At 32.2% G+C, this 144,179-nt stretch overlaps 2 protein-coding genes, 1 long non-coding RNA gene and 1 pseudogene across 3 annotated transcripts; 3 read left to right on the top strand and 1 right to left on the bottom strand.

Moving 5' to 3' along the window:
- The first annotated feature begins 42,444 nt into the window (after positions 1-42,444).
- Positions 42,445-48,659, top strand: LOC113117758 (uncharacterized). The gene is made up of 3 exons (XR_003294196.1): positions 42,445-42,609; positions 47,343-47,426; positions 48,559-48,659. It is a non-coding gene; the product is annotated as an uncharacterized LOC113117758 (long non-coding RNA).
- Positions 44,029-50,655, bottom strand: LOC113117757 (thioredoxin-related transmembrane protein 1-like). Its single transcript, XM_026286662.1, has 8 exons — positions 50,404-50,655; positions 49,861-49,976; positions 48,832-48,877; positions 48,557-48,685; positions 48,382-48,427; positions 47,340-47,441; positions 46,834-46,897; positions 44,029-46,025 (listed from the first exon to the last, which is right to left on the bottom strand). Exons 1-8 carry the CDS (start codon positions 50,619-50,621, stop codon positions 45,802-45,804), a joined length of 945 nt encoding a protein of 314 aa, XP_026142447.1. The 5' UTR covers positions 50,622-50,655; the 3' UTR covers positions 44,029-45,801.
- A 2,290-nt stretch (positions 50,656-52,945) lies between these two features.
- Positions 52,946-117,460, top strand: LOC113117759 (1-phosphatidylinositol 4,5-bisphosphate phosphodiesterase beta-1-like). Its single transcript, XM_026286663.1, has 32 exons — positions 52,946-53,481; positions 61,406-61,483; positions 70,272-70,340; positions 83,306-83,446; positions 84,167-84,246; positions 85,818-85,871; positions 85,953-86,028; positions 87,608-87,708; positions 88,522-88,688; positions 93,236-93,382; positions 95,933-96,090; positions 96,957-97,039; positions 98,138-98,222; positions 98,300-98,486; positions 100,348-100,424; positions 101,201-101,297; positions 101,373-101,457; positions 102,572-102,696; positions 102,809-102,963; positions 104,202-104,366; positions 104,442-104,541; positions 106,659-106,763; positions 108,809-108,924; positions 109,080-109,215; positions 109,295-109,348; positions 110,452-110,671; positions 111,506-111,686; positions 113,234-113,310; positions 113,385-113,474; positions 114,653-114,710; positions 114,784-114,870; positions 116,950-117,460. Exons 1-32 carry the CDS (start codon positions 53,383-53,385, stop codon positions 117,151-117,153), a joined length of 3,657 nt encoding a protein of 1,218 aa, XP_026142448.1. The 5' UTR covers positions 52,946-53,382; the 3' UTR covers positions 117,154-117,460.
- Positions 117,461-122,526: 5,066 nt separating this feature from the next.
- Positions 122,527-144,179, top strand: part of LOC113116920 (1-phosphatidylinositol 4,5-bisphosphate phosphodiesterase beta-4-like) — a 41,967-nt pseudogene continuing 20,314 nt past the window's right edge.

Here is a 144,179-nt window from a genome sequence, read left to right on the forward strand (position 1 = left end):
ATAATAATAATAATAATACATTAATGTATTATTGTATAATACAATAATACATTATTTAATAATAATACATTATTATTATTATTATAGCAGCATTAGATATTAGCATTAATCTTCTACTAACTTAAAATCTCTAAAAATTTACTAAAATGAATATGCATTTTTATATATGCTTTATGTGAAAAAATGAGCAAAAATAGCATTTCCAAATATTATTATTATTCTTTTTTTTTCTTTTTTTTTTCTTTTTCTTATCATTAGATATTAGCAGCATAAGATATTAGGATTAATCTTCAGCTAACTCAACAAAATCTTTAGAAATATATACAGTATATATATATATATTTTCTACAAAGAATATGCATATCTTTATATATGCTTTATTTATTCAGCTAAATATTGCACTTTTCTTAATAAAATAAACTATTTTATAAAAAAATTCATAAGGGTAAATGATTTTAGCATTAGTTAATATTATAATTTTTTTATTGTTAATGTGTTAGATTATATATTAGCATTAGTCTTCTAGCTCCATTGAAATTTAATATATTATACATATTTAATTGGCTAGATGTCTTTGGCTAGAATCTTAAAGCTAAACCTTGTAAAATACAGAAAGACAATATATATAAAATAATAAAGCCTGTAAGGTCAAGAAGTGTGGGAACCCTGAATAAAGATATCTTCAAAGTTTTATAATTTGCAGCTCATTTTGGCTCAGTGGCAGTGTAGTTTGCAGGTAAGAAAAATACCACGCAACACATGTAAAAACTTAAAGTAACTGATCATAAATGCGTCGTTCTAAATGAACTGGAGTTTGAACCTTTTTGATGTTTTTTCAACCTGTAACACATTTGTGATATTACTACAGAACGGACTATTTTCAGATAACAGATTGCCCCCAGGTCTGGAAACTATTTGAGCTTAATAAAGCGTGGTGGCACCTGCATTGTGGTTTCTTTGCAGCCAAAAATGTTGGGTTTAATCCAGGATGTAAGGTACTGTGGGCCGTCTGTGTGTTACTGCTCACCGTATGAAACGCTCTCGACTCGGACGCAGCTCTGGACACTCAGAAAATATTTAGTTAAGCATATTACTATAGGGATTTTATAGTTAGTAACCAAGATTGCGTGTTGAATGGTGTGTAACTACGTAGAAAAATTGCTGCGTATATATACACAGTACAGAACACAAGTTTGGAAACATTACTATTTTTGATGTTTTTGAAAGAAGTTCCTTCTGCTCATCAAGGCTGCATTTATTTGATCAAAAATACAGAAAAAACAGTAATATTGTTAAATATTATTACAACTTAAAATAATAGTTTTCTATTTGAATATACTTAAAAAAATAATTTATTCCTGTGATGCAAAGCTGAATTTTCAGCATCATTCCTCCAGCCTTCAGTGTCACATGTAACATCAGTCGATCACATGATCATTTAGAAATCATTCTAATATTCTGATTTATTATGAGTGTTGGAAACAGTTCTGCTGTCTGATATATTTGATCAATAAAAGGTTAAAAAGAACTGCATTTATAAAAAAAAAAACAATTCTAATAATATATTTTCTTTACTATCACTTTTTATCAATTTATCACATCCTTGCTGAATAAAAGTATTGATTTTATCAGATTTATTTTTAAAGAAAGAAAAAAAATGACTGACCCCAAATTACTGAGCAGTAGTGTATATTGTTATTACAAAATATTTATATTTTAAAAACATAGCATCTTTTTTTTCCTTTTTCTTTTTTTTACTTTTTATTCATCAAAGTATCCTAAAAAAGTATCACATGTTCTGAAAAAATATTAAGCAGCAGAACTGTTTCCAACTTTGATCATGAATCATCATATTAGAATGATTTCTAAAGGATCATGTGATAATGATCCTAAAAATTCAGCTTTGCATCACAGAAATAAATGATCATTTAAAGTATAATAAATTTAAAAACAATTATTTTAAATTCTAATAATATATGACAATATAACATTTTTTTCTGTATTTTTGATCAAATAAATGCAGGCTTGATGAGCAGAAGAAACTTCTTTCAAAAACATTAAAAATAGTAATGTTTCCAAACTTTTGGTATGTACTGTATATATATATATATATATATATATATATATATATATATATATATATATATATATATATATATATATATATATATATATGATGTATTTTTATTTTATTTCATTTTATTTATTTATTTTTGTATATCGCATTGCATTTCCAAAGTTATCACAATGTGTGCTACAGCAGATATTAGCATTATTTATTTATTTATCGTAAAAAATGCACATTGCAACAGTTGCCACAAGGGGTGGTATTTTATCAGTATTCTTCTTCTTTGGTCATTGGTCATTGCTAGATTGCGATGTTGCTACAGTAGGTGTTAACTTAATACATACTTGCATATAGAATTTATTGCATTTAAATATAGAAATATCAAACCTGGAAATATCAGTAACTTCTAAAATAGCACTTGACTATAAAAATATCTATTCTGTTTTTAGTGATGGTCTCCTGCAAAAATATGTAATCATGCAGATTGTGTTCCTTTTTTGTGCAAAAAAAAACTAAACAAAAAACACTGCCAAAGTTGCCACAAGGGGGATATTAGCATTAGTTTTCTTATATGTTTACTTACTATTTTCTTGTTTTTAGAACGCATTGCATTTATGATGCCGTTCAGACGTGAAGAACAGAAACCCCACATTGATTCTCAGAGGCAGCTAGCCACCGTGAAAATGGGTTCTCAACAAGTACAGCTCCTAGGGGCCAAAGCGGGAGGTGGGAAAGTCTCGCATGCCTTCGAGCTTGACAACAGACTGAGACGGCAGGACCTGCGCGAGAAGTCAAAGCCGAGCATGACAGCGGAACAGAGGAGTCGATATTTAATCAACCCCATGCCGCGGCAGCTTTTGAATATTTGATGGTGCTTTTCTTCGATGATTACCTTCCCATTACGGTATCTTGTCACCGGGTGAAGGGAGAGGTTTTGGCTCTCATTGTTTGGGCTCAGCGCAGGTTTGGTGTCCTCCAGGGCTGGATGCTATTGTCAAGCTGTCAGCTGGCTGCTTTCCTGTTAGTCCACTGTATTCTCTGTTTCACATGCCCCTGGTACGCTGACTTATCACACCTGCCAGTCACACTCGGTCGCAAAAGAAAGTTACAGAGAGAGAGCGTCTACCACACAAGCTGAATGAATGAACGCCCATCTTGATCCCACAGTTTAATTTACTGCTCTCCATGAGAGAAACGGGATTATGAGATGCCATGTTTCATATAGAGGGAGAACTGTCCTGTTGAGAGCGGTCTCGCCCTGGGCCTACTTTAACGGCGAATGTGCAGTTTTTTGTTTTTTGTTATACAATAAATTTTTCCGCCTTGGATTCAGCTTATAATGTTTGTTAAGGTTAAGGTTTCTTGCAGTCATATTTTAGAAATGAACATTTTTAGTCAGTTCTCCCATTCTCATATCTCAGTCTGCAGAGTGTTTCTGACTTTTTAAATTCTTTAAAAATAAATTTTTTTATGCATATTTTTCATTATGATTTATTGAATCTCTTTTGATGCAATTGAAGGCGTGCAATGTTCTTTATACAAATGCATTCTTGCTATGCAAACATGATTTCATTTGTTGATGTTTTCCGGTATGCATTGTAGTGCATTTTATAATTGCAATTTAAAATGCAATGCAAATGCATGCTGCAATCTGTGCATTGCCTCCAGGGGCGCTAGCAGATATTAAATGCATTTACATGCATGCATTTGGCAGATGCTTTTACTCAAAACACTTTATATTGCATGAAAAGAACATGCTAATTATGTCATATAGGTTAATGTTTGTGAGGTCAATATCATGATTAAGATTAACTTTATTTTGTTCATACTCAGAAGTTTGACTAAACCCTTGACTATTTGTGTTAATTTGCTGTGCTTTTTTTGCAGAAAAATACTGACATCTTTATACAGAAGACAAAAGCAGTTGTATCTTTCACTACATTGTGCTTTAGGGAGCAAACATTACACATGTCACATTTAACTAACTCTACACATATTTCCCGAGTGTCTTTATTGTGGTTGGAGTAACCGCAAGCATTCTCCAACACTTCCTTCAGAAGAGCAGCACGGCTCGTAGAGACGACTTTAAGATCCAGGCTAATAAAATAGCTGAAACTCGCTGGTTAGCATAAATGTGTTCCATAGCGGCCGCAACATCCTGATCAAAGCCTGCGCGCCGCTGGCGATAAGATCTGTTTGTGTAGGCCTCGCTCCACCAGCCTACGAGACGGGAACAGAGCTGTGAGCTTCACCCGCGGCTGCCTGTAAAAGGAAATATCAAACGCCGCTGATGTCTTTTCCGAGGAAGTACTTTTAGCTGGTAATTATTGGCTGGGCGTAAGCCCTTCCTGTTTGATGAGCCACCGCAGAAAATGACCCTAAAGAATCATTTCCATGATGTAAAGTGTTTATGCTGCGGGGGAGGAATCTGACAGATTTATCTGCATGCAAAACATTTTCTCTAAGTGAAGTTAAATTAATATCCATTTAGTTTATGAAGGACTACCATCTAAATGACAAGAGTGAAGGATAAATGATGTGCAAAAGCAAAAATGTCAAACTTATACATGTCTTATATAAATAAAGGTAATGCAATAGAAGAACTATTTTTCCTTCCCCAAGGAGCCTTTTCTTTTATTGATGAGTTTTTAACAGAACCATGTTTTTTAGTGTGAAGAGCATTTGAATGACCTAAAAAACCTGTTTTATACTAAAGAACCTTTCTTGTAATGGATAGCATGTTAAAATGTCTTCATGGAACCATCAATGCCAATTATTATTTTTTACATTTGTTTGAGTTTCGTTGAGTTTTGCTGTGGGACAGAAGTGTTTCTGTTATGTTGGTGTTTTGAGGGTTTCCATTGCGGTGAAGAGTGGAAGGAAGGATGGGCTTGGGTCGACATCCTTACAAACTGTGTTGAACATTGCTTTTATTCATAAAATAGAAGTTGTTCAAAAATGTGGAAAAATTCCATATTGTGAGACTGCAGAATTGCACTCAATTAAGTATGAATAGTGACAAAAGGTTGCATTTCTGAGAACAATTGCAAGACATCAACTCAAAATTCAGAGAAAAAAATTCTGAATTGTGAAAAATAAAATCAAAAATACAAGAAATCTTTAATTCTGGTATTATTTTAGGTCCATTATATATCCTTTAACCAGGTGAAAGTCACTGGTGTTTATTTTTTATTGCTCGTGACATCAGCAGCACTAATTAAATGTCAAAGGATTCGTTATTTGCATCTGCAAAAGATTAGGCAAAACTTTGTGCTTATCACACCTTAGTTTCCGCTTCAATGACATAGTTGAATCCGCAAATTGTAAATCCATACTGTACTTCTTGGCGTCATAAGTGTGGATAAATGAGCCTTTATTTACATAAGTTTGTATTTCAGAAACATTCACCAGGACATACAGAATATCCTGTAATAAATCTAAAGTTTCCTTTAATGTCCCAATAACTTCTATGATAAAAAAGAGAATAAATTAAGAAATATAGCGTGTTCTTTGTGTTTGTGTGTGTGTAAACAAAATGTTTCAAATAGCACTTATTTTGTGAATATTGCTTTAATTTATGATCATTGCATTTGTTTGTCATATCCCTTTAACTAAAGCCATCATCATCCAGGAAGTGACATCATTTTGGAGGGAAACTGGCAGCACAAACACTGGTAAGTGTTAGCAATGGTTTACATGTTAGATTTGCTTGTTTTCTGGTGTTAGTTGGTTTGGGTCATAAAACATTTCACTCTGTTTGATTGAATTCCTCGAATCAGTTTAATGATAATTAACATTTCGTAAGATCAAGATAGAGTAGTTTTCATCATTAACATCTTAAAGTCTCAGGGATTCCACGGGTCTTAAAAATGTCTTCATTTGCAGAAATTAAAATGACAAATTAAGGCATTAAAAGGTCTTAAATTGGAGCTGAAAGTCTAAAATCATAATTTCATTACATTAATTAATAAATTAGGTATGCATCAATGAAAAAAATTAATAATAAAAATACATTTTTATTTAAAACAATAAAATGTTCCTCAGTGTTTTTGTCTTGTTTTCCAATTCAGATATCTTATCCTCCTTAAATCACAATACATTTACAGACTTTTTTTTTTCTTTTTTTAAGAAAATGTATATAATTAAAGGAGTTTATACTTATAAACAAAAACAAATATCTGCCGTTGGGTAATGAAAACCTTTTTTTCTTTAAATTTAAATTGAATTTACTATCTGAATTGGCAGTTTTGTTATTGTTTTATCATTGATCTCATTGACTTCATTATGATACATTTCACAGAAAATTTTGTTTCTGATTGTAACTTGATTTTAGACTCCTTAGACATTTGCACTGGAAAACATGAGAAACATAATGAGTAAGTAAACCAAATTTTTGCAGTTTAAAGAGCATACTGACATTGTTTCCCCTTTGATTTATTTCATAAATTGTCTTTACTTGGTCTTAAACTTACTTTTATAAAACCTCAGGAAACCCTGTGTATGCATCTGAACAAGTTGCATCCCAACACAAGCATATTCATACATTCAAAAGTGTCAGCTGATCATGAATGACTGGTATATCATGAATACAAACGAAAGCGCATTCACTGGATGAATGTAATAAACGGTCCTTTATCAGGGCAGTATAATTTCCCCAAGGGTCTTTTATCAGGACTGTGTTCTTGAAAGTCATCCGGTCTATGACCGATCTCATTTCCTGTCCCAGAGGACACAGGGTAACCATATCCACTTGACCTCTGCCATCACTGTCTGAAGATATGACACCATTCTTCTCGCCATATTCACTCATATACCATTGTATAAGACAATGACTGTGGGGATTAGAAAGGATTTTTTTTTTTTTTTTGTGCACCATGATTGTATTTTCTTTTTCTTTTCTTTTTTTCCCCAGTCGATCACTGTGCCGGGTGCTGTCGAGCTAATAAATGGCATTTAAATATTCATGCAATGTCCGTTACAGTGAACTCTAATGTCACTCCACAGCAGTCCATTGAACTTGAACAATAGCAAGAAGTGAATAAACAAATTGATCCAGGGTCGTGACCTGCGGTCCGTACATAAACACCAGGTCCTGTTTCAGGTTAGATACAGGTCTACCACAAAACGATTTTACTCTAATGCAACATTTTCTCACAAATTAATTGCATTGTGAGAATTTATTTTAGAGTTACTTAATGTATTTGTGTTGGAACTACATAAATGGTTGATAAAACTGCGTTGCTGATTCGATTTCCCAGTATGCTTTGCTGCATGGGACTGGATTCAGAGAGTAAATGTTGCAACTGAACGCTGAAGTTAAAGGGTAAGTTCACCCAAATATAAAAAATAGGCGATCTTTACTACAGTAACTCCCAAGGCAGGTGTATATTATTTTCTTCTTTCAGACAAATCCAGTCTGAGTTATATTAAAATTTGTCTTTTATCTTTTGAGCTGTTTTATGTTTTACTCAGCATGTGGTGCATGCATCAGTCTAGAAAAAGTAAAATAAAAACACCTATCCATAAAAAAAGTGTCTCACATGGCTCTTGGGGGTGAACAAAGGCCTCCTGTAGTGAATCTATGCATTTTTGTAAGAAGTGACGTACGCAGAAGTGCATCGGAGAGATCAAAACAAAACAACGGTCACTAATTAAAAGCACAAAATGAGGATTTGTAAAGAAGATTTCGATATAAGCCAAGAGGAGACAATAAACTTTGATTAAATTGCTCCTGTTAACAAACGTTGGTTTTCACCAGACGCACCGTAACATTTTTTTATGCATGGGCGGTTTTTATTTAACTTCTTCTGGACTGATGCATGCAACACCCGCTGATTGCCATGAAACAGCTCGAAAGAGCAAAGACGTTTTTTTTATAAAACACTAACTAGAAGTCATATATACCTAGGATGCCTCTTGAATTAATAAAACAAAGCCTAATTTTCATTTAAGGGTGAACTATCCCTTTAAGTGTTTGTTGCATAAGATAAAAAAGGAGGAAAACAGTTTTGCATGAAGGTACTGCTTTGAATTTTGATTGTAAAAGCTAAGAAGTAAAAATTCCAGTAACAATACATTTAATGAAAAAATTCAAAACCGAAACTAATTCAAAACATTAATAAACCACTGTATATCTCAGTGCTACTAAAATAACATTTATAAAATGTATTGTTTGCAAAGTGAACTCATGTATGCATGTTTTTATGTTTGTTTGCTGATCTCATAATCAGTTAATGTGATTAACAATATTTATTCTTCTTTATTTACAATGCTTTTCTAAGATTGCTGACTTTGGTAACAACCTTTTGTTAACAGAGAGTCCAAATAGTTTTGACTGATTGTAAACCGCTTTAGGCCTCAAGTTCATTGCCTTTCTGAAAATGATTAGACCATCACACGCGTTCACAAATTCAAGGGTTTTTAATCATTTAGAAGTGGGAATTTCCTTCAATGCCATTACATTTTAGCCTGACGAATCGCTGTCTATATTTCATTCTCACACATTACAGATCCAAACACATGCTGACATTTATATCATTAATTTCTCCACTCCCCGAAACCGTATTTCTCAGATCAAAGCCGGTGGGTTTAGAGCGTAGATGAGAAGAGTTCAAAGAGCAGGACAAGTCTAAACACAAACCCGGTTTAATCACTCTGAAATTATAGGGGTTAACACACAAATGGTGCACACTCAAACCTGCTTAATGCTGCAGGAGAGTTTTGTGTTGTTATTGACAAAATCTTCTCTCAGAGGGTTTGTGTGCGTACAAATAAGATACAAGACCTCAAAAGATATCCCGAGGTTATATTGTGCGTTCAAGGCAAGACACCACAGGAGAACCGGATAAATGTCACCATACTCCTACCAGGTGATTTATCACAATGTAATTTGTGTAATTACAAATACAAATAAGCATGTACAAAATCTCTTTTAAATTAAATATGCATTAATTGGCTTAAGTTTCCAGAACGTAAATCTGAAGATTGTATAATGAATTTCTTAAATAATTAAAATTTCTTATTTAATTTTGTTGATGGTTTTTACAAAGGGGATTTTGCACAAATTGTTATTTTTTATTTTTATTATTCAATCATTCAAAAAAAAAAAAAAAAGTTGACAGCCAGAAATTAATATAATATAATATAATATAATATAATATAATATAATATAATATAATATAATATAATATAATATAATATAATATAATATAAACATTTTAATATTTAATATAAAATATATATTTAATATAAAATTAAATAAATAAAAAAAATTGGTGTATGTTTTTTTTTATATTAAATTAAATTGTCTTATGAGAAAACTACCCTAAAAAATATTTATTCAAACTGAAATCTACAGATTTAAATAGATAAAGTGTAAAAAAATATGTACTTTGGATATTTCCTCTTCCAAAATCTCCCATATTTTCCCAGCGATCCTTAATGAAGGTGTTGGCAGGGCATCATCTCACGCGGTCCACCTGCAGAGCCCTGATGAACCCCGTCGAGGTCCAGGTGGCCCATCTGCGCCCATTCTCCGTCTCGGTGTTGGCCCATGACAATTCCGACCCAGAAACTGTCTGACTAATTATATCACATTATCAGCCCCGTTGCTTTTCCCAGCCACCCAAATCCGAGAATTGGGGTTAACCTCTGACCTCCATCTGATGTGTGTGGCTCGGGACGCTCTCACACCCAGCCGCGGGCCCATTAACACGTTGCTGCTAAAACAGAAGCTGTTTTGACGGGATGAAATGATGGCTAAGTGGCGTTTGACAATGGGCCTCATTGTGTCGGCCGGAGGAAGGGGCTCCCAGCTGACATTTTCAGGAATATGAATGTCCCTCCATCCGAGCAAGTGGCGTTTCCAGCGGGGCGCTTCAGCTGAGAACTGAGATAATGAGAGGCCATTGACGAGAACAAGTCCGGCAGAATTACACGCTCCACATCGGCAAACGCTAATTAAGTCGTCAATGGCGATTCCCATTCGTGGCCATGCAGAGGCTTCCGCCGCATGAGGAATGTAATTAGTTTATGTTCACTGCTAAAGGTTAAAGGCTTTGAAAGGCCACGCCGAGTGGGGTTTTCTCCGGGCTTTTAGGCGAAATGTTGCTGTAATTGCTGGATGTTTGGATCTGCAGGTGCACGTTTGGACTCATTTGTGCTTTGGCAGTGCGAGCTGCACGCTGACTGCGGAGATTCAGACCGACAAGGCCTGTTTGTCTGGAGAGTCTGAATGAGCGCTCAGTGTTTGCCTGATACCTGCTTTGTGCTTCTGTTTCTCCTGCTAACTATTGTTTCAGAGTCTATTGAGGAAGATTGCGTAGCGTATATGGATAAATCAGCATTTTATGCACAGATATTCACCTCTACCAAATAGCTGTACTAGAAAATATATACACAGTACAGACCAAAAGTTTAGAAACATTACTATTTTTAATATTTTTGAAAGAAGTTTCTTCTGCTCATCAAGCCTGCATTTATTTGATCAAAAATACAGAAAAAACAGTAATATTGTGAAATATTATTACAACTTAAAATAATAATTTTCTATTTGAATATACTTTTAAAAAATAATTTATTCCTGTGATGCAAAGCTGAATTTTTGGAAACAGTTCTGCTGTCTAATATATTTGATGAATAAAATGTTAAAAAGAACTGCATTTATATATATAAAAAAAAAAAAAAATTATAATATATTTTCTTTACTATCACTTTTTATCAATTTAGCACATCTTTGCTGAATAAAAGTATTGATTTTATTAAAAAAAAAAAAAAAAACAATTACTGACCCAAATTACTGAGCAATAGTGTATATTGTTATTACAAAATATTTATATTTTAAAAACATAGCTTTTTTTTTTACTTTTTATTCATTAAAGTATCCTAAAAAAGTATCACATGTTCTGAAAAAAATAGTAAGCAGCAGAACTGTTTCCAACTTTGATAATGAATCATCATATTAGAATGATTTCTAAAGGATCATGTGATAATGATCCTAAAAATTCAGCTTTGCATCACAGAAATAAATGATAATTTAAAGTATAATAAATTTAAAAACAATTATTTTAAATTGTAATAATATATCACAATATCGTATTTTTTTCTGTATTTTTGATCAAATAAATGCAGGCTTGATGAGCAGAAGAAACTGCTTTCAAAAACATTAAAAATAGTAATGTTTCCAAACTTTTGGTCTGTACTGTATATATACATATTTTTTTACTTTGGTTAGGGAAAATTTAGTCTCACTTAGCCTAGTCTCAGCCTCAGACGCCCACGGACCGTTGGCTAAACGTCTAATGCATAAGGGACACAAAAGTGGAAACGCTTCAGGAATATCGAAGTTGTTATCAGATTGGTTGAATTCTACAGCATTTCCGCGTGATGTGTATGTCTTGTTCCTTAACGTTCTGCATGGAAGCAAAGATACTGTGGCGCCAAACCCACTCACGAAAGTAGAAACCATCTTGTTTACAACTGTGACAATGAGCGCTTATCAGTATCAACTAAACGCTGGACTTTCAAAAGTATGTTAAATATTTCAAGTTTGCGGCATAGAATCTTTAAAATATATCCGAGAGTTTTACACACTGCTCTTTTATCGTGGCATGGAAATTGCGCTAAATTTTTGGTGGCACGCCATCTTTGTTTCCAGGTGGAACGTTAAAGTATGCATTTTGATTTCCCATTAAAAACAAGTTGTTAAATATGATTGAATACTATTATATTATTTATTTTTATATCATTAAATAGTATTATTTATAATAATAATAATAATGATATATATAATATTACATAATATTTTATATTTATTTTGGTTGTATATAAAAATGTATAGTAAGTACAAGTTTCTAAGAGACACATATAGTTTTATTTTCTAAATAAAATATTGTAATAGAATATTCTTAATCATATTTTTGTTAATTTGTTTTTATGAAAAAAATATTTCTATACAGTATGTGTGTGGGGGGGGTACATACTATTGATATATAAAGTTAAAATTTTTGACAAAACCGAATGAAATTCTTATGTTTAATTATTTTTATAATTTTAGATTTTATTTTATTATTTTTATTTTTTATTTTTTCATTTGGTTTTGGGTTAAATTGTAACTTTTATTCAGTAATAGTACACACATCTATGAACACATGCATTTTTTATTTTATTTTGTATATTAAAAAAAAAGTGTCAATATAATGTAATGCTGACTTATTTTCTCTAATCTCTAAAATAAAATAAAATTAAAGTAAAATAAAATAAATAAATGCATGTAGCAGATGCTTTTATCCAAAGCGGCTTACAGTGCATTCAGGCTATAAATTTCTACCTATCTTTTAATGTATGTACCTATAGAGTTTTTGTCCAATTATATTGTTGGTTTATAGTAACTGGGACCCAAAAAAAGTGTCAGTCGAGCAGTTTTAATTGAGAAGAGTGTGAATGGTAGTGGATCTCTTTCTCCAGGTTTATTAGTATCTTACGGGGGATGAAAGCTCCTCTTCTCCAAACACACACTTCTATAGGAAGCACGGTGATAAACTGCATTCAGTCCCTAAACTTCCCCTCGTGTGGATAATTCACACCTCCCTCCTAAAGTCTTCGTTCACAGATCTGTCAACTGTAGTACGATCTAATGTGATTTGATGAGCAGGGCCACAATGGAAGACTAAGAGGAAATTGATTTAACAAGTCGACTCAAAGCTGAGAGCAGCCCAGTGACGACTAAATCTCAAAGGCCTCCAGAAGTGGCTTATCCCGCGACACGCGCTAATTACTGCGCTCTCGCATCAAAGACAGACATGTCGCTTTGACTGGACGAGAAACCCACATCAAGACATGTTACAGACACCTAACGCCGGCGCTCAGCCGTGAAGCGGAAGGAGGCCAGCTAACGTGTGTGACACATGATGTTCTAATGCTTTAAGACAACAAACACGTTAACTAAACCCTGCGAGCTGCTTGTTAGCCATCACATGGATTTGAAGTTTTGCTAACTTTGCTAACACACAAACAAGATTTATATTAAACGCTGACTGTTTTTATATTCTCCTATGCTTTCCAGAAATATTTAGGCCTCCATTTAAGATTTATGAACTTGAATTGCATTAAACTTTTATATGCATTTGTTTAGAGTTTTAACATAAACTAATAAAGTTAATCTAAATGCCCTTTAAATACACAATAATAAGCATGTTTTCATATTTATCATCAGTTTGTTTCAATCGCTTGTTACATGTTAAATTGATTGTTGTTTGTTTCATCAGTTAGCCATGTTGTAAACATGTTCATAATTTTAAACTGAATAAATCGTTTACGCAATGAACAGATTTATTCTAAACGATTTGAATAAATTATTTTGACAATATGATTAAATACAATTAAATGCAATTGGTTAGCAATAAAAATGCTATTTTTTTCATTTTCTTTTCAAAATTTTTGTTTCATTAACGTATAACTGATATTATATAAATTATTTAAATCACGTTATTTTAATCCACCAAACCAGACTTAATGACTAGCTTAGACCACCTTGATTCTAATTCTAAAGTCATGCTTTTCTCTGTTTCTGTTTTTTTGTTAATGAAACACAATCTGTTAGCTGTGAGTTTTCTGGCACGGCTCTCCCGTCTCAATTAGACAGTTTTCGTCGTTTTCGTGATCTGGCAGCGTCTGCGTCCACTCAATTAAACCCATTTTTTTTTCTTGTCAGATCTGCTTCAGTTTTGAGTGAATCGATTGCAGCTCTTTGGGATCTGTCTCCACTCTATACGTGAAGAAAGCTCTGTATGATGTACATGAGACGGCGCTCTGATTGAAACGATAGGCTTTTGTGTTCTCTGACATTTGTGTTGGCATCAGTGAATGAATGTGGCTCTTTATGTGGCCGGTCCAGGTGCGGGGCCTTTCACACTTGAACTTCTCTACATCAGAGTCCCCGAAACTGTCCCCCCCGTCCCCGTCCCCGTCTCTCTCTGCTTTGTGTTCATCTGTTCCTGCACTCCGCCAACGGGATCCACATTTGGTGGGAAAAAGAAAGGAAAATAATAACAGCATTTTAAAAAAACTATAATGAACTGAGCAATTACAATAATTTGTTTTATTTTTTTCACGATTCTTTACAAAAATAAAATGTTATACTTTGCATTAAGAAAATGTTTTTACATGCAAAAATTCTATTTGTATATAATATAATTACTTTTGTTTATCTTGTTTTAAATGGTAACTTCTACATATTGCATAATGTAGAAAAATCCTTACTGAATTTTTATACACATTACACACATTACACATTTATAGTTATTTAATCTGTTGAAATATATTTTTAAGAAGTGTAATATTCAACTTATATATATATATATATATTATTTGTTTTATTTTTTTAATGATTTTTCTCAGTTAAAAAGTATCATAATGACAACATTTAACAATTATAAAAATGTTTTTTTTTTCCAATCAGAATGAGTTTCTACTCAGAACTTTGGCTAGTAAGTTTGCAAAATAATTACAAATAAAAAGCAAGTAGCACATTTAATTTCCAAGAAGAGAGACTATTTTCTTGTAAAACATACTCTAAGAATCAGTTTTATTTACAACTTTGAAACACAATTCTTTAGGATTTAGATGATAACCTAATGTTTTACTGTATATTTTCTTTCTTTATTTTTTTCTCATGCTTTTTTTAAGTTTATGTAAATATCTAGCGTTGCAATAAAACGGTTACCTCTTAATAATGTTCTGTTTATTTGAATGCACTATTTTTCTTAGAGGCGAACTCGAAATCAATTACAGGGTTATTTATTTTTCAAGGCAGACCGGCATATCCATGCAACAGTATTCAAACCTTAGACAAACAAGCCATAAGACACTCGAGAAGCTCTTGTTTGCCTCCCTAATGGGTCCACGTTTTTTAGTATGAAAGCAAAGAGTGATTCTCTTACAGCTTCCATGACTTTTGCTGTGTATTTGGACACATGGAAGTACTTCCAGGCGAGGAGAAACACGAGAAAGTGAAGTGTTTGTGAGCTCTCGTGTTGATTTCTGTGAATGTGTGTGAATGGGGAAGCTGAGCTGTTGTGTTTAGTACGGTGTTCGTTGATGGGAGGCTTTGACCTTGTTAACTGTTCCATGAAATGCGTCTTTGGAAGCGTGTAAAGCTCCTCCAACAGGAAAACCACTGTTAGACAACAGGACAGTCTTTGTGTGTAAAACGGCATCGCTAAAGTCGATAATCTCTCTTTTCATCTGAATCCTCAGCTGTGATCAAACAAAGCTTGCTTGAAGATGGCGAAGACGTGAAGTCAAAGCAGCTGTGACGTGATTGGCTGGAGCGTTGTCTCTCGTTGTAACTTCCTGTTCAGCAAGGATGTATTAAATTGATATAAAGTGACAGTAAAGATATTTATAGAGTTACGAAAGATTTATATTTAAAATAAATACCATTCTTTTAAACTCTCTATTCATTCTGAATCCTGAAAAATTCAAATGTATCATGCAGAACTGTTTCCTGTAATAAACAGAAATATTAGAATGATTTATAAAGATCATGTGACACTGAAGACTGGAGTAATGATGCTAAAAATACAGCTTTGATCACAGAAATAAATAACACTTTACAATATATTCACATAGAAAACAAATTAATAAAACGGTAATAATATTTTACAATATTACTGTTTTTTTTTTTTACAAGTTTTAGTGATTGCACAGACTGTGATGATGCATTTCTATAATTATTAACATGGTTAATCTAGCATTGTTTTCATTTTTAAAAAATGTATGTACATTTATAACACATTCTTACCTTTATGCTTGCAAACTAAATTTTAATGCAATATTTTGGTCATGAAACCCGTTTTAAAATATTTTATTAGATTTTAATGTTTCAGTTTAATTGTTTTTTATTTGCTTTTGTATTATTTTAGTGATTTTACTACCTAACCCTAACTTTAAAATATTAGATGGAACAACTAAAATAAACAAAAATGAGAAATGTTGCCTTGGCAGGTAACTGAAATCAAATAAACTTTTTTTTTTTTTTTTTTAAACAGGATCTTTTGCAGAGATTTTGATGATTATATATTTTTTTTCTTTTCTTTCATTCATTCATTTATAACCCTACCGTATTTTTTTTGTTTTCTTGCCTTTAAGCTTGCAAATCATAATTTAAAGCTGTGGTAGGGAACTTTTGACGCTCTAGCGGTTAATAAACAGAACTGCTTGCGTCTTGCGGAAGAACATCGTAGCCGGATCTACTTCTCTCTGTTTATGTCTATGAAGAATCACAAAGGTACTGGGTTACTCCGCCGAGGTATCCCCGAAGCAATCTAAAATAGTCCGAATATAAACACTTATTATAGCTGCACCCTAGTGATTCAGGACAAGCTAAAAACACGGTTTGGAAAATGGATTCATGGTGTACTCACTTATTATATACATTTTTCTAAATTTTGAACACAAACAAAGTTACGGACCGCAAGCTCTGATTGGTTGTTTTTTACCGGGAGCGATGGAGTTTCTGCAAATGGCAATAGGACACTGGGAGGAGCCAGAGGAGCTTGATTTATTCACAGATTATCTGTCTCATATTCTACTGTCAGGACATGATGACAGGTTTAATAAATATGTACAAAATATTTTTTTACAAAAGTTCCCTACAGCACCTTTGAAGCAATGTTTCGGTCAGTCGACCTTCATCAAGCATAGTTTTCGAACAGGAAGTCAAACATACTTTAAAACATAAAGCACCCAATGAGAACAGCATTGCAATTAATGATAGCCAATGACCAACACTCAAGTACAATTAGCCAAAATGCATGCAGTTCATACTTCCAAATGAAAGATGAAATAGAATATCAACCCCCTGAACAACTGGAGATGGAGATGCACTGAACTGCATTGAGTTTTGCATGCACACAATCCAATCCGGTGAGGTTTGGCTCCTCCAGTCGTTTGCCTGGCTTTCACCACCGTACACTCCAAAGACACAATAAAAGTTTCTGAGCTGCACAGTAATCGCTGTCACATGTGCGTTACGCCAAAGATGGTGAACTGTTAGTAAACCACACAAGCATTCCAGCGGATCCAGCTGCTTCGAGCCAGTGAGCAATCCTCAAAGTCATTTATTAGCGCATGTGGGATTCATTATTGAGGAATTTGTTCAATGGAAATGGAAACCGGTAGCAGTTGAAGAGGCAAATCCAGCGGGGTACACCGCTGTTCCTCTAGTTTACATCACCCTCTCTGTGTGTTTTGGCTCCCATGTGTGTTCTCCTGACCTTTGTTGGTGTAACACGTCACGATTCTCCAGGCTCAATGCGTGTGATGTGGCTTCCGCTTCTGCATTCACTTAGCCTCGTGTTGTTGTGAACCTGTTTGTTATTCTTTCTTCTGTGAAGCACAAATGGAGAACAAAACGTGCTGCTCTTTTCCATGCAGATGAGTGAGGATGCATGCAATTAAGCTCTAAAACCACCAGAAAATAAAAGTTCCTGCAACTTGTGATGCATCTTATGATGTTTATTTTGCAGCTCAACTGTGCTCCATATTCACTTTCTTTCCGTGGTTAAAAAAATACCCTTTTGTGGACCGTGTAAAATGAGTTATTAATGAAGTTTGTAATATCATCATTTGGTTTACTTTTAGTTTATGTTTTAGGAATTTTGTTGCATACTTTTGTCATTATGTTTGTAATAAAATTAATTAAAAAGAGAGAGAGAGAGAGAGAAAAACTCCTTTTATGGGCTGTGGAATTTTTTTTATTTATTTATTTAAATACTTTCTTGAGTTAACTACCCTTTAAAAGTTTTTACAGTATTTATTTATTTTATTTATTTATTTAAAATATGTTAGAGGAGTCTGTGCATATGCAGTTTCTGGTTTTAATTTTCATTTCGTTTTTCATATTTTTTCCCTCCACAATTTTTATTTTAATGAATTTTCACACACTGTTTGATCATCATATAACTAGCAAAGTTTTTTTGTATTTTATTTATTTGTACATTAATGACACTACATTTTGCTATATTACTTATAAACATAGTTAATTAAATTGGACTGCAAAAAAATATTTGCTGTAGTTCACCGCTATGGAAGAAGTATGATGACTTTTTCTTCCGGGGACCCTAAAATGTGTAATTGTGTGTTAATAGATTTCGTTTTTTATCAATAATAACAACACTGATGATGGATGAAAATAACTGGGTCACAATTTTTCATTCACAGTCATACTACAGACTCCAGAGACAGTTTTAGGGTGACGATGTGTGGGGAATGTTTTGTAAAATGGGCCGAGTGTTCCTCAGAAGGGCTGGCAGGGGATTTTATTTGTTTGGCAGCAGATCCAGGTCTGTGTAATCGGACAAAGCTCAACACCTGCATTGTAAATGTAGAGCTTTACGTAACACGGAGCAGTCATGCTGTTGATGTAAGGATGTGGCACTTTGAAGGGCTGCAGGTGCACGTCTGCTGTCATTTCTCACACGGTTTAACAGCCGGTGCATAAAGAGGTCTTCTTCCACACACACACACACACACACACACACTGACTCACTCACACTGCACAGGGTGAAGGACAGAGTCTTGTGAACTCTATTTGAAGTGAATTACCTTATTTTGAGTATTGTGCTTTGTGACAATAAGACTGGATTGTATAATGTATAATAATAATACATATATGTGAAAATGGAGCATTTGTGTACATTTTATTACCATGTCCCTTATCTCTGTTGATTAATTACCTCTTGGACTCTTTTGACACACACACACACACACGCACACAGAGAGACACACACAGGCACACACACACATAGTATTTGTATAGTTTTGTTTACCATTACTATGCATCACTATTTTATTCATTATTTATTTTTTAATAGTATTTCTTCCAGTGCAGACAAAGTTTGATTATATGTATATATCAATATGAAATTAGACTGAATTTACATTCTTAATAATATTAATAAGGTGTGTGTGCATGTGCACATGTGTGTGTGTAACTTATAAATATAGTCACATAAATATATATAAGATATTATTGTTATTATTAGTAGTAGTAGTAGTAGTAGTATTTTTTCATATTATTTCTTCCATTGCAGACCATGTATAAAAGTAGAACAGACTAATTTCTTAATACAGTACATGTTTCAGTTCAATTACTCATTTCTTTTTGTAGTCTTTTTTTTTTTTGCTGATCTCATCAACATTTTAACCTCCCAATCAATTCCTGATGGCTAAAATCACATCCCACCCTACTTTCCCCCTTTGAATATCTTATTTCACCTCTTCTTATTTCAACATTTTTCTTCAGGGCATTTATTTCTTTAATAATTTCCAATTTATGAACATAGCATGATGGAGATGGCTCTCTCAATTCAGCCTCAATTTCAGAGTGCCAAGAAACAAAAAACTAAAAATGTTTAACATTTTATAGTCATGGCCACTTTTCGTTTCGCTCTTGAAATCAAACCCTGCCTGTCTAAATATTTGTGGACCTCTCATTCTGGTGCAAAGCCAAAGACGTTTATCCGTTTATTCGTGTACTATGGCTGATTCTCTCTTCCTCTGGGTTTGTTTATGTGCAATATTGCTTGAGAGCCAATGTCCACACACGTCTCAGTTTTTCCTAGCAAACGGTCCCACCCGAATTTGTTTGTTGTTGCAGATACATGTTGCGTGTGTGTGTTTTCCTTCAGGGCAACAGCACGTCTGCCAAAGTCCAACTCAGGTAATGGACTATGGAAAGCCAACAGGGCCAAAATTAGAACATGTCATGACATCCTTCATGAATAAACAAGACATATGGTGTTTTTTATAAGTATATGTACCATTGCATCCCACATGCAAATAAAGTCTAAAATAGATCAATTTCATTGGTTGCTTTTTAAATATTTTGGCCCCGTCTGCCTTCCATATGAACTCCGTATAAACGTTAGTAGTGTATAGGTCATAACAAACCATTATGCCCTGCATCACTTCCTGTTGACACTCATCCAAACCACTGTCACATCACACATAATAGCTTGTTAAGTCAACATACTTCCACATAGGGCAAAACCACAAAACAAATGCTAGATTAGTGTATGTGTCATATCAATTAAGTGTGGGAGAAGCCTTTTGAACAACCAGCGAGATAAATGAGCTGTGTGTGTTTGTCTACAAATTGTGATTTATACTGTTTGCTAAGTCAAGCATCACAATTGCTATTACTCATATTTAGGATTAGTGCAAAGAATTGTGCTATTAATTTTCTAAGCAATTGACTTTAATGGTTTGTTTTTATAAATCCCATAGACTTTTATTGAAGGAGGGACAAGAGCCATATCAAAAGAGTCTTAAGGGTGCACAACTCATTTACTTGACAACATGCAACATGCTACTAAATCACTCCAAACACCTGAGAATCCACATAGGAACAGCTTGGAAAACACCCACAGTTCTCTAAAAACAACACTATAGCAACCACCCATAACATTTTGCTATTGAAGCAGATTGCAACCACATAACAACATGGTAAAAAAACAACTACATAGCATATGCATTGGTATCCTCTCAGGACTCCTTTGCCACCTCATGGCAACATATTAAAAACACTCTTAATACCTAAGAAACTGTATAGAAACACCTCATCATACAAGAATCAGAATCACCTAGAACACATTCACATTTTCATGTGATATCATAAGTTGCATGACTGTATGTCATGTTTAATTGGTCGGGACCATAAATCAAAACAATATTTTTTGTTGCCGAGAATGTTTCTCATATCAGTCATGCTGATTCCAGCAGAGGAGTTCATATGATTTAAATGTGCTCGCTGTGTTCCAGTCCCAGACTCTCAGAGGGATCACAGTAAAGCATCTCTTTATGAGACACTTTAATGCCTTTCTTTAAAACTCCTCATTTTTGAGTATGACTGCCATTTGTGAGTAAGCCTTATAAAATATTTCAGCTAATTAAAGCAGTGCATCAAGATGATTGTTTAATAAATCCATTCTTTTCTGAACTTTGGGCTGTATGAACACATGCCACCTGCATTATGGACCGATTCTCAGCAAACGACAGACAGAGCATACAGCAAAAAAATTATTAATCATTTTTACATAGGCTATATTTTATATATATATATATATATATATATATATATATATATTATGTTTCAAAATATATTTTAAAAATTTCTATTTTTAAAGCATTTAAGCAAATATATTATGTGTATTTTTTATATATATATATATTCTAAAATATATTTGAAAATATTAATTTTTATTGTCGTTGCCCAAGTTTGTCATATGGGATACTGTATATGTCATAAGTATGTGTTAATTTAAAATATTATGTTACTCAGAAAACTTTATGCTATGTGTAGAATGCTACATTCTTGATTAATGCATACATTTCTGATATTCAATTCATTTTTTTCAATTCAGTCAGCTGGTGTTTTGGTGAATTATTATTATTTATTCTTTTTTTTTTTTTTTATCCATAGACTCAGTTCTTCTCAAGTACACACAGGTGTCCTAGCAGGAACCAGGTGTTGTTCATCAAAAATACTTGTCTTATTTTTAAAACTAGAGCCCTTGTTTTAACATTTCATAATGCATAAACATCTTCCCATCAAATGTTTGGCACGACATCCTGTGGTTAAGTGTGGCTTAAGTATGCAAATAGTAAGTCTAGTATGGTAATGTGTTATTCCAAAAGCAGCCAGACCCACGAACGCAACTTTTATATTTCTGAACATCTGCACATCTGCTGGTAAATGGGAAGAAAACAGGAATGCAAATCACAGCCGAACATCTGCTGACCAAAGGCCACATCCCAGCCCAAGAAGAATAAATAGTGCTGGCCGTAATCATCAACAGATATTGATTTTAGATGGATATCGAACAGATGCGGCTGTGTCAGGCGGAGATCGCGAGACCACATACAACGCTCTCGCTTTCATGTCTTATGGATTCATGCGTTAAACGTCCGTGAATTGACAAACAAAACAAAAAGATCTGTGGGAAATGTTTCGTGAAACAACAGGCCCAGATGTTGGACTCGGACTCGTGGTAGTAAAACACCACAATGACTGAAAAAAATTCAAGGTTCCACAATTTGGATTTCAACAGATGTGCTCTTTTTCTCCTGCCACCCCCCTTTTCTCTGGTTTGAACGTTCCTCTTGTTCTAAAAACGAAATTTACTCGAACCGAACCCCCTCCCTCGGCCGTGGCCTGCTGCGGCGTTGCACATGAAGTTGTTATTAATTGCACGCAGCTGTGAGCTCCATATCTGAAAACATGTACTGTCATCAGGCCTGTGCGAAAATAAATGGATAATTTGGAGCAATTGTCACGGAGTGTTAAAGAGACATGGAGTGTTTTCCCTGCAATCATATTTCCTCACCTGGTACGACTTAAATGGTCATTTGAAAACCTCACACATTCTAACACGTAGAGAACAAAAACAAAGAATTGAAGAGTTTCTGTCTGATGAACCAAAAACGTGGACTGTGTTCGAAATATTGTTCTACTCGTACTATTTCAGCAGTAGCCTAGTATGTGAACTGCATGCATGGTTTGATAAAATGTCCAGTAAACAATTAATGCAATACTGTATCCTCTTGACATGACCTTTCATTTTTATCAACTGGAATTCGTAACATGTAACATCATGTGGCAACAATGTAGCATGATAGCAGCTGACAAAAAAAGAATATTTGTTTTAAGAATATTTTGCTACTATTTTCATTAAGTTATGAAAAAGTTACTTATTTATGTTCTCTGCATGTTCAAAAAAAAATTTCAATTTAAAATTTAGAATTAATTTAGAATTAATTTGGAATTTTGCAAACATTATGGAAATGTTGTTTTTGAATGTTCTCTGAACATTCTGAAACAAATACATTTAAGTAGACGAACGTTCAACTAAAACATTTCAGAAATGAAACGTTCCATGAATTATGTATAAAAAATGTTTTGAGAATATTATTAAAGACCGGGTAACTCCCCAACTCAAAAATATATATATTCTAAAAACTTATTGCTATTGTTTTTTAAATTATTAAAACATAAAAAAACAAGCTTTCTAAATGTTCAAAACACAACGTTTTAAAAAACGTTTTTTCTTGGTTATAAGAAAGTTAAGGAAACATACAAACATTACTGGAATGTTGTTTTTGAATGAAAAAAATTAAACTTACCAATAAATGTTTCATTCCATGAATGATGAATGATGTATAAATAACATTGTTGTTCTAATGTTTAGATAATATTAATAAAGACTATGCTGTATTACAATAACATTTGTTCATAACTTTGAGAGAACCTTGCCAGAATGCTCCTTGTTAGCTGGGATACTGTTTGCATTACATTTACATTTATGCATTTTGTAGATGCTTTTCTCCAAAGCGACTTGCATTGCATTCAAGGTACATCAGTTCATGCACTCCATGGGAATCGAACCAATGACCTTGTCATTTTTTTTTTAGCTACAGAATTGCATAATACACAGTTGCACATAGCATATAAAAATAAAATACAAATATGTCGTATACAGTGAGTTAGTATTCCCTTCTGAATGCAGTCCGAGCGGTGAAACACGTGGGAAGGCTTCAGAAGCAGAGCCGCCCCTAAATGTATGAAATCACAGCATGCACTGTTTGTTTTTCTTATTCCCTTTTTAATTTCTCCTGATAGATGCCCGACGTGTCGAGACCATCTTGACGGCCGTGTGTTAGTGTCAGTCCAAAGTTGTTTTAGTGACCCTGAGTGTTAGTTTGAGATCAGTTCTGGTGGGTTCACAATCATGCCTGATCCCCGGGCAGATGACTACTGTGGGAAGTATGATGGAGTAATTACTTGCACATTGATATGGTTTTCCAGGCCATTACATTCTGTGCCACAGGAAGGAACTGCCTTGTTCTGTTTGCCGTATCGCCCATGCCAGATCTTTTAACTCAACTGATTTTCCATCAACAGTTGGGCTTGAAAGAGCAATAAAAGAGTTAATCATATGCATTTGTTGACATTTAATGAGAGTATAACTCCACAATCTGCACGTCAGGTTTGTTTCTCTTGTGTTTAATGCAGATTTGTTTAATCCCACACCACAGTATTAAATTCAAAGTGCATTAATCGCATCCTGCAAAGATGTTTTCTGAACAATGAGGAAAAGATGTTTGTCTTGATGCAGAACAGTTGTTTTAAATAACAATGTGCGTGTCTTTACAAGGGAAACCCAATAATTAGACAGATGTTTTTTTCACAGATGAGAAGCTAAACATTGCCCTCTCCTGGATATAGCTTTTTATCCTCTTTTAAATTTTGCCTGCATGTCACACCATTCACCTTTGACTATATTCAAAGACAGTCAGAAAGAAAGAAAGATAATATTTCAAGGAATATATTTTCAATATGGTATGTTAAAACAAATTTAGTAAAAAGTAATCTAAAAGTAATCTAAAAAGTAGGGATGTGCGATACCACATATTTTGTTTTCGATACAATTCCGATACTTTTAATGGCCAGTATCGATAACGATACGATACTTCTAAACTGGACTTTTAGATTATGAAATCTGATTCATTATTATGAGTACAATGGGTAATAATACCTACTTAACTTTATATTTGAAATGCATTTTAACTTAATAGGTTATGTTTTTGTTTACACATGGCTAAAAGATGTTTACTGTTGTGGTAACCAAGGAAATCTACAGATACTATAGTTAAACTGTTCACTTTATCATGGTTCATTGTCATAAGGGACTGCCAGTAATAGGCTGTTGCATGCATAAAATGCAACCTTTTTATTCGGAGAGTGTCTGAGTTTTATTAACGATACAGAATAAAACATGAGCAATATGAACTTTTTACATTCACATTTAAATAAATGTACTGCACAACTATGGTACAATTTCAATAGGTTTATTGTGAAATAACTCAAACATATACCTTATGTTTTTTCTGCCTTGCTCTGAGCTGCCTTTTCCAAAATCATAAATGCTCTATTATAGGCTACTCTTGGGAAACGCAGCTCTGTTTAAATTGCACTGTCAGAAGTAAGTGAAAGCTCTCTGTAATTGATTGATTCTGCCTTGCAACATTTGCGTGTGTTTAGATGAGCAGGAAAATCCCTTCCACACAATTATTTTCTAACATAGGTTATTCGTCCATTATTCGTCCAATTTAAGGCATATTGTAGGCATTATTTTTTGTTTAATAAACAAAATCACTGGTAAAAAACAAACACATTAGTATCGACATTTTTTATTTGAGTATCGATACTTTCGATACTCGCAGAGATATATATCGATACTTCAGGATCAATTTGCCCATACCTACTGAAAAGTAGTCAGAAAATGTTACCTAAAATTAGTACCGTATTTTCCGGACTATAAGTCACACTTTTTTCATAGTTTGGCTGGTCCTGCGACTTATAGTCAGGTGCAACTTATTTATAAAAATTTATTTGACATGAACTAAGAGAAATGAACTAAGAGAAAACATTACCGTCTCCAGCCGCCAGAGGGCGCTCTATGCTGCTCAGTTCTCCTGTAGTCTACACTGAAGACATAGAGCGCCCTCTGGTGGCTGGAGACGGTAATGTTTTCTCTTGGTTCTAAATAAATGCAACTTATAGTCCAGTGCGACTTATATATGTTTTTTCCTCATCATGACGTATTTTTGGACTGATGCGACTTATACTCAGGTGCGACTTATAGTCCGAAAAATACGGTAATCTAGATTACTTTACTAACTACAGTTTTCATCATGTAATCTTGTAAAATTGTAACTAATCAACCCAGCACAGGCCAAAGCATTTCTAATGGAGAAGCAAATCACACAATGCAACGAAACAATCTCAGTCAAAGAATTATTTGTTTTTTATGTGTATGTGCTGTATATTTTTATGTATATTAGACTGTTTTGATCGGCATCTCAGAATAAAATAGATACTTTTGAGAGGTTTATTTCCTATACCTCTATTGTTCAAACAATATCTCATTTGCTTTAATGCCCTGAGAATGCACAGAAAACTCTAGCATCATTGAGGCAAATTCTGCATTGGCAGGCATGTAAAACATAATTTCCTATAGTCACTTTACTCATGATTTATATTCTCTTATAGCAAAGAGGAATGAAATCATTTGTGAAAACTTAAGCAATCTTTTCTTCTGTCCTCAGAGAAGAGCTGGGCTGCGGTCCAGGAGAGCGAGTCTCAGTCTAGACACACAGGTGCAGATCTCTGCTGTGTCACAGCGAGTGGAGCTTCAGCGGGACACACCCTGTCCCACACTGACTTCAGCAAGCACAAACCCAAGCTAAAGCTGCGGCCAGACACTGTATTTCAGAAACAGACACGCATTCGCCTGCCAGATCACCGCTCCACAAACCCAAATACACTACAGCTGAGATAGACACAGCACTGAGGCCTTATCTCACATGCATGATTGTGAAGTTTAATACTTATAATTAGACGTTTGTTCAAATCCATAAGCACTAAATCTGATGATTTACAACTAAATATGAAATTAAAATATTTATGCATCATAGAATAATCTGGGTGAAACATGTCACATTATTATTTATGACCTTGGAACACAAAAGCAGTCATAAGTCACTATTATCTTTGTAGCAATAGCCAAAAATACATGGTATGGGTCAAAATTATTAATTTTTCTTTTATGCCAAAAATCATTAGGATATTAAGGAAAGATCATGTTCCATGAAGATATTTTGTAAATTCCCTACTGTAAATAACTTGATTTTTGATCAGTGATATGCATAGCTAAGAATTCATTTTGACAACTTTAAAGGTGATTTTCTCAATATTTTTGATTTTTTTTTGCACCCTCAGATTCCAGATTTTCAAAGAGTTGTACCTCGACCAAATATCGCCTGATCCTAACAAACCAGACATCAATGGAAAGATTATTTATTCAGGTTTCAGATGACGTACAAATCTTAATTTCGGAAAAATTGACACATATCCCTTACGAAACAAAAATATATTGCAGTATATTGGAAAATATCATGTAATATATTAGGCATATATTCTTATATATATATTTGTTTTTTTCCAATATATTGCAATACATTGAAAGCAGCAATCATTTGTATATTTTGCAATATATTATATAATATATGTATCATCAATATATTATTAAATGTATTCAAAAATGTAAAATATTAGAAAATAAAAAGGGAAAATAATATATTACAATATATCACAATATATTTTAAGAAATATATTGGTAAATATATTTTCCTTTCATAAGGGATGACTGGTTTTGTGCTCCAGGGTCAAATGTATCCACGTTTATTCATTTTGTTTATGTAGTTTAAGATTCTAAATAAAATATGAGCTGATATCACTTATGGTTTATTCATCATACAATACTAATATTATTATTATTTATGTACCATTATAGGATTCATTAATATTTTGAGTTGGCTTTTATTTTTGTATTTTCAGTTTTTATTTTAATTATAAGTTTAGCAATTTTATGTAATTTTTTTATATTAAAAAAAAATTATGTTTTTATTTATTTTATTTATACATTTAGTGATTTTTTTTACTACAACCATATTTTCAGTTAAATTTCAATGTTAAACTTGTATATTTACAGTATATGATTATATATTTACATTATTATTGTAGTTTAACTTATTTTAATATTTGATAGTGTTACATTATTTTTTATTTTAATATTTTTTTATTATTTTGATATTTTATAATATTTTAAATTTCATCTAATATTAATATTTTAATTATTTTAAGATAAATAATTTTATTTCAGAATTATTTCAATTTAAAACAAAACCTTTTAATAGTTTTAGTGAACAATAACAACACTGCACTGGAGATGTAAGATCAGGTTGAGTGAATTGCATTATGGGATGCATTATCTCACACACAGCATGCATTTTTAATGCACATTTTCACATATGTAATAATTAATCTAGACATCATCTATTCCCACAGTACTGTTGTAAAAATAATCGTACTGTAGTATGCCACTCTGAGTATCTGCATGCAGGGCTGGTGACATGAGAGGAGAACGCTCCTTCTCTCTCGATGAGCCACTTTTGTTTTCTTCTCTTTGGTTTGTGTGTTTGAACAAGTGCCCTCCTCTGGTCAGACAAAAGTGCCTTGTTAAGCAAAACCTCTGCTAACTTTTATGGGTGATGCGGTCTCTGTGCTATTTGCAAACGCTCAAACAAATTAGAATAACAGCTGTGTGATGCGGGCGCTTTTCGCTCAGATTCTTCATGGCCACACAGTGTTTCTAAATGATATCCTTCAATGCAGCTCTATTTCTGCGGCCTGCCGGCGAGGTTATATTGAGATAACTGGTGACCTGCTGCGTCAGCACTAGTGATATGACGGCTGGAGATCAACAGGCACAATGTATAAATGTTTGAAACATTCGTAAATCAAGATGCAAGTGCGTGACATGCAAAATTACTTAAGATATTAAGTCTATTTTCCATAAAACAAGACTTAATATCTTAATCAGTTTTACTTCTCAAGTAAATGTGTCATGACAAAAGAATGCTTTTTGAAAAACAAATGTTGAAGATGAAATACCTTTATTGCAGATTTCAGCATGCATTACATGCCACATTTAAAAAACATTTAAATATCATTGCATTTAATAACAAAGCATCAAAGCAAGATGCAAAATGGCATCATGTGCATGCTTTTGGGTGCACATGTCAAATGTATAAATAACATTGCATTTAATAACAAAGCAGCAAAGCAAGAGATTGGATCATTTGCATGCATATGCAATTGATTTTAAATAATTTATCTAATGCAAAAACATTTTGGAGCCACTGTACGTTTATCATCTAAGTATCTAGGTTGCACGCAAACAATGCAAAACCTCTCATAAAGTGTAAGTTCTGTTTGATTTCAGCAGGAGCTCACTTCCCCTTTCTGGCCCCTGAACACAAGTAGGCGGTTCAGACAAAGTGTTTGGTGCTAATGAACAGACCCTGACAAAGTTTGTTTTCCTGTGGAGAGTCAATGCATATAATGGCTTCATTCAGGTCCTGTGGTTCAGCCATGGAAAGAGCTAGTAAAGAAATCCCATGCCTTGTGTGTGACCTTTCTGAACCTCTCACAAACCTGTTTGCCTTTCGGGCCCCGTGGAGGGAGAATGCATATTCATGAGAAACTCACTGCACTGAACCCTTTCACAGAACTGTAAGCAAGAAGAGAAATTCAAATGACAATATGGGGAATTTTTTTTTTCTTTTTTTTTCTTTCTTGGTTTTCATGTGCATGCAAGAAAAAGTGCTCTAACATAAATCATAAAGTAATTATGTACGGTTGTTTCTTTTAGTGGAAATATATTACTGCGTGACAAATGCTCTGGCATTAATTTTGTGGTTAGAGCACTCAAAAATCACATTTTTATTACCGTTTGCAATGGCATGGTTAATCATTGTCACTGTTACAAATTCAGTGTTTAATAATAGTTTTGATAATAATTAGGTTTTTATTTTATGGAAATATTTTCCGCCACAGGATAAAAAAATTAAAAAAGGGTATTATGATGTAAAAGTTTGAGGTTTTACCACACAGTTTTGAAATTACAGATTTTTTGTTTTTTTTTTTAACCATGGATTTTTTTTTTTTAAAGGTGACTGTGACTACTTATCTTGCAATTCTGGTCTTTTTCTCACAATTAAAATATTCTGTTTCACAATTCAGACTTTCTTCTCAGAATTGCAAGTTTATATTTTAAAAATATGAATTTAAATCTCACACATTTAAATATTTATTTATTTAATCATGTTGTAGAAATGGGCTTCCATATTTAATATTATCGATTAAAATTTTAGTTTAGTTTAGTTTAGTCTTTTTTTTTTTTTTTATCCAGTCATGGAAATTAGCTTCCATATTCTTTATAGAATATAATATATATTCCAACAATAAAATAAGGTTTTTCAATATTTTATTTCAAGCAACATTTATTTTTTTTTATTTATTTATTTTTTTTAGTTAAAGTTGTATTTTTTAGTATGATAACCCTTCTTCATGTTTAGGTGTAATATGTCTTTAAATATCGTCTTCGTTTTGTTCCCAGTGACCGGACAGTGAAGAAATCTGGAAGAGTAACAAAACTGGTTTGGGTTGCTAAAGATTGCCTGCTTCCAGTAAACAGAGAGGATTACTGCTGTCAGGCACTGTACGTCTGTACAAACCACACGCTTTTGATGCATTTATTCAAACTTTTACACGAATGACTTATACAAATGTTTTATTCATGATGCTAAATCTGTCGTGCCCAAATCCTCTGGGTTCATTTGAATTACACAAGTCGCTCCAGTCACTGGCACACATGAAATCTCCCAGCATGCAACAGTTCTGCTCTTCAGATCCTTGAAGTAAGTTCATATCTTCTCAGAAGGGCCTGCCAGAAGACAACATACAGAATAAATAAATAAATACAGAACAATATCACTAGTTAATCTGGATTTATGTAACTTTTATTTTATTTTATTATTATATAAAATATATTAATAAATACTAAAATAAATACTTTTGTTTTATTTTAAATCAATTCAAATAACTAACAATTTAATTTAATTTAATTTAATTTAATTTAATTTAATTTAATTTAATTTAATTTAATTTAATTTTATTTTATTTTATTTTATTTTATTTTATTTTATTTTATTTTATTTTATTCACCCAAATTTTAACAGATATTCACATGAAAAAAAGCTGTTTTAAAAGATAAAAATATTTCACAGTATTACTGTTTTTACTGTATTTTTTATCAAATAATGCAGACTTGGTGAGCAGAAAAGTCTTCTTTCAAAAACATTAAAAATATCAATGATTCCAAACCTATGTTTTTTCAGTATCAAAACTTTCTTACGTTTCTTGATTTACAGTTTATTGTATCACCAAAACTGGTTATCACAGAAAGCTCTAGAAGGATAGAGTTTCAATAAATCATCATCAGCACTAATTATAGATCATAACATAAAACGCAAGTGGTGGAAGACACCTCCGTATCTATATTCAGAACGCTCTTCACGCTCCGTTTTGGAGATCACTGTGCACTCATAAAACTTGAGGTTGCATCAAACCTTTGTTTGGCGTCCCCTTCGGTAAACCAGGGACCGTATTTCACACTATCAAAGATGCAATTCACAGGCCGCAGAGGATAGTTTGCAAAGAGGACTTGTGGGTTGGAGGTCTGTGGAGAACAATAATGCCTCATTTCTTCAACAGACACTTACGGTGGCTGGAGCTCCATCAAGTTGTCTTGCTTCGTGGTTTGACACAAGTATTCCATCCACCCCGTACTTCAGAGCGTCTTTGGCATTTTCGGCTAAAACGGCGAGATTCACCATGAGCCGAACATTACTTACTGCGGTTCTTCTGAAGCAGTCTTGCGTTTTTTCTAATTCTACAATTTGGAGCCAAAATCTTTTGCACGGAGGAAACTATGTAACATTGCAATTATGGTATGCAAAGCTGTCTTTATCTGGATTTAAATGAAGAGTTCATGCAAAGATGACAATTTGCTGAAAATGTGCTCACCCTCAGGCCATCCAAGATTAGGATGAGTTTGTTTCTTCATCAGATTTGGTGAAAAGTAGCATTGCATTACTTTCTCAGCAATGGTTGCTCTGCAGTGAATGGGTGCCGTCAGAACGAGAGTCCAAACAGCTGATAAAAACATCACAATAATCCACAGAGCTCCAGTTCATCAGTTAACATCTGGAGAAGACAAAAGCTGCATGTTTGTAAGTTTTGGCTTCTCAAGATACTAACTGAACTGGAGTGCTGTGGATTATTGTGATGTTTTTATCAGCTGTTTGGACTCTCGTTCTGACGGCACCCATTCACTGAAGAGCATGCATTGACGAGACACTGATGCAATGCTACATTTCTCCAAATCTGATCAAGAAACTAACTCATATACATCTTGGATGAACTGAGGGTAAATAAACTGTAAACTGATTAAAATATTCCTTTAAAACTTTTATTCCAAGCAGTTCTGTTGCTATTGCACCTACTCCTTTAGGAAACTATTGCTCAAAAATAGCATCATGATGTCGATTTTTGAACAGGAAAGCAACTTCAGAAAAGGTGAAAAATTAGCTTGACAAAGTGTAATTTAATTTCTCCAAGTCTGATCTGTTTGGAAAAGTCCCGAAAATGATTAAATGGCGTTTTTTCCTTTCAGCCGAGGCCAACAGGAAAGGATGCACTTTTCAAGAAGAATTATGTTCCACACATGAGCTAAAATAACTAATGGCCTTCCCCATTTACTCCCCCTCAACATACATTTCTGAGTTTGTCAGGGAACACATTTAAATCCTTGGGTCTGCGCTGAAATGAAAAGATTGTGTGTGTGTGTGTGTGTGTGTGTGTGAGAGAGAGAGAGAGAGTTGTGGCTCTTTATTTACAGAATGTGCTATTACCAGAGCCAAAGAGAAGATAAAAGTTTATCTGAAGACACAATAACAGCAGTAAAGCTTCTAGACGTTTCTGAGATAACCTCAGTGCTCACAGACTGACTGCTTTTTCCTCCCTGGAGAAAAATGACACGTTATCTTTAATTAGCGGCCCCTCGCTGACAGACGGGGTCGAGCGGCCGCTTTGTTTTGATTAGATTATGCAAATGGACCGTTCTGTATCAGTGAGGGGGAGCATTCCACACTCTTAAACATAAAGGTTCCATTTAGAACCAAAGAGTCAGAACTTTAAACAAAACTAAAACAAACCTATAATGCAACATCAAGAATGTTACTAATCTCCGTAAGACCTTTATTTTTAAGGTTGTAGGCAACAAAGGCGGTTTGAGAGAGAAAAGACATTATGAAAGTGGACTTTCATGGCTTTATTTCATGTCTGTTTGCTTTGAGGTCAGCTAGTGTTTTACTAGTGAAAGTTTTCTCTTTTTAAATATGTAATGTTTTCATAACTTGCATTTATTCGACCACTTTTTGCAAGCAGAACAGGTTTGTCCTTCAGTGCCTAAGATATCCTACAGTCCTATGCGTGCTGTTTTTTTGGAAAGAATCAAAATGATGTCTGATGGAATTTTTTAAAGCTGTAAATGTATTGCACATTTTAAAAAACTTATTTATTTTTTTATTTTTATTTTTATTTTATTTATGTAGTTTTTCAAATTTATTTTTTAAAATTTCATATTGTTTTTTATTTTATATTTGTTGTATTTTTACTTAATTTTATTTTAATTTCATTTAATTTCATTTTATTTTCTATTTTATTTAATTCATATGATCATGTTTACTTTATTGTACATACTTTATTATAAATTTGTCTATTTTTCCACCTTTATCTAACTTTATAAAGTGACCTTGGGTAACCTTGGAAATGCAAACAAACTATTTTATTTTATTTTATTTTATTTTATTTTATTTTATTTTATTTTATTATTAATTATTTTTATTTTTTTAAACACAGACACTAAATCTTGTTTGATTGTCACAGATGATGTGAGTGCAACATTTTTATATGTTAAAAATAAATTTTATTTAATTTAAACATTTTAATAAAAAATATAATATAATAATATATATAATAATATATATATATATATATATATATATATATATAATTTTTTTTTTTTTTTTTTTTTTATTGAATAGCATTGCATTGCCACTAAATCTTTGTTTGGGTATCTCTGATGTTACGGTGCATTTGAAGCCTGTCTGAATCCTGTGAAGTCACAGTTTTGGACACAAGCACACATGACATGACAGCTCCTCAAATCCCCAAACACTGCCGGATGGCTCACCTGTCTAAAGTGGAAAAAAAGTGAAATGAGATTCAGCCAAGTATGGTGGCCCATACTCAAGAATTCGTGCTCTGCATTTAACCCATCCACAGTGCACACACACACACACACTGTGAACACACACCCAGAGCAGTAGGCAGCCATTTATGCCCAAGACTCGAACCCACAACCCTAGGGTTAGGAGTCATACGCTCTAACCACTAGGCCACGACTTCCCCTTTATCAAAACCCCTTTGACCACCACACGCAGCGAGGTCATTCTCTTCACCGTGGCATCTATGGCCTGAGTTACATACACCGCCAGGCCGCTGTCCTCCCCGTAAACCCTCTTTTGAGGAGAAGGCTAAATCAGGGGTCTTGAAATTAGCCATTGTGGGAAAAAAAAGGAAATCAAGAGTGCGAAGGAATTAGTCCTGCGAGTGTTGTTTTTGGTCGGGGTTTTATCCAAACTGCAGAGCTTACGCTCAAAGGCACCTTGTTGCCCCTGCTGCTCTTTGATTTGTGCGGCCGAGAGAAAGTCTCCGGGAGGGTTGAGATGAAGTTCATGTTGTGTCACCGCTGATGGAAACGGAGGCAGTGCTGAAATATACGACGGGACTGTGATGCTCTTTTGGATTTCTAATTGCCGTAATTCACCTCGTGGGATCCGGAGCAGGAAGGCTTTACTTTCATGAGGGCATTTTTATAGCGGGCCACTGTTGGCATATCTGTAGAACTGCTGATATCTGAATGTTTCCCCACATAAAAAGCATAATGTAGCGAGTGTTGACGGAGCTGAAGCGGCGAGTACGAATCCCCACGAGCGGCGTGATCTACTGTACCAGAGAGATCTGTTTCCATAAATGCATAAAGCTCTTCAGTGAGCGCTTCGGTTTTCAACGACTGACAGAAAACCGAGGCCCTGTTTATTAAGAAACCTCACAGGAATTGTAAAAGGATAAACTATACAGATCATTTTTTCTGTATAGTTCTTGTGAGGTTTCTTTATCACGTATTAAATCCAAACTGTAATGTTTACAAAGAAGCATCTGTTTGACTAGAAATATGTAAATGAAGTTGGTGCTTTATTGTAGATATTGCATTGTTTTATGTTGTTATAGTAGTTGGTATGCATTTGCTAAGGTGTTCTGAATGAATAAGGTATTGCTAAGCAATTGCTAAAAGATACCGGGTGTAAAATTGGAAAATATAATTATAGATCTGACCATATCATTATGAATCTTTGGTGCAAAAGTCATAGAAGACACCGTGACAATATAATGACACGTTTGTACTGAAATCAGCATATAATCAGATCACTCTGTGTATATTCTGATCTCAGATCAGATGAAGAATTCACAGTGTGGATGTGATTTAACAAACGCAGCCAGCGATTTCTGTAAAGCATGCACACACACACACACATCACGTGTAGTTGTCTCAGCGTTGACCTCAAATGAGAGGGCAGCTTAAATGGGTTGTGCACGTCATCACGTCGCCTGCCAAGATAAGGTGTGTCCACTGTGACAAAGATACCCTTATACCCGTCCTCCTCGGCCCTCCTGACCAGAGACTGAGTCAGCGCTCTCTCTTTGTGTGTGTGTGCCTCCAGTGCTTCTTCTGTGGTGGAGGTGGTCCATGAGCTCGGCATCATCCCCGTGTCACAGGACAGGATTCCTGCGGATGGGAAGACACCAGAGACATCACAACAGCAGGGGGATTGTCATAAGGGCACTGAATGGTCTTGGGTGTGAACCATACGTTTACTACGCTATCTAAAGTTAATGGGATCTGTTTTGAGATCATAGATCCCTCACAAAGTGCCATGCTAACAGATTTCTGCCTAAACACTATATAAAGGTTCCAGAATAAAACTGGTCATCCGATATTCACTACTACTGACAGTTGTACAACGTCATGGAAGTCCATTTCAGCTACAAAAGAAAAAAATTAAGCGATATATGACATCATTTGAAAATGTGAGATTAAAAAATCACAACGTCATAATTAAGATTTTTCAATCTAATAATTTAGACATTTATCTCATTATAATTTTTTGTGATTATTTAAAGTATTTATCTCATAATTTACTTGGTATGTCTTGGTTTCGGCTTTCTCATAATTATGCATTTTGTCTTCATTTGGACTTTTTATCTCATAATTATGACTGATATTATCTCTACTTTATATCTCAATTAATTTGGTATGTTATTATTTCAACTTTTTATTATTATCTCATAATTCTGAATCCGTATGTTTAAATTTTATCTCATTTTTATCTCTTTTATTTCATAATTACTTTGACTTCCGACCTCTTATCTCATGACTTTTTGTCTTAACTTGGACTTTTTATGTAATAATTCCAAGCATTATCTATTTTTTATTTCTCTTCTATTTTTCTTCTGTATATGTCATAATTGTATATGTCAATATTTTATCTCATAATCTTGACTTTGTCTTTTTGTCATGTTTATGACTTTTTGATTCCTCATTTTTTATTTCATGTTAGTGCATAATTCTACCTTTTTATCTCATAATTGACTATGACATCATTTCAGCTTTTATTTATTACTTATGTAATCATTTTACCTTTTTATTTTCTGATTATGACTTAGTATGTCATAACTGTAACTTTTAATCTTATAATTATTTATGTAATAATTTATTTCTTATACACTGCAACCACACTGCAACTATAGTATTAGCTCATACTATGGTAGCCATGACTTATTTTTAAGGGTAATGTGAGTGTGATTGGGAGCAGGAGAGACTGTAGTAATGAAGGAAAGACTAATGGTGCCACCATGTGGTCAGTTATAATAATTGCATACAGTTTGTAGCTCCACAATCACAACTCCTATTCAAGAACAACAACGTTATATGCAACCGGGGCTAGTTGTCACAATTATTATTTTATTATAATTTTCTTATTATTAAGAATGGGTGGGTTTATGTATACATTTATTATAGTAAAAAAAATAACGAAACCTATTATGAAACCTGTTATGAAAACCTATTGATACATTAAATACAGTCTAAAGTTAATTGTTATATTTCTTTAAGAAAATAAAAAAAAAATAATGTATATTTTGATGGTCATGGCTCATACATTTGCAACGTTTGGATTCTATACAAATAATTATAATAATAAATCAACATTGCTTTTGTGGAGGAATTTTCAGCAAAATATATCGAATAAAACAATTAAGAATTGCAATTGCAACTAGCTATTGACTCTGTGGAAACCATATTTATATTTAATGTGTTTGTTTTCCTGTAGTGTATGACTTCACTCTGATGGTCACTTGATTTTGTGTTAATATTTGCGTTGATTTCGTGACTCACTGAGTCGTCTGACCGCAGCTCACTTAACTTTCACAACGCGTGTCTGTAACCTGGTCTTGTTTGCACATTTTATAAATATGTATATATGACTAATATATATATATATGTGTGTATGAGTAATATAGTGGCATTCTTGATCTGTTGACACTGCTGTAAGGCCGTGTTTAGGTCTCTAGGGTCCGTCTGCCCACCCAAGATAAACACACATGATTATAACTGACCCCACACAACCCAGAGAGACTGTCTAAAATTAGGCCAAAACATTCAGAAGAATTCAGTGTAATTCTTGTCAACGTTGTAATAGACTGACTCAAACTATTACAGACTGACTCGTGCTGTTTACTTCATGACTTAAAAACAATTTGCCAGAGTTATTACCTGTTTGCTATTTTATTTTTAACATTGTTTCATTTTTCTTACTGAATTTTTGTATATACAGAAGCTTGATGATTCTGAATAGGGTTTATAGACTATTATATGTTATATTTAAAAGGTGTTCTTCACAAATCTCTAAATGAATTTGATTAAACAAAAGATTTTCATTGTGAGTAAATTCCCTCATATTGTGTGACAACATGCCCCATTGTAGTATGTGTTCAATTAAAAGTGTGTGTGTGTGTGTGTGTAATAACAGTAAAACTATAGATTTTTTTCTGGCAAAAAAAAAAAAAAAAAGTAATGGTTTGGGAAAAATCCAAATTATGAGAAACAAAAATAGAAATCATGTGATTAAAAAGTCGAATTTGTGACACAAAGTCAACATAATGACAAGTTTTAAGTGTCATGATTTTGACTGTCATAATTATGACTTTTTTATGTGATACAGTAATTCTGACTTATCTGTTTAACTTTTATCTCATGATTTATTATTTCATAATTTCAACTTTATCTCATAATTACAGTATGACTTACAATGTCATTATTTTGCCTTTTTATATCATACTGTAGTTTCAACTTTTGTAGTAGTTTCAATAATCAGAATTATGAATTATCAACTTTTTATCTCATATTTAAGGCTTTGTGTCAATATCAACTTTTTGTCAGAATTTTTTCTTTATGTTGTCATTTTTTAGCTTTTTTAGTTATGACTTAGCATTAGCGAGTTAGACTTTTTTTCACTAAACTTATTATATTATTTCATGATTTTGACATTTTATGTCATTTTCTTATCTCTATTATCTCATATTAATGGTTTAGAATGTCAGTTTAGACTTTTTTTCTCATATTTTCTGACTTTGTAATCAAGTTTTTGTTTTAAATGACTACTTCCACAATGCAAATATTGATTTAATCTTAAAACATAGTTATAATTTATTAGAATTGTTAATCATAATTATTATTGTTAATAAGTATTTAACTTTTTTTCTATAAATGTATTTTTATTCTATTAATTTAATTAATTATGGTTAGGATTCAATGTTTTACAGGATATATATATATATATATATATATATATATATATATATATATATATATATATATATATATATATATATATATATATATATATAATTATAATCAATAATCAATAAAAATAATAATAATAATAATTGTCACATAATTTATACATTTTATTCTGTTCATTTTAGTTCTATTAACTTAAATAATACAAATTCATTTTTAAGTTTTGTTGCTTTTACATTTTTGTCTTCTTAATTGTCTCAAATAATGTAATATAATTTATTCATGGTCCTAAATAATTAAACATTTAATAAATAATAATCAAAAAATAATATATATATTTTTTAATTTTTTTTGGGGGGGGGGCTTAACTATCATCAGATAATGTAACCGTGTCTTAAAGGTCACAAAATTAGGCTTCATTCAGTCAACGAAACTCAATTTCTTGGGGTGGACTGTATTAGAGACAGGTCTGGTGAGATTCTCTGTTGATCGTGAGTAGATCGCAGCAGTATTTCTCCTCCAGCACAATCTTCAGCGTGTGGAGGATGTTGAGATGTGCGTCTCCTCTCAGCCTCCTCTGCAGCTTTATGTAACAGCTTTCCAGAGTTCACTCATCAACACATCAAACTATCACAAGCTCATTCCTTTGAAACATTTAATTCAAATGACTCTTCTCCCATTTAACCAATTTCTATGAAAATCAACTCATAAAAACTGTGAGTTGATAGTAATTTTAACACGTGACACAAATGAAACAGCTCCTATATTCCAGCTCTGCTAATTCTGCGCTTTCATCAACCAGCTTCATGATTTGCTTTTAAACACTATTGAAGGAGGAATATGTCTGATGATGTTTGTTTTTTCTTCAGTATTGCAAAATTCATAAAAAATGAAATGATGTCTATATGTTTTATTTACATATTTTTTTTTTCTTATAATTTTTTGGAATATTTTTAATTAAAAAATCTTACTGTTTTGTCATTTTTATTAGCTTTTTTAATGTCTATGGGTCAAAGACAATAACGTGTTTAAGCATAAAAAAAAGTGTAATACTGCTTTAAACTGTTGTATGAATGACAATGTAACATTATTTCAACCAAATTTTGAATTTTTATTCACCAAAAACTTATTTGAATCCTTAAAACTAGACATTTTACTTACATTTAATGTGGTTTCTATGGATACAAAATCGCTTTTGTACATTTCTTTTGATGCGGACATCTTAACGTCTTTGACCCCTATGGTTTTTATATTGAGGTTTTCAGTGGTGGACAGTAACGGAGTAGCTTTACTTCGTTACTGTACTTAAGTACATTTTTCAAGTATCTGTACTTTACTGGAGTAGTTTTATTTTGAGAAACTTTTACTTTTACTTCACTACATTCCAAAGCATAAGATCGTACTTTTAACTTCACTACATTTCATAAAACATATCGTTATTCCCTATAATATATCACGTGCTCCGACACGCAGAAGCGGTGTCTGATTCATCATGAATGAACTGAGTCTTTTCAAAATAAACTTTAATCGGATCGCGAATCGCACCAAATGATTCGTTTACGAATTAGAATGATCCGATTGCAGCTGTTCCGGAGTCGACCACTCACTGATTCAAATGAACCGTTTAGTGCGAGTCTCCAGAAGTAAGAACCGGGAGATCTTGTGAGCGCGCGTGCGTCTGATGTTGCTAAAAGTAAGTTATTAATGTCGAAATTTAGGATTAATTATTGTAACTGAAAATCATATTTAGGTCAAAATTGTCAGTTGTTTGGGAACTAAATCCGCTGTAAAGAGTGATCTGTTTAAGCCCACTGAAATGCTCCAGTGCAAACGATGCAGACACATCAATCAGCGTCTCTGTGTTTTAGGTTAAAAAATAAAATAAAATAACCTTAAACTAACACAGATTAAATAAAATAACTCATGCATGTCCAAATTCCCCGCCACCGTAATATTAACAGTTTTATTAAAATGCTACCATGACGTCTGTTTTTATATTGTGTATCAACAGTAACGTTATACATATGAATATTGTTTGGATAAACTAGACGAGTAACGTTAGACAGACATGAATGTTTATTCATAACCGTACTGAAAATAAGTACATATTGTAGCTGATGCTAAATGTCTAGCTAACAAGCTTGCTGTTGCTAACTTGAGGTAATTTTTATAAATAATGTCCAAATATTTTTATTCAACCAAATTTTATTCAAATTTTTATATGAAACACTTTAAAACACAAGTCCATATCAGCAACAAAAATATATCTTGTCTCCATATAGTTGTTATTTTGGAAAAAATCCCAGGTATTTTATTATTATAAAAAAAAAGTGCTAATATAAAATTAAATTAGCCTATATAAAATTGCAAACATCTATTTAAGTACATAACAAATTGAGTACTTTTGTACTTTCACTTGAGTGAAATTGAAAAAGGAGTACTTTTACTGAAGTGATATTTTATTATATGTATCTGTACTTTTACTCAAGTTTATTTATTTAATTTTAACTTTTTATTCATCAAAGAATCCTGAAAAAAGTATCACAGATTCCAAAATAATATTTGGTAGCACAACTATTAATAGTTCTAATAAATAATAAATTATCATATTTTCATAATTTCTAAAGATCATGTGACACTGAAGACTGGAGGAATGATGCCGAAAATACAGCAAATAGATTATATTTTAAAGGATATTAAAATAGAAACCATTATTTTATATATTTTATTTTGATAATTTAGAATTATTACTGAAATACAACTTTTTTTTCAAACAGTTAACTGAACAATAATAAATGAAGTACCTGAAGCTGACAATGAAGTAAATGTATAATAATTAGCAAAGATGATTAATTTAGAGCTGTAAACGCGCGTGTGAGGGGCGGAGACGCGCCTGAGGACCAAACACAGCAGAAAGGTAGGAAACTTCACTCCTCTTATTATTTCTCTTTTACTATAGCGATTTATTTTTAGATACATGATCTGAGTCTTTCATAGATTTGTAGAGTTATTAGAGTATACAGTTATTAGAGAAATTGAGTTATTTTTTACATGCTTTGGTCGAAGTTTTCAAATCGGCACTTCGGAGCCTGTTCGCGACTCGGTTGATTCAGATCGGCACTTCGGAGCCTGTTCGCGACTCCGTTGATTCAGATCGGCACTTCGGAGCATGTTCTCGACTCGGTTGATTCAGATCGGCACTTCGGAGCCTGTTCGCGACTCGGTTGATTCAGATCGGCACTTCGGAGCATGTTCGCGACTCGGTTGATTCAGATCGGGGCTTCGGAGCATGTTTGAGATTTTTTTAAATTCAGATCTGGACATCGAAGCAGGAAGTGTTTGTCAAACACTTAATTGGTGATAAATGAATATTTGGACTTGAGGCTTTCTTTTTTTTTACCTGTCGATTCAGCATGGACCCACACATAAAGGTTGACACACTCTAGACTTGATCATCTTCATCCATTGTTATTAAGGACGTTATTCATAACCGTACTGAAAATAAGTAAATATTGTTAGCTGATGCTAACTGTCTAGCTAACAAGCTTGCTGGTGCTAACTTGAGGTATTTTTTATAAATAATGATTTGTGTACTTCCACCACTGGCGGTTTTAGTTTTAGTTATTTTAGGACATTAAGTTAAACCAAATCAAATGAGAAATGTTGCTTTAGCAACTTGCTGAAATAAAAGTTTTCTTGTATTTAATTTAATTTCAAGTAACAGTTGTTTTGTTTTATTAATTCTTTCACTTTTCTGACCTATTTCAGGTCTTGGAGTCTCTAATAATCCTTATGAGTTGAATCAGGTGTGTTTGATTAGAGAGATGCATGCTGGGAGCTTCAGGATTCAGAAGTGCATATCAAGCTTTCCTGCAAGTTAGTTTCAGTTTTATGTTTGCATTCCTCTTCAGCGGCTCAGTGAGGCATACTGCATGTGAAGTGAAATCTGTCATCTTGTTATGAACTGATAAACATGAACAAAGTCTCAAACCTTCAGTAGGATGACCTCAACAACAGCAGACGGGAAACAATGTAAGCCCATTTGACATTTTGAATAGTCCTACAATAATGAAATACTTCAGATTTATATGTTGCTTGAAACTATTTCTAATTACTAAAAGCTGTACATGGCTACTTTTGAATGTTCATCAATGAAATAATATGGTTTTTGACAAAAGAAAGATGAATGGTGTAGTTATGAGGTTCAACAGAATTGGATTTACCCATATTATGTAATTTTATGCAAACTTTAATTTTTTTTTTCTTCTTCTATTCAAACAGTCTTGTATCTTTTGAAAATGTAGTATTCATATTTTAATGGTTATTCCAGTTTCTTCCTCTATAGATGTCTGCTTTAATAGAGTAAACACTTTAATTAATTGAAATCCCCATACTTAGTTGATTGGATAAAGAAAAGAAAAAAAAAATACTATATATATATATATATGTTACAGGTATTACAATTGAAATGTTAAAAGATGCACTAATTTTTATATATTCTCCAGAAAATAAATATAAACATGAGATTAACATGCTCCAATTTCTTGTTTCAGTTGATACACTAGAGTTAAAAGTTTTACAGAAGGGATTTCAGAATAAAATATAAATATAATATAAATAAATATAAAAAATATAAATAGGAATAACACTGTAAGTGCTGCAGAAGTGAGGATGAAAACTCATTTTGAAAAAACATCCTATAAAAATAAGTGTCATTAAAATCTACAGATGCAAATAGATAAAGTGTGATCAATAAAAAAACAACAACAAATCAAACAATCATATTTGAACTTACAGGTCTATAAATGTTCAGAAAAGATACAGGAATAAAACTAAGTAAGAAGGGGAGAAGGGGAGAACAGAGCCTATAAAAATATGTATTATAATGGAAAATGCAGACAGATAAAAGTGCAGTAAAAGCAACACTAAAAGTACATTTTTGGTTTTCTTTCCACTAATCTGAAACAACACATTATGGAAAGCCAAACAGTCCAAAATCGCTAAACTGACCAGTGGTTGAAAAATAATATTTTTTTGCCTGTGGTTTCTTGAGGTAAATATGGAAGCCCGTTTCCACCACTGAATAAAGAATAAAAAAGGTAATTGTGACTTTTTATATCACAATTCTTGCATTTTTTTCCCCTCATAATTGCGTGATACAAACTTGGAATTGTGAGTTAAAATGTCATAAACGTGAGACATGAAGTTGCAATTCTGACATTTTTTCTCAGAATTATGTGATATAAACTTACAATTGCAAGAAAAAAATTAGACTGTAACTCGTGTTATAAAGTCACAATTGAGAGAAAAAATCTCTGTTATAAAGTCAGAATTGTGAAACTTATGCAGTGGCAGAAATGGGCTTACAATGGTAATAGCAATGTTTGCTTGGATGCAGAAACCAAGCCATTTTTAATGCTAACATAAACTAAAATATGAAACACTTTATAACAAGTCAAACTATTTAATGAACACAAACTCTGCAGTTATGAACAGCTTACACAACATCTGTCACGCAGTTAAATTGTATTTTCAGCATACAGAACAGATGTGCTGGTGTTTCTGTGCTGGTTTACAGCTTACAAAAGATTTACCAAGATGTATTTGCAACACAGATTCAAACAATCTGTCCGTAGTATAAAAATGAAATGCAATTGAGTGTTGCAATCGGTTGCACCGATTTTAATACCAAAGACCGACAAAGTTTTAGTGTGCAAATTATAAATTCAATTTGCAATTGCAGGGATTACACAACAAATCTACACTGTACAAAACAACATATTCATACCACTGAGAAATACTTTTCCTGAGACCTGGTACACAAAGCGTCCTCTGATAATACACTGTGTTAATGGAAATACAAGTATGGACAGTTTGTGCTATTCGACACTAAATACATCATGTGTGGATGAATGCAATAGTGCAAAAATACTCTTCATATTTATCATACTTTAAAAACATGTCCTTCTGAAAACAGTCTTGAGTTGTGGCAAACACCAAATCTAGAACAGTAAAGGAATCATGTAAAACAACTGTGTAATGCATGAATCTCATTCAACCTGTTAAGAACGTCATTCGTATTTCACTCCAAAATAAAGTTTTGCATTGTGACTTTTTTTTATGATAAGTACATTTATCCCAAATTCTCATTTCTGTAATGCATTAACAGTTTTCATTTGTAAAAAAAAAATAAAAATAAAAAATAAAAATAAAATATTAAAATCATCGAGGCAGTACAACAAATACTACCATGATGCATAAAATACATTAATAGATTAAAGTTTGGAATAATTAAAATATTTCAATGTTTTCGAAAGAAGTCCCAAGGCTGCATTTATTTAATTTGAAAATACAGTAAAAATAGAAAATGTACTTCATTTTTATCCTCCTCCTTTGGGGTTTGGGTTTACTGAGGGTTGTGACTGTTTATGTTGGTGTCCACCCTTAGTAGTTATCAATAGAAAAAAGGAATGTATAGATTTATTACTGCGCTTTAATTGTATTTTGCATATTAGTATCTTGCACCTTTTTCACTTTAGAATACAAAATACAGTAAAAATAGCAATATTGTGAAATATTATTATCATTTAAGATAACTGACTTATATTTTAATACCTTTTATAATGTAATTTATTTATTTGATGCAAAGCTGAAATTTCAGCATCATGACTCCAGTCTTCAGTGTCACATTATCCTTCGTCACACTGATTTTTAAGAGATCATGTGATACTGTATGTGCTTAATCAGCATGAACTAATGTCAATTTATTTATTAACAGGCTGTATTTTTTCTTTAGGTGAAATATGCCAGTTTTCTCCCCCTTTTTTGAGAGATTCATCCTAATACATTGTAAACTTTTTTTCATAACATTTATAATTTATAACTTAAATTATGTGCATTTATATGCTTGACACTTATGGAAAATTTTATGTTAAAGGTGGGGTATGTATTTTTTTTACTGTGAACTGAAAAAAAACTGAAGAAGGTTTATCAGTGTTTGGCATCAAACTTTCAGCAATACATTGAAGCAAATACTCTTGAAAACTAAACTGAATTGAACCGCAGCGAGAAGCAGGTCAAATGCAGGAAAGCATTGAATGAACAAACGATGATCTGCATTCTTGATGCACGAATCAGCTGATAGCTGGCGTTGCATTGCATATCCTACAGATATGGCCGTTTCGTCTTGTTTTTGGGGCGACTACAGTGGTTTATGCAGTGAGATTATGTTCCCTCAGTAGTGTGCTGCGCCTGTGGTTTCCGTTTCCTCACTGAACTCTCTGCTGCCCCCTCTGACGGAGGCTGATCATCACTCATCGCTCCTTCCTCTTCAGTCGACTCATCTCCAGACACTCGCTCGCTCTCGTTGTCCAGATCAGACGTATGTTTCTCCTCCATGAGGATGTCCTCCACCTCTTCCTCAGACACTTCCTCTTTTACTATCACGACTGCACAGAAACAAAGATCGAAATGATTTCAGTATTCCTTATATTACAGAAGGTCCAATAACCCATCCAATTTATTGGCCGAGTAAAGTTGAATTTTCGAATTATTAATTGAACTACAAGTAAACTGTTATTTAAAAAAATAAATAAACATCAACATAAAAAAACTGAAAAAAAACTTTTATATATATATTTTTTTAAGTAAACTTATTTCAGCTTAAGTTGCCAAATAAACAATTTTCTTTATTTAGTTTAACTTAATGTAGTAAAATATCTAAACTACATAGACAAAAAAAAAAAAAAAAAACTAAACCTTTAACAAAAGTTAAAATGAAAATGTAAAATATAACATTTAAAAACTAATGCAAAAAATATAAATAAAAACTACTATACAAAAATAACACTGAAACTGGGGATTAAATATTCACTATAATAATTTAATTAATAATTTATTAAATAATAATTTATTTAATAATTTTTGATAATAATTATTTAATAATAATTTATTAAAAGCTGTTAATATTTAATGCAGCTGAACTAATATGGACTAACAATGTATAGTTGTATTTTATTTTATTTTATTAATAAAAACTGTACCAAATGCATATAGCCCAATTGTTAGTTAATGCAATTTAGTAAAACTAATGTTAAATAAGCTAAACAAGAAGTTAAATGATACCAAAAATAAGGCGCAATAAACAGTGATAAAAGTTTCAAACAACAATATTCTACATTAAAATATCTGAAGTAAAATAAAACATAATTCAGATAATTAATGCAGAGTAAATAATAAGTTTGTTTCTAATCTCACCTGTTTTGTCTGCTCTGTGCTTGGGTCTGGACGGCCAAATGCAGTCAGCGATCAAAACCAGCATCTAATTGAGATATATTGACCATTAGACTGAGTAATTATCCCAAACCCGGCAGCTGAAGTTCACTTTTGAAAGTTTAATCCACTACATACGAGAACCACCCACCGGATCCTCAAAAGAGCCGCAGAATCGATCAGTGTTACACAACTCGCTGTTGTATAATGAAGGAACTTCTTTTTCAAAATGTATTATATAATTCCTTCTGCTGCAAGTCATCATGTATCAGTACAGTATGTGCGATCTGCTTCATAGATGAAGTCAAGTGCACTTTGTTGGCTCCCTTTGGTAAATGGTCTTTTTAGATCTGTGGCACGGATGCTCCGTCCGCAGGAATATTTATGCATGAGATACTTTCATGCAAAGAGTAAAGCATTTCACTTTAGGCTTGGAGCATGAATAATACATTAACCCATCTAAACTGTGAAAATTATGTTTTTACACTCACCAGGCCGAGCAGCAGTCCCATAAAGAGCGTAATGATTGCAAAAATCACGTAAGAGCCCCAGGAAGGGATGCCCAGCGTATTCGTCAGGTACGTGTGGATTTGCTGTGTTGGATGGACAAAATAGGATTATATTTAATACAAAATGACAAGATCAAATCCAGATTTAACCGGTTTCTTCATTTAATAAAACTCCATTTGGTAGGTGAAAGCATAAAGTGACCAGAAAGGACTTAAGAGCATCAATAACATTTTACATTAGAAAATGAGATAATAAATGCATTGTAAGCTGATGTTAACAAATAGAATCCTACTATTAAGTGTTAACAAATTCAAAGATAGTCAAACATATAGCTTCAGACATAGAAATTAAAGGAATCGTTCACCGGAAAATGACAATTTGCTGAAAATGTGCTCACTCTAAGGCCATCTGAGATTCAATTAATTTGTTTCTTCATCAGATTTGGAGAAATGTAGCATTGCATCACTTCCTCACTAATGGATGCTCTGCAGTGAATGGGTGCCGTCAGAATGAGAGTCTAAACAGCTGATAAAAACATCACAGTAATCCACACCACTCCAGTTCAACGGTTAACATTTAGAGAAGAGAAAAGATTAAACAAATCCATAATTAGGATGTTTTGATCTTTAAACCGTTGCTAAAATAAGTGTTGTAAACGCTGCTTGATCTGTGCAGATTTCTCTCCTGATTCACCCCACAACACTTTTTTGATTGGAGGAAGTGTCACTATAGATCATGGACTTTAATTTTAAATGTCTTATTGATGTCAAGACATTATTTTTGGACTGGAGTGCTTTGGATTACTTGTTGTGATGGTTTTTTTTTATTATTTTTTTTTTTATCAGCTGTTTGGACTCTCATTCTGACGGCACCCATTCACTGCAGAGCATCCACTGGTGAGCAAGTGATGCAATGCTACATTCCTCCAAATCTGTTTCTTTTATACATCTAATTTAGAGCAAATTGTCACTTTTGGCTTTTTTGAAGACAATAACACAGATCAAAATGGAAAATATTTCTTACTCTGATATACACGGACAGACGAAACAGATTAGCCATTCCTGACATTCTGTAAAAGAATCAAAGGGTTTTAAACAAGGAGTTATATACAAAATGCATTAAATTCGGACAACTTAATTTTATACAGTAAGCAAACACATCAGCCTTTTTTTTCCCAGACAGTAAAGGTTGTATTTACAGGAGAGAGGATGGAGACTTCCATCCAGGCACCGGCTCAACCGTCGCCCACTTCTTCTGCTCAACATACGCCTGGATATCCTCAATAGTCCGTGATGAAACATATTTGCGGAAATTTCCATCTTTAGCACTGTGGATGAGACTGGTTGTTCAATAGTATACTTTAAATTGGTACATGCTAATTTTAATCTAAAAATGGAATCTAAAAGAGCGTTCTGAAAGCCAGTTTTGCCATAATGCCTGAGGGAATATAAATTCAGCCGTCTGAGGACTTACTGAAATATAGTCGGCAGTGTTGTAACCAGAAACCTCCCACTCAGACCTGCAGAACAAAAGAAGAGAGGATGGATATATTGATGCAGATAGGAGAGCAAGCAAACTCTATACCGGCCAAAGAAATCCCTTCGGCATGGGAAGGCGGTGAGCGCTCTATAGCAGCGCTGTAATAAGAGTAAAGCATGACAGATTTCTGACAGTAAGAGGCGTTTTCTCCCCGCCAACTGAGATTTCCACAGAAACACACGAAAGCCACACACTCCACTTCCACCCGCATCATTAGCCGCTTAAATGCATTTAAAATGCAATTAGCATTGGAAGGGAGTCGTCTAAATGAGTCTGATATAATGGTACAGTATTAATAATAAAGGCTTTCATCTGCTTGTGATGTCACTCGATGGCACACATCAAATATAGCTGATAATAACTGCAGGAGGAATTGAAATGAGTGACTAATTCCTTTTAAAGCCCCACAGGACTTCATTCCAGCCACATGACTAAACTTAAAGAGCTCTGCGTGCAAACAATCCAGCAGTGTTTGATATAAATGCCAGACACACTGCTGTTGATCAGACCGGACGCAAACAAGGCGCTCATGTTGATGAGAGTATCATACGCACAGAATTATTTGCTTTGAATGTGCCACATCCTGTTTTATAATATTAGCGTCACTGCTGAAGTCTTTAGTTTTAACTCGGTTGTTGCATAATGTGAAGATGATGTTGCATTGCATTTCATTCACTTGCTTTAAAAAAATATGTGTTGGCATATTGTTATTTAAAATACAAGATACAGTATAAATGAAAAACAATAATACGTACAGTCTGTGTGTGTGTTCGAAAATCATTCAAATAAAAAATTATATTAAAATGTATTCTTGTTACACTATTTGTATTTCCTATATACTACACACACACACACACACACACACACACACACAAGATAGATGGATAGATCCTTATAGACTTGAAATGATTTGCATTTTAATTTGAAAACTGTATCATAAACCGTGAGAAGCGATGGTCAAACCTGGTTGTTGTGTGACGTCGACTCTGCCCACTGATATTCCCAGACTTTCACCTTGTCTTCCAAGACTATCCCAGTCTGTTTGTAAATGCTGGCACGCCGGACACCACGGGGCATAACTGATAAAACACATGAAACAGATCGATTCTATTACATGCATGCACTAAACCCGGTGCCTAGTGAACCTAAAGGTGGGTGTGACCCTGAAGTGAACATGTAGCCTATACTGTAGGCCACGATTTACATCCACAATATTGGTGCATATAGATGCTTAATGCATTACATGACGATTTGAGACGATTTGCTTGCATTTATAAGTATTATTGCGCCAAAAAATATATATTTATGAACACTTCCGGTTATAACACAACATACGCGTCACCGCCAGGCAGACAGTTATTGTTATTATTTTGATACATTGTATCAGTATAAAGTGTTGCCGCGCGCGGCAGATCAAAGCGTCATCGATTCGCAGCGCTATCGACACACGAATCCTGCAGCTCGTGATCAGGTGAGATCAGATCACACCACACATACTGCACTCACAATTTGATCATCCACTCGCCCTGCAGGATGAGCGTCCAGTTGGCGTCGGTCACCGTCAGCACATCACTAGCGTCCGTCCGAGCGATCAGTCGAGCCGCGAGCGTCAGGAACACAGCACACATCCAGCTGGAGCTTCTGTCATGTTTCAGCATGTCAGCACGTCTCAGACTGACTCTCTGTCCCGCCATATTACTGCTGCTGCTGCTGCAGGGACACATGATTCAACACAAGCAGGAAGTACAGCAGCAGAACTCGACAGATGTGCAGGAAGCAGCACCTCTGCACTGTGAACCACTACCGTAATCTTCAGTGTTTCATAATTCATATTATAGCTCAAATATCATGTTCAACATTTTTTGTCAATATATATAAAAACATAATAGCTATATAAGTAATACATTAGAAATTGTATTTTGTAATAGCTATAAGCCTAATAAATTAGTGCTGTCAAACGATTAATCGCAGCCAAAATAATTTGTTTACATAACATATGTGCGTGTACTGTGTATATTTATGTACAGCCTATATAAATACACACATATGCATGTATATATTTAAGAAAAATTTACGTTTGTTAAATATTTATGCATGCTATAATTTATATGCATATAAATAAATACATATAACTACAAGCACATATATTATGTACACAAAAACTTTTATTTTGGATGCGATTTATCGCGATTAATAGTTTGACGGCCCCCACACTATATATATATATATATATATATATATATATATATATATATATATATATATATATATATATATATATATATATATATAACATTTTGTATTATTTAATTTTATTATAAATATACAAATACAATATTTTTATATTACTAATATAGCTTTTAATATTTTTTATCTATATTTAAGTGTTGCATATATATATATATATATATATATACACACACACACACACACACACAAACCATACACACTTATAAAATATTTTAAAACATATTTTCAATGTATATAATGATATAAAATGTTTTTACAATTGTATGTTTTTATTTTATCAAATATATTGCTGATTATTATGTGTCTATATAAGTATTTTCAAAAGCCTCCTGAGGAATTTCTGCTATGTTGGGGGTGTTATCTAATCTGTCCCACACAATGTGAATTAAAGGTGGATTTTATGAAGTTATGTTATTTCCTGTATATGTGAGCTCTGTTCAGGGACAGCCTTACATAACACATCACAGTATAACTCATAAATGCTTCATAAATAATATACAACACGAATGCTCAGATGAGGTTTTTTCCTAATCAAAGATCAGTTTTAAAAAAATTTTTCTGCAGTTATGTGAAAAAAAAGATCACACTTATGTTTATTTATTTTTCTAGAAATGTAAAATCTGCATGCCCTATTGTTTTGCTTGAGATAAATAAGCCTTTAGATTAGTTTGTAAGAGATGAAAGATGATGAGACATTATTATGAGATGCATGATTGCATTCAGGGGTGAACTTTATAGGATTCAGATTCCCAGATGTGGAAGAGGAAAGAAAGACAGAAAGAAAGAAAGAAAGAAAGAAAGAAAGAAAGACTGCCACATGAGATGAGCCAGGGCTGTCTTTGTCAGTCAGTATCAGTGCATGAGTGGATTTATTATCCTCCTCCATCTGAACTGGTCTATACTGGAAGCAGATGATGTATTTTGTCCTGTTCATTCAGTGTACTTCCTTCTGTGCCAGTTACACAGCTTTTGCTTCCCCTCAGTAGATTTTAATGTTTTGATGCCTGTTTGTTCTTCAAGCATGCATTATATTTTGGATTTGAGCTGTATCGTGATCACATAAAAAAAAAAAAAAATAATACTGTTGTATAAATAATTATGTTGTTGCTCTAAATTTCAATCAACAAAGTTGTCTGGGAACAATTAATTTTTTCCAGAAGATTTTTTTTTTTTAATCACAATGGCAAAAAGAAAAAAAAAAGAGCATATTATTCTTTTGCATTTAAACTTTAATTAACTTTTCATTAATTAACACACACACACATTTATTATATTTATTTATTTATTTATTTATTTATTTATTTATTTATTTATTTTGCTATTTAAATTGATTTTCCATAACATTTAGTCATGAAATATCTTGATGGCAATCATAGGCTCTCTTCTTTTTTTATATGTATTTATAAAAGATATATGATTTTCGTTTCCTCTTGCAGCATACTGTATTATTGTGCATTTCAACAAAAAAAATAAAAAAATAAACATTTTGATTAACCTAAGTTACAAAGAGATATATTACATAAACCTTATATTAACTTCTGATTTTTTTTTTAAAGTCGACTTTTATGTAATGAAAGTCGAGTCAAAGTCGACAAGCCCCCGATGACGTCATTAATTAGTCTGGAGCTGTGACAAACCCCTTCTTATCTTCAGAGCCATGGCACATGACACAGCGCTGACCACATGGCTATTGCTCCTATAACAGCTCATTTAGCTGATTTTTACAGGACTTTATTAGATGGCAAAAAAGTAAATAAAATAAAATAAAAATAATAAAATAAAAAAATCCGCGCGTGTGTCCTGGCTGTTTTTTCTTTGCACAGGTGTTAAGAAATATTTAATTGTGCCAGCTGCTCCAGCAGGGGAGGGACGTAGCGCGCGCTAGGAGGCGCTGGATCTCAGTGCGCGCATGAGTCAACGTCTCTCTCTCTCTCTCTCTCTCTCTCTCTCTCTCTCTCTCTCTCCATCATTTATGATCGCTCTTTCTCTCCGCTGCTCATTTGCTCCCCGTCTTCGATCACTCCTTTCGTTCTGAACCTCAGATCTGCGCGTTCAGTCCAGTCAAGCATCATGAATTGAACGCTTCCAAATGAGCATCCGAGCGCGTAAAGCGTTTCCATTCACCACAGCTGTTCCGCGGTCATCCGGCGCGCTCCGCTTGGGCTTCTTCCGGGAGAAGAAAGAGAGAGACCCTTGGTTTTTTATTTGGCTTTGGGTGTAAATGCTGAAGCTTGAATGGCTGGAGCTCAGCCTGGCGTTCATGCGCTTCAACTCAAGCCGGTGCGCGTGTCCGAGAGTCTGAAGCGAGGCAGTAGATTTATGAAATGGGATGAGGTAAGTCACCATCAGCCTGTGTGTGTGTGTGTGTTTGTGTATGTTTGACGTCTTCCAGTCAGAGTATGAATGCATGTGATGATTGTGTGGTGAATGCGGTTTGTATGATCGCTCGCGCGGATGTTGCATTGTTTACAAGCCCAGCATGAACGCAACAAACGCCGCAGAGCCTCTCAATCAGCTCTCCATTGATCTCTATCGATGCTTTGACTTCCCAAGTCCATCAGCACAGACTCTCGAGCCTCGAGGATGACATCAGGTCACTTTGTGTGCAGTAATGTGTCACTGCATCTCTCTGTCACTGATAACCTGACTGCACTAATGCAACAAGCTCATATGCGATTGCTCACTCTGTGTCTGTAATATGAAGCCTTTAAACAAGCGTGCAGTTTGTTAGATAATGTGTCGCATTCTGTAGCGCGTGCTGCATGAGCAGTGATTGAGTGCTGAAGATCTCACACACATTCACCTGTTGGATGAGAGAGTTTTCTGCGAGGAAAAACTCCCTGCAGCTCTGAATGAAGGAATTTAAAGACTTTGCATATGGTAAATGTCAAATATTTCCTGTATTTTAAAGCATACACATTTTTTTTATTGCATATGCTAAATATACCAGATGTTGAGAAATGAAGGGTTTTGTTGAATATTTAGCACGTTCTCCATACACTGAAAATAAAATTAATGTGGAAGGAGTTTTCTTTTAGAAATTGCTAGTATTTATATATATTTATATGTGTGTGTGTGTGTGTGTGTATATATATATATATGTATTATATATTAGTATTAGTTTATATATATATATATATATATATATATATATATATATATATATATATATATATATATATATTAGTTCATTAAATCTGATATCATTTTCAGCATTTTTTTAATAATTAAAATTGTTGTTCATTACAAAAAAATAAAATAAATGGTTTATTAGCTCTTTGGTTTAAATCTAGGAAATGCATTTAAGTCTGATACCATTTTTCTACCATTTAAACAATATTTTCATTGCAAATTATCAGCAGAACAAGAAATATTAACATACATTCTCAAATGCATTTTGACTGTTCTCTTTGCCACATTAAATATTAAGAGAATTTGACGTGGTGTTGTAAATTAGGCAAAGTAAAACATTTATTGATGTTGGTAACACCTATACTTTTAATGCTTTAACATTCAATGTAAAAGCCATTCTTGGTCATTTTAATTATATCATACATACATTTTAGAACCTGCTGCTATAAATTCTTACAATTTTTAGCATATTCCCCATTATATTGTGTATAATAATAATACATATATTATTAATAATATTATTATAATGTATAATATTATCATATGAATGAACAATACGGGTCTTAATGACTAATTTCTGGACACTTTTGCTTTATTTCACACATATCTTGATCAAGAGATTCTGAGAATCTTGTTCTGTAGATGATCTAAAGTAAAACATGTGTTGATGTTGGTAACATCAGGACTCTGGTCTGTTATGTAATGCTATAAAAATGATCAAAAATAACTTTTATATTTCGCTTTAATCAAACAGGCTACATTCATTTTAGAAAGTGCTGCTAGATTTCTTCTATCCAGAAAAGCTGGTTTATATGTTAGTGCAACTCTAATTTTACTAAAATTATCCAGAGTACAACACTTGTTGATGAACGCTAAATACATTAGTTTCTGAAACATATGCTATAAATTCTGTCCAAAAAAATCTGGTTTATGATGTTAGTGTAAGAAAAAAGTCCAATAGCTTTTTTCTAGCATTTCTTTTAGACTTTTTTTTGGTTTTATTCAAATGATCTACGGTAAAACATTTGTTCATGTTGGTAACATCAGGACTTTTGTCTATTATATAGCTAAAGACATTCATTTGAGAAACTTCTGTTATAAATTTTGTCCAAAAAAAGCTGGTTTGTTTTGTTAGTGTTACAAATTCAATCAAATACCAATTAATATCAAATCTGATACAATTTTCTGCATTTGTTTCATTTAAAACATCACTTATCACAAGTTTAATCTGATACCGGCATTTTCTATCTCATTTCAACACAACAAAATAAGATTAATAAACATAATTATCATGGGTTTTATAATGCATTTGAAAAAAAAAACAAATGATGATTTGAGATGTTGTAAAAGTAAAAAATTTAAAGAGAGTTTTCTGCGAGGGAAAAGCTCCATGCTGCTCTAAATGAAGGAATTTAAAGACTTTACCGATGATGCATATCAAACATTTCCTGTATTTTAAATCAAATACATGATTTAATTTGTTTCTGATGTTGCAGCTGCTTTATTTTGTACCAGATGTTGAGAAATTAGGGGTTTTGTTGAATATTTAGCATACGTTCTCCCTACACCTACCATTTTTTAAAGATATCTGAAACATCGCATCTCGGTTTTATATTTGCAGGATTAAAAGGAGGAACAAAATCCCATCTTATGGATGTATCCGTGCTCTTTTCGAAGCTGTAATCATGAAGTAGGTGTGAGTCTGGAGGAGTCTGACTGCCATCAGCACAATAATGCCGTGCAGCTTGACATGAGCTTATGCTGAAAATGTTGACATTTAAAAGCTTTTCTCTGCAAATAAAACGGGAAATGTTGGCTTGTTGCTATGGCAACTTTCATGCTTTGAATTCCCGTCTTGCCTTACATTAGCGAAGACACGCCGCGCCGCCCAACTTAGATGTGGGCAGACCCACGCAAGAACCAAAATAACACGATCAATTACAGATCTCTGTGGAGAGGACGCTAAATCCTCCCCTTCGCTCGGCGGAGGAGAAGTTGGTTCTGCTTAAACAGAGCTGTGACTTGAGTGATGTGACTTCCACCAGGTGCAAAACCAGCACGAATCACACAGATATAGAGCGCTTATGCAACCTCTGAGTCAAAACTCAAATTTTGGTCCGTCCCGAGAATTTTGGTCTGTATCGAGAAACATGTTTTCAAGTGCATTGCTACAGAAATCCCAAGTGTTGCAAGATTAGTCTTCACCTCCCACAGAAACATGACGTCGACTTACACAAGACTTTTGCTTTTTATTTAGTGCACTTAAAATAACTCCTGCAGTTGCATGCACAGATCATATGTTACCAAATTCTGACTTTTATGGGTATTATTCCGTCCGTTTGCTCAGAGCCACTATTATTTTAGTAAAAGCTTTTGTTAATTATTTGAATATAATACTTTTTTTTTTTGTCATTTTTTACGTCTATACACAATCAACAGTTGAAGTGGATCAAAAAGTTCATCAAAGCTGTCCAGTGGTGGACGAAGTACACAAATCAAGTACTTGAGTAAAAGTACAGATACGTATAGTAAAATATTACTCCAGTAAAATTAAAAGTACTCCTTTTTCAATTTTACTCAAGTGAAAGTACAAAAGTACTCAATTTTTTATGTACTCAAGTAAAAAAGTACTGAAAGATAGATGTTTGCAATTTTATATAGGCTAATTTAATTTTATATTAGCACATTTTTTATTTTTATAATCCTACTGCTCAAAATACCTGGGATTTTTTCCAAAATAACCACTATATGGAGTCAAAATTATATTTTTGTTCTTGATATGGACTACGCTGATGAGAGTAATGTTCACTGTGAAGCTTACACTGTGATGTACCTGAGAGAAAACAGAGATGACCATCTGATCTTCACCAGTAAGAACAAAGTATTTTAAAGTTTGTTGTTTTACAGAACATCACAGTAATATATAACATGATAATAAGGCCTGACAATTTTAAGGAAAATATAAGTATATTTTCGTAATGGTTTTTTCCTTCTCAAACCTTGTCTGGGGTGTAAAAACACCCCTGGCCAAACGGGGTGCATCTCTTACCCTCTTTGATAATTACTGTAGTTACCATGTTCTGAACATCACAACCTTTCGTTTGTCCCTAGATGTAATCTCTCTCTCTCTCTCTCTCTCTCTCTCTCTCTCTATATATATATATATATATATATATATATATAGGTGGTTGAATACAAATATTTGGACATTATTTATAAAAATCACCTCAAGTTAGCACCAGCAAGCTTGTTAGCTAGACAGTTAGCATCAGCTAACAATATTTACTTATTTTCAGTACAGTTATGAATAACGTCCTTAATAACAATGGATGAAGATGATTAAGTCTCGAGTGTGTCCACCTTTGTGTGTGGGTCCATGCTGAATCGACAGGTAAAAAAAAAAAAAGCCTCAAGTCCAAATATTCATTTATCACCAATTAACTGTGTGACAAACACTTCCTGCTTCGATGTCCAGATCTGAATTTAAAAAAATCTCAAACATGCTCCGAAGCGCCGATCTGAATCAACCGAGTCGCGAACAGGCTCCGAAGCGCCGATCTGAATCAACCGAGTCGCGAACAGGCTCCGAAGCGCCGATCTGAATCAACCGAGTCGCGAACAGGCTCCGAAGCGCCGATCTGAATCAACCGAGACGCGAACAGGCTCCGAAGCGCCGATCTGAATCAACCGAGTCGCGAACAGGCTCCGAAGCGCCGATCTGAATCAACCGAGTCGCGAACAGGCTCCGAAGCGCCGATCTGAATCAACCGAGTCGCGAACAGGCTCCGAAGCCCCGATCTGAATCAACCGAGACGCGAACAGGCTCCGAAGCGCCGATCTGAATCAACCGAGTCGCGAACAGGTTCCGAAGTGCCGATCTGAATCAACCGAGTCGCGAACAGGCTCCGAAGTGCCGATCTGAATCAACCGAGTCGCGAACAGGTTCCGAAGTGCCGATCTGAATCAACCGAGTCGCGAACAGGCTCCGAAGTGCCGATCTGAATCAACCGAGTCGCGAACAGGCTCCGAAGTGCCGATCTGAATCAACCGAGTCGCGAACAGGTTCCGAAGTGCCGATCTGAATCAACCGAGTCGCGAACATGCTCCGAAGCGCCGATCTGAATCAACCTAAACGCGAACAGGCTCCGAAGTGCCGATCTGAAAACTTCCACCAAAGAATGTAAAAAATAACTCCATTTCTCTAATAACTCTATACTCTAATAACTCTACAAATTTATGAAAGACTCAGATCACGTATCTAAAAATAAATCGCTATAGTAAAAGAGAAATAATAAGAGGAGTGAAGTTTCCTACCTTTCTGCTGTGTTTGGTCCTCACACGCGCGTTTACAGCGCTAAATTAATCATCTGTGCTAATTATTATACATTTACTTCATTGTCAGCTTCAGGTACTTCATTTATTATTGTTCAATGAACTGTTTCAAACAAAAAAGGTTGTATTTCAGTAATAATTCTAAATTATCAAAATAAAATCTATAAAGTAATGGTTTCTATTTTAATATCCTTTAAAATATAATCTATTTGCTGTATTTTCAGCATCATTCCTCCAGTCTTCAGTGTCACATGATCTTTAGAAATCATGAAAATATGATGATTTATTATTTATTAGAACTATTAATAGTTGTGCTACCAAATATTATTTTGGAATCTGTGATACTTTTTTCAGGACTCTTTGATGAATAAAAAGTTTAAATTAAATAAATAAACTTGAGTAAAAGTACAGATACGTATGATAAAATATTACTCCAGTAAAAGTAAATGTACTCCTTTTTCAATTTTACTCAAGTGAAAGTACAAAAGTACTCAATTTGTTATGTATTTAAGTAAAAAAGTACTGAAAGATAGATGTTTGCAATTTTATATAGGCTAATTTAATTTTATATTAGCACTTTTTTTTTTTTTTTTTTTTTTTATAATCCTACTGCTCAAAATACCTGGGATTTTTTTTCAAAATAACCACTATATGGAGTCAAGATATATTTTTGTTGCTGATATGGACTTGTGTTTTAAAGTGTTTTAAAGTTTGTGGTTTTACAGAACATCACAGTTATATATGACATGATGATAAGGCCTGAAGTTAGGAACAACATTTTAAGGAAAATATAATTATATTTTCATAATGATTAAAGTACAGATACTTGAAAAATGTACTTAAGTACAGTAACCAAGTAAAGCTACTCCGTTACTGTCCACCACTGAAGCTGTCTTAAAAAAAACGCTTTTGGTTTTGGATTCAAGATGAAAGGTTTTGATCCACTTCAAATGTTGACTACATTTTTATTTATTAGTTTTTGTATTTCAAGCTAAACTAAATGAAAGTGAGAAATATTTTTATATATGAATTCATTTTTTTTTTAAGTATTTAATTTCAACTAACAAAAATGTTATTATTATTATTGAACTTTATGGGTTATATTCTGCCATATGATATCAAAATTAGATTTTTATGGACTTTATTTCATCCACTTGCTCCAAACCACTGCTGTTTTTGTATATATTATTAGCTTTATTTAATATTTTAAATTTATTTTAAGTTAAAATATTACTTTCATTTCACTGATATAATTTTATTTTAGTTTATAAAATTTTATAAATCTAGATAGTTTTTAATCCATTTTTATTTATTAGCTTTTATTAGATTTTGAGATGTTAGTTTAAATTAATGTGTTAGTAATTTGGTTGCATGTTTTATTTTACGAGTCTATATTGTTTTTATTCTTTTTTTAAAATTATTATTATTATTATTTAATTTTATGAGTTATATTCTACAATTTGACATCAAAATTGGACTTTGTAACAGTTCCAGTGTGGGAAAAGGAGGGTTTGAGTTGGCATTCAGCTTTGTCCCTGGTCTTTAATTATTGTTTGGGCTGTTATCTGGAATCTTTGAATTTTGTACAGACTTTACGCCAACATCAACAACAAAAATTGTCATTTTTCTTTCTTCTTCTCCTTGCAACTTTATTTGGATTAAGTTTTTTCTTGCTTTTTGAGGAGTTTTCCATCAACACTGTGGTATCGAACTGAATTAACATTTTTGTGCATGGAATATCAGATCATTCGTTGCTGGACAAGAGTTTTTTTCATTAGCTTCAGTATAGAATATTTATATTCTTGCCCCAGTGTGTGTTTCAGGGAGGTGCATATTGAAGGACTGAATGGACATGGTTTTGATTTAAATGGTAATACTGCATGGTGGTGGGATGTTTTTTTTTTTTTTTTTTGTTCTCTAAATATTTTATGTTATGAATTGATTGGTTTGCAAATTTTGCAAACTCTGTCCAAAAGAGTTGGATGGTGTCCCTTCCCTATTATTTTATTGTGTTACATATTGCCCTTAATGTGGAATGGTTGTTACAACTTGAATGGGTTTTATTCCATCTATTTGTCTAAGCCATGGTTATTTTAGTACATACTATTATTATATTTTGTTAATATTTAGAATTTTGTTTTATTTGTATTTATTTTAGTAATTTTGTCGTGTTAATATTTTATTAATCTATATAGTTTTTATTATTTTCTATTTATTCATTTTTTATTTTCGTCATTTTATTGCTTCCAGTGAAACTAAATATAAATATATGTTTTATATATTTAATTTTTATATTTGACTTATTCTTTTTTTCATTTAAAGTTTTTTTTTTTCAAGTAGCTATTTTTATTTATTTTGGTTTAATTTGGTTTAGTTAATTATAATCCTGCTCTATATGCAAGTGTAAAGGAACCTTTCAGCACATATATGCCCTTTAAATATATGACATTACAGACCAATAATAATGACATCTTGCATTTAGATCCATATTGTCCCAAATTGTTGTCTAACAATAGCAAGTTCTTGCCATAGAGTTATTTTAATATGTCAAGTTAATAAAAAAAGTTAAATGTTGCCTTTGCATGTATCAGAAATAAAACTGCAGATTTTGTTTTATTTCCATTTGAAGTTCTTTTTTTTATTGTCCTTACTCATTTCCCCTTTTCCCAGCCCTTTTTCAAAACAAAATACCATTTTCATCTTTTCATGCGAGCTTAATGCACATTGTGAATTTGACCATTTTTACACCAATTCTGCTGTGTATTTATACTTAATGTCATTTTTTTCTGCTTAGGATTCATCTACAGTGACTCCAGTGACGTTGCGCGTCGATCCGCAGGGATACTTCCTCTACTGGACAGATCAGAATAAGGTAAAGTTTCTCAAATCAAAATCCAGTGCAGTCTGATTGAAGTTTTTTGATATATGTTACTATTTTTTTTTCTCCCCACAAGTGCGTCCCAGTTTTGTGTGCTGTGTTTGCTAACCTGTTTGTCCATTGCACTGTTATTCTAGTATTATTGCTATACTATTTATTAGTATTTCATTTGTATTTATATTATATATTTGTATTTCTTTTTCATTTTAGTTAAAGCTTTCATTTAGTTTGTTGTCTTTATTAAATGTCTATTTAGTTTTTATAAAATCTTCAAAATAAAAGTCTTCATTTAATATTTAAATTTTATGAAAATGATACATTTTGCCTCTGCAACAATTCTTTTTAAATATCTCTTTAATAAGTTTTTAATATTCTATTTAATTTAATTTAATTTAATTTAAATTAACATTAAATACAATTTTATTTATGTATTTTGCATTCTAATTTTAATTTTAATAGGAATTTTGTTTTGTTTTTGTTTTGTTTTGATGAACATGTCTTTTTAGTTTTTAGTAATTTTTATTCGTTTTTTAATTCATTTTTTTTGCCTTTAACTATTTGGAAATAAATGCAAATGAATATTTCTCTAATATATATTTCTAATATTCTCATGCATTAAATTGACATTAAATTGATTTTTTATTTATAAAATGTAACGTTTAACTTTTTTTAATTAACATTAATATATTTTAGTGTTTTTAGTTTTAGTTGATGATAATAACACAAGTCGTGGGATTTCCTGCCAATGACATTAAAAGTATTTTTACGTTAAAAATGTCACCCTTTTTAGCTCTAGGCATCCTGAGCATTAAAACCAGACGTTAAAGATTTACATCTCATCAGAAACAAACTTTTCTCTAGTGTGGTGTCACTTCCCAAAGTCTGAGGTTGAGTCTTTTGTCCAGATGGATCACCGACAGCCAAATGCTCACATCGCCTCAGAGTCTGGCCCAGAGAGATGTCCCACTTTAAATTAGCCATTTTCATCCAAGTATGGATGATTTTTCATTTGAACTGTTCCGGATTCTTCCTTCACTTTGTGTGTTTGCATTAATATTCTAAACATGTTTATTCAGTGATGATCTTGACTGATGTACCTGGAGCTGCTGATCTGATAAACAGCTTCTAATAGATAGTGCTCAGGAGTAAATGTGCTGAAATAATCTGATGGAGTTAAGTGTGGGTGAAGACAGGACGGACGTCACGCTGTATTAAAAGCATACTGCCTTGCTGTGTATGATTACACAAGAATACAAGCATGTTTGGAAAGATAACATCAGTCAGAAAGCATCATCTTATTATGCCAAATTAAGGGCATTGAGCTGAATGTTGAAAAACACTTAATTCACTTAATTCACCTCTTTTGATGAACTTCAAATTTTGTAGACGAAATTATACTGTACATGAAATCAAACTGACCCTGTTCACTTTCATAATTCATGATCCTGGATACATTTCTTTTAAATGGTGTTATTTTAGGATATTTGGGATAATAGTGTAGTTTTAATTAATGTTTTGAATCAGGTTTTATCTTTGTATTTACAGTTGTCATTTAAATTTTAGTTAAAGATTTAGTAATTTTGTCGTGCCTATGTTGATATAGTGTTTAAATTAGTTTATTTCTGTTTTAGGTATTTTAAGTACATTAAGTTAAACTCTATTAAAACGAGAAATGTTGTCTTGGCGGCTAGATGAAATGAAAAGTTTTATATTTTAATTTTATTCAAGGTAAAGTGACATGCTTTGAAAGTAAACTCAACAGGAAGTGAGGTCATCGGCTCCCCTCTTGCCCTTTTATGGAAGAGAATCGATTATGATTCAGTCGAGTGCGAGTGTATTCCAGAAGAATTTAGCATGTCATTTCTCATGTTAGTTTGTGAGAGCAGCAGTAACATCAGAATAATATTCATCTGAGTGACTCAGTCTTCAGATACCAGATGGTATTGAATAAAACGCTGCTAATTGTGACGGACTCCGAAGGACTCGAGACACCTAAACTGCATTCAGTTATCAGAGTCAGTGTCTGTGTGTATACAGGTGCATCTCAAATCATGAAACTTGTGTATTAAATAAATTCAGTGCAAACAGACTGGAGTAGTTTAAGTCATTCGTTCTTTAATTGGGATGATTTTGGCTCACATGTAGAGATGTTCCGATACCCTTTTTCTCTTCCCGATACCGATTCCGATACCTGGGCTCAGGGTATCGGCCGATACCGAGTACTGATCCGATACCTGGGTGTATATCTGTATATACAGCTGTATATACTACTAGCCCTGTGTAAATTGCTAGAATTTTTTTATGGTGTGCTTCAGACAGATCCCTCAATAAAACATGAACAAATACATGGTGAACTACTGTATTTATTACAGTATTTTTATTATCTAACATGAATTTGACAGTATTATTTATTTTCTTATGCAAAAAAGAACTTCAAATGCAGCCAAAAATCTAACACCGCAAACTAAAAAAGGTATTTAAGTTTTACAATATAACTGTATAAAAAAACTGCAACAAAAAAGATCTATTAATCAGATAATCTCTTTACAACAAAACAAGTAAAAAACAAGCAACCATCTAGGCATAATTATTATTATTATAGAGACGTATTATTATTACTGTAGGCTACAACAGTAGCTTTATATATTGTCAATTTACTCATGTAAACCAAACATTTATTTTAATGGGCTGCCATGAAGATCTTTGAGTGTCTGTGTTTATGATATGACAGTATTCTCAAATGAAACGGTAAATTCTCATGAAGTGACGGTTTATGCGTTCGTGTCCTCATGACACACAGCAGAGACTACAAAACAGCGAGCTCTCGCGCATCTGTGCCAGTCACCCACAGAGATGTAGATTTTGCGGGAGTAATATTTAAATAGTATTTTGCAGTTTAATATTCACAGACACTAGTATATATTCGGCTACTGTCTGGAGCCCTGCGTTTTGACTTACACGGAAGCGACTGAACGCAGTTGCCGGTACTGAATATACTCGAGAGTCTGTAACTACCGGTACTACAGAGACATACTGCTAACCACTGATCTATAATATAGTAGCGGCTTCACTGTCTTTTGGCAGTTTAGAATGTGATGAGTGATCCAGTCATATATAGATAAGGGCTGCTAACGCGTTTTCATTTCTTCTTCACTGCTCTAAACAGGGGTTGCTTGTGGCAACACAGCACAACTTCCTGTGTTTTCAATGCATTTTGAGCAGCGAAGAAGAACCGTGCAGCGGTTATGCAAAGCTTGCGGTCATAACTAGGTCTTTTTTAAGAAAATGGTATCGGATCGGTATATGGGTTCATGTACTCGCCGATGCCGATGCCAGAATTTGTTGTGGTATCGGAGATATTTCCGATACTAGTATCGGAATCGGAACAACTCTACTCACATGTAACAAAAACCCACCAATTCACAACAAATTAGAATAAGGTGACATGCCAATCAGCTAATCAACTCAAAAAACCTGCAAAGGTTTCCTGAGCCATCAAAACAGTCTCTCAGTTTGGTTCACTGGGCTACACAATCATGGGGAAGACTGCTGATCTGAGAGTTGTCCAGAAGACAATCATTGACACCCTTCACAAGGAGGGTAAGCCAGAAACATTCATTACCAAAGAAGCTGACTGTTCACAGAGTGCTGTATCTAAGCATGTTAACAGAAAGTTGAGTGGAAGGAAAAAGTGTGGAAGAAAAAGATGCACAACCAACCGAGAGAACCGAAGCCTTATGAGGATTGTCAAACAAAATCGATTCAAGAATTTGAGTGAAGTTCACAAGAAATGGACTGAGGCTTGGGTCAAGGCATTTGCTGAACCACAGACAACGTCAGAAGCATCTTACCTTGGATAAGGAGAAGAAGAACTGGACTGTTGCCAGTGGTCCAAAGTCCTCTTTTTAGATGAAAGCAAGTTTTGTATTTAATTTGGAAACCAAGGTCCTAGAGTCTGGAGGAAGGGTGGAGAAGCTCATAGCCAAAGTTGCTTGAAGTCCAGTGTTAAGTTTCCACAGTCTGTGATGATTTGGGGTTCAGTGTCATCTGCTGGTGTTGGTCCATTGTGTTTTTTGAAAACCAAAGTCACTGCACCCATTTACCAAGAGATTATGGAGCACTTCATGCTTCCTTCTGCTGACCAGCGTTTTTGAAGATGCTGATTTCATTTTCCAGCAGGACTTGGCACCTGCCCACACTGCCAAAAGCACCAAAAGTTGGTTAAATGACCATGGTGCCTGTGTGCTTTACTGGCCAGCAAACTCACCAGACCTGAACCCCAGAGAGAATCTATGGCCTATTATCAACAGGAAAATGAGAAACAAGAGACCAAACAATGCAGATGAGCTGAAGGCGACTGTCAAACAAACCTGGGCTTCCAGACCACCTCAGCAGTGCCACAAACTGATCATCTCGATGTCAGAACGTAATTGAGGCAGTAATTAAAGCAAAATGAGCCTCTACCAAGTATTGAGTACATGTACAGTAAATTGACATACTTTCCAGAAGGACAACAATTCACTAATTTTTTTTTGTTTTTATTTTTTTATTGGCCTTATGAAGGATTATAATTTGTTGAGATTTGTAGTTTTTTTTTGTTAAATGTAAGCCACAATCATCACAATTAAAAGAACCAAAGACTTAAACTACTTCAGTCTGTGTGCACTAAATTTAATACACAAGTTTTACATTTTGAGTTGAATTATTGAAATAAATGAACTTTCCCACGACATTCTAATTTATTGAGATGTACCTGTAGATATTGATCACACTATATTGCTTAATCACACTCTACAGTAAAAAGTGCATCACAATGCAATATAATCTTAATGGCCCTAAAATGGAACTTAAAAAAATATATATATAAATATGTACAAAACATAATTTCTTTGCTTTTACTGTATTTTTTGGATGAAATAGTGCTTGGACTCATTCTGTAAAGATTTTGTCAGATTCATCCTGTTTATTCTTACTCCGACAACAATCTTCTTGTCAGTCAATGAAAGCAATGCAAGTTAACCTGACAATTTTTCCTGTCCATAAAATATGCTCAGAATTCCAGCACAGGCGCCTCTGTCCAATAGTAATAGCATCCTGTATTGTTATGCAAACCAAGTGTATATTTGAATCAATACATGCGTTTCTATATTTAGCAGCACTGCAGGCCTGATTGTCGCCAGCGAGAGTCAAGCAAATCATCGCAGTCACTTACAAGCAGCTCCATTACTGAAAACTGTAGCAGGTTTGTGAGTTTTCTGTGGATGGAGAGTCAATAGAGTGTGGTTTGCTCTGCTGAACTAACAGATATTTGATCATGTAGTCTCAATGGATTTTCAAAAGAGGAGTCTGAGCTCGCTGGTGACGTCTTCTGCAAGCTGATTTGAAGGGTTCCTGGTGCCTTTCTTCATATTGCTTTAGCCCGACTCCCCGTCACAGACCACCTCCATCGCCTGTTGCCATGGTGCTGGTGAAGCTCCCTCCACCATATGCGGGTTTTCATAGATGAACCGTCTGAGCGAGAGATGCTTTCATTATTCAGGCAGCCTTGGCACGCACTTGCAATTATCATAAATATTATATCCTAGTCATATAATAGGAGTTTTCATAAAAATACCCGCTGGACTGCATCATAGTTGCACGCATGCAGCGTCCTTCACCTGTTCATAAAATACGCACATTTACATGTGCATTGATTGGTTTCCTGTCCATGTCACTTCTGCATTTTTGGATTTTAAAGTTAGTAGGCTAAAAGCAAGTAGAGTTTGAAATGACCTTGTGGCCTAGTGAATATTAAAGGAGACGTGTTTTTGTCCTGTGTTAGTGTTTTAGGTCAAAGCTCTGAACAAATGACATCCTGGATGTCTTTATATAATCTCCTGGAGTCTGCTGTCCTCCCACGTTCACAGAAGTGTGTCACGCACACAAAAGTGTGTCAGCGAGGGCTGGGGATTGTAGCCCTTCCAAAATGTCTAGAAAGGAGGAGAAGTATACTATAGAAATAATGAAAATTGTGGTGAAATTATAATTTGTGGTTTCATGCCAATTTATCCTTATAGAAAATGTTTGTTTAATCCAAGATGTGGATTTTTTTAAAGGCCTACAATTTTTTATAAAGGCCAGATTTAAGTTTAATACCTAATATATATAACATATATGTTTTATAAAATATATATGTTATAAATCGGTTTCTTCCAGACAGAGTGTTTGGGTATTTTTCAGTAATTATTTCTGTAATTTGCGTCGTTATGTCAGTGGTGGAATCATTCATTCAACTGATTTGTTCAAAATACTGATTTAGTCAGTGATTCATTCATTTAAGTGATTTGTTAGACCATATAGATTCATGCAGGCACAAAAGAAACTGCTCAATTATGAGTGAGTCATTGAATTGTTCACTCAACTGTCTCGCTGGACCATCCCGAAACAAAACACCACTATAGACGCACTACTGTATTTGTTTTGAACTCTTTTCGCTGATGGAACAACAACAGACAAATCAACTGGTGATATTGTGCCAAGGACGTAGAATTTAGTAGAGACACTTGGGACATGCCCCTACCAATTTCCAGTGACTACTTAATTCCCTAGCAATGATTTTGACCAAACATTTCAATATGTGTTCATGTTAACGCTGTTTTCGTAATTTCGGCCAAATCTCAAATAGCTCACACCATTGATATTATCTGAGAAGTGAACAAAGCCGAAGTGTTTAAAGCATATGAGCACAGCTCGGTTTAATGATACGTTTACTGTCTTTAACTTTAGGATTTAGAATGACTTTGATTTAAAGGTATTCAAATGTTGACTAGTATATTTCAAATATGGTGCATTAAGCTACAAACTCAATCATAATGCGCAATATTTTCCATTAAACATGTATTTTGAGCTGCAGCTTGTCTTATTAATGGAGTTTTTTATTAGCAGTGAACAGGTTACCTCATCTGAATATGTTCATAGATTTATGTAGGGAGTTATCTTTTGAATGGAAAAAAATATTTGATTTGTTTTTTTTTGCTTATTTTTGTGAATTTAATAAAACTAGCGAGCAGACAGAAAATACCAGCAATTTTACGCGCCTATAAGACCCAGGGATGTCGAAAGTGACCTCTTATGCTGCGTTCACACTAAACGTGAATAGAGCGTCTGGCGCGAATGATTTCAATGTTAAGTCAATGTAAAGATGTTTTTACACGCATCTGGAGGTTTTTTTTTGTTATGGCAGCCGTCCCTTCTGCATATATTATTTTTTCGAGAATGTTGAACTCCTGTTGTTGTTTGTTATTCTGCACGAAACGTAATGCCAATAAATAAGAAATATTGCTGACTTGTGCGTTTCCAGCGCTCTCTTTATGTTCGTCTGTTATTTGAGGTTGAAAAAGGAAACGTCTTTTTTTTTGTTGACATGGAAACTCGATTTTACAATCGATTCAATTAACACTTATGTCTTAAAAATCGAAAATGATTTTTTCACAAAAGTGACAGCCCTATTACAAAACTGGAGGACAGGTTGGCTAAACTATGCTTAGTGTAGCTAAACAATCCGAAGAAAACATTTTTAAAATGGAAAGAAAAGTCACTTAAAAAAATGAAATCGGATGAACATAAAAAAATCTGACATTGCCAAAGTGAACGAAACTTCCTCAGAAGAGACAAAAACAGCAACTAACTTCAGTGTCTGACTTCTATTATAATTACGTAAATAAATTTTTTGTGAAATTTAGATTAACTAATTAATCTGTTTGACCTCTTCATATTTAAGGAGGGAATTATTCTTTCATATTTAAGTTGGGAATTTCTTGTTATGAGTTTCAAGAGTATATAAATTAGTAGAGACACTGACATATCCAGCATCTAATAAAATGGGCCTAGAAATACTTTTGTTCAAACAAATAAATGTCTGTTGTCTGCCATTTAAATGCCAAAATCAAACCTACACCCTTGGATCGTGCCTAAATATAAATGACTCAATATGAACTTATTGTTTATGGAAATGTAGTATTAAAGAAATGTCAAAATTCCACTGTTTATGATATTCATATTGGTAAACAACAGCACTCTTTGCAGGCATGATATTGCTTAAATAAGCCCTGACTCATATTTAAATATCGAAGTTCTGTTTTGTTTTGTTTTTATGTATACATTACTTATTATGAGCTCATAAAAAAGCATGCACGAAAAAAAAATAAAGGAATCAGAAAAATGTGGTTTAGGTTTTAAAGTGTTACAGTGTCAAGTTGACAAATGTTAGAAGTTGTCTGTGGAGCACATGAGGACATTCAGGTTTCACCGTCATAACAATTATGATCTACGTTAGCCCTCCAATCATTGCTGTGTTGAATAAATGAGTATAAAGAGCAAATGCCTCTTTGTTTTGTTCCAGCTCGGTTGTAGCTCGGTCGTTCCAGCAGAATGCCGTCAGCTTCGGTTTCTGCTGCAGCTGTCAGAAAGCGTATCTATCAGCATGTCCATAACACACTGCAGATGCAAATAGTGTGGCGCTCTGGCCCTGCGTCATTTCCTTACCGGGATACTTTAACCAGATCCTTTTGATTAATCCTTTGATCTGGATCGGTGCGTGTGAATTAGTCATTATGTTTTAAGTCTGTTTAATTATTTATTCTTGATTTTCCGTCATTGTTTTCTCCGTCAACATTTCCTGTGCTGTTACCTTGTGTGATGTCTGAATGGCTTTTGTCATATTTAACAACATATTGATTCGGTTCAACAGCATGGAATTGTTTTTGTGAGCTGTGGCATAAAAACTGCCCCTCCCTCTTTTCAGGAGACGGATCTATTGGACATCACCTACATCAAAGATGCAAGAACGGGGAAATGCACCAAAACGCCAAAGGTAGGACTGCTGTATTCAGTGCACCCAACCAGAGGAATACATACAATACAATACAACTAGTTCCAACATATTTTAAAGCAAGAAAAGTTAATACACACTCGTGAATCTTTAGTAGTCAATTTAAACAATTAACCTCATTTTTAACGTCATTTTTTCAGTTATTTCTTGGGGAATGCCTACCAAATATCATTATGCTACTTGATATTGCACACTGGTATTTGTTATTGTATTATTTTAATGTATTTTCATAATTATAAACATTGGATTTTGTACAGTTTATTGCTAATTTCTGTTCTTCTTTGTAGCGTTCTGCCATGGTTCTCTCGTTCTTTCAGTATCATTCAGAACAGTTGTTCAATTGTAATAACGTTACACATTGTTCATGGAATGTTATTTTGAAACATTTTTGTAGAGTGTTCAACTGACATTTTTTAAATGTTACCACTAAATTCGGAATGTTCAAAGAACATTCAAAAGTAAGATTCCCATAATGTTTGAAAATGGTAAAACAGAATGTTCCCATATAACGTTCGGGAAAAAAAAACAAGAAGAAAAATATGTTTTAAAAACACTGGACATTTTCATAACTTAATGAGAACATTAGCAGAATGTTCTAAGAACATATTTTTGTTAGTTGGGTCACCTTTGTCTTTTTATCCTTCAGAAATGAAATGTTTTAATGCTTTGTTTCATCTTAGAGATGGCTGGTCTGTCTTATAAATCACTGAGGAGATTTTATAGAAGCCTGTGGGGCAAATAAATGAGAAAAATACTTGGAAAGATGGGCGTCACTGTTACAGATGGTGGTCTATCCGTTCTCCTTCATTGGCCTGCAACCATTTATACGCATGTCCTTGTGTAAAGGAGGTTTAGCCATTACTATGGCAGGGTGCTCAGTTTCCCAGGTCCTATATAGGTTAATAGCTCTTCTGGGTCATAATAAGCATCTCTCTATGAGGGTAATGGTCTGTGCAATCTAGTGTGGAATGGCCACAGGCAGACAGACTTCTTCACCTATGCTATATCTGGACTGCTGCGGTCTAAATATGGAGCCCGTGGGCTGTGGGTCTCCCAGGTGAACTCTTTCCTGACGCTCATGGGTGTTATTTGTGTCTGTGAAATGAGAGAATGGCACTGGTGCCAAATGAAATGCACAAACGCAGTGAAGAGTCATGTCATGTCACACCTCAGCGGATGTCAGCAGCACGTCGGCTGTAGTCTTGAGTTTATGCTGTGGATTCATTGATTTCAGTGTGGTTGGTGCACCACACGGATGTGGAGGAAAAGGCTTTGTGGAAGTGGTTGATCATGCAATCGAAATGTAATGAATATTATCTATTGCATCCGGTGGTCTTTGGTTTCCAGTTTGAGTTGCTTGTATTTTATGCTCATAGATACTTAGGTTTTATTCCAAAATTAAATCAAGGAAATAAGAAAATATTGTAATTTTTGTAAATACTTTATAATAGAAAAATTATTTTATATTATGTTTTTTTTTATAAAGAAAACAGGCTTGTTTGAAAAAAAAAATACTTGTTTATTGTATCATTGTGATTTTGTTAAGCGTAATTTATAAAACATAAAAAGTCATTTTAAATCTTATTTAAAATTATTTATTCTACTTTGAAAAGAAAAATACTTTGGTAGATTTTTTTTGCCATTTTAGCAATAATTTTCACGCATTTTAGTGTTTTTTTTTTTTTTTTTTTTTTTTGATGTTTAACACATAGTTTAAAAAATGCAAAGAAAAAAAGGCAAGGGTTTGTGAAAGTGGTTGATCATGCAACCAAAATTTAATAATATATTAACTTCTGCATCCATGCTAGGTGGTAAAGATCTGGTTTCCAGTTACTGGTATTTTATACTTATAGGTGCTTGATTTTCCCCAAATTTAAGAAAGTAATATGAAAAGTGTATATACAGTTTAGTTAGGTCCACATATATTTAATATTTTAGCTGCTGACCAAAACATATTCAAGTTGTGGGCTTAAAGTGCACTTTCTGAACCTTAATTAGAGGGTATTCTCGTCAAAATTGGAGGAAATGTTAAGGAAATAAAGGCTCTTTAATGTGTACCTTAATCTTCTAGTTAAGCAGGTAAAAGTTCTGGAGTTGATTGTAAGTGTGCCATTTTCATTTGGAAGCTGTGAACCAACATCATGCAAAAAATATGTATATGTAATTGAATATATAATTCTAAACTGAATACAAATGATTTTTAATTGTATTTCATGTTTTTAAAGAACCATTGGAATATGAGTCTTTTTAGCATTCACTTTCAACCTGTTGTTTGCCGTTTCTGGTTAGTCTGATTATCAGTCTAAATGTGTTAATATTTGTTGATTTCTCTTCATGATCGTGTACTGTGGTGGTCAGAGTGAACCCTACAGTCTCTCTCTCTGCACAGTGATATAAAGCATCTTCTCAGAGCGAGTGCGAGTCAAAGCAGCTGAATAAATCTTGTAGCTGCGCGTTTATATGAAGGTGTCCACGAGCCACAACAAACCGAGGTCGAAGCCATTTCCACAGACGCTGTATGAGTGAGAGAGAGTGAGACGTGATGATTCTGAGGATCGATTGAGCCACTCAGCACATAATAAAACATCATGCGTGAAGCTGCTGGAGAAATGCAGCTCTCGCCGGCCAATGTTTTGGAGAAATGTTTTGTTTGTGGAAAGGCTGCGTGATATTGAATGTTTACTAAATCTATTATTTAAAGTTATAAAAATGTAACATTATTGTGAATCACCACAATCATGATTCATATAGGCCTTTTTTATTGTTTTATTCATATATGGTGGTAATTTTTGGAAAAAATAAAATACTGTAAATATCAAGACATTTAAAAAGATGTTTGTATATATGTGTGTGTGTGTGTGTGTATATATATATATATATATATATATATATTAGCAATTGTTTATACATGTAATAATGTAATAAGTATAGATTAATGTCTTATTCATTATTTTGTATTAATAATAATCCATTTATTAATTATGCTTTTTGTTTTTTATGAATAACACATTTTAGTAAGATATAATAAGCTAATATTATTATTATTATTGTTGTTATTATATTTACATGTACAAAGTTATTATGTAATAATATAGACTTATGATTTAGGATTATTGCATTTCTAAAAAGCTGTTTTTTTACCTTTCTACACTTGAATAAATTATTAGATGATGATTATTATTAAATAAATGTTTTTAAATATATATGCATTTACTCGCTTTCACCACAGGTTTAAAAAAACAAAAACATTGAAGACTGGAGTAATGATGCTGAAAGTTTGGCTTTGATTACGGCAATAAATTACATTTGACAATATACTCAAAAGAAAACAATTCTGTTGTAATAATATGTGTTTTTATTGTAGTTTTAATAAGATAAATGCAGCCTCGGTGGGCAGTAGAGGCTTTATTTTTATTGTTAAGTTGTCTTGTGTGTTATATGTTATCGGTTTTCTTTACTTCATGGTAAGTCATCAAGCTCCTTCTCTAATCTTGTGTTTTATTTGTCTCAGAGTAGCAGGTGACTCCTAATTGCAAGCTGCTCAATCAACTTGTTTTATTAAGAAAGGAATTTGAATGAGATTTGAATCACTAATGTGCTGAGACCATGAAAAATATCCTGCTGCTTTTGTTTGCATTTCCTTTTTTTTATGTGAGCCGTTAAAGACGTGTTGTTAATTGAAATGAAGAAAGATGCCATTGATTTGTTGTGCGCTTGTGAAGCTGACAGCAGATGAACACAGAAGAGAGCGGAGGAACTGCTCATCTTTCAGGAGTTTTCCGGCTTGTTGTTGGCTTCTCGTTAAAGCTCCCGGCGAGAACAATTGCGGCCCGTTTATTACGCCATTGAGAAATAGAGAAGATAATGAGATGGTTTTGTCATAAATGTATATGATTTATAAGCAGAAGTGGGTTTTTTACATGCGCCCATCTGTTGAAAGCAAGCAGAGCTTTGCTAATGGCGCTGCTGCTGGTAACGAACATATGCTTGAGGAACGGCTGTTCCCATTCTTCTGTGAGAGTCTCCCAGTGAAGGCTGCATATAGACATACATGCACCATTTATGCACCATTCTTTACTAAACAGTTGCTCCTCTTTCGGACAGTATTTAAGCATGTCAGTATTCTTTGATAGTTCCCTTAAAAATTATAATTCTGTAATTTATTTATTAATAGAACTAGGGGTGTCACGATTCTCCAAATCCTCGATTCGATTGCATTTTCGATTCTAAGGTCACGGTTCGATTCGATTCTCGATTTTTACATTTATTCTCTTTAAAGCACAGATTGTCATTTTTCAAACTAGACTTTTATGTAATATAATATCTGACCTTTGTTTGCAATGTAACACATTACACTGTCAAATTTAAAACTTTTATTAACAACATAATGTAACAATAACTTATATCTTTAGTCAATTGAAAACTTAAAATAAACTGCCATCCAGTTTCTCTTTTGTAAGTGCAGTCACAAAAGATGACATTCAAGTTCATAACAAAACAAACAAAAACAATAAAAAATGACTAAACTAACCTTCAAATATTACGATGTATCTATTTAAAAGATTAAAGATAAAACACTTGTTAAACACTTCACTGTCATTCATTTAGATTTATATATATATATATATATATATATATATATATATATATATATATATATATATATATATATATATATGTATGTATGTACAGTATGTGTGTGTGTGTGTGTGTGTGTGTGTGTGTGTGCATCATTACAGTCTGTAAAATATGTGTATCTCTTATTACAAGACTGCAATCACTAGCAATCAGAAGAATTCCAGTTAATCAAGTATCTACAAAAGATCTACTCTATAAACAATGCATTGAATTACATTAAAGACAAAAATAAATTAAACAAGCAAAAGAAATGATTACTCGCATGTATCTGGTCCACTGATGAAGTCATGGGTCAAGTCAAGTGAATTATTACTCATTTTCTAACAGGCGTCGAATACTGACTTTAGGAAAAGGGGAATAACCAATGACATTTGAGATAACAACTAAAACAGCAAGCCCCGCCCCACGACTGACAAAAATAAAATTGTTCGCGCGAGCAGAGGTGAGATGATCGAGCGCGAGGATGTGGGGAATGAGCATGGACGCGCGAGGGCTTTTATTAGTTTGAAATGAGCTCGCGGGCTCCCGTTTCTTCGCATCCGATTCAGTTTTCCTCTCGCGGAAGCCATATAGCGCGCGCGCCAGCATCAGTTGAATGCTCGGTTATTTTTGTCATTGATTTGCCGTCATACAACATGGGGGCGTGGCAGCATCGACGATTCCATTTTTTAATTCGAAGTTCGAGTCTGTGACTTAATTTCGATCGATTTCGATTTAAAATCGAAATCGTGACACCCCTACATAGAACGCTACATAGCTCTATGAATATTAGGGCTGGGCAAGTTCTCATTACGCATTAACTCTTTCCCCACCAGCGTTTATCAAAAAAGCTGCCAGCGATTTTGATGAGTTTCGCAAAATTTGATGATCACCAGTATATTTTCCTCTATGAATATTTGAATATGCAATACATATCTCTACTTTTAAGCAAACAAACAAAAAAAAATCTGTTTTATTCTAGAGGTTTCATAAAAAATGCATAATTTTTAGCAAAAAGGTTGATCGACATTTTATTTATATGCAGTTTTCATTTATATGCCGTTTTTTTGTGTGCAGATGATCACATTCTCATATGCATATGTTTATATAAAGATTGGTTGTTTGTCCGTCCTGTTTTTTGTTCGGTAGGTTTTGTACTCGTTCAGAAGATGTGTAATAGCGCCCCCAAGTGTATAACAGTGAAAACACAAAAAGCCGTAAAAACTCATCAATGGCGGGGAAGCGTTTCCTTGTAAAAGACGAGATAACTCATCAGTGGTGGGGAAATAATTAATTAACACAATTATAATTATTTTATCGTGCATTAACGCAGCTTTAATTATTATTCCCACATGCTGCGTTAGGGCTCCGTGATCGTGCAGGTCTCTGAGGTGCCGGTGGTAATATTATGATTGAGGCTATGGACTTTATGTTATTATATGTATATTATATTTTTCTATAACAAACTGTAAAATATTTTCTATTGAAATGTTAATGCTCTGGCAGTGGCAAATAGCTTTAGTTTTATATTTAATTTGATTACATTAATGTTTAAGAAATATTTTAACTGCTGTAAAAAAAGCACTTTATTTGTTTAAAGTGTTTGAAAATCAAATTTTATTTCACTTTTGTTCATAAAGCAAAACTTGACTTGTGCATAACAATGCAATTAATTAATTGTGATATTTTTTTTACTATATATATATATATATAATATTGAGTGCAAATATAAATATGTACATAAAAACATAAATGACCTCAGTCACATTTTCTTCAGAATATTAAAATCTAGTTTTTTTTTCCCTCACTGGTGCAGTATGAGGTCTAATCTCTGTTTTCAAGAGGCAGTTTTACTGTATAATTATAAGGTGTTAAAACATAAATCAATGCAATATTTTCCTGCTGCTTTAATATGACCCCTGATTATTTCTTACTCATTTTACTGCACCTTTTGTTAAAGTTACATTCATTGAGCGTTTGCTCTAATCCAAAGCCACTTATTACATATAATTTTTATTCTGTTTTATGATGATGATTACTTTTTTTTTTTTTTTTTTTTTTTTATGAAAACGTGTCATGATCTAATGCATTTTAATTGCTTATCAGCTAAATATAAAGGCTGCCTCTGATTGTCCAGCGGTCTCTCGCTCGTCTTCGGTGGTTGACAGCGCTCCAGTGATTCTGGTCATAGCTCTGCGTTTTGAAACGACACGCTTTGGTTAAATCGGGCTCCTGGAGGCAGCGAGGTCTCGGTGCATGTTGCCATAGAAACTCTGGTGCAAAGGCTCCCTGTGTGTGACTGGAGCCAAAGGCACCGGAGCTAATGAGGTTGTGAGAAAGTGCGTCCAACATGGCGAGGAGCCTCGCGGAGCGCAAGGTGACAACAATGACAGCAGCGGCTCTCCAGACGCTGACTCATCTGATTTAAACAGTGCTGCCATCATCACAATCACTATGCATTTCACTGCATTCGTTCCTGGAAGAAAGAGAAGCGTCGTTGATGATCACAGATGTAGGTGGACTGACGCTTTTCTTGGTGCGCGTGTTTGGATCTCGCAGCTTTGTTAGTGGTGTTTGCTTGGGAAAGCATGAGCAACGCTATTCAGTTATTTCAGTAAACAAGCTAACCATGGGCTGCACAATTTGGGGGAAAATATTGTAATTTTTTTGTTTTGTTTTAGGTTTTTCGTTTGTTTTTTTTGTGTGTGTGGATGTGTTAAAAACACCATGGTTTGGAATACTTCTTTTTGGGATGCATTATCCCGCCAAAAATTGTGATCAATATGACCCTAAATAAAACTTAAAACAACAACAATAATAGTGATACACTAAAACTTTTTTTTTTTTTTTTTTTTTTTTTTGAAGCATCAAAACTGAAATGAAAGTTTTAATTTAGCCAAAAACTGAAACCGAAAACAAAGTTGATTTAATAATCGGTTAATCGGATTTAATTAATAATCAGCAGTCAAGTGCAATCTGAGTGCAGTGCTTCTTTGTCATAATTTGGCCAAAATAATATGTGATTATATATCAATATGATTAATTTAAATAAAAAAATTATAATATAGGTATGATGCAGCAAACTGGTTTAAAAAAAAAAAATATCAACTTAAATTAAAAATTTTAATTTGCCAAAAAACGTAAACTGACAATAAAGTTGATTTAATAACCAGTTGATCACATTTATGTAAATCACAAACTGGGTTGCAAATAAACATTTAAATTGCACATAAAATGTAATTTAATAATCAATTAATTATATTTATGTGATAATGAACACTAAAATACAAACTGAGTTGCATGTAAACATTTAAATGTGTGTGTGTGTGTGTATATATATATATATATATATATATATATATATATATATATATATATATATATATATATATATATATATATATATTCTTATGTATTAAGATGTAATTATGTTTCTACTCCAGTTTATTGTTGAAATAAACATTTAAATGGTGGCTTTAATAAAAAAAATGTTTTCATGACAGATTTTGCTTTAACTTACATTAAATGATGAATGCAACAGTAAAATATAATATCTATGTAGTGAATATATTTCAATTGCTGATATTTTGGTGCATCACTAAAAATATATAAATGATGATTCATAATTAATTAATAATGCAATTATAAAATACAATTTATAATATTATTGCTAAATTAAAATATTAAACAAAATAGAAATTTGCATAAGTGCAATATTTAAAATTATAAAAAATATATTGTTTGGATTATTGTTTTATTCCAGGCAGCGCTGGATTCCTGAAGACAGAGAGAGAAATGAACACAGCTGTAATATATGCAGGTCTGCAGATACATTTAGATTTTGCTCTCAGCAGTACCTTTCATTTCACCTGGCGTCCTGCAGAGAATAAAAAAACAGATTTGCATGAAACAAGCGCACGTGAGAGAATCACAGACTTCACATGATGATACAGTATCTGTGTTTGAGACTATTATCATGCTGAAGACTGCCGTTTATCAGATATATCCCATGCTGGATGAGCCGAGAACATGCTTGCATCATGCTGTTGATTTTTTGCACAAGAAAGCATCATAAAAATATGAAAAATAATACATGCAAATATGTTTTTTCATACTTAAAAAATAAAATGCAATGAAAATGATCATGCAGCATGCACAGGCTATTTACAGGCTAGATCTTTTTTTAGCACACATCTGTCCGGCTCACACAGAACTCCCCTTTTAAAGAGTCAATTTAATATTCAATAACTGCATGTATTATTCATGTGCTATTCAGAGCTCGTGTCTGCTGTACACACAACGGCTTTCACTAATGAACGAGTGTCGTCTGTCATGCTGTCGGAGGAAAGCACTTTAAGTGAAAGTCTAACAGTAGTCTGGCTGCAGGGGCCCCGGGGCCAAAACCAGGAAAATCCTGCCGGAAACAGAACTTCACTGGAACATGATCACAGACAAATATTAGAATAAAATTGTGTATGTGTTATAAATATTTTAGTATTTTTCCCCATGCAAAAGCTTTAAAGGTTCCCTGTGCTTTCTGCCAAAATAAAAGTTTTGATGTTTTTGATGTTTTAACTTTTAAAATCATTAAAAAATATATTTTATAATTTTTTATTATACTTGATTTTTTAATTTGACAGTGAAATATTACAATAGTTGTTTCTATTATTTAGCTTTAATTTAGTGTTTTTCATTTTTTAGCATTTTATTTTTCGGAATTTTTTCATTATTTTTGAATAATTTAATATATTTGTATATATTTGTTTTATTGAGTCATTTTTTTTTCAATTATAATACTATTACTATTTTGATATTTTATATATATAATTATAATAATTTTATATTTTATATATATAATTATATATTTTATATAATTATAATACTGTACTATTTTTTTATTATAATACTATTATTTTTATTTAATAATTTCTTGATTTTCAATGTATAATTTGTTTTGTTAAATATATTTTTATATTTACATAATTTACAGTTGCAGGTTCTGTACTATAGGTCCAAACGGCCTGAAGGACATTAAACTTATGCTTATAGTTCACCCAAAAATGACAATTTGGTGAAAATGTGTTCACCCTCAGGCCATCCGAGATCTGGATGAGTTTGTTTCTTCATCAGATTCTGAGAAATGTAGCATTGCATCAGTGTCTCATCAATGCATGCTCTGCAGTGAATGGGTGCCGTCAGAATGAGAGTCCAAATAATCCACAGCACTGTTTTTATCAGCTGTTTGGACCTTCATTCTGACGGCACCCATTCACTGCAGTGGCACCCTTTCATTGCTGAGCAAGTGATGGAATGCTACATTTTGAACTCACAACCTTTGGATTACAAGTCTGAATCTCTAATCATTAGGCCACAACTTCCCCAAATTTTTCAGAATGAATCAAATATTTATGAGCATCATTTAGCACACGCTAGTTTGGATCCAGACATTGGTGGCGCCGATCAATCATTTGGCCCCTGAAGTGGTGAGAAGACAATTGAGGCTGTAATATTACTGGGTGAAGCCACACTGAAATTAGTGAAGCTCCCGGAGCGTGATAGATTTAGACGCTGTAATAGCGCTCTTTTCCTCTGGGTGTGTTGTGGGCATATTGTTTTTGTGAGTCACAGCCGGAACTCATTTTTGTTTTTGATGGAAAAAACCATCAGGTTTTTTTTCCCCATTAGTTCTTGTGCTCTGGTGTGCTTTGAGATTTCACTTCTCCTCATGAAAACATCCAGACCCTTGATTATGTGTGTTCAATTTGTCTCTGCTGACATGCATCGCATTCACATGATATGCATTTCTTGTGATTGTTAATACAGTTCATTTTGGGTTATTTTTAGATTTAGTTTTGGTTATTTTTTAGTGAAAAAAAAAAAGTGTTGAGTCATTGCAATAAATTTCCATGTAAACTCTGGGTCCGGAAATTAAGTTAAATAAAAGCAAAATGTTATTGGGTTACTTTTGTATAATAAAAAAAGTTAATTTAAAATAATTAATACATTTATACATTTGTAAAATTATAAAATCCTATTTATTTATGCATTTATTTATTTATTTATTTTTTTATGAAAATACCGTTGCACTCAATGTAAAATCTGGAACTTAAAGTAATTTTTAAAGCAAAATTTAGTTAGATTTTATGTATAAAATAATTTATTTATTTTTTTTGTTAAAAAAGTGTCCATAGTAAAATCTTTGTCCTGAATTCAGTAAAAAAAAAAAAAAACTTTTTTTTTTTTTTATAAATTTTTTTTTTGGATTTGCTTTTGCATGAGAAAAAAAGTAAAGTATATGATAGTAAAGTAAATATAATACATTATTTTATTTTGGTTTGGTTTGTTTTATTTATTTACTTATTTGTCCATCTATTTATGTATTAGTTTTTTTTTTTTTTTTTTTTAATTTATATTCATATGTTTAATTTTACCTTTTACTTTGAAATGATAAAAAAGCATCATGTTTTATTGTAATCTGGGTCTATCATTAAAGTCAGAATTTAGCAAGAATAAAGTGATTTATTTGATTCTATTTATAATATAGAATTTATATGTACAACACATACATATATATTTTGTAATGATGTTGAAATTGCTCAATTATTAGTCTTCTTCGCTTATTCTCGGCGCTTTGCTCGGATGCTCTCTGGGTTTTGGCTGGTTCTCAGTCCTCCAGTGGTTTTTGGTGTTTGGTGGTGTTTTTCAGGCTTGATTATATTTGTTGAAGCACTGGTTCTGCTGTGGCGCAGATGAATGGCTCTCACACATCAGCTCTTGATTGGAGAGTCATGGCGCTGTCTTTAATTAGTCGCTGACAGCTGAGAGCCGAACACACACCTGTTGCACAGCTGCATGAGAAACACTTGTTGAGCGACACACAGATGAAAGATCTGCTCTCTACCTGACCAACACTCTCTGCAACACACACACACACACACACACAGACACACACACAAGCTTTTTTGGCTGGAAATGGGCTCCACATTGCAGCTGATTCTGGCCAACAAACACCCACTCAGACGGGAACAGAGCACACAAACACACAGAGCTGATTTCATCTTTCTGCTCCAGGTTTATATGAGACAACTGGCATGGACATGCACAAGCTTGTTCATATTAATATATTTCAGTTTGGGTTATTTTTGTATACGTGTCATTGAAATATAACAAAAGCAAAAGTGAGGTAGAATGTATTTATTTATTAATGTATTTATATGTTTACTTATTTACTTAATACATTTATGTTTTTGCTTATTTTGTAAGATTGATTGATTGATTGATTGATTTTTTTAGAGGAAAACAATTTAGCTAGTTTGCTAGATTTGTATCTATTTATTTATTTGTTTATTTTATTTTTATTTATGAATCGTCTACCTGCCTGTTTATGTATATATCTATACATTCATTATTAATTAATTAAATTATTTATTAATTTATTTATTAATTAATCAATTTTTTATTTATCAGATAATTTTTCTGTAGTTTTTCTATTTATTTGTTCATATTTTTTAAACACTTTTTGTTTATTTATATACTCATCTATCATTATATTAATTATTTGAAAACATTTTATATTTTTGGGGATAAAAAAGTGTTGCACCCAAGTCTTCTGAAGTAATTTTAACAATCTATACATTGTGTTTTATATTTATGAATATATTTATCTACTTATCTGTTCATTCATGTATTATTTTTTTATATTAATGCATTATTGTTCTTATTTTTGTGTGATAAAAAGTGAGTCTTATAGTAATTTTAATAAAAGTAATATTTAATTAATCTATCTATCATCTGTTTCACAATTGGTCTGTCCATTGTTTAATTGTTAATTTATTATATTTAAACTAAATATAAATCATTTTAATTATATATATATATATATATATATATAAATCATAATCTTTTTGTATTCTATCTATTTGTTTTTACGATTAACAAAATCAAAAAGACCTCTAACACTAGCTTGCTCTATTCTTTTTCTATTCTATCTGTTTTCTTTTTATTTATTATATAATTATAAATATAATTTTTTTTTACTTGCTATGTGTTAAGCTAACTGAGACTTGTTATAGCACTTTCATATCATTGCTCTTTTGTTGATTTCGATTGCTTTGTCCTCATTCGCTTTGGATAAAAGCATCTGCTCTAAATGTATATGATATAAAATGCATCAATTTCATTGTAAAAAGTTAATAGTTTGTCTTGTCTGATATCGGGCTGCTGTATTGAATGTTTCTCCGTCATCACGAGCAGCTGTAGAGCAGCTCAGATGGAGTCTTGTCTTGGCGTGTTTAATGGCAGCGGTCTTCGTTCCTGCGGTTCTCCTTCAGGAGGCGAAGCTGCGGGAGCTGCTGGACGTGGGGAATCTGGTGGGACGGATAGAGAACCGGATGCTGACGGTGGTGACGGGGCCAGACATGGTCAACATCCAGTACCTCAACTTCATGGCCTTCCAGGAAGACGTCGCCAAGGTGTGTGTGATTAGATACACTCTTAAAAATAAAGATGTTTTTTTGGGGGCGTAACGTGCAATAAACCAATCAGAGTCTCATCTTCCATCCCCTTTAAGAGCCAGTTGCGCTCGTGCCATGACGGATTTGCTATTTACACGGCGGAATTTGGCAAGCGCAACGACAGAACACGTTTCCGAGATGAAACGTAGCTGCTCGTGTGCGAGCAATAGATAGCCTAATTCTGATACATGCAATGACTATCCAATATGACATGTAGGCAATCCTTTAATTTTTTATATTTGGCATGTTTCTGTGCTGCTGTGCATCCCTGTATTTAATAAGCAGCATGTACGTTCTTTAAATAACAAAGAAAAAACATTGCACCAGACTTTAGACCAGGTTTGAGTTGTTCTATGGTGCAGTCTATTTTCAGCTCCTTAAAATAGCAATGCACCAGCAATGCACCTGAACACACCTCTTTTTTTAGACTGGCATACCCATTGGCGCACAAATGGACACAAATGCATTTGCTAATTAAACGACGCGGCGCTGGACAGGAAAATGCGAACGGAGCCGGACTGAAACTAGCAAACACACTTGCACTGCGCCTTGCGTCACATTGCGCCGGGTGTATGATAGGGACCTTCTTCTCCTAATGGTTCTGTAAAGAACCTTGAGTTTCACAAAAGCTTCTTTGTGGTGGGTGGTTTAAATGAAATGTCTTTGTGTTTGATGAAGGAGTGGGCGGATGAGCTCTTCAGTCTGGCGTCGAACCTGCTCGCTCAGAACATGGGTCGAGAGTCCTGTCTGGAGAAAGCGTGAGTACCTGATGCTCACATTTATTTACCGGCTTCCATCAGGGTTTGAAATGTGTTTATGAGTCATTGTCAGGAAGCTGTACTGGATTTAAAAGAATGTAAAGTCACATTTAATGCCTTTGTGTGTAATGCATTATAAATGTGTTCATAATGCATGCTGTAATGCATTTATATGATTTCATAAAAATTGTAACCAAAAATGCATTAGAATATTAAGGTTTGTTTGTTGTGTGTTTTAATGCATTACACTTTCTAAAAGTCTAACAATGAAAAAAGTGTTATAATGTATAATGGTTACAATGGTTATACAAAGCATTAAAAGATGCATTACAAAGCAAACCCATCCATCCATCCAAACATCCATCCATACATCCAACCATCCATCCATCCATCCACCCACCCATTCACCCTTCCATCCATCCATACATCCATACATCCATACATCCAGCCATCCATCCATCCATACATCCAACCATCCATCCAGCCATCCATCCATCCATACATCCAGCCAGCCATCCATCCATCCATCCATCTATCCACCCATCCATACATCCAGCCATCCATCCATCCATCCATCAATCCAACCATACATCCATACATCCATCCAACCATCCATCCATCCATCCATCCATCCATCCATCCATCCATCCATACAACCATCCATCCATACATCCATACATCCAGCCATCCATCCATCCATCCATCCATCTATCCACCCATCCATACATCCAGCCATCCATCCATCCATCCATCAATCCAACCATACATCCATACATCCAGCCATCAATCCAACCATACATCCATACATCCATCCAACCATCCATCCATCCATCCATCCATCCATCCATCCATCCATCCAACCATCCATCCATACATCCATACATCCAGCCATCCATCCATCCATACATACATACATCCATCCATCCATCCATCCATCCAACCATCCATACATACATCCATCCATCCATCCATCCATCCATCCAACCATCCATCCATCGATCCATCCAACCATCCAACCATCCATCCATCCATCCATCCATCCATCCATCCATCCATCCATCCATCCAACCAACCATCCATCCATCGATCCATCCAACCATCCATCCATCCATACATCCATACATCCATCCATCCAGCCCTCCATCCAGCCATCCAGCCATCCATCCATCCAACCATACATCCATACATCCATACATCCATACATCCAGCCATCCAGCCATCCATCCAACCATACATCCAGCCATCCATCCATCCAACCATACATCCATACATCCAGCCATCCATTCAACCATACATCCATCCATCCAGCCCTCCATCCAGCCATCCAGCCATACATACATACATACATACATACATACATCCAAACACAATCAGTAAGTCCCTGTGGCTCAGTGGTAGAGCATTACATTAGCAGCGTAAAAGGTTGTTGGTTCGATTCTCAGGGGACACACCTACTGGTAAAAACACATAGTGTATAGCCTGAATGCGTCTGCTAAATGCATTAATGTAATGTACACACGCTTTCCTGAGAATGACTGATGTAGTTTTCCATGGTATTGTTTTCTCTCCAGCTTCACGAGACTCAAACTGCAGACGAATCAAGAGGGTCGAATCCCAGTGAAAAAGTAAGCCAGCATCCAGCTCCATGTCTGTGTCAGGTGATAAACGAGAACGTCCTCCTCTGATGTTTCTCTGTCTCTCTGCAGCATCTTCCGCATGTTCTCGACGGACCGGAAGCGTGTGGAGACGGCGCTGGAGAGCTGCAATCTTCCTGCCGGCCGGGTGAGCATGTGTTCGGCTAATCGCTCCAGAATCCCACTGGCAGACAGGAAGACCTCATGTTTCCACAGGAATCAGTTTGTGGGTTTTTACCAGATATGTGTGCTCTCGGATCAAGGAACCACCTGACAAATGACATCTTACGTTTTCTCTCCCAGGATCAAGGGAAATCTATTTGCCTTATTATTTTACGGCAAATCTAAAAACTGAACATAGGAACAAATCAAGAATGTTAAAAGGCCTCATGAGGGAGAAAGTGTCATTAATTAATTAGTGATTTTTTTTAAAATATATTTGTATTCATCTGTTATTTTTGTCTATTTTATTTCAATTATGTTTATTTTTGTACATATTAATTATATTATATATATATATATATATATATATATATATATATATATATATATATATATATATATATATATATATATATTATTTATTTGTCCATGTTTATATATATATATTATATATATATATATATATATATAATTATTTATATTTTTATCTGTTTATTTTTATTTTACCATTATTGTTTTGATTATACATTGTTTTCACCTATTTAACTGTTTTTAATCTATTATTTATTTATTTATTTTTATTTATCTGTTTACTTTTTTAATGTTTTTTTTTAAATTATATGTTTTAAATTATTGTTTATTTATTATCTGTAATTATCTTATACATTTTATTTATACATTGTTTTATTTATTTATCTGTTTTTATTTTAATCTATTTATTTTTCTATATATATATATATATATATATATATATATAGAGAGAGAGAGAGAGAGAGAGAGAGAGAGTATCTTTTTTATTTGCTTATTTTTTGTTTTATTTTCATTCATTTATGTTTTTCGGTTTTATCATTATTGATTTGTTTATACATTGTTTTTAATCTATTATTTATTTATTTATATTTATATATCTGTTTATTTTATCTTTTTATTGATTGATTTATACAGTATTTGACCTATTTCTCTGTTTACCCCCTGCTTTTTAATTCCTAGCATCAAGGGGAGTCTGTTGGTTTGCTTTATCATTTTACGGCCAATTTAAAGCTTCAGAGTTGAACATGGGGAGATTTTCTAAATCCACAATGCTGAAAGGCCTCAGGAGAGTCGGGAAGGGAGAAGTGTGGAACTAATGAGAAATCCTCACTGTGTTACTCTCTCCTCCGCCTCTGACTCACTCACATTCACATCCTTTCTTCAGTTTTTTCTTCTTTGTTTGCTGCTTTTGTGTTTTGCGCGGTGATGCAATAGTCAGCCGCGGGCGAGAGCTGCATGTTTTGAATGTTCCTTCAGAGATGAGCGTCTGACAGCTTGTGGACGACATGAGTAATGTTCGCTCGCTGACGTTATTGAGTTGGTCGTAACAAACCAATCGATTTGTTGTCAGGTGAACTAGATGTCTCTTAGGATGAAATGAGCTAATTAAATGATGAATTCAGTTTGTGTTTCCATTCATATGAGACCACGTGTTATTAAAGGCAGGTTCAGTCTCTGTGTTTTTGCTGTGTCAGATTGAAGAGTGCTTGTTAACGTCATGATCTGATCTGGTCTGATCTTGTTGGTCTCTGCAGAGCGACTCCGTCCCGTTGGAGGATATGACATCTGACGTTTACAAATCGTTCATCAACAACCTCTGCCCGCGATCTGAGATCAACCAAATATTTGCTGATCTGTAAGTCTTCATGGAGCCATTTTCAGCTGATGCTGTAGCTAAAGATGCATTTAATTAAAAAAGTAAATAATAAGTTTGTCAGGTTTTTTATACCTGCTCAGGTTTCACATTTTTATATAATGGTTTATTTGTATCTACGAATTTAATTGTTTAGTATGCATTGCTGTATTTATTTATCTGCTTCCATACATTTATTTATTTGTCTATTTTTTCAATTTTTATTCATATTTTATTAGTTTTTTGTATTATTTATACACTCTTTTTATGTTTGTCTTTGTTTTTCTTTGTATCTATTTGTCTACCATTTATTTACTCATCTAATTGTTCTGTGTATTCTTTTTATAATTGTTTTAATTTTCACTTTAATGTTTTTTATTCATCTATTGTTTTATCCATCTGATTTTTTTCAGTTTTTCTTGATTTATCTTTTATTTATGCATTATACATCTATCTAGATTTTTTTCAGTTTTTATGCATTCATGAATTTTTATCTAATTTTTTTTCCACATTTTTCAGTGTAATTATTTATGCACGTATGCATTTGTGTATTACTACATAATGTTGCCTTCAAGTCATGTTGGAATGATATTTATGAGACGAGTGCATTACAGTGTTTTAATTAGTTGGAGGCGTAACAATTGTAAAAATTCTGATGAAACATAATTGGTTTTGATCATAACCAAGATGTTCCTTTAGAAGAAAATCCACCTTGCTGATAGTGATTGTGTAGTTTGCATGCTGGGATGATGCATGTGTGTTATGATTATGACTGAAAACCGTATGCTCTTTTCTGGATCTCCTGTCTCTCTCCAGCGGCGCGAAGAGCAGAAACTATCTGACGGTGGATCAGATGACAGACTTCATCAACAACAAGCAGCGAGACCCGCGTCTGAACGAGATCCTGTACCCTCCGCTCAAACCCGAGCAAACCCAGCTGCTCATGGAGAAGTTCGAGCCCAGCGCAGCGATGATTCAGAAGGGTCTGTCATTATTCTCTCAGTTTCTTTTCCATACATTTATAGTCAGTTTAGAATTAGGCTCAATGTTTGTGGGGGGGGTCATAGTGACTTTAAGAACACCATAACATTGTTACAAAAAGACTCATTCACTGTAGTGCGATTCCTCTGAAGTCATGTGATGTTTTGTGTCAGAAGCAGATCAAAATTTCCGGAAAGTTTGGTGAAAATCTTCCACTTCGCTGCAGCTTTTAATTCCATTTCCACTTTCTGGGCCGGATGCCGTTTTCTCAGAGAGCGACCGCAGATGTAGACCGTTTCTCCATCGATCGATGATAGACATCTCTGTGTAATTGTTAATTGCTGATAATTACATGGGAGGGTTTTCCTATGAGGTGCTGCATTTCTATAAGAGCAGATGATGATGTCAGGCTCCGTCTGTTCCCGCCATTGCACTAATATGAAATCTGATCCCTCATTAGTTTTTCCACCAAACTTGTTGATTGACAGCTGCATTAAAACACTGATGAATTCCTGTGTTTCAAATGACAAACACCTCGGGATTCAACCAGCAATGCATCCCATCCGATTTAAAGGTCTGTTGCCATGAATATACGCTCATTTGAGATGCCGCTTGAAAATATGTAACTTTTCTGAAGCATCAGTCGCATTTGAGACTTTTCCTCATGAAAGTTTAATACTTAGGTTTGAAACATTGTTGCATCATCTAAATATAAACATGCAGATTTTTGTCAGATATTCTTAGTGATTTCGTCTTTCTCGGGAGGTTCGCTGTCTGTCAGCGAATCAGCACACAGGGTCATGAATATTAATTAGATAACGTCCTAAATGATGTGCTGAAAATATGATGTCGGAGCAAATAATGGGGAAACCAAATACTAATAGTCATTTAATATATGTACACATACACAATTTTTTTCTAAACTGAAAAGTATAGAAATAAATAGATTAATGGGTGGATGGGTGGATGGATAGATGAGTGAATAGATGGACGGTTGGGGGGATGGATGGATGGTTGGGTGGATGGTTGGATGGATGAATGGATGGCTGGCTGGCTGGATGGATGGATGGATGGTTGGGTGGATGGATGGTTGGGTGGATGGTTGGATGGATGAATGGATGGCTGGATGGATAGATGGGTGGATGGGTGGATGGATGGATGGATGGATGGTTGGGTGGATGGATGGATGGATGGCTGGCTGGCTGAATGGATGGGTGGATGGATGGATGAATGAATGGATGGTTGGTTGGGTGGATGCATGGATTGATGTATGGATGGATGGTTGGATGTATGAATGGATGGATGGATGGATGGATGGGTGGATGGACATATGGATGGATGGATGGGTTGATCGATGGATGGATGGATGGATGGATGGATGGTTGGACGGACGGCTGGATGGATGGATGGTTGGGTGGATGGGGGGATGGATGGATGGATGGATGGGTGGATGGATGGGTGGATGGTTGGATGGATGGGTGGATGGATGGATGGATGGATGGATGGATGGATGGTTGGGTGGGTGGGTGGGTGGGTGGATGGATGGTTGGGTGGATGGATGGATGGATGGATGGATGGATGGATGGATGGTTGGATGTATGAATGGATGGATGGATGGGTGGATGGATGGATGAGTGGATGGATGGATGGATTGATGTATGGATGGACGGTTGGATGTGTGAATGGATGGATGGATGGATGGGTGGATGGCTGGCCGGATGGATGGATAGATGGGTGGATAGGTGGATGGATGGATGGATGGATGGGTGGACAGATTAAAAAGTGGATATTTTATCTAATATTTGTGTATTATTATCTCATTTGTAAGCACTAATTAAATGAGTATTAGCAGCCAGGTCCATACAGTATATATATATATATATATATATATTAGCTGCTGACCATAGTTACATGGCCAAGTGAGTCTCCTGACCTCAACCCGTTTGAGCTGCATTTCACTCGCTGGAGACAAAAATAAAGGCAGCAAGAGCCACAAACAAACAACCACTGAAGTCCGCTTCAGTAAAGACCTGGCAAAACATCACAAAGAAGAACAAACCCGGTCTCTGGTGATGTCCATGAGTCTAGACTTCAAAGGATTCTCAACAAAAAATTAAAAATAAATATTGCATTTGAGCTCCTGAAAAAGGGGGAACTGTGTATAAAAATGGTTGTAATTCCTAAGAAATACATTTACATTTAGTCATTTAGAAGACGCTTTTATCCTATATAGTGACTTACAAATGAGGAGAATGGAAGAAATCAAAAACAACAAAAGAGCAATGATACATAAGTGATCAGTTAGCTTAGATTTAACAAATTCTTTTAAGAATAGAATTAGAATAGTGAGTGCTATATTTTTGTTTAACCCCTTGAATCATATCTTAAAAGTTTTCATTGTTTTATTTCAATTCTGAAAATGTTTGCAGTGTCCAAATATATCTGGACCTAACTGTTAGTATCTGTTTCAGTTAGGACATGTCCTTATAAGGCAGCTGCCTGCGTAGGGGGCGGACAGCGAGGAAGTGCACTTGATTTTAGAACACATCCTTTGAGTTTCTTATTCTGCAGAAAGAAAAACAAACCTCCATAACATTCTGTTTCAGTGCCACAGCAGCAGTAACTCATGAGATGCATTGTTGCTGGCTTATTTATATATCTCCGAGCACAAGGCTCCGCGGGCAAACTGGAGATCAGGTCACGAGATGATAATGCTAGACGGCTGATTGATTTTTGGCACAATGAGTCCAGAGGAGCCAGAGATGGATGAGGAGGATCATCTGGGGTTTTTTAGCTGCCGGTTCAACATGACACCTCGCTGTCATGCAGATTACAACTCTGTTTTCTCCGAGACAGGCAGAGGACAGTCCACCGCCCACGCCAGAAACACCAGACACACAAGACGCTCATATTTGCATGGTATTGATTGTAGATTTGGAGGAACAATCGGGTTGTAAAGCAGGCTGCGTTTGCAAGATTTCATTGCATCCGTACAACATTCATTGTCTGATAGTCAATAAACCCTGGAGATGAGGGGCTTATTAGACACGATGTAAAAACGAATCTTGAGAAATAAGGTTTCATATTCCTTTTTTGTTGAGTATCAAAAGGCTTTTATGCCTCATATATTCTAATAGAGTGAGAATATGGAGGAAAATAAAGATCACTTTCATTCAGAGAATTAAAGTGAGCAGAAATATGGAATTTGCAGCAGATGATGATAATTCTATGATTGTAATGTAAATCAATGAGATCTTTGTAAAATTATATAAATATCAGTCATCACTCTATAATATATGGTCTTAGTAAGATGAGATTGAAATGATCCGAACATATAATGCAATGCAATCCGTTGCGGATTGAGAGATGAAGAAATAAACGCTCCTCAAAATATCATGATGATCATATCTGAACACGATTCAATTGTGCAATCTAACAGTCCTGAAAAGCACCTTAAGATGCAGACGCTATCTTGTTCTTTCGTTCTCCACTGAACTCGACAGGACAATCGCTGGATTTCAGCAGTGTGCACTAATTGTAGTCTTTAAAGCCATTTGCCTCCCTGTTCACGACAGCAAGGTGGTTGATGTTATTTCTGTGTGTGCAAATCAAAGGCTGTTAGCACAGAAGTGATAAGAGACGCTGGCGATCCTCACCACCAGAAAACGAGTGACGGTTAATTACCTCCAGAGCTCTGCAAAGAACAGCTTTAATTAATGTAAAGTGCTGCTGAGATTGAGTCGCAGGGGACGCTCGTCCCGAGTGTCTTCCCTTCAGCCGCCAGTGCTGATCTCCTGCTTGAGTTTAATTTGAAGTCTGTTTGCAGTAGCAGTGCTAATTTACTCCACGAGACGAGCTGTTACTTGAGCTGCAAAAGGGAGAAAGACAGTGCTAATATACAGAGGTGAAATCAACCCTGTTGCATGTATAGCGCTCTACTGTAATGAACTTCATAAACTAACATCTCAGCTGCTGAAAGAAGTGAATGCTTTTATTTAGCAATGACGAATCAAAAGTGTTATAATATTTCTGTTTCAAAGAAATGCTGATCTTTGATCTTGCTATTCATCCAAGGATTCTGAAAAGGAAAATGCATGACAGTTTCCACTAAAATATTAACTGTTTTCAACATCGATAAGATTTGTGAGCAGCAAATCGTCATATTAGAATGATTTATAAAAACTGGAGTAATGCTGCTAAAAATCCAGCCGCGCGTCACAGAAATAAATTAAATTTGAACAGATATCCACATAGACAACAGTTATTTCAAATTTTAATAATATTACACAATTTTGCTGTTTTTACTGTATTTTTTATCAAATAAATGCAGCCTAGGTGATGAGCTGAAGACTCTTGTTTGAAAGCATTATAAAATCTTACCAACCTTACCAAACGTTTTGAATGATACTGTAGTAACAGTCAAAATACAACAATGTCAAATGGGTTTGAATGCAATTTTGCAGTTTGAGACTCCTGGAATGATGCTTATGGTCTCATCTGCTGAAATGTGATGTGATGCATGATGTTTTTGATCTGATTTGTGTAACAGGGCAGATCTCAGCGGAGGGCTTCGCCAGGTATCTGATCAGTGAGGAGAACAGTGTCATTCCTCCAGAAAAACTGGACCAGAGTGAAGACATGAGCTTCCCTCTCTCTCATTACTTCATCAACTCGTCCCACAACACTTACCTCACAGGTACACACACACACACACACACACACGCTCACACACACACACTCATATCTGAATGCAAATACAAAATTTATAAGATAATTTGTTATAATAATGCATTTAATTTTTTATAGCACCTGCTTAATAGATTAATTTATTTGAGTCAGTTTGCATAAAGCTGCTAAGAAGAAAAACAGGGTGTGAGAGGAATCTGTGTTTCTCTATAATCATAATTCCACATCTGATTATTTTCTCTTTTTTATATGCATTAGTGCCTTTACATTTGTATTCTAAAGTCTACTTCCGATAAAGTGCATTATGTCACATGAGAAGCAATTATCAGGGGAGGGAGCTGAGAACATGCTAGCCGCAGAAACAAAGAGGAAATGAATAATGAATGTAATTATGGTCAATGTACTGCTAATGTACCAATCTAACACACAATGCTGCTAAAGTACACGCAGCAACCGGTGTTCTTAAAGGAGCAGCACACCCAAAAATCGATCTACTGTTTTCATTATGTTCAGCTTTTTGACATTCAAGCCAGTATGATATTGCTGTTTTTTGTTTGTTTGTTTATAAAACACATAAGAAGAATCAAAAAAGGACAAAAAAACATGAAAGTATCATAATGCAGTCCATACTATCGAAGATTGTTTCTGCCATGGAATAAAAATAGAAAAGGTGATTGTGACTTTTTATCTCACAAATCTGACTTTTCTTGCAATTTTTACTCTCTTTTTTTGTAACTTTTTTTTCTCTAAATTCTTAGTTTAAATATAAAAAAAATTAACTTATTTTCTCTCAATTCTGAATATACATCTGGCCATTTTTACTCTATCACAATAATCTGACTTTTTTCACAATCTTTACTGTTCTTCTCAGGATTCTGAGTTTAAATCTTGCAAATGTAACTCTTTTCTCTAAATTCTAAGTTGAAATATCACAAATGTAACTCTTTTCTCTAAATTCTAAGTTGAAATATCACAAATGTAACTCGTTTCTCTAAATTCTAAGTTGAAATATCACAAATGTAACTCTTTTCTCTAAATTCTAAGTTGAAATATCACAAATGTAACTCTTTTCTCTAAATTCTAAGTTGAAATATCACAAATGTAACTCGTTTCTCTAAATTCTAAGTTGAAATATCACAAATGTAACTCTTTTCTCTAAATTCTAAGTTGAAATATCACAAATGTAACTCTTTTCTCTAAATTCTAAGTTGAAATATCACAAATGTAACTAGATTCTCTAAATTCTAAGTTGAAATATCACAAATGTAACTTTTTTCTCTAAATTCTAAGTTGAAATATCACAAATGTAACTCTTTTCTCTAAATTCTATGTTGAAATATCACAAATGTAACTTTTTTTCTCTAAATTCTAAGTTGAAATATTACAAATGCAACTCTTTTCTCTAAATTCTAAGTTGAAATATCACAAATGTAACTCTTTTCTCTAAATTCTAAGTTGAAATATCACAAATGTAACTCTTTTCTCTAAATTCTAAGTTGAAATATCACAAATGTAACTCTTTTCTCTAAATTCTAAGTTGAAATATCACGAATGTAACTTTTTTTCTCTAAATTCTAAGTTGAAATATCACAAACGTAACTCTTTTCTCTAAATTCTAAGTTGAAATATCACAAACGTAACTCTTTTCTCTAAATTCTAAGTTGAAATATCACAAACGTAACTCTTTTCTCTAAATTCTAAGTTGAAATATCACAAACGTAACTCTTTTCTCTAAATTCTAAGTTGAAATATCACAAACGTAACTCTTTTCTCTAAATTCTAATTTGAAATATCACAAATGTAACTCTTTTCTCTAAATTCTAAGTTGAAATATCACAAATGTAACTCTTTTCTCTAAATTCTAAGTTGAAATATCACAAATGTAACTCTTTTCTCTAAATTATAAGTTGAAATATCACAAATGTAACTCTTTTCTCTAAATTCTAAGCTGAAATATCACAAATGTAACTCTTTTCTCTAATTTCTAAGTTGAAATATCACAAATGTTACTTTTTTCTCTAAATTCTGAATATACATCTGGCATTTTTAATCTCTTTTTCACTAAATTCCGAGTTTGCATCTTGCAATTCTGAATTTTTGGAATAAAAAGGGTAAAACTATTTTTCCACCAATTTTTATGTCATGCATTTCAGACCTTTTCCCTCAGATCTGCAAGTTTATAAAATCAGAATTGTGAGATTAAAAAGTCACAAACCCATTTTTATTTTTTAAGTTTACATCTCATAATTCAGAATTTTTTTCACATCATTTTGAGAATCTAGCAATTCTCAGTTTTTTGGGGAATTCTGACTTCTACATCTGTACACTTTTTTCTTTCTTTTGCCAAAAAAAAGTATCTTCGACTTCTTTCTTTATATCGCATAACTCAGACTTTTCTTCTCAGAATTACATATAATTTAAATGTGTAAATGAGTTTTAAAATCAGAATAACATTTTTTCTTTTGTTTGATCCCATGGTGGAAACAAGCTTTCAACTCAAGTAAAGTATTTGCATATTTGAGTGCATGCAGTAAGCTTGTGTGTGTGTGTGTGTTGTCAGCCGGGCAGCTCGCGGGGAGCTCCTCTGTAGAGATGTACCGTCAGACGCTGTTGTCTGGATGTCGCTGTGTGGAGCTGGACTGCTGGAAGGGCCGGACAGCGGAGGAGGAACCCGTCATCACACACGGCTTCACCATGACCTCAGAGATCTCTTTCAAGGTGACCCACCACACACTCACCAGAGCTAGGTTCACATTGAGTTCTCACACAGCCTTTCATCAGTGCACTCTGTCAAGTAGTGCTTAACTCTATTTTCTGCTTTTGGAGACGTTTCTATATATATTTAAAAAATCATAGAATCAGAGTAATTTTTTCACTGACTGATACACAACATTTCCATACAAAACCAAGCTGCAGTTTACAGCCCAGTGAGTGCTCATTTAATTTTATTAAAGCTAATTCATTTTTGATAATTATTTGATTTGATTATGATTTCAGATTCCAATAAGAGTTTTGTATATTTATAAAAAAAGATATATATTTGTTGAATTTAGTACATTTTATTTCTTACCATATTTAAGTCTAAACCGACAAATATATATTTTCATTTTTTCTTTTCTTTTGATCTCACTTTTAATTTTTTTATTATTTTTATTTGTATTTTATTATATTTTATTATATTTTATTATATTTTATTTTATTTTATTTTACTTTATTTTATTTTATTTTATTTTATTTTATTTTATTTTATTTTCAGATTCCACAAAGAGCTCAGTACATTTTATCTCATGCTATATCTAAATCTATTCTGCGGAATTCTACTTAATTTGTTATTATTTTTATTTTCATTTTTTTATTATATATTTAATTTATATAATAAAACAAAGCTTAATAAAGTACATTGCATTCAGTAACAAGTTAAATTGAAAATACAATAATAAAAATCAGCTATGCCTATGCATTTAGTATTATAACTGCATTAAAAGAGAAATAAACTATATAAATTGAGCTATTCCACATATGTCCTGTTAGATAAATTACTCAGATAAAAACTAAATTCATCGCAATCTGTTCTTGTTTTCCAGGAAGTGATTGAAGCCATAGCAGAGTGTGCTTTTAAGACGTCTCCGTTTCCTGTCATCCTGTCCTTCGAGAATCATGTGGACTCGTAAGTGTAGAAGCTGCCGACTGCAACTATGGCAACAAGGAGAGGAGCGATTAGAAGTGTCTCTGAGATGCATAATTTGTTTTCAGTCATCACTGTTGTCTTGTGAGATGTCACACGCGCTGGCTCGCTTCGTTTTCTGCATCAAATCAGAGATGACATGCTGGAATTTCACTTCAGTCACATCAGTGTAGATGTAGTCTCCAGAATGATGTGCATGAGAACATTGCCAGGTGCTACATTTGGAGACTTATTTTAATTATGGTTTTATTTATTTTATTTTATGTTTTATTTCATTATGCTTTCAGCTTCCAGTTAGGGTTTGGGACATTTTATGTATTACCATATTACCATTTACCATATTTAGAAGATTTCCCCATAAATCAATTACATTTTTTATTCTATATTTTATTCTTTATTTTAATATTTTATTCTTTTTTTTTCATTATGCTTTCAGCTTTATATAAGAGTTTAGTACATTTTGTTTATTTTTGCCATATTCAAATTAAGATTTTATTTATTTAAATTAAGATGCTATTTTATTTCATATATTTTTTTTTTATTTTAGATTATTTTTAATATACATTTATTTATTAAATTTTATTATTATGCTTTTAGCTGCCAATAAGGTTTAGTTCATTTTATTACCAACTATTCTGCACTGCAGTATTCAAAATCTACCCCTAAATGAGTTTAAATTAAACTAATTTAATTTAATTTAATTTAATTTAATTTAATTTAATTTAATTTAATTTAATTTAATTTAATTACAAAAAATTGTAATAATTATTATTATTATTTTTTATTTAATTTTTATTTTTTTTTTATTTTTTTTATTTGTATTTATTTTATTTTATTTTATTCCAGTATGATTTTTTGCATATAACATATAACATTTTGTTTATCTATTCAGCAGAATTTTCCAAATCTCCCCCCATAATTCAGCAAAGGATTGATAAAAACGGTCTGCAGATTTCATCTTGCTCTTGGACTTTATACTGTCATTTAGTGATTTTGATGCAGCAAATGTTACGAAGCGCTAATTTATTACTCTCTGTTTATGCAAAAATGGCTGTTTCATGTGTTTCTGTTGAATGGCAGCCCCAAACAGCAAGCCAAAATGGCAGAATATTGCCGATCGATATTCGGGGACGCTCTTTTGACCGAGACTCTGGAGAAATATCCTGTAAGTGTGTCTGTCCCTGATGCATTTGCGCTCTGTTTTCAGCCAGCGTTCTCCTGACTGATTCTGCTGTGTTTCAGCTCGAGTCCGGCGTTCCTCTGCCAAGCCCTCTTGAGCTCAAGGGAAAGATCCTGATCAAGAACAAGAAATCTCACCCCAAAGCGTCAGACGGCAGCACGAAGAAGAAGCTGTCCGAGCAGGTGTCCAACACTAACAGTGACTCGTCCAGTGTCTTCGAGCCGTCGTCTCCCAGCGCTGGACACGCAGGTATCACACCCTCAAATCTGCTTGACTGAATTAAATAAGATTGAATTCATTCATTTAAGTGTTTATCATTTTAAATATTTATTTAAAAAAAAGAAAAAAATCTAATTTTTTAAAAATAATTTACATTTTCATTAAGATGTTTTAAAACATAAAAACTGTAGTGCTGCTGTTATTAGCATATATTAATTGTAAATAAAATATAATTAACTTAAATTTGTGTACATTTTTAAACTGTATATATATAAAAAAAAAAAAAAAAAAAAAATATATATATATATATATATATATATATATATATATATATATATATATATATATATATATATATATATATATTTCTTTTTTATTATTATTATTTATTTATATTTTTATATATATATATATATATATATATATATATATATATATATATAACATAATAAATTACAATTATTTTTTTAAAATTGTAAATAAAATAAAAATGTGTATACATTTTTTGTAAAGTTGTAATTATTCAATATAATATAATTTAATTGGTAAATTTAATATAATATAATATAATATAATATAATATAATATAATATAATATAATATAATATAATATAATATAATATAATATACCATGCGCGGTTTGCAGAATGAATGGGTGCATATATTCAAAATTAATAATAAAAAATAAATTAAAATGACATTTTGTAGTTGTTGATCTATTGTAGAGTTTATAATTCATTGTTATTATACAACATATTTTAATGTTTTGTTATAATTATTTTTCTTATAATTTGTAAATATGCACTATATAATAAATACATTTAAATTTGTATTTGTAAATCGTAATTAATATATTGCAACTAAACCTGTAAATTGTAAATAAATTAAAAGATTGTAAATAAAATAAAAGATTAATTTGTAGGTGTATCTAAATTTTAATTATACAATATAATATAATAATGGATGTATCAGTAAATCACGAATAATTTAAATTTAAATTAAATACATCAATTATAAATGTACAATATTATAGTATAGGATAGTAAATTAAAAATTCTGAATTCTTAAGGATATAAACTAAATTAAAATGACATTTATAAATTGAAAACGAACACAATTTTATATAATAAATAATAAAGTAATTTGTAATTTGTAACTTAAAGACATATTAAATAAATAATAAAGATAATAAACAAAAATATTAAACTGCAAATATATATAATATATATATATATATATATATATATATATATATATATATATATATATATATATATATATATTTGCAGTTTAAATAAAATAATTGTCATTTAATGCAATCTTTTTCATTTGTGCGTGTATATATATATATATATACGCACAAATGAAAAAGATTGCATTAAATGACAATTATTTTATTTGCTAGTAATTATTTAATGATAACTAAATAATGTAATAGATCACACAAAAATAACAATTCCACGTAATTTATTTATTAGTACTTGTTTAATGATAGATTAATACATCATCCTTTCATGTGCATGAATATTATTTACTTTATTTATCGATGTTTAATAATAAATAAATAATCGCATAACTTATGTATATTTGTGTACAAATGAAACTGATCAGACATAAATGACAGTAGTCTAATTTATTTATTGCTATTTATTTAGGGATAAATAAATAATGAAATTAAGAACTTATACTTATTTTTTGCAATAAATTAAGCAGATCACCAAAAAAAATTAAATAAAAAAAATACAATTAAATGCATTCATTGATAGATAAAACAATAATAATTTAGATTTGTGCACAAATCACCCATAAATAATTTGTTTAATTATTTATTCCATAATACATGAATAATTAATTAAACAATTGATGACTGGATCCTGTTTTTGTGCTTCAGCGTCTGCAGAAGTGGAGGCTGAGGATGATGATGATGAAGATGATGATGATGATGACTGTAAGAAGTCCATGGATGAGGTCAGGATGCTTTATATCATACTATTGATTCATGTTTTGAATCAGCTTTTATTTGTATATTTTAAGTTTTTTATTTTAGTGGAAATTTGAGTAACTTTTTTTATGTGCTTCGTTGTCATTTTCTGTTTTTAATTTACATGTAGCTTTTTTTAGTTTTAAGTTATTTTAGTATTTTTAATAAATATAAATAACCTTTTATATTTCAGTTATTTTAACGTTTCTCATTTCGATTTTTTTAATAAGATATATATATATATATATATATATATATATATATATATATATATATATATATATATATATATATATACACTTCTATATACCTTTGAATTTATTTCATCTTCGTTTTAGTAATTTTAGCATAAAAACGTATTTATTTAAATTAGTTGGGCAACATGTCGAAATTCTATTTTTGTAGGTTTTTATTTAACATTTCTATGTAGCTTTTAATTTTTAACTATTTCTAAATATGTTTAACTAATTCTCATTTCTAGTTGTTTTTCTTATTTCTTATTTCTAATTCTTTTTCTATTTTTTTGTCTAATATTTACAGTTTAATAGTTGTACTTTTAGTCTCACTTTGAAGCGGATTAATTGGTGATTTTGAGCTCATGCACAGAAGTGAATTACTCTGCTTGTAAATAAAAGGTTTTGACTCTTGTGTACATTTTCACCAAAGGAGTACAGAATAAGGTTTGAAACTCTTAATCATTCAGAAACTGATGTCCACACTCCTCATGAGCTCAAACTCTGATGTTCTTGGTGATCTTCTTCAGGGTACAGCAGGATCTGAAGCCTTTGCCACTGAAGAAATGTCCACGCTGGTCAACTACATCCAGCCCACCAAGTTCCACTCGTTTGAGATTTCCAAGAGTAAGTTTTGGCCACATATGATGAAGAGTTGACCCATCTGAAGATCTGATTCAAACCAGATCGGTCTGCTTTCAGAGAGCAAACGCAGTTATCAGATGTCGTCGTTCGTGGAGACCAAAGCGCTGGAGCATCTCACCAAGACACCGGTGGAGTTCATCGAGCATCCTTTCAAACACAGCACACATTTCTGACCGCAAACCAGGACAAGAGCATCTATTATTCATGCCAAAACTTATGACCTAAATAATCCAATCTGTCAGGAAGATTTCAGAACAGCATCTGACTCGTGCCCTGTTTGCAAGTCTTCACAAGACATTTAATATGTTTGTGTGAAGAACAGATGGAAATGTATAGTATTATTCATTTAAATGTAGCTTTAATTGACACATGTTTATATTTAGATGTGATACCTTAATATGTATGCATCTGAGATAAATTACACCAAGCTGCTTTTGTTTTATTTATCAAAAAAAAAAAAAAAATTATATATATATATAAATAACAATTAAGTACATTAGCACAGTATTTATAAAAAATATATATAATATATTTTAATATATTAAAAAATGTATATAATGTATATAAAAATGTTATAGGTATATTTTGATGCCAAAATTGATGATAAATGATATAATAATGTTATAATGTAGGTGTTCAGTTTAGATTCCTAAATTGTATTTTGTTGTAGAAAAGTACTAAAAAGGGGAAAGAAATGTTCCACAAAAAATAAAACAATTACACAAATAATATCATTTACATTTAAAAATTCAGTTTGATGAAAAACACAAAAGATGGTAATTTCAAAATAAAAATACATTAAAAATACATTTTATAAATTAAACTATATATAAAAATAATAATGTTTTATTTCAGTGAGATGCCAAGTCAACATTTCTAATTCCTTATTTTTTCTAATGTCTATATTTTATATTCTATATTTTTAGGTTTTTTTTTGTTTGATTTTGAATTGATTATGATTTTTTTTTTTTTTTTAGTTTTTATTTTATTTTATTTTAATAGTTTTAGTCATCGGTAGCAGCACTAGGACATACATCAGCCAAATTGATTAAGTAGATTTATTTAAAATAATAATAATAATAAGTATATTAAAATGCAATTATAAAATATAGAAAAAAAATATTTGTTTATGAAAAAAAGAAAAAAGTAACCGTTTTAATGTTTTGTCAGGTGATGATGATGACACCGGTCTGTGTATGATTTGTTGATGTATCTGTGTAATTGGTTACGACGCTCCCTTAACCGTATGCGTGTAGATACAACAAGTTTCAGCTGAGCAGGATTTATCCCAAAGGAACGCGTGTGGATTCCTCCAACTACATGCCGCAGGTCTTCTGGAACGCCGGCTGTCAGCTCGTGGCACTCAACTTTCAGACCATCGGTGAGAGACCGGGAGCAATGAAGATGCTTCAGGAGAGCCTTATGAAATTATGACTTAACTGTAATATGAAATCTCCACTGTAATCTGACTTTTTTACTCGCCTCTCTCTCAGATCTGTCCATGCAGCTGAACCTCGGCATGTACGAGTACAACGGGAAGAGCGGCTACAGACTCAAACCAGAGTTCATGAGACGACCGGACAAGAACTTCGACCCCTTCACAGAGAGCACTGTGGACGGCATCATAGCCAACACCTTATCAGTGAAGGTCAGACGCATAAGTATAACATCTCAGCTTTCAGCACATTAAAAGCTTTCATGGCACACGAGACTGTAGCCAGAACCTTTAGTACAAGGATATTAATATTCAATGCATTATTGTATTGATAAATGATTTGATGTAGTTCTTTTTAGTTTTATTTATTGTGTGTAGTGTAGATTTATGTTCAAGTTTTAATGCCTAAATTAGTTTTTGTTCAATAAAAATACTATAAAAGTGTAATTTTTTTAATTGAAATTTTGGTTCAGTTTTGATCTTGTCAAATTGGCTTTTGTTCCAGAAGAATTCCATAAAAGCTTATATTATTTATCATTTAAATTATATGTTCAACTTTGAAACCCAGAAAAAAAAATTTAATCCAGAAAAATACTCTAAAATTATTTAATAAAAAAAAAAATGTATGTTTAATTTTGAATGCCAAAATAGTTTTTTTTTTCTGGAAAAAATGTCCTAAAATTATATAATTTATAACTGGAATTGACAGTATATGTTTAAAATCGATGCCCAAAAAATTATGTAATTTATCATTCAAATATATTGCCAAATTAAATTTTTTTTTTTTTTGAAAAATACTATAAGATATAATTTATGATTATTTAATTTTGATGCCAAAATGTGTTTTTAAGAAAATTATTTTAAAAAAATTATGTAATGTATAATTTAAATGTATATATGTCTAAATTAGTTTGGATCAATACAATAAACAATAAAAAAATATTTAATTTGACGATGATTTAAATAATGATACATTTTATGATATAAATTTTTTTTAAATGCTTTTCTGCCTAAATATTTTTTGTTCCTGAAAAGTCCTGTAATTTTTTTATTTATTTGATAGTTAAAGAAGGCTAATGTAGGCTAATTTGTGATTTAAATATGTTTAATTGTTTATATGCTTACATTTTTATTGAGATTTAATTTAATTGAATTTAATTAAGTTATTTTTTCCTGTTCTCTTTTTTAAAAAATCCAAAGAAAGCTAAAGTTTCCAAAGTCAGTCATTGCTTGTTTTGATTTTCAAGGGGTGTAGAATTAAGTTGAGATGCTTTACCATGTCCCCACCAATATATCAGAGACTAAATTGTCCCTAAATTGGCTGTTGTTTGCGGATATATCCCACCAATGCCGAAATCAAACTTTTGCCCTTTATGTATTGTCATTGTATCCTGGTTTCCTGAGCTCTGGTTATGTGTTTATATGTCATCTATATCTCGATGTCTCTTCAGATCATATCAGGACAGTTTCTGACTGACAAGAAGGTGGGCGTTTATGTGGAGATTGACATGTTTGGACTCCCCGTTGACACCAGACGAAAAGCGCTCAAGACAAAGACGTCCCAGAGCAACGCCATCAACCCCGTGTGGGACGAGGAGCCCATCGTCTTTAAAAAGGTACGGCTGTTTCTGTAAGCGTTCTTCAGGCGCTCGGAGAGTGTGAAATCAATAACGGTGTTGTTTCTGGGTCAGGTGGTGTTGCCCACGCTGGCGTCCCTCAGGATAGCCGTGTATGAAGAGGGCGGAAAGTTCATCGGCCATCGCATCATCCCCGTCTCAGCCATCCGTCCGGGTGAGAATCAGCCTGAGCCACTGGATGCACTGACTCTTTTCAGCCTGAAATGTGCTGTCGTTTATGTTTTTATAAACAGTGATGATGTCATAACAGTAATTTCATATGATTAGTTCCTGTGGCTCAGTGGTAGAGCATTGCATTAGCTGCGCAAAAGGTTGTGGGTTCGATTCCCAGGGAACATGTGTTAGGTAAAAAATGTTAGCTTAAATGCATCGGATAAAAGCGTCTGCTAAATGCATAAATTTAATTTAATCAGTCTTTTCTTTTTTTTTGCATTTATTTAACCTTCACATTGCAAAGATAGTGTTGCGTTAAAGGGATGCTCCATCCCAAAATGAAAATTCTTTCATTATTAACTTACCCCCGTGTCGGTCCAAATCTGTAAACCTAGCTTAATTCGTCTTTGGAACACAATTTAAGGTATTTCGGATGAAAACCGGGACTGCCAAATAAATAACAGTGTAAGTATGAAAAGCATCGTCAGAATAGTTAAACTAAATAGTGGTTCAACCGTAACGTTATGAAGCGACGTCAATACTTTTTGTACACGAAGAAAACAAAAATAAACGACTTTATTCAACAATTCCTCTCCTCTGTGTCTCTCCAAAACCGCGAAGCACTATTTCGGCAAATCTGGTGGCTTACGATTTTCTATGTCAGTCGCGCAACAAGAATACGTTTTTAAAACGCGAATTTATGCTTTGGTTTGAAAGCAAACAATGCATCGGCGGAGCGTGCTTAATGAAGAAAATTTCATTTTGGGGTGGAGTAACCCAATTTCACGAATATAGAATCAACCAGGGGTTATTATAAAAATAAATAAATTCAGTAACAAATACTGTAAATAAAGAAATAAGATTGCGAGATTAAAGTCATAATAGTTTGAGAATAAAGGTGTAGCATTATGTACGACGGCATTTTTGTGTCACTGTATAGATATATTTTTTTAAATAATAATTATGATGATATTTCAATAATAAAAAACCCTAAAAAAATCACTAGAATAAATTAGTACCAATACGGAAATATAGTGAAAATATTTTGAGAATAAAGTCAAAATTGCGAGAATTAAGTTACAATTTTTTTTTGAGTATTGTGCATGGAAATAGCTCAGATTGTGAGCACCGGGAGAAATTCAACTGATTTGGATATATATTGCATTAGATTAATAGCAGAAATCATAACATGATGTCAGGAACTTTACGTCTTTGATTGCATTTTACGTACTTTAAATATAAAACAAAACCCCAGCTTTCAAATTCTGTCATTTTATAGCGAAATACAAACAATATATGATGCAATAATGTGTTTTATCATGCTCTTTAATGTGACGTGAACGATCGCTGTATTCACCTCGGTTAAAGCGGCATGAGAATCAATCATCTTTTCAATCACAATGAGTAAATCCGTTTATTATACTGTTTTTCATGCCTTCAGATTGTAATAAAGAGGAAAACACACAAAACACATCATATTGATTAACTGCGATATATTGTGATTAAAGAATTGTTCTTCAAATGAAAAAAAAATAGTTATTGAAGGTAATATTGCTAGTTATTCAGTTTACATTTTTATGTTACGTGCTATAATGTATATAGAGTTGTACTTTTTATTTTATTCCATTGTATTATGAGAGAATATAAAAGTTTGTTTGGATTTTATGTGATTTTTGTTTTGCATTTAATTTAGTGTTACATTATTGTAATAATTAATTATTATTATTAGTTGTCCTTCTATTGTATTGTATTGTAAAGGGGGAAATAAAATACGATTTCAGTTAATTTTATGCTTTTTAGCATTGTTATAATAATTACAGTTATTAAGATTACATTATTTATATATATTAATAATAGTACTGTTATTAACAATACATTTTACAATATAAAAATGAAGATTTAGTTTTACTTTTATATGTTTTTAGCATTTTAATTTAGATTTGTAGTATACTAATAAGAACTTACAGTATTGTTATTAATATTATTATTATTTTGCAACATGCAAATTGCATTGCATTGTATCAGTACAAGACATTTTGCCACTTGAAAATGCAGTTTTGGTTAATTATTATTCTTTTTTTTTTTTTGCTAAAACATAATTTTGTCATATTCTCACAGGTTATCGTTACATCGGACTGAGAAATGAAAAGAATCAAGCGCTGACTCTTCCTGCTTTATTTGTGTATATCGAGGTGAAAGACTATGTTCCTGATACATTCGCCGGTAAGAAGGAATTTCTATAATCATATGCAACCTTAAATAGATTTCAAACACTAAAAATAACTAATTATCTGTCAGTAGCATATGAATAGAATGGTAAATACGAGTAAATCTCACAAACAGTGTGGACCATTATTAAGGAATCACATTTTGCATAAAAGAAAGACCATCAGCCTTCTTTGAATTATTAAAGTCACATGAAAACAAAGTGACTTCATTTATGAAAAGTGTTAAAGTTAAAAATGAGGCATCATTCATTCAATATGCATATATGTGTTGAGAATTATATATCAAAAGTGATGTAGACCCAACAGAAGATGTCAGATGTTTTATTTGATGCAAGTTAGATCAAATAATAGTTTATAATAGTCAGACTTTTAGTTCTTCATTAGAGAATGTTGAATATTACAAGGTGATTTTTAAAAGAGATATTTCCTATAAAATGCCAAGAAATCAGTATTTTCCAAAATGTTTCTTAACTAAGGGTTTCCATTTGTACTAAAGCTTCAGATATTATGTATGTATGAGCCAATTAAAAGAGGCAAACCAGTGCTGTTTTTTTGTTTGTTATTTTATTATTTTGAATTTGCTAAATATTTTGAAAAAGATATTGTTGTAAAAAAAGCTAATTATTTAATGTAACTTATTAAATCAAATATTAAGTCAAATATTAAATCAAATATAATATATATTATGTTATTTCGATTAATTGATTTTTTTAAGTTTAAAAGTTGATATGTATAAAATTAAATATAATATTTTTTAGTTTCTTTGGCAATTATTTTAGATTTTTAATGGTTTAAAGTTGCAAAATATATAAAAAAAGACGTTAATTAATTAAGTTAACTAAATTAAATGCTGAAATAACATAAAACATCAAAGGTAATATTTTTAACATGTATTTGACTATTATTTGTTTTTTTTAAGATTTTTAAGTCGGAAAAAAATGAAAAAGTTTTAATTGTTAACTTAAATGCTAGATCCATATATAAAATGAAATATCATATATTTTAATATATTTAGCTATTATTTTGAATGTTTTAAATGTTTAAAGTTGCAAAATATTGTGAAGAAGTTATTGTTAACTAGAAACTGTTAATTGTCGACTAAATTAAATGCTGAAATAATATATAACATCAAAATAACATTTATTTATTCATTTGACTATTATTTTTGGTGTTTTTTAAAGTCGAAAAAAATGGAATAAGGTATTATTGTTAACTAAAGTGCTAAAGTCATATATAAAATGAAATATAATATATTTTAATATATCTGGCTATTATTTTCGATGCTTTAAAGGTTTAAATGTTTAATGTCACAAAATATTGTGAAAAAGTTATTGTAAATTAGAAACATAAATGCTGAAGTCATATTAGATATATATCTATATATATATATTTTTTACTATTATTCTGAAGTTTTTTTATTATTATTTTAATTGTGAAAAAGTTTAATTTTTTTTACCAAAATTTATTTATTTTTCTATTTTTTTGGGTGCTTTTTGAAAGGTTTGAAGTTGCAAAATATTGTGAAAAAGGTAATAATTGTTAACCAAAATGCAACTGTCATATGAAATCAGATATTATATTATCCAGATTTTTTTTCTATTATTTTTAAGGGTTTTTTGTGTGTGTTTTATTTTTTTATTATTGTGAAAAGTTATAATTATTAACCAAAATAAATTTCTTTTTCTATGAATTTTGGCTACTTTTTGATATTTTTGAAGTTGCAAAATAATGTGATAATTGTTAACCAAAATGCAAATATCAAACAAAAAAATATGAAATCAAACATTGTTTGTTTTTTTTCAGATTTTTTTTTTTTTTATTATTTACAATTATTTTATTTGCTTTTTGAATGTTTGAAGTTGCAACCTTGTGACAAAAGTTATAATTGTTAACCAGAAGCTGTTTAATGTTAATTAACTGCATAAACAACATCAAATATATTATTTTGGAGTGTCTTGATGCCTGTGAAGTTGACTCTGGAGTGTGTTGTGAGTTTGCTGACGGTGTGTGTGTGTGTGTGTGTGTTTCTGTGCTGATCAGATGTCATCGAAGCGCTGTCCAACCCCATCAGATACGTCAACCTGATGGAGCAGAGATCCAAACAGCTGGCGGCGCTCACTTTAGAGGAAGGAGAAGAAGAGAAAGACACCAGAGAGGTAGAAACGTCTCCAGATCTCGAGCGCTGAAGAGCTCAGACAGAGACAGCAGCTCAGATTTCTTCCTTGTAATGAATCAGTGGTTTCTCAGCGGTCTGTCGCTGTGAAACTGAACAGTATTAGAGGTTTTGATGACGGAGTGTGTCGTTCTCCAGGTGGATCCTGGTGTAGAAAACCCTTCGGAGGTGAAAAGCGAACCCAAACCCATCCCGGTTGAGAACGGCTTGAGTCACACCCCCAGCGCTGCTCCGAAACCCGCGTCCCAGATCAACACACAGCCGCAGTCCACAGGTCAGAGCTTCTCAGTCCAAACCTACTGATGAGTTTCACTGGATGTGCATCAATCTTCTCTGATCTTATTATGATTCAGGCTCAACCAAACCAGCGGCCAAGACTGAGGATCTGATTCAGAGCGTCCTCACCGGTCAGTGACCCAAACGCTTTTTATCACTCAGACCTTTCTGACCTTTGTTTATTCTGTCATTTTATTTTAATATGTAGTAATATATCATTTTTATATATATATAATTAATTAAATTACATTGTATTATTATTATTATTATTATTATTATTTACTTTTTTATATTAACAACATAGTTAATTAAAATGTATTAAAATACAAAAGAATACAGAACTATAATGCATTTTATATACACATATACAGAAAAAAGAGGCTAAAATAAAGCATAGCAGGTTATTTAAAAAACAAACTTTTTTTTTTTACTTGTAATGACGTTGTGTAAAATATAATTTAGTTTAATATATAAAACATTATTATTTTGTTTTATATTTCATTAATATATACAATCTATTATATACAATATTATTTTTTGTTGTTTTTAAAAATTAATAACAATCTAAAATATTTTAAAATGTATTTTATATGAGTAACATATATATATATAAATATATATATATATATATATATATATATATATATATATGTAATTTATATACGTTATATTATGTTATGTTATATTATGTTATGTTATATTATACTGTTTATAACAAATTATTGATATTATTTATATTAATACGTTAGGTGTGTGTGTGTGTGTGTGTGTGTGTGTGTGTGTGTGTGTGTATATATATATATATATATATATATGATGTTATTTAAAATGTATATATAAAATGTTATATAAAAATAACATTGCTAGATTATATATTAAGTATGTATGTCTATATATAATAAATGTACGTTTCTGTAGACATAAAAAAAAAAAAATCAAAATAAGATCAAAATAGAGAAAAATAAAAACTATATATAAACAGATAAAAAAATAGCATAATCCAGTCAAGTGTGCAATATAAATGATGTCTGTGCTTCAGGGCAGCTGTGTTTTGCTTGTTTTATGTGAGAAATCAAAGCCTCAGGTTGTGTTTTATTTGGTAGCCGTTGAGTTTCAATAATGTTTAATTCACTGTACGTTACTGAAAAAATCCATTGATATGAACTTCAGAAAAGGTTTATTAGATATGGAGGTGATGATGATATTATAAAATCAAATGTTATAATTCATGAAGAGATGGAGGCGCAAACCGTAGAGGAGCTGAAACAGCAGAAGGGCTTCGTCCGAGAGCAGAGACGACATTATAAAGAGATGAAGGACCTGGTGAAGAAACACCACAAGAAGACCACCGAGATGATCAAGGAGCACACGTCCAAATACAACGAGATCCAGCACGACTTCCTGCGCAAACGAGCCGTCCTGCTGAAGTCTGCCAAACGAGACGGTAAGAAGAGGTAGGTAGAGTCCGGTCCGGTCACACACTTTCCTTTACTGACCACAGCTGAAAACATGACCGAGAGAGGTCCACCAGAAGACCAATATAGTGAAAGCACGAAAATACAATAGACTCAACGTTTAGTTTAGCATGCACATGTGTGATCCTGGAGCGCAAGACCAGAAAATTGATGTTTGTACCTCAACTAAAAGCTGGAAAAATAAACCTTCCATTGATGCATGGACAATATTCGGCAACCATTTGAAAATCTGGAATCTGAGGGATGCAAAAAACTCTTAAATACCGAGAAAATCATCTTTAAAGTTGTCCGAATGAATTCTTAGCACTGCATATTACTAATCAAAAATGAAGCTTTGATATATTTACAGTAGGAAATGTATAAAATATCTTCATGGAACATGATCTTTACTTACTATCTTAATGATTTTTGACATAAAAGAAAAATAGATACCGGTAATTTTGACCCATACAATGTTTTTTTTGGTTATTGCTATAAATACACCCCAGCGACTTAAGACTTTTTCCATTTATCAGACACTTTTATCCAAAGCGACTTACATTGCATTCATGCTAACAGTTTTCTCCTAACATGTGTTACCTTGCGCTTGCTAAAGCAATGCTCTACCACTTGAGCTACAGGAACAATTTTGTGCTCCACGGTCACATAAACATATATATTCCCATATGCACATATATTTTGCATACATATAAATGCGTTTTGAATTGCTCGGTTGTCTAAAACATCACCCTGATGGGAACAAGTTAAGCTGGCAGTGCAAGGGGTGTAACTTTAGCTGTATAAATGATTGAACTGATGTGTGTGTCTCGTCAGGTGTTTGTCGTCCAGTCCTGAACACGGACCGTCGTTCTTCGAGCAGGAACTGGCCGATCTGGATCAGGAAAGCGGACAGAAACTGTCCGAACTCAAAGAACAGCAGCAGCAGCAGCTGCTCAGTCTGCGTCAGGAGCAGTATTACAGCGAGAAATACCTGAAGAAAGAGCACATCAAACAGGTCAGATCAGAGACGGGACGCAAAGAACAGTTACATTCTTAACTGGAAGAAAAGAGAGAGTAAATATAACAAATATACAGGAAATAACCAAACCATGGCTAAAAGATTTCAAAACCTACCGTATTTTCCGGACTATAAGTTGCAATTTTTTTTCATAGTTTGGCTGGTCCTGCGACTTATAGTCAGTTGCGACTTATTTATCAAAATTAATTTGACATGAACCAAGAGAAATGAACCAAGAGAAAACATTACCGTCTCCAGCCGCCAGATGGCGCTCTGTGCTGCTCAGTTCTCCTGTAGTCTACACTGAACACATAGAGCGCCCTCTGGTGGCTGGAGACGGTAATGTTTTTATATTTGTTCTAAATAAATGCGACTTATAGTCCAGTGCGACTTAAATATGTTTTTTTCCTCATCATGACATATTTTTGGAACGATGCGACTTATACTCAGGTGTGAATTATAGTCCAAAAGATATGGTAATTTAAATATTACATTTGGAAAATGTATAACAATACAGAAGTGTAATGAATGTATGAAAAAATTGTGAAAGTGTGTTTCTTGTTTGAAAAATAGTATTAATTGATAATGTTAGTTATTAATACAAACATATTAGTTATTTGGATATTAATATATTAATTGTGTGTCCATGTATAGTGTGTGGGGAAATTATTAAATATTAAAATAAATATAATATAAATAATAATAATAATAATAATAATGTGAGAAATATATATATATAATAAATATCAAGTAATATAGAAATATAAATAATACATAAAAAATAATTAAACCAACTGTGCAATATTTAAGATGTGTGTATCTTGAGAGAGGCTGTATTTTATTTATTAAATAGTATTAATGAATAATGTTAGTTATTAATACAAAAATATAAATTATTTGGATATTAATATATTAATTGTGTATCAATTTATAGTGTGTGGAGAAAATTATTAAATATTAAAATAGATATATAAATAATAATAATAATAATAATAATGTGATACATAATACATAAAAAAATAATTAAACCAAGTATGCAATATTTAAGATGTGTGTATCTTGAGAGAGGCTGTATTTTACATACCGTATTTTTCGGACTATAAGTCGCACCTGAGTATAAGTCGCATCAGTCCAAAAATACATCATGATGAAGAAAAAAAACATATATAAGTCGCTCTGGACTATAAGTCGCATTTATTTAGAACCAAGAGAAAACATTACCGTCTCCAGCCACGAGAGGGCGCTCTATGTCTTCAGTGTAGACTACAGGAGAACTGAGCAGCACAGAGCGCCCTCTGGCGGCTGGAGACGGTAATGTTTTCTCTTGGTTCATTTCTCTTGGTTCATGTCAAATTAATTTTGATAAATAAGTCGCAACTGACTACAAGTCGCAGGACCAGCCAAACTATGAAAAAAAGTGTGACTTATAGTCCGGAAAATACGGTACTTAATGTTAGAAATCAGATCTAAATTATTGAAGCATTTCAGATATGCAGCTTTAGAAAACTTTTCATCGTTTTTTGAGTGAAATGCTGTGTCTGCAGTTGATCGAGAAGCTGACGGCCATCGCTGAAGAGACTCAGAGCAACCAGATGAAGAAAATCAAGGAGCTGTGTGAGAAGTGAGTCTTTCTGAACATCACCGGCCTCTTTAATAATTCATAAGGTCATGTCGAGTCACCGTCTGTGTTCACAGAGAGAAGAAAGAGCTGAAGAAGAAGATGGACAAGAAGAGACAAGAGAAGATCAATGAAGCCAAAACCAAGGAGAAACACCTGACAGAAGAGTAAGTCTTCATCTGCTCCTCTTCATGCTTCTTTTGGGATTAAGATGAGTATATTAAAGCATATTTGGCCTCTGAACAATATTAAAATATTAATGGTAAATACAAAAAAAAAAAAAAAAAAAACTACTGATAAAATACATTTAATAATTATATTAATTGGTGATACTCATAATGTAAATATAAAATATATTATTTGTTTTTTGCTTGCATTATTTCATATATTTACATTTTATTCATAATGACCCTGCAATGTTTTTTGTTTCTTATCTATTCTCTTATTTTCTGTGAATGTGTACATAAAAATAAATGTATTAAATATTATAGTTATTTTCTCCATACTTTGTGTAATATAAATAAAATAAAAAAACATTAATACATTTAATTACGTTTAATTAATTTAATTTGAAATAATAATCATCTAAGTGTAAGCCTTCATCTGCTCATCTTCATGCTTATTTTGGGATTTAGATGAGTATATTAAAGCATATTTGGCCTCTTAACAATATTAAAATATTAATGTTAAATACAAAAAAAAAACACTACTGATACACTACATTTAATAATTATATTAATTTGTGATACTAATAATGTAAATATAAAGCGAAAACAAATATATATATATATATATATATATATATATATATATATATATATATATATAGAATTGTATTATTATTTGTTTTTTGCTTGCATTATTTAATATATTTACATTTTATTCATAATGACCCTTCCATGTTTTTTTTCTTATCTATTCTCTTATTTTCTGTGAATGTGTACATAAAAATAAATGTATTAAATATTATAGTTATTTTCTCTATACTGTGTAATATAAATAAAATAAAAAAAACATTAATACATTTAATTAAGTTGAATTAATAATAATAATCTTCTAAGAATTTCCATACAAGAATATATATATTTTACTATTATAATAATATTTTCAGTATATGTGTATGGATATTACAAAAACATGAATCAGATATATTATTTGATATTTTAATATGAAATAATAATAATAATCTTCTAACTAAATGTGAATCTCTTTATAGAGAGAGAGAGAGGAAGGTTATTTTTATTAATGCTCTGGGAGGCAATTAAAGGAATGATTTGTTTTATTCTTCATAAAGCTGTCCTCTAGATGGCAATGAAAGCGTGTTAAGAGTCTCGGTGTGTTTCAGGGAGAAGCTGGAGATCAACAGGTCGTACGTGAACGAGGTCGTGCAGCACATCAAGAGGGTAAAACAGCTTCATCAAAACCAGATCAAACATGACTCTTCAGACTTCACACTGTTCGTCTTTCTCTCTCTAGCTGGAAGACGCTCAGACTAAAAGACACGAGAAGCTGCTCGAGACTCATAAGAGCGTCCTGCAGCAGATACTAGACGAGAGACCCAAGGTAAGAGTCTACTGTGTTTAACTGCAAAACCTCAAATAAAGAAGTCTTAATATCACATAAATGAACACAGCAGAACTCATTTGATTAAGTATAAAACTGTGCATGCTAATTCAGAATTACAGCACTTTGGTGTCAGTGGATAGAAATATTAACCAATGGAAACATCTCAATTGCATTTGCAAATAAACAAATGCACAGAGGTCTTTTTCTTTATTAGTGGCCGAACAACAGAAGAGGACGGTTCAAAAGGGCATGCAATATTATCGCATCAATTTAAACAATTATGCATTATGTTAAATAACATATTAATGTTTCTTAGTGTCTTAAATGTTTAGAATTGTATTAATGCATTTGCTTTTTGTCGTTCCACTGTTTAAAACGATTAAAAATATGTCAATATGCACATTGGAAAACTTCATAAATATAGCGATTTTTTAAGATGACGGCTCCAGACTTTAAGGCCTTGTGCATCAGATATGATGCAGGGTTAATGACAATTCAGTCATCATTAAAAGTCCTGTTAAAGACAGGTTTATAACAACAAGACGAGGATGAGGATACTCTTCAAATATTAAACACTTAACACATGAAATATTTCATAAGCTGTCAGGAGTGTTTACTGTGATCATCTGGCACATTTTTAGCGAGGATCCTAATACAGAAACAGAGAAGATGTGCTTTTAAATGACACTACAGATTTATTATTATTATATTATTGAGTATTGAGTATTATTATAGCAATATTTTGTTCCTTCAATCTCATGTTTTTTCCTTGAAGTTATTTAATAATAATTTTGGTCATTTGTTTTGGTCACATTAATGTATCATTAGAATTTTTTTTTTTTATTAAATTATACCTATATTTATCAAATTCTTTATTTTCTGGGTGATTTTCCAACCACTGGTTCATATAATTAAGCAGGTTATTTCCAATTTTTATATATTTATTAATGTTTCTTTTTTTTCTTGTAGTCCTTTTAATAATGTAAATGAGGGTTTTGCACAGAATTTATTAAAAAAATTATGATTAATGTATTTATGATATATTTAGGTTTGGTATTAAATTACATATACATTTATAAAATGTATTAATTTATTTTTTTGGGACAATTTTCTATCTTCTCTCTCTCTCTGTATTTATTTATTTATAATAATAATTAAAATTATTAAACATATTTATTTATTTATTTTCGTAGACGTTTACCACTTTTATTTATTTGTTTTCTTTAAGTCCTTTCACAATTTTAGTCAAGTTTTTTTTCATTAAATTGATTAAAAATTTATAATAAAAAAATATTTATTTATTTATTTATTTGTTTGTTTATTTTCGTAGACTTTTACCACGTAATTTTTTTTTCCTTTAAGTCCTTTCCCAATGTTAGTCAAGTTTTTTTCATTAAATTTATAAAAAAATTATAATAAATAAATATATTTATTTATTTATTTATTTGTTTATTCTCGTAGACTTTTACCTCTTTTATTTTATTTATTTTTTCCTTTAAGTCCTTTCATAATGTTAGTCAAGTTTTTTTCATTAAATTTATAAAAAAATTATAATAAATAAATATATTTATTTGTTTATTTATTTATTTGTTTATTCTCGTAGACTTTTACCTCTTTTATTTTATTTATTATTTCCTTTAAGTCCTTTCATAATGTTAGTCAAGTTTTTTTCATTAAATGTATACAAAATTTATAATAAAAACAATTAAAAAAAAAAAAAAAAAAAAAAAATATATATATATATATATATATATATGCACCATAAACAGTCAAAAAAAAAATTCACTAATATTTTCTACCCTCTCTCAGATGAGAGATGTCTTCTTCTTGTTAGTTAACCTCCTTATTACTTCACTGTGCCTAGACAGATAAAGTTTCCAAACATCATTAATGTGTAAATGTGGCCGTTAAACTGATACCTGTCTGAAATAAAGCTTTTTTGCAGTTGTTTCACTAAATGTAGTTTTGTTTTCATATTGCACAAAAGTATTGATGTCAGGCTTGATGTGATTTTGACTTTTAATTTTTTGAGAATAGCATGCACTGATGCTCACGTTTGATTTCCTGTGTTTGCAGCTCCAGAGCGACCTGGATCAGGAATACCAGGACAAATTCCGGCGGCTTCCTCTGGAGATCCAGGAGTTTGTGCAGGAGAGCACCAAGAGAAAGACTGAGGACGGAGAGCCGGAGGTTCTTCGCTCTTCTTCCTCCACGCTGGAGAAACTCATGACGAAGGGAGCACAGTCTGAAGACGACACAGAGGAGGAGAAGAAAGACTGATGTCAGAAACACTCCACTTTCACCTTCCTTCATTTCCAAACATGATGTTTTCAAGGCTTGCGTTTACTCCAGCAGACGGAGGAGGTTCTGTTGATGTGCTTCTCATGATGACGAATGGAAGAGAACACAGGTCATGATGACACTGCTTTGAGATCAGTTCTCTTTAACAGATGAATCTCATAAAAACACCCTGCTCAAATCAACCCAAAACCACAATCTGGGATTAGTTCACCCGGGAAATATATTTAGTTTTAAAAAAAATATCTGTCTGTCTTCGGGCCATTGAGATTTTTACATTTTTCAACTTTAAACCTTAAAATAGGGAATTTATCTGTTTATTTATTTATTTTAAACAATATAATATAATATAATATATATATATATAAGATATACATTACACCAATAGTAGGCCAAAAAACGTTTCTTATTTATTATTATTATTATTATTTATGTTTTGTTTTTATTTATATGTCGTTTTCTAATAATATTAGCTGGGGGGGGGGGGGTTTACCTCAAAATTATATTTTCTTCAATAAAAATGAATCTTAGGTATTAGTTTTAGTGGTCTTTTAAAATTATTTCGTTTTAAATTGTAATTAACCATATTTCATCAAATATGAATTCTTGTATGTTTTTTCACAGTATATTTAATATTTGTTTGATTTGTTTAAAAGTCCTGTTTTTTTTTTCTGAGTCATATTTCACCCCAAAAAATGTATTTTGCTTAAATACAAATATGTAAGATATGTGCAGTTATAAATTGTAACTGACTATGTTTTACCCATACAATTGGTATTTTTATTTATTTATTTTTATTTAGCAAAATATAATTTTATTTTTTTATTTTTTTTATGGATTTTAGGAATATAGGAGTTTAAAAAAAATACAAAATGTAATATATTTACATTTATCAAAGTAATTTTTTCAGGACCATTTTTTTTCAACCTCTCTCTCAGCTAAACCAGTTAATTAGCTTTTTTTATAGACTTTTCCACATTTATTATTTATGATTTATGATTCAATTTTATTTATATGAATTCCTCTAATAATGTTAGCCAAGTTTCATGCGTCACATTTGACCTCAAAATGTAAAAAAATAAATAAATAATATTATTAGTTTATTATTTTTCAATTACATTTTTAAAATTGTAATTAACCATGCTTTACCCCTAAAATAGTTTTATTTATTTTTTATGATGTATTTTAATTTAGTTTTTTTTTTTTTTATGATGTATTTTAATGAATTATTTTATTTGTATTTTAATTGTATTATTCTTGGGTTGGTTTCTGGCCGGGCTTTGTGAGATTCACTCTTGTCAGGCGTGTTGAGTTTGTGAACGGTTCCTGGTTTATTTGCACTGAAACGGATGATGACTGATTCGTCTTCTTCTTGCTGCTGTTGGTTTGGTGTCAGACGACTGTCCTGATGTACTTTAGAAACAGACTGGTTTCAGGGATGCATGCTTACAGTCAGCCGTGCAGTGTGCTTCTACACATCTGTAAATGTCAGCAATATAGCTTGTGTTGTAATGTGATGAACTATTAGCAATTTGTGAAAATGTGTTTCAATATTTCTAAGCTTTATTTATTTTCAAATCCATAACAGATCCTTTCGATCATTTAAAAAAATGCATATAGTGTTTTATTTGCTGTATTGAAGGACCATTTCAATTTGTCCCGGTTTCTGTTTAGGAGGTTTTATGAAACTCGTTTATTAATTTATTTTGTTATAAAATCAGGATTTTCCAGTTAGCATCAGTAAAAATATGAAAATATGTCCAGCTCACATTTCTCCCCAAAATCAGACAGTGCATTATACTTTACTTTAATAGTAAGAGAATAAACTAAAAGGCAATGTAACATCATAATGCATGTATTATTCATTATTATTTGCAGAACAGTAATAGCAAGGTATGCTTTATTTTTATTTATTTATTTATTTGCAATATGCAATTTATTTATTTCTGTTTCTGGGGGAAATATGACACGAAAATGTTTTTGTCAGATATTGTTTGTCGTTTCTGCCACAGAATCCGAAAAAATAATTGCTATTTTTTTTTCTTGCAATTCTGAAAACTTTTGCAAAATTCTGAAAACTTCTGAAAGAAAACTGGGAATTTCAATATATAAACTTAAAAAAAAATTCTGAGTTTGCATCAATCAATTCTACATTTGTCTTGCTTTGTTCTCTGAATTGTGAGTTTACATTTTGCATTTGTGTTTTATTTATTTGTTTTGATTCACTATGTATTGAAAAAAAATATTGTGATTTTTTTTTTTTTCAGAATTGCATGTTTTTATCTCAGAATTCTGCGTTCATATCTTGCAGTTCAAAGGTTATATCTCGAAATGTTGCATTTTTTTTTCTCGGAATTCAAAGTATGAACTTTGTGAGGAAAAAGTAGCAATTATCTTTTTTCATTGTTTATCCCATGGTGGAAATTAACTTTCATATTTGTGAGATTCACCGCAGTTATAAATAAGATTAGTAATGGAGAGGAAAAAAAAAGGATATGCACTTTGGATGTCCCGAGGTATAATCATCATTATGCAATCTTCCTACACAAGTCGGCATGTAATATTTCCTTTTTACAACTTATTATTTATTTATTTATTTATTAATTTTTGGATGTAGATATGTTTAAGCATTTTTATGCCAAGTGGAATTTGATTTTTTAATTATTTCTACTTTATGCCATACGTCTATACTTAGTGATTTCATTCAGCACTTTGATTGGCTGTTACTTGCTACTGCTAGGTTTTAATTTAACAATTTTTACTTTTTTAATCTCTTTAATCTACTCCGGTTTGGGATAGTGATGTATTTAAAGTTAAGTTTGACATTGATTTTCTGTATATTTGCAAGGTTTTGATATTTATGCTCAATATCTGATCTTCGTCAGCTACTAAAAAGTGGCAAAATATGTTTTTTTTTTTTACTTTTTTTTTTTTTCAATGCATGTGACAGAAAAACCAATATAAACCAGAAATGTTGAAAACTATTCGTTTTATGATTTGCTGGATCAGCTGCAGAGAGTTGATCATCTGCTCTTAATTTCCCCATAATTGCTAGTTTACATGTAAAATGAATCCTGTATATTCACTTCTAAGTATTGTATTGAATTTTTACAACACGATTCTGTTTCATTCCGACCAAAATCTTTTTGCAATGTAAGATTATTACTTGAATTACTTTTATTTTGGATGGTTTTGAAGTGAAGTCCTGTGCCTTTGAATGTTGAATCTGTGTTAGATGTGGAATGTAAAAAAGTGTTGACGAATAGAGCTCATTTTTGTATAAACCGTAAGCGCACTTTTAAGATATTTATACTATTACAGAATTAGATAGATATGACGTGTCAGAACATGTATGCTACTGAATGCCACTTCATTATTTTTGACTTTTATTTGTTTTTGTTGACAGAAAAGATCTCTATTTGACATTTTAAGACATTTGATTTGATCCACTATTGTTATCAATATCACAAATATCTTTGGAAGACAAATATTGTTGAATGTACGTTGTGCTCGTGTTGTGCATTGGTTTTAATAAAATTGTTCTTGTGAAATCTGGGCTTTGAGCAATATTAATAATATGCTCCCTTCCCCACAACTTTAACAGTGTAAAAAAAAAATATATATATATGAGATTTTAGATGTATTTTACAGCAGATACTGTCATTTGTGGTGCATTAGCCTAATGACGGAATAATACATAATAAATCAAAAATATTACACTTTTATGACATTTCTAACTTCTAAATTCAATAGTTTTTCAATAGCCTATTATTTTTCCTTAGATGTATTTTATATAATTCCTCAAACCTGTCACTAAGGTTATATCAGACAGAGAGGCTATTATTGATGAAGATTTATTTGTTTAGGGCAAAAAAAGGTATAGTTATCCATTGTGTGAGTTAAAAAAACAAAAACAAACAAACAGCAAAAGGATTACGCTATTCCAGATGGATGTTTGCTATACTATGTGCATAGCATCAAAACATATTAATATTGAACATTTACAGTCTCTGATAAAGTAAAATGACAAGTGAAAAATCAACCAGAAATCTTGTTTTTACTCATTTCTCATATGATTAGGAAGGTCAGCAGTGTAAAAAAAAAGTAGGTAAACAACATTAAGGCTATGGTTAATGCGTTTAGCATTTAGCACTTAGCATCCCGTTTGTTTTTGACTTACAGCACATGATGGGAAATTTTTAATTCATTTTTTTTTTGTTATTATAAAGTGTTAACAGTGACATTTTGGGAATAGGCTACAAAGAAAAAAAAAATCATTATTTAACGTAATATTTTCAGGGTCAGTTTTCGTGCTGTAATGCCGAAGGAGGCCTGCGAGTGTCGCTGTTTACTCGTCTGAAATGTTTTAACGTGTCCATCATCAGCCATTAAAGGGAAACTCAGTCTGACCAAGTCAACACAGAAACTCTACTTTGACTGAAAAAAATGAAGTAAACTTTGACAACGTGGCTTTAGTAGTTAAATATCCGCTTGTTTCTCGCGCGTGTTTATATTAACACGGATTATTACAACTAAATCAACTCGAACATCCGTCTGTCAATCACAAACTGATCCAGTCTCTGAATGTTTTTATGTTCAGCTGTTTCATTCAGAATATAAATCACACACTGACGTAAGTTGCTGTTTTTGTCTCTTTTGAGGAAGATTCTTCCCTTGTCAGATATGTTTAATGTTCATCTGATCTCATCTTGTAAGTGATTTTTCTTTCTGTTTTAAATATGTTTTCGTATGAACAAAAATCTCTAAACCTCTCTTTTTCCTCTTCAGAGTTGATATATATGAGTCTATGGAAACTATCTAAAGTTTAATCCTAAAGCAGGCGAAACTGTATCTCTATATTCATCCAATGTGTCCTCTTAAGAGTTAATTTATCTCTTTTGTTGTTGTTGTTTTTTGTTAAACTTGCAACACATCCCTTAAGAAAAATACACTATGTAATGTACTATAGTAAAATAATTTTTAACCATACATTTTTTTGTATTATTATTTTTAGAAATTTTCTTCCTTAATGGGTACTATTGCTTTGTAGTGTTTGATAAAAAAGAAAAAGAAGAAAAATGATTTGTGAACCTGCTACGAAATCCCGATCTGAATCAAATGATTCGCGATCCGCTCTTTTTCGAAGCTCCGATCTGAATCAAATGATTTGCGATCCGTTCTTTTGCGAAGCTCCGATCTGAATCAAATGATTCGCGATCCGCTCTTTTACGAAAGCTCCGATCTAAATCAAATGATTCGCGATCCGCTCTTTTTCGAAGCTCCGATCTGAATCAAATGATTCGCGATCCGTTCTTTTGCGAAGCCCGGATCTGAATCAAATGATTCGCGATCCGCTCTTTTTCGAAGCTCCGATCTAAATCAAATGATTCGCGATCCGCTCTTTTTCTAAGCTCCGATCTAAATCAGATGTTCCTTTTTTCGCAGCCTCAGTCATATTGACAAGACACTTTCTGGTTTTGGAATTCATATTTCCATTCCCAAAATAACATCCAACTCAAAATTACAAACAAATTCAGGTGATGAAATAACCAGTTTACTGTTAACAGGTGAAACACTGCAATAATACTACGAGCTGCATCTCATAAAACATGTTAGACGGAAATAATGTGCATTACTTTGCAGCTTTATTCACTATATTAGAAATAGTCTGAGCACTGCAGTTGAGTATGTGACAGAACAATAGGAAATCTGTTGAAAGCATACCATTAAAGTGTGTTCGGTGTATTAGTGTATACAGTATTTACACTATTTAAAGTGTTACTCAATGTAAAAAAAGAGCAAACGGTTTAATGGAAAATATCATATTCCCACTCTACACTCTGTAGGGGAAACTGGGGCAAGTTGTCACTTTTTACAAAGAATATTTCTCATAATTGCCTTTTCTCTCTGTGTATATGCAAATCAATTGTGATGGGAATCGGTTTTGAAACAACGTATTATTAAACGTTCAGTCAAGTTAAGGTAGTAAAGCATTCATGTAACACAACAATTCCTAAAATAAATAAAAAATAATAATAAAAAAGTTTTGTTAACAAATATCATAGTTATACATTTTTATAAATGTGCAACATTTAAAAAAATGTGTGTGACAACATGCCCCACTGTCACGTTTATATAAAATGCTCTTGTGTAGAGAACAAAGTTCAGCTTTGCAATTGACATCTGCCTTCAAGAGTGACTCTAGTCCGAGTTTGTGTGGCTTTATTTAAACAAATAAATGCATAAATATGTTTTGCATTTCAGTTCAGCCATTTAATGAGCTCAGAAACACTGCTTTGTGTAATCATTATACTAAAGTACAAAATCCTGCGTTTATGGCATAAAGATATGAATATGAGTGAAGATACACATGCTGTTTTGTCCATGTGTTTTACATAATTTGTGGTATGGTTTTTTAATAATAATACACTGTAAAAAAAAATGGTGTAGAAACAGTTGCAATTGTAGGCTACTACTCGTTGTTTTTAACCTCAAAAACCATATTTTACAGTATATATTCATCATCTTTCTTGAGTTTTTGTGTTGTTTGAACATTGCATTGAATATCTTTTTCTTTTTCTTTTCGAGTGCCACTTGGATCAGTTTTCAGAGAGTACGTTAATTTTTCATGTCATTGATCATTTGTTGGGCTGTTTTTATATTCAGAAACATCTACAGATACAATATTTAATCTCTTTTAATGTGAAGAGTGTCATTGCAAAATCAAATCTATTTTCTGCAACAAGCAATAATACGAGTAATGCTGAAATAATGCATGTCCTGTCACGGTGTTGGTGCAGTCATGTTTTGTTGGACGGACCTCCCATCGAGGACCGAGATGATTAAATCCCTGCGCTTGATCTCAGATTCACACACTCATTCTCTCGCTCTGGATGCATGGGGTTTTTCTTCCGTCCTGAAGGTCAAATGGCGAAACCATACGAGTTCAACTGGCAGTGGCCTGTTCCTCATTTCATGCAGGAAGGAGCATATTTTGACAGATTTGATGAGGTATGAATATTTCTCTGATTCCTTGACTTTGGTGTTTACTGAAAAACGTGTGTTTGTGTACTATGGTAAATCACAAACACACAGTGCATAGTGCACATGGTACACATGAATTATTTACTTAAAATTTACTTTAAAAAGTACAATACTTATGGTAATTATATAATTTAAATTTTACTGTATAACTTTAATTCTACTGTATTTTTATATATGAATAATTTTCATATTGTATATTTAAGAGGATATATTATTTGATTTCAGCATATATAATAAATAAAATATTAACATTGTATATATATAAATATATATATATATATATATATATATATATATATATATATATATATATATATATATATATATATATATATATATATAATGTAATTTTTATTTGATTTATTTTGTATTTAGAATATTTTTATATTGTATTGTTTTTTTGGAGAATATCAGTAATTTGTGTAGAATTTATATGATGTATATTAAATTGTATTTATAGATTTTTTTTTTTAATATTGTTTTAACTTATTTTCATTCTCCAATCTAATAGGATTTTTTTTTTTTTTATAAAAAAGTTATCATCATGGTGTGTGTATGTGTATATATATATATATATATATATATATATATATATATATAATTTTTTTTTTTTTTTTACTATACTATATTATAATTTTATATTATATTTTTCTGAAAATTAATTGTTAAAGTTTTATTCTCATATTTTCCACTCTAATGGTAAATTTCATCATGGTGGTGTACAATATATTGTACTGGCTTTAACTCCTGCTAATAAAAAAAAATCATCATGTTCCATAGTTTTATTTTTATATAATAATAATAATAATAATAATAATAATTATAATTATAATTATTATTATTATAGCAATACCCCCCAAAAAAGTCTTATTTAAAACAAACATTCCAAAAATGACCAAATGTAATGTTCTGGATGCATTTCAGTAATGAAATATGAAGTAGTTCATGGGTAAAAGATGCTATTGTTGAGACTTGGGGATGTTTTTATGAGACCCATTCAAGCTAGACTAAATAAAACTACATTAATAGCTCATCTGCTGCACAAACTCTCTGATTTATGCTATGTTTGAAGTAACGTGGGCTGGACGCCGGCTGCTTTAATCGCAGAAGATACTGTGAACATCTGTGTTCTCAAAGACCCTCGTCCCACGGGAGCCTTCGCTCGGCCTGGAGAGGTTTATCTTGGAACAAAAGTTTTCTGGAAGGATGTATTCTCATGAACGACGTGTCAGAGACTGGATCTGAGCTGTTGAAGCGGCTCACAGATTTCCCATGAGGCTCTGGGAGCACACGGAGGTCCCTCTCTCCGTCCGAATGAAATGAAATTCAGCTTTATTTGTTTGTTATCATCATATCTCTGGGACAGGGGTGGAATGCTGATTGTGTTGACTTTATGAAGGTGGTTTACTTGACTTTGTTTATTTTTTTCCCAAGATGCAGCAGGGAGAGTTAATTCAGAAGAACACCAATAGAAAATTAATTTCTGCTCTCCTGGTTGACAGAAATAGAGAGTTTCTCATAGCAGCGTAAAGTTAATGTTAGTTCACACACATCACGGTCTGATAAAGCTCCTCACAAACATGTTTCTGTTGTTTGCAGGATCCGTTCGTCTTCGAATCGAACTGTTTTTTCAAAGTGGATGCGTTTGGATTCTTCCTGACGTGGAAAAGTGAAGGAAAGGTAGAAAGTGTGCGAGAATGGGATGCGTTTTTATAGTTTCTGGCAGCTTTCGGCTGTGTCTCAATTGATCTTCCTTTCAGTAAAAGTGCACACTTCAGTGTACTAAATCAGCTCAGAATGGCATTGTTGAGAATAAAATAAAAAAAAAAACACACTGAAGAAGTAGTTTTGCAGGTAAGTCAGGCTTATTTCAGTCAGTCTGACTTATTTTGAACCAGATTTACTGATAATAATCATAAACCCGATTTATTTACTGAACTTTTATTATGAAACAGGCCCTTGGTGCATAAATCTAATGTTCATATTACATCCATAAACCATGCAAAATAATGTTATCAATGTACTATTATAGTGTTTAATTGGTTTATACTGGTATATTTTCATTAATTTAGTTCTTTTTTTATTTTTTACTTTTATCTATTTTGCTATTTTAACACATTGAACTAAATAAATATGGTAAATGTTGCATTGACTTCTAGCTAAAAACAAAAAAAGTTTATATATATATATATATATATATATATATATATATATATATATATATATATATATATATATATATATATATATATATATAGCTTGTTGCCAACATTTCTTTCATTTTCATTTAGTTTAACTTGATGTGCAAAAAAAAAAAAAAAAAAAAAGTAAAAAAAACTATAATAAAAAACTTGTATTACTTTAAACAATAAAAACGTTTACTGAAAAGAGTATATATATTTTTAATGTTGTTTTTAATATATTGTTTTCAGTAAAAGTTTAAGTAATACAAGTTTATATATTTTTTTTTTTTTTTTTTTTTTACATATTATTTATTTTTAGTTTTATTTTAGCACATCAAGTTAAACTAAATAAAAATAAATGTTGGCAACTAGCTGAATTTTTTTTTAAAAGTAATACCAGTTTTTATTATAGTTTATTTTACATATTTTTGCTTTATTTTAGCACATCAAGTTAAACTAAATGGAAACGAAAGAAATGAAGCTGAAATAAAGCCCTTTTTTAAATTACTTTATTTAATTTATTACATATTAAAAGTCCTTTATTGTCGGCTCATTCACTCAAAAAGCAAACTCTTCTCCTATGGCTCAGCAAGGGATTGTGATCAAATCTTTCTAATATAATTGTGATTTGTTTCATATTTGTTTCGCAGGAGGGTCAAGTTTTAGAGATTTCTCTTATCAACAGCATACGAGACACCAGCGTGCCAAAGGTAAAACCACTGAATTCAGCACAAAACTCTATTGACTTTCTCAATTCATCTTCATCACTGCACTTTAACCAAAAGAAACAAAGGCCTGCATCTTAATAACAGCCTTAAAATTGATTCAGTTTGACAATAATAATTTATGCATGAAATATCGTTTTTCATTCATTTTATAAAAGTGTATTGTGATCGTGTGGTGATTTGAGAGCTGCTGGTGATTTGTTCATGAACTTTCTGCAGGACCCAAAGATCGTCTCGGCGTTGGAGGCGGTGGGAAACTGTGAGAGTAACCTGGAGGACCGGATCATCTGTATATGCAGCGGCACAGACCTGGTGAACCTGAGCTTCATGTACATGTTCACACAGAGCAGCAGCACTGCGAAGGTAACGTCTGCGCTCTCCAGCTGTGATCAGTGCATGCATCATAGGATTGAGTCGTTATTTGGGATTGATCTGTTAAACATGTTCAGATGACTTCGGCCATAGTTGGGCCCTGATTTACATTTAATAACATTTTCAAACTGTCTAAATACATAGATATGTATTAAATATGTAAAATATATTTGTAAAATATAATATATGTTATATAAAATAATGTAAATATTTTATTAATATATATATATATTTGTTTTTAACAGATTTGAGTAGATTTAATATTATATATTATTTTTTATAAAATAACAATCTTTTGTTTATTTATATGCCTATAAAATATAACAAAACAATCAATCTAACATTTTAAAGATGAATACTATAAATCTAATGTATATAAAATGTGAAATATGAAAAGTACATAAATTCAAAATTATAAATATAATACAAATCTGCTTTATTATAGAAAAAATATATTTTTTAACTATACTTTTTAACTGATTTCATTTAGATTTGTTTTTATATATAAATGAAATTATTTATAAAAACAATAAATAAATTATACATCTATATAAATAATTATTTTATAATTATTTTATTATATTATATATACCAAAATATTCATAACATTTTATAAATGTAAATAATCAAGTTTAAAAAGTACATAAATATGATTAAATATCTGTTAAATTATTTATTTATATACATAATAACAAAATAGCAATCTAACATTTAATAGAAAAATACTATAAATATTATGTATGTAACACTTAAAATATGAAAATTAAATTCAAAATTATAAATATAATACAAATCTGCTATATTATAGAATATTTTTTCATTAGACTTTTTTAACCAGTTTCATTAGATTAATTTGTATATGTAAATTAAATGTTTTATAAAAAATAATGTATAACTTATGTCTATATACATAATATATAAAATATATCAAAATATTCATAACATTTTATAAATGTAAATTATCAAGTATAAAATATATAAAAGTAAATTAATTATGTATATAAATATATATTGAAAAGTACTATAAATATAATGGATGTAATACGTAAAATATGAAAAGTACATACATTATAAATTCTAAATATAATAAAAATCTGCTATATTATACTTTTTAAAACCAATTTCATTAGACTATTTTTTTCTACATATTTTATTTTATATATATATTTGAATAAAATGTTCTATAAAAATTATGTATAAATTATACATCTATAGAAATAATATATAAAATAAATCAAAATAGTCATATAACATTTCATAAATGTGAATAGGTAAAAAGTGATAGCTTGAGTGCACTGTAAGTCACTTTGGATAAAAAGCATCTGCTAAATGCATTAATTTAATTTAATTTAATTTAATTTAATTTAATTTAATTTAATTTAATTAATTTAATTTTAATTTTAAATAATGTATCATTATAAATATAGTAAAAATCTGTTATGTACAAATATATAATGGTTGAATGTTCAGTCAAGTTCTGTATATTATCAGACATTTTTAATTTTTTAAGATGTTTTCTTTTTGTATATAAATGTTATACGTTTTTTAATAAAACATAAATATATAAATAAAAATAAATATGCAATTAAAATAATAAACGGTCAGATCATATATAGAGAAACTGACGTTTCCCTGAAGGATTTCCGCTGAAGAAGGTCATCTAATTCCAGCTCCTGACATCCGTCTGTCTCTGTGTCGTCACCGCTGTCGTGTCTTAAAGCACTGCTGATGTTTTCGGCTCGTCTCGAGGGTCCGTCGTGACCCCTGGGATGTGTGCACTTGTGTTGAACTAGCAAGCAGCTGCTGCTTCGGGACCCTGTGTTGGTCTCGCCCCCGTGTTCGGTCTGAAACATGTGCTTGATTCATTATTAGATTTCCGGGAAGAAAGAGTGTTTGCATCAGATGTGGCTTCCTTCATGTCCTGGGATCTTCTGTGGAAATATTGCACTCGTAAAGATCTTAAGAGACAAAAGACATGTTTACAAAAGGGCAATATTTTTTTTTACTCGTTTAATCACGCAGACTTTCAGTCTCAGTCGTGTAATGGGTTTATTCCCAGTGCTTCAGGAAGAGTTCAACCCAAATGAACATTAGCTGAAACTGGACTCAGCCTCAGGACATGTAGATGATTGGGTTTCTTCATGGGAACAGATTTGGAGAAATTTAGCTTTGCACTGCAGTGAATGGGTGCCGTCAGAACGAGAGTCCAAGCAGCTGATAAAAACATCACAATAATCCACAGCACTGTTTTTATCAGCTGTTTGGACTCTCGTTCTGACGGCACCCATTCACTGCAGAGCATCCGTTGATGACACACTGATGCAATGCTGCATTTCTCCAAATCTGATGAAGAAACAAACTCTTGGACGATCTAAGGGTGAGTGCGTTTTCAGCAATCTTTCATGTGCAGATGAACTTTTCTGTACAGTATGTGCTTGAGTATGCAACTCCAAGGTTAGGGGTTCGATTCCCGGGAAATGCATGAACTAGAACTGTGCTTTGTGTTATGTTTCATCAGTCGTGCTGGCCACAAACAGACTGGAAACTCTCTGGCGTTTGAAGTTTTATCCTCATGTTTGCTTGTGTGTGTTTCTGCAGCAGTGGATGGACGGCTTGCGGTCACTGATTCAAAACTCCCGAGCGAATAACGTGTGTCCGATGACCTGCCTGAGAAAACAGTGAGTGCTGTGAATCACTGGAGCCTTTTTCAGCTTGATGGTGTGCTGTGTGTCGAGTCACTTTTAGGGTTTCATGAAGAATTGAAGGAAAGATTCGTCCGGCAGACTCGAAGCTAATCACCTTTAAATGAATATTGGAGACGAGTTACTAAGCTCAATCAGCAGCACTGATGATGTGCTGTCAGTTGCCACAGATACACACTTTTCTATCATCCCTCGGTTTGTAAAAACAAGCTAAATTCATGTTTACAGTAATGCACATCTAATGAAAGTCTATGATTCGAGACGTTACAAATGATTTCAATGCAATCCTCAGGAAACTGTGTTGTTTAAGTGCGGTATAAATGTCTTTTTTTATTTATTTTTTTAAGGTGGAAGAACTTGTTTATCAACCTTAACCTAAAATATTTAATAATGCAATGTTTTTTTGCTTGCATATTCAGTGTTTCTCCTTTTGCTTGAGTTTTGCTTGATTTTCTGCAGCTGGATGCGCTTGTCATTTTTGACCAATGTGAATGGAAAAATACCGGTCAGGAGGTACTTTCTCATGCATTCTCATCATATTTGATAAATGTCATTACTAGATCGCATCTTTATATATTTTATAGTGATTAATATTTATACAGTATAGTATTTGGCCACTCAAGTTGTCTGTATGTGATTGCATTAGATAAAGAATCACTTTTGTACAATGCCAGTCAAATGTTTAGATTTAAGATATGTAATGTTCAACTAGACTGCATTTATTTGATCAAAAATACAGTAAAACTATGATAAAAATTAGCATATGTGACGCTGCAGCACAAAAGCAGTCTTTGTTGCAATAACCAAATATGAGTCAAAATTATTGTTTTTTTTTTTTTTATTTAATGCCAAAAATAATAAGATATTAAGTAAAGATCGTGTTTTATGAAGATATTTTGTAAATTTTCTATTGTAAATATATCAAAACATCATTTTTGATCAGTAAAATGCATTGCTAAGAATTCATTCGGACAACTTTAAAGGTGATTTTCTCAATATTTAGATTTTATTTATTTTTTTGCACCCTCAGATTCCAGATTTCCAAATAGTCATATCTCAGACAAATATTGTCAGATCCTAATAAACCATGCATCAATGGAAAGATTATTTCCATTGTATTTTCCAGATTTTAAGAAAGATTTACACTTAAAGATCTTACTCTGAAGATCATGTGACACTGAAGAAAATTCAGCTTTGATCGCAGAAATAAATATAATTTTACTGTATATTCACATAGAAAACATACATTTTAAATTGTAATAATATTTGACAGTACTCCTGTTTTTACTGTATTTTTGATCAAATAAATGCATCCTTGGCGAGCCGTGTATATGTCAATGCATTTAGAAGATTATATACAAGCTTTCAAGCAAACATGTTTGACATAAAGTAGTCTTTGAATTTATAAAACAATAGATTTAATGAAAAGAAATGATGCTGAAACGTTAGAGATGCACAGACACAGACACTCGATCAAATGAAGTGTCATTTCCGTCTTTATGAACAGTGAATGTGTTTTATTTACTGCAGTATCACACGAACCTTTGCCTCGGGCAAAACAGAGAAGGGTATCTTCCAGGCGCTGAAGGATCTGGGTTTACCCAGTGGAAAGGTCACTTTTACAGCACTTAACTTTCTCTCAGATATCACCAAATACATAGATATTAATAATGAGATTATTGTAATGCTATGCATACATAGACATATAGTTGTGAACCACATGCATGAATTTTCAGTGATGTTTTTAGTGATGTTTAGTTTGTTTTTAGTGATGACAGTGAACTAAATACACTGTTTTCTGCATGCTACATATAAAATACATCAAATTTAATATTATTTTTATATACAATATATTGTATATTTTATTTTATATACAAGTAAAAAAAATATGATTATTTATTAAAAAAAATGTAGCATATAAATGTATCATTATAAATACATATGCATAATAAATTATGTTATTTATACATGTTTAAAATATATATTATTCATATAAATTTTTTACACTATTTTAGATGTTTATATACCGTACATATAGACTTTTTTTTAATCTATAAACATAATAAAATGCAATAATTATGAATAATAATTATGCTACATTTGTGGTTACATTATCTTTGTGTTTTGCATGTTCTCTTATGCAACTTGCATGCACACTACATACTGCAGAAATAGTTTGAGTAATGTGTTAAAGACCATTAGCTACTAACGAGTTTACACGCTTCCAGCCGGTTTGTTTCTAATTGGAGAACTCTTGGTTTGTTTTCATGTTATTAACAGAACGATGAAATCGAGCATGAGATCTTCAAATTTGACAAGTTCTACAGCCTTACGCAGAAGATTTGCCCCAGAACTGATATTGAAGCACTGTTCAAGACACTGTAAGCATGTTTAAAATGCTTTTTAAAATACAGTATATTAAATTAATTAAGCAACAAATATAAATAGCTTTACTATTCTTAATGTGTGGATTCATGTACATATTCTGTATTGATTGCTGTTTTAGTAATTTTATAAATAGTTTGTCAATGGTGGATTTTATCCATTACTGTATATTCATTATAAAGTCAAATTAACCTGCATGTTTATTAATATTAATGCATGTTTCTTATTATGAAAGATTCATCGGTGCATGTTATTCCTAAATTAGATATTAAACTATATTATGAATATTAAAATGTATTTTCTCTTTAATGTATTATAGCTTTGGAAATAGGATTTAATTAGAATAGCTTTTGAATGCAGTTTAAGAAATAGATCTGCAAACACCTTGTCATCGATGAACTGTAGTAGTTTACTGTTATGTTTGTCACTTTGCATGAATGGATGTTGTTTTGGAAGAGTTTCCCAGGAGTTACACAACACTAAACTGGACAGTGTTATATTTAATCATGCATTGCCCGAGGAGCTTGAATATTAAACTGTTAATCTAACTAGACTCCGTGAGAAACATGCAGCAAAATGAGCTGTGTATTTCAGTCACTGATGAACCATTCATAATAACACAAGAAACATTAAATAAAGGAACAGTTCACCCCAAAAATTAAAACCTGCTGAAAATGTCTTCACCATCTTGCCATTAAAGATGTAGTTCAGTTTGTTACTTCATCAGATTTGCAGAAATGTAGCATTGCATCGGTGTGTCATCAAAGGATGCTCTGCAGTGAATGGGTGCCGTCAGAATGAGAGTCCAAACAGCCGATAAAAACATCACAATGATCCACAAGTAATCCACACCACTGTTTATCAGCTGTATTTAGACTCTCAATCTGACGGCACCCATTCACTGCATAGCATCCACTGATGAGACACTGATGCAATGCTACATTTCTCCAAATCTGATGAAGAAACAAACCCATCCTAATCTTGGATGACCTGATGATGAATAAATCTGCATTTTTAGGTGAACTATTCCTTTAAGAAAGTAAAAAGTCAGAATCATTCGGTTTTCTTCTGTTGTCTTTCATGTGCTGTTTTTCTTTTCAGCAGGGGAGACAAAAGCGATTATTTAAGCGTAGACCAGTTAGTCTACTTTCTGAACGAAGTAAGCAATTCTTTCCTGTAATAACTTTCAGTGTCCTGCATGTGAGCTGAGTTTTGCACATTTCTAACTCCTGGACAGTGTGTTTATTTCACAGAAGCGTCTGCTCCTTCACATCTGCGTGCGATAACAATTTAATATTAGCCTGAATGACAAAATAGCCAATTTAAATCAAATGTTATTAAGACTTTTGTGCCTGTGTCTTTTCCTCTTTGAAGTCTTTAGTCTCCACTGTCTATTGTTTCAATTAACATTTCTCTTCTGTTTTTTCAAAGAAGCATCTTAATTTAAAGTGAGCCTTTCCTTTTGTTTAACTTTCAGTGTGTGTTTATTAAATAAAGATGCTCTTATCAAATCACTCGGGTTCCTTGATCTATTTAAAGTAACCTGCAGGTTTCGTTCTCTTGCGTAGAATCAGAGAGATCCACGTCTGAATGAAATACTCTTCCCGTTCTTCGACTCTAAATGTGCTTTCCAAATCATACAGCGATATGAACCAGATGACAAACTGAAGAGGAAAGGTGTGTTACACGTTATTGTGTTTGCATGTATATTTATTATCCAAATGGTGTCTAATGTATTTGTTTTGTCTTTTATTCCTCATTATTACCCAGCTATCTGGAATACTTGATTGTGATTGGTCAGTGCCATATAATTGTGAATATAGTATTTGTGTATATATAAAATCATACAGTTTGTGTGTGTACACATACACATACACATACACATATTCATATATATATATATATATATATATATGTACACACACAGTACAGACCAAAAGTTTGGAAACATTACTATTTTTGATGTTTTTGAAAGAAGTTTCTTCTGCTCATCAAGCCTGCATTTATTTGATCAAAAATACAGAAAAAAAAAGTAATATTGTGATATATTATTACAATTTAAAATAATTGTTTTTAAATTTATTATACTTTAAATGATCATTTATTTCTGTGATGCAAAGCTGAATTTGTAGGATCATTATCACATGATCCTTTAGAAATCATTCTAATATGATGATTCATTATCAAAGTTGGGAACAGTTCTGCTGCTTAATATTTTTTACAGAACATGTGATACTTTTTTAGGATACTTTAATGAATAAAAAGTAAAAAAAAAGAAAAAGAAAAAAAAGATGCTATGTTTTTAAAATATTAATATTTTGTAAGAACAATATACACTACTGGTCAGTAATTTGGGGTCAGTAATTTTTTTTTCTTTCTTTTTTTTTTTAAATAAAATCAATACTTTTATTCAGCAAGGATGTGTTAAATCGATAAAGAAGTGATAGTAAAGAAAATATATTATTAGAATTTTTCTTATTTTATTTTGAATAAATTCAGTTCTTTTTAACCTTTTCTTCATCAAATATATTCGACAGCAGAACTGTTTCCAACACTCATAATAAATCAGAATATTAGAATGATTTCTAAATGATCATGTGATCGACTGATGTTACATGCGACACTGAAGCTGGAGGAATGATGCTGAAAATTCAGCTTTGCATCACAGGAATAAATTATGTTTTTTAAGTATATTCAAATAGAAAACTATTATTTTAAGTTGTAATAATATTTCACAATATTACTGTTTTTTCTGTATTTTTGATCAAATAAATGCAGGCTTGACGAGCAGAAGAAACTTCTTTCAAAAACATTAAAAAAATAGTAATGTTTCCAAACTTTTGGTCTGTACTGTGTATACATATACATATACATATGCAATGTATTGTATAATTTACAATAGTTCCATGTTCAAACAGTTTCCTACCACATTTTTTCAGATAGTAAAATGTAATCTCCATGTATTTATTTGTTTTTGAAAAGCAGTTGTTTAATTATATGCAGACCACCCTTTGGTGTTTATTTTATTTGCTTATGTTGTCTAGTTTTACTACAGTGTAATTAAATATTACTATCTTGGTTTAAAGGCTTAAATTCATAGTTTGTTCGCATTGCTCATGCCTTCAAGTCACATTCAAATCTTATTATGTAAGTACACTTTTGTAATCTTGGAACGCCACCTAGTGTAGAAGTCCAGTAACTAATGTTGATTTCAACTGAAAACAGTTAGATAAGTTAAAGGACTGTCTTGAACATCTCATTAATAAATGCATGAGTCTTATGGCTTTGTGCAGGTCTGATGTCATGTGATGGGTTCTGCCGGTATCTAATGTCTGATGAAAACGCTCCTGTGTTTCTGGACCGTCTGGAGGTTTATCAGGAGATGGATCATCCGCTGTCTCACTACTTCATCAACTCGTCTCATAACACGTACCTGACCGGCAGACAGTTTGGAGGGAAGTCGTCAGTGGAGATGTACAGACAGGTGCTTCTGACCGGCTGCAGGTGCGAGGAGATGCAGAATATCAGTCTGATAACATTCAGATTATTGCAGATGTAAAAAAAAAAAAAAAAAGTGATTTGTTAGATTTCTAGTAACAATTTTAATTAATTGATTCTCTATTCATTTTTTTTTTATCTGCATTACTTAATGTTTATTTATAACTTTCTTAAAAACATATTGTTGCATTGTTACGAGGTTATCTGTTAATTAACTTCTTTACATGGAGAAATACCATTCATAATGAACTTTCATTCATACATTTTCAAATGTGATTGTACATCTGCATTGAAAACAGGATATATTATTTAACAATAACCTATCAGTTAGCCTGCATGCATTATAAAGTGTTGCCAAATATTTATTTATGGGGGTGTTTAGATGAGTTACATTTGACAATGACAATTTATTTATACAGCACAATTAATTACAGCTTAAGGCATGCGACCAATGTAGTGAGCGTAAAATAGGAGTAATATGCCTCCTATTTCTAACCCACTCAATAGTCGAGCCGCAGCATTTTTAACAAGCTGCAAACAAGATAAAGCTGTCTGGCTAATCTAAAAATAAAGTGAGTTACAATAGTCCTAGATTAAGTAAAAACATGAATTACTTTTTCAAAATCTTTAAAAGAAAGAAAAGGCTTCGCTTTAGAAAGCAAGCGCAGCTGAAAAAGCAAGCTGTGACATCTGAATTTATTTTACGGTTGAACCCCTCATCGAAAATTAAACCAAGGTTTTTTACCCATGATTTCAAACACGGGGACATCTCACCCAAATCCAGTTTTGGGGAATTTAGAAAATTCAGATGGACTAAAAACTAATTTCAGTTTGACAGGCAAATAAACCTGGTTTCATCCAAATAACAGTGAAATGACAAATCATGTTTTCAAAAAATCGGGCCAAGAGGGAGCATATAGAGAGAAAAGAGCAAAGGACCTACGATAGAACCCTGGGGAACCCCACAGGGCAAAAAAGTATTACTCGCGTAATGTTCACTCATCTTGACTGAAAAACTCACCTGAATGACATGATTTTAAAATATCATAAAGAACCTTCAAAAGCGCAGTCTCTGTAGAATGGCATTTACAAAAAAATAAACTAAAAATGACAAATGTTTCAAATAATGAATTATCAGCAAAAAAAAACAAAAAAAAAACACTTTTGTGTGAAAACACTTTTTTTTTCAGAATCTTGGAGATAAAAGGCAAGTTTAGAAATAGGCCTAAAGTTTACTTAAACTGATGAAACAACGAATAGAATCATCAATCCAGGGTTCAGAACGGGTTTTGGACCAAAAAGTCCTTAAAGGAACCACAGCATTTAAAACATTTGAATTTGACTTAACTTTCTAAATGATGAGAAATGCCATTCATCAACTTTGATTCATACATTTGATTTTCAAATTTGATTGAACATCTATTAATATGGAAAACAGTATATATTTTTGAAAAATACTTTATTAGTTAACCTGCAGATGCTATAAAGTGTTACCATATTTATTTATTTGGGGTTATTTTTAAATGGGTAACACTTAAATAACTTTCTTTAAAACCAAGCATTATTACAACAAAATTGGTTGATGCACTTTTTAAACCATGAGAAATACATCAACTTTAATTCAAAAATTGTCAAATGTGATTATATGTCTATTAATTTGCATAAGATATGTGAATACCTTATCAGTTGCACAATCATAAAGTGTTACCAAATATTATCAAATGTTGCCATATGCTAAAAAATTCTATATAGAAAGAATACTGTATTGCCAATGCACTTTGCAATTTTGCATCTTCCTGTAGGCTGTTGATGTATAATGTGTAAAGAGTGTGATTTGTGCAGCATCTGTTATTTTGAGTTTGTTTTGTTGAAAGTGTCAGTGGTTTAACTTGTAGGTGTGTTGAGTTGGACTGCTGGGATGGAAAAGGTGAAGATCAGGAACCCATAATCACCCACGGCAAGGCCATGTGCACAGACGTCCTCTTCAAGGTGAACACAAGCACAGAAACCTTCAGTGTGTGCGTTCAGAATCAATATTTCTGTCTTTTTGTTTTGTTTTTCTCAGTAAATGCTGTAAAAGAATCTTCTGCAATTTCTCAAATTTCTTAAATAGTCAATTAAATGTATTTATATCAATGCTTTAGCCTGAAAAACATTTACAGTATCTTATATGCAGGACGTCATTCAGGGAATTAAAGAAATGGCCTTCCTGACATCAGAGTATCCGGTGATCCTGTCCTTCGAAAACCACTGCACGTACGTATATATCCTTATTAATATCTCACAAAAAAATAGATTCATAAATTATTTTCATAATTTAAAGGATTAGCTCACCCAAAAATGTAAGTTTGCTTACAATTCTCAGGCCATCCAAGATGTAGATGAGTTGCATCATGTAGAGTTAGCATCACTTGCTCACCAGTGGATGCTTTGCAGTGAATGGGTGCCGTCAGAACGAGAGTCCAAACAGCTGATAAAAACATCACAATAATCCACAAGTAACAGTTTGAAGTTAAAAGCATTTTAATGATGGATTTGTTTCAGCTTTGGTCTTCTCCAGATGTTAACTGATGGACTGGAGTGCTGTGGATTATTGTGATGTTTTTATCAGACTCTCATTCTGACGGCACCCATTCACTGCAGAGCATCCATTGATGAGACACTGATGCAATGCTACATTTCTACAAACCTGATGAAGAAACAAACTCATCCTGATCTTGAATGACCTGAGGGTGAACACATTTTCGTCTTATATTCATGTTTGTGAAATCTAATCCTGTAATAATTCTAAAAGAAATGCACAATATGATTTCACCTGTGCTGTGTTTCTCTCAGGAAACATCAGCAGTATAAACTGGCGCGCTACTGCGAGGACATTTTTGGAGATTTGCTGCTGAAACAGCCGTTAGATGATTTCCCGGTGTGTTTAATTACACTTTAAACCTGTCTGATATTGTGCGTTCGTTCAGAAGCCCGTAACAAAATAACTAGCTGAAGTTTTTCATGAACTCTGTCTCAGATGGAGGCCGGATCTCCGCTGCCGTCTCCAAACGACCTCAAAGGAAAAATCCTGATCAAGAACAGAAGATTAAAACCTGAAGTTGAAAAAAAGTAGTGAAATCTCTAACACAGTCATTTCTATAGGATGCAAATAAAATAAATAGTTAGTTAATCATGTTCTGGTCTGGTATGTGTGATATTCTAGTCACACGTGCCATTTATAAATAAAGTAACTATGGTATTTTGGAAGTAAATATTTGTGTTTGTGAAGAAGTTTCATTGTTAGTATGTCAAGAAACGTAATTCCCAAGGTCTAAAACTCCTAGAAAGTGATGTATATTAATGCACTTTATCAAACAGAACAGCTGGAGCACTTCAGGAAGCACATGGAGGCCGGAGAGCCGAGCATCTCCACAAACATGTCTGAAGATGAGAATGAGGAGGAGACGTCCACCGGTGAGCAAGAGTCGTTAAAATGCAAAGCACATGTGTTAATTATTTGCTTGGTTGCAATACATTTTTGCACTGTGTTTAAAACTTGAGCTCTGATCTGTTTCCTTGCATACTAAGAACAAAAGATGGCTTTATCTAACACGTCTTACTTTGCATTCAGGCTATTCATTTTTCAATTAATGCATTCCCATAGTTTTTTTTTTTTTTTTTTTTTTTTTTCATATTATGCTTTATGCATGAAACTATTAAAATGCTTCCAGCACCATATTCTATACATTTGTAAATTGACATATTCATGGTCATTTTCCAGTCTCTCATAAACGTGTTTTTTCATTAACTTGAAACTATGTAAAAAAAACAACAACAACAACAAAAATCTGTTAATTGAAATAAAACAAATGACATGAAAAACTCAAACTCAAAAACATGTACACTTAAATACTTTCATGAAAATTTTTTAATGAAATAAAATTGCTGTAACCTAAATTGAAATAAAGCAAAAAAAAATAAATAAATAAATAAATAAACGTTTTTAGGATTACAAGATTAATAAAAACTATAATATATAATTAATAACTAATAAAAACTAATTAAATAAAATATAATATAGTAATATAGTAAAAAAAAAAATTATGTGCTTTTGCCATTATACATTATATATGTATATATAATGGCAAAAGCACATAAAAACTAACTAAATAAATAAAATTTAAATAACAAAAAATATAAAGATATTATATCTGCAATAAATATTCAAAAACACAGCGAACAAAATTACTAAAACTACAACTAAAATTAAAAATTCTAACTTAATTCTACGAAAATAATTAATTAGAGCAATTGATATTGTAGTAGTATTTATAATATAATAATAACAGTCTCAGATCAGTTGAACAGGATCATTTTGTTGCTGATTGGCTAACATTTGCATTGGTTTATAATCATATATTCTCTCGTGTATTGTTTCTACTCTACATACTAAAGTATTGCATTGGTATCACATTGAGTCTTTTTCTCCAGTAATGCACTGTATGTTTTAACCTGTAGCAGAGCTGCTGAACGAAGCTCATCCCGAGCGGATTCACGGATGTCTGATCACTGAGGAAGAGAGTCGTGAGGAAGAGGCGCTCCGACCCAGAAAGGTCCTTACATCATCACCATTTACACAACTTCACACGTCTGCTGTTTGTTTCTTTTCCATGCAGAGATGGTTTGTAAAAAGCACATACTGCGCGCTGTAGTTTATAGTGAAGCATTTTTGGTGCTTTTATCAGTGCTATTTATCATTTATATTCTATTATAGTTTTTAATTACTTGCTTTTATCGGTGTTCTATTATAGTTTTAAATTTAAATTAATTTTCATACATATTTTCCCTTTTTATTTTTACAGTTTCGTTAAGTTGGTTCTTGTGTTTTTGTCTTTTGTTTAGTATAACCTTTTATAAAACCTTTATTAATATTTATTTTGAATTTAATAATTTTTAGTCACTAAGACACTTAATAGTGACATAAAAACACAATAAAAGTATCTTAAAAGTGGCTTCCAACTGCATGGATTTCATTTTATGCTGCTGATTTATCTATGTTAATATCACTCATAAACCATTATAGTTTTAATTAATATTTTTTATTTTATTTGTATTATTATTTTTACATACAGGTAAACTCCCTTTTTTAAATAAATAAATAATTATATATATATATATATATATATATATATATATATATATATTTTTTTTTTTTTTTTTTAAATACACTCACTTTTTATTAATAATTAGAGTTTTTATTGCAATTTTGAATATTCTTTTTTATTTTTACATTTTTACATTAAAGAGTTAGTCATTTTCTTGCATTTCAGTAATTTTTATTAGTTTCTTATGTTTATATAGTTTTAAGAACTTTTATTTCTGTTTGATTTTTTTTTATATATAAATATTTAAATAATTGAAATATATATTAAAAATACATGTAAATGAAAATACATTTTTTTATATTTTATATATTTTTTATATTTAATTTTATTTTTTAAGTTACACAAATATCTGCATAGTTTTAGTAAAAAACAATAATAATAATTGTTTTTCACAGGGAGAAATTAAGTTGGGTGCGTGATCTGATGCTTTTATCTTTTAAAATAATAATTTCAGTATTTTATATGCTTAAATTAAATTATAAAAGCTTGCCCCGGTTTACTTTATTAAAGTAACTTCTGACAGTTTTTTTTCTTCTTCAAAGATGAAGACAATCATGAGTTGATGTTATTTGGTGCGGAGTGTCATGACTTCACTCGAAGCCTTTTATCATGTTAATGTTCTGAAGAAGCTTTTATATTTCTGCCAGACTTCCTCATTACTGTCTCTTCCTTCTGATGAGGGGGATCTCGCAGACAAACTCGAACTGTGTTGAGATCTGGAGCTTGTTAGCTAAACTAAGAGTGAGAACTGCTCGGACAAACACTGCACATTTCCTAATATCTGCATGATTGTCCTGGTTTCTCAGGCTGGTGAGACGAATGTGGCTGACGAACAAGCGCTGATTCAGTCGTACACGTATGTGGCGGCCACCACTAACATCCACCCCGTATCTGTCCAACATCGTCAACTACGCCCAGGCCGTCAAGTTCAGCGGCTTTGATGAAGCTGAAGGCAAGCCGTTCATTTTGCACTAGAAAGACAATATTTTAGATCTATAACATGCTCGTGCAAACCTATGTGAACACCAGGATTATTGTTAGCAATTATTTATGTAGCATTATAGATTTTCACTTATGAATAGTTTTGATATTATGAATAGTTTGAATATATATATATATATATATATATATATATATATATATATATATATATATATATATATATATATATATATATATATATATATATATATATATATATGAATTTTTATTTATTTATTTTAGTTTTAATAATTTTGTCTTTTTGTCTAAATAGAATGTCTTTTTTTAAATAGAACTATTTTCGTTTTATTTGGGAGTAAAAAAGAAAAAATATATATATTTTGTTTTTGGAGGGGCTTTTGCTCACTATTTCCGGTTTTTAATATTCTGATAATCTTTAAACCAATTTTTTTTGTCATTTTGTTATATGTTTGCGGTCCTTTTATGAGTTTAGTTTTAGATTGCTATATTTAGTCTTTCATCTTTAGTATTTTTATGGATTTTATTCGTTGTATTATATTATTGTTTTTTATTATTAATACTTTATTTTATTTGAACTGTTAGTTTATTTATTTTTCAATAATTGTTTAGTTTATGCTTTTGGGCCATTTCATTAGTTAAATTATATGATACTACTGACTATTTTTTTAGGTTTAATATGCACAAGTGTTGTTAATTTTTGACATTTTTTATATTTGATTTTTAACATTCCTTTTTTTTTTTACTATTTACATTTTTTAATTTTAATTGTTTTATTATACGTACTTTTGTCTTTTTTAATAGTACTATTGTATATGTCATTTTTATTTTTGTAAAAAAAATTATGTGCTTTTGTCTTTGTTTATATATATATATATATATATATATATATATATTATATATATATATATATAATATATATATATTATATATATATATATATATAATATATATATATATATATATATATATATATATATATAATTTAGTATATCTTAATTTTAGTAGATTTAAAAATATATATTTTATTATTATTATTATTATTATTATTATTATTATTATTATTATTGTATTTTTTCTAAACTATATTTCAAAAATATTGCATTAGTTTCATATTCTGTATTTTTTCCCCCTAGTAGTGAGTTGTATGTTTTTAATCTTTTCATGTCCCTCATCTTGTCTGTTTGTCCACAGAAGAAAATATCCACCACCACATGTCTTCCTTTAACGAGTCTGTCGGTTTTGGGATATTTAAGGACAAACGCCATCGAGTTCGTGAAGTATCCTTTGTTTTGCCTGTTGACTCGTGTCTCATACACGTTCTGCCCTTTGAAAGTTCAATGCTGAATTAATGGTTCTCATTTAAACGTGCTCAAAGTATTTATCTTGTGTATTTATCCAGTGGTCCTCGACTAAAAACATGCAAAAAAACATGCAACATCGTGCAAAAGAGTTTGGTAACTATTGTGGAAATGCCTTCCTGGTACTTCTTAATAATTTATTCTGCACTAAAAGTGTCCCATATAACAGCGATTTTATTAATTTTAGCTGTTAAAGCTGTAGTTTGCGTCTGTGTTCCCAGGGGGCGTGTGTGTGCAGCAAATAAGACAGATAGTTGGCTACGGTTTGCAGTATTTTTTTGCAAGTACAGTTTAATGCCTTCTATTCACTGTTGTATGTACAATTTATGAATGAACTCTAGAGGTAATATTATTAAAAAAAAAATAATTAGTGAATTTTTTTTTATTACATTAACGTTATTAAATTTTTTTTTTTATTGGAAAATTAAATATCATATTTGGAGTAAAATATATATAAAAAAATGCATGACAAAGCATTCTTTTTTATTATTTTATTTTTTATTTGTGAACTTATTTAGAATTAATTATTTAATTATTTTTTTAGTAGTGAATAATATAAAAAATATATTCATAAATTTACTTATTTTATTTCATTCAATTTTAATATTTTATTTATTTGAAAATTTAATAT

Source organism: Carassius auratus, chromosome 17, assembly GCF_003368295.1.
Source record: "Carassius auratus strain Wakin chromosome 17, ASM336829v1, whole genome shotgun sequence".
In the NCBI taxonomy this organism is placed as follows: Eukaryota; Metazoa; Chordata; class Actinopteri; order Cypriniformes; family Cyprinidae; genus Carassius; species Carassius auratus.

Excerpts from the sequence above, each read along its gene's own strand:
- LOC113117757 (XM_026286662.1), bottom strand. The coding sequence starts at position 50,621 with ATGTGTCCCTGCAGCAGCAGCAGCAGTAATATGGCGGGACAGAGAGTC. Across the intron at positions 48,428-48,556 it reads AAGTCTCCATCCTCTCTCCT|AATGTCAGGAATGGCTAATC; the intron begins GTAAATACAACC and ends ATTCTTTTACAG. Across the intron at positions 46,026-46,833 it reads GCACAGAGCAGACAAAACAG|TCGTGATAGTAAAAGAGGAA; the intron begins GTGAGATTAGAA and ends GTTTCTGTGCAG.
- LOC113117759 (XM_026286663.1), top strand. The coding sequence starts at position 53,383 with ATGGCTGGAGCTCAGCCTGGCGTTCATGCGCTTCAACTCAAGCCGGTG. Across the intron at positions 110,672-111,505 it reads AAACGAGACGGTAAGAAGAG|GTGTTTGTCGTCCAGTCCTG; the intron begins GTAGGTAGAGTC and ends GTGTCTCGTCAG. Across the intron at positions 111,687-113,233 it reads AGAAAGAGCACATCAAACAG|TTGATCGAGAAGCTGACGGC; the intron begins GTCAGATCAGAG and ends CTGTGTCTGCAG.